Consider the following 115,089-nt stretch of genomic DNA (forward strand, 5'->3'; position numbering starts at 1 on the left):
CAGTATATCTGAATTCTCTGTACACAAACAATTCTGGAGAAAAATAAATAAATATAAATAGAAAAATCGAACACGTGCATGCTTGCAAACGTTAAGACGATACTTATTTGTGCGCCCACTCCCTTTAATCTCGTTCTTCCTCAAACACGCTCCTCCAACAGATGAATCCATTACTAAAATGAAAAACAAAATAACAGCTGTGGGGAAGTCGAGAGGGGAGGGGAGGGGAAAGGAATAGCCAGTGTGGGCGAGATTTTATTTAAGTGTTCTTGTAAACCATTTACGATATTAATGTTGCAGGGCTACTTATCAATATTTCAAACCATAAAAGGTGTGGTTGCGAGTAGATATTTTCAAAGCGGCGGAGACGTGCACTCTTGCGTTTGAGTACGTGTGCGCAAGATGGTCTAAGGAAAAAGTGCAGTGCAAACTCCAAAGTTGATCACCCGTAGAGTTCAATCAAAGTGTATCAGACGCTTTAAATGTCCTATTTTAATTTGACGTTTGAATGTGAGGTACAATGCGAGGAGTCACTGAACTCAATTCTGGCCCAGCGAAAGAACAAATTGAAGTGTGTCGTTTGGCTAATTTAAAGTTTTGCTTTGGAAACTTTTATTTGACTTCGGCTCACCGCGTTTGAGTGAGTGCTTCAATTCCGTACCTGAAGTGGTGTCTTTATTAAGCATAGTTTTCAGCTTTTATTTTGAAATTTCCACACTTTGTATTTATTGTTACATTGTCAATTTGCCTGATTGGACTTTTAGCTACACAACTGCTGTTTGTCAGAAATAAAATTGGCTTGTCACGCAAGCAAACTACCGTAATTTTCGGACTATAAGTCGCTCCTGAGTATAAGTCGCCCCCCCCCACCCAAACTATGACAAAAAACGCGACTTATAGTCCGAAAAATACGGTAACTAGCAATCGGAACCGAGACTTTTGTCTTTCTGCTGTAAACACACAATATCATCACCAATGAAGTCACTCCAATATGTACCTTGCATTTGTCAGTACAGCAGACAAGAACATTAAGAGGTGAGCAGCATGTGCGGCCAGCCTTCCGCAGGTGCTTGAAAATATTAGGACACACACATTACACACGCACACTCTGACCTCTGGACAGTGTTCCGTCATCCCGGGTCTCCTCTTGTCATGTCTAGTGTTACACATCCAAAACACTCGCTGAACACAAACCACTAAATGATGGCTGCGGGCTGGAAGAGTGAATGTGTGCGCTTCCGAGGATGAGAAAAAAAAGGAAGACGGTGTGGAAGTTGTGAGAATGGGATAACCTGTGTGTGGTTCGGTATGCGTCGGGATGATGACCCAAGGCGGGGACAGATGGATGGCTGTTGTGACCGACCTACAGGGGTGCACTCGCGCTTATTTACACAACGCACCCTTAGGTGTGTAGCACTTTGGTGTGGGCCACTGATACAAGTTTGGCTTTTATAGTGTGTACACATATTCAAAAATAAAAAGAAATTAATAAACATATATATACATTATATAAATACATAAATGCAATTGTTCTGGGAAAAAAAATCCATATATATGCAATTATTTTCTGAAAATAAATTAAATAATAAAAAAATATATATATGCAATTATTTTCTGAAAATAAATAAATAAAATAAAAACAAATATATATATATATATATATATATATATATATATATATATATATATATATATATATATATATATATATATATTTGTTATATATATATATATATATATATATATATATATATATATATATATATATATATATATATATATATATATATATATATATATATATATATATATATATATATATATATATATATATATATATATGTGGGTGTGTTCCTTTTCAGCCCTACAGCAGTCATTTCTGTATTGACAAGATGCTTGTCCCTGTCAAAGTGAGAACATGAAAAGAAAGGCCATACTCATTTAGACTTATAAAGAGCCCGTCGGTTGATAATGACCTCCAGCCATTTATAAATCATACTTTACCCCAGCTAGAGAGATGGATCTCCAACCGTTGACGGATTGGCGAATTGATCAGAATTACTCATTCATGAATTTGCGGCAGGGGAAAGGATTCCAAAGTGTTTTAAAGGTGAGATATTCATATGAGCGACATTTGAGACGATCCATCAGCGGTGTTCATCTTTCCTGCTTTCCGTCCCCATTTTGATCATCTGCATACGGACAATCAGCAACTCATGTTTACTGATTCGCTCAATCAGTTCTCACATCTCCCCCGAGATCCAGTCTCCTGGTCCAGAACCGGCAAGCGTGTGCTTGTGTGTGTTGTGAACAAAAGGAAAATCCCAGAGGGAGCCACGCGGAACGTGTCGATCGATCCTCCGCAATTACCAGTCAATCGAAATTTCTTTCCAGAGGAATCATTTCAATATCAAGCCTATGTGTCGGGAAGTCTTTGTCAATAAACGAAGCGACGCTTCCCCCTGTCAATCACCTCCTCCATGAAACTTTTCGACAACTCTTGGCTAGCATCAGCCTGACTCTCATTTCATCTTTTGTCATGATTACTCCACTCTTGGAAGCATTCTCGCTCCCCGGTGAGCCCATCATTCGGGACGGCCTGTCAATACGAGCAGTCAAGCGAACAAAAAGACCAACTGACCGAATGAGGTATTTGGATTCTTAATCGCCCCTCCCTCTTCCGCACCCCCTCCTGACTTCCCATCCTTTTTTTTTTTTTGGTGGGGGCACTTAATTAAGTCGCCAAGTGGCTGTCAGGAATAATTTTTTGCTGCGCCACAGGGCCGGGGGCCACGGTGGACTTGACATTTGATAATATTGCGTCTCCGCGTTGATTGAAATTGATTTTGGAGGGGGGGGGGGGGGGGCTCGAGGGGTGGCGCCCCCTTCCTCACTGTGATCGTTTGACAACTCTCAACCAATCGGCCTCAAGGACACCCCGTGGAGCCTAATTTTTATTATTTTTTTTGACGAGGCAACTCGTATTCCTACAAATGACGGCTTTGATACCCGTCGGGGTCGTCGGGGTCACGCGTAAAGTACCGTCGCGGGGTCATGGAACTGGCAGTCACATTTCCCATGAATCACTTAGAGCACACGTTTTGGTGTTTTGTTTTTTTTGCTAGCTCCGCCCCTCCTTTAGCGACTCCTCTAGTTAATAGAGGGTATAATGTTAGATGCAAATGACTGTTTTAATTGTTGTTTTATTAATGGGAAAAGGGGGCTGTTAAGTAAGAACCTTTTGATGAAATGCCACTCAAAAGCAAGTCGCAGTCACAATCAATCAGGTTAATTAATGACAAAAGCAGACACCGCAATCAGTTTTTCATTTTAAAGATCAGACTCGGCCACGTCGAGACTTGCCTTCGCCACCTCGCCGAGGTGCAAAACGAGTGAGGGGGCATTTAACGTATTTACTCGGATCTTTCCCAGGGCAAAACTTAATTGCTTTGTTTTGGAGTGTTTTGATTTGGATTAAACAAAGCATTTTTAATTAGTTGTGGACAATTATCATCCCGGCTTTTGAGAGATATTGTTTTCAGTCACGTCTGCCCGGAAGTGGCATTTATTTTGAATAGTTTTATTTAGTAATTTATCAAAATATGTAAATGAAATGAGAAATATAATAAAGTGCCATTTGTTGAAGTTTGATTTGTTCATTAACATGAGTACATATATCATATTATCTTAATTCCTTGCCATGGAAAATGGTAAACTGTTGCAAAAATAAAATAATATAAATTCAAAATTATACAAAATGAACATGTTTAGATTTTATATTAATATTTATTTTAAATCAATAGCCACAAAATTGAAAAAATATTGAAAAGAATTAAATGTACAACTTAAGATAGCTTCACTGGAACTCAATTTTGAATCAATCCAAAGTTTTCTTTTAACCGGGTTACGGAAGTCACACCATGCATTTCTCCTCCGTCTCTACGAGCTGTTCTAAATTCCTGATGAGGTTCTGTCTTCTAACACTTTTTTTTTTTCTCTGGCTGTCTAATCACCTTTCAGTGCCGCAGGCAACGGACAACCTGTACCAGACAAACAGCGGGCAGATTGCTTTTATTTTATTTGAGATTTGTGACTTTTTCTGTTTTCTAATTTGCTTTCATAATATAATTCTTACAATATCTGATCTTTTGTGTTATATTGTTTGCCGCGGAGCAGACATGGTCAAATATTTTCTTGACAGTGGCAACCTGCTGCGTCCGAAAATGACACAATGAGAGAGGTGCGATTGAACCAAAACGATGACAGTCATGGACCGGGTGCTAAACAATGAGCTGAAACTTGCTCTAAACCTCCAGAACCCCCCGAGTCACATGATCAACCTCTGACATCACTAAAATACTATCCCACCAATACTAGCTTTCTCATCAGCATTGTCGCAATCTTCGCTTTTGACTAAAAAGCTAATATCGCTGCCAATACAGTGAATAATTTTCACAAGCATCACAGTGATTACGCCCTTATTACCATCCTATTAGTTTCAGGTTTAATAAGAATGCACAAAAAGGGATTCTTTTCGGAAAGTGCAATTGAATTAATAGAATGGTTGGCTATAAAAGCATTCGGTGAGTGATTTTATGCCTAATTCTACAGTGTTTTAATAGCCAATCACCCTCTGTGTCATGAGCACACACACACACACACACAAAAAAATGGAGATACAGAGAGATGGAGGTTGAGAGGTTTGGGCAATGAGCTGTCAGAAGAGTCTTTTTTCATCACATAGGTCATTGGCTGATCTCTGTCCGTCTCTCGCCTTCCCCATCTCGCTCGCTCCCTCCCGCATCCCCTGCGTCTCGTTAACACAACATACAATTAACGTGTGCGCGTATCAGTGTCACGGCTCCGTTCGAGCGACCGAGTCTAAATGGCACTTGGCGTATTGCGAAATCACAGCTTCCTGCCTTCCCAGTCAAACAATTATAGAGTTGATGCACAAACAATTGCCGCCCAAACACGTTAACACCTAATTAACTTGACACAGAAGTCCACTGCGGAGTGTCGGGATGAAGGTGGGACAACTACTATCTGGCTCATCTACTCCAAATCAGCAATTTGACCATTGTTTTCCCAAATCAGCATTTTGGTTTAGTCATTGTTGGCTGGGATTATTTCGAGCTATTTTTATTTAAATAAAATGAAAGAAAATCATGGCTACCACCAATGCTGTGTTAGATGTTGAACTATACGACATGTCACGAGCTGAAGTCATTTTAACCAATCAGATGACTGAAAAATGGATTTAAATGTCTGATGTGTGGAGTAACACCCGAATTGTAAAAAACAATAGTCAACAAAAAAAAGATTTGGTGGCATAGCCACGAAAGAGTTTCGGAAACCAGGGTTTTTAATTTAATTTAATTTAATTTTATGAACAACTCGTTGATTTTGGTTGTGAGTGAAAAAATGTATTTACGAGTGAGCTTCAGACACAAAAAAAAACTAACCTTACTGCAGACTTTTCAGTGTCCACCAAATTCAAGCAGTACACAAGTCTCACAATGAAAATCCGATTCATTCTACCCAACTCCACTGATTGTCCCACACTGGCCGCTGCAGTAAATATCTGCCATCTAAATCTCCTCACAACATTGTCTAATTACTTCCAACAACATGCTAGCTGATTAACATGTAATCGCTGCTCTGCACACAGTCAGTCCCTCTCTCCTCGTTTGGGTTATTACCGACTATAATTACCGCTAATGTGCAGAGAGCTCGACATACCAAGCACGCCGAACGTACACATGATGGCAAAATGGCAGTGCCTCACCGCAGAGATTTTTTTTTGGGGGGGTGGGGGGGATTTGTGACTGGTGCAGAAGCAATAGCAGAGAAATTTAACCTAGTAAATTCATGTTCATTATGTTGCCTCATTTAGGAAATGCAACTTTCCGGAGCCAAAAACACCGTAATGGCCGTCGTATGTCACTTGGCGTCTCACTGGTGTCTTTCCAATCATTCCTTTGACATTTTGTTCACATGATATCGCAATTTGAAAATGAAAACAACCTTCCATGTATAGTGACTGCATTTGTCTGTTTACAAAAAAAAAAAGACCAAATAAAAAAAGTGTTTGTGGCATTAAAAGACTCAATTGCGTTGTTTTTGTTAGAACTATTCAAAAGCAATCCGGCAAAACCAAATTATGAAAATGTGTTTTTATGTTTTGGGGTGTGGGAGGGGCGAGTGTTTTAAGTATATCATGTCATCAACAGAGATCATATCCCAAATTGTTTTGATACCCCGCAGGAAATCCGATAAGTAGCGACATATGGTTCGCATTTCAATAAGAGCGGCATTTGTTATCCGCGGCTAAAAGCCAAAAAGGGAATTAGAAGTGCTCGTCTGTTTATTAACTTTTACTGTTCCTCGCCAGGGTGACTCGAGTGTGCTATATTGCAGGCGAGCCATTACATTTACCAATTTACATTAAAAAAAAAAAAAAAAATAGAGCGGAAAAGCAAAAAAAAAAAATGCAGGTGCATCTGATCTAAAACTCTAAAAACAAATCTCACCGCTGGGTAATGTTACTAATGAAAAGGAGTATATCTTTGAAATAATATACCGCATAATAGCGAGAGGCTCGCAGACTTTCTATCTTCCATGGAAGGCCTTCACTTCAGCACCCCCCCCCCCCCCCCCCCGACTAAAAGGCATTTGCGTGGATCCAAATCCAGCTTAAACTTAATTCTCCAACTAAACTTTCTGTGGAGAAAGCGATGAACGCAAAGCTCCTTTTAACTTCATAATCACTTTCTCCTTTAGCCGAGGATAATGGTACCTCTCTCCATCTTTTTTTCCCCCTCCCCGCTTTGTCTCCCCCCCCAAACACTATCTCTCTTTCTTCGGACCATTAGTGATATTGCCGGGCCGCAGACCTCTGTGTTAAGTCACTTAATCAAAAGCAATGGGTTGAAAATCTTGTTTGGCCTCTTACGTCTGATTCATTCCTGCAGACAAGCAACGGTGGAGAGACGGAGAGGAAGGCCGCGGGGAAATAAACGGAGCGCAAGACAGATAAGTGGAAGCAAAGGAAGTGAGCGAGGGGAGAGAGGAGCGAGGACATTAGGTGGCGACGCTATGTGTTATCAGCTAAGCAGCAACATAAAGACCATCATTGGCTCTCGGGCCTCTGGGGGGGGAAGAGGGCCGCTGTTCTTTGAACCGACTCTACACTGCTGTGTGCGAGTTAGGCGGTCCAAAGTACGACAATTCATTTGAAATGTGATCACAATTTTGGCTGCTATAAATAAAAACTTGACCATAAATTATAGCAAAATATTGGACATGAGGAAATTTATGGTTGTCAGAAGGGATCAATTCTTTTTTTGATCATTTATTATTATTCATAAAAGGCTAATCCATTTATAGTACATTAAAGTTGCATGATGCACCGATCAATAATCGGGGTGCACATAAGTGGTGCGCCGGTGCGCATTAAGAATGTAGATTGTAAATAATATTGATTTAATAGATGCCATTGTGTAGCCCTCGTATATGTTGTAATTAGGAAATAAAGACTGAAAAAAAATTTATTCAGTTATATCAAATTGACGTTTTTGTGGAAGTGGATGAATATATGAATGGTGCGCATTAAGAATGTAGATTGTAAATCATTTTGATTTAATAAGTTGCCATTGTGTAGCCCTTGTATATGTTGTAACTAGGAAATAAAAAAACAGAAAAAAACTTTATTCAGTTATATTCAATTGAGGTTTTTGTGGGAGTGGATAAACTGCTGTAATATGTGCTTTTAATAACAAAAAGACTTCATTCAATTGAAAAATCATTAAAACGCGGCAATGGGACAAATGCAACATAAGGAACAATAGATTAAGCACGCACACACATGCACATTTTTTTTCTAAAAGTAAAAAAAATAAAGTTTTCCTTCCCCTCTTCAGTGCATCTGACAGGTTTAAATAATAGACTGTTTGTCTTGCGGAGGATGTGCAGCAGACGGCGGAGAGCTTGGCTTCCTCATCAAACGCCTTTTAAAAACAAAAGCGTGCTAGCTTACAATCATACATTCTTCGTGGAAACGTCCAAATACCATCTGCAAAAATATGACTCACAATTTGTCAAAAATGGTAAAAACTGGGTACTTCTTAGGGATCACTTTGGATTTTTGCTAAATCTGCGCATCAATAATGCACTCTGACAGTCATAAAGCTTTTAACATTAATGCGCTCAATGATTTTTGCCTTCGTTGAAGAAGTTGCATGAGTACTTTTCCCCAAAAGTCCAAAACCCACAAAGCCGAGGATTGAAAAGATGGTTTAAAAGTCATAAATTGAATTGAATTTTCATAATTATAGTAAAAGTCCAAAACTGGAGTGAATTACCCTCCGATGCCAAATGAATAATCTCCGACCGCTTCAGATGATGGCCTTTTTCATTTCCTAATTGACGAATAGATGAGGGATCAAAAACAATCACGACATCCCAATCTTATCTTTACTAATGTCCTTTTTTAGACATCCCACTCCACGTCTCGAATATTTTCCAGAATTTACGGTATTGGATTAAAATCAGAATCTGCCATTTTTCTTTTATCTCAGAAGAAAACACCCAAGCCTCTCCATCTCCTCGTGTTGCTCGCACATGTGACAAAACACACTCAAAGTGTTGGACGATACACGAGAAGCGGCGAAACTTCAACATCAAACGCGTGACGTTACCTGCAAAACGCAATCAGTGTCTGTACTCAGGTGTACTTCAAGAATACGACGGAATTGAACACCTCTCACACCTTCAGCAACTCACAATTCAATTAACAGGCAAACACATGCTCAAAATTACACACCCTCCGCACGCCGTGCAATCATCTTGCGTGCAAACCGTCGTACACACACACACACACACGAAACAGATGAGATTCAGTCCCATTGCAGACGCCTCTCACTTCAATTAAGATTGAAATACGTCTTTTGATGTTGGTATTGGCTATCAGCAAGATACACCTGATGCTAGCAGCACTAGTGGCCTCATTGTTTGCAACACAATGCGGCTAAAAGCTAACATCATCTGGCTAGCGGTAAAAAAAAAAAGCCTGTGGGTTTTTTCAAGAGGTACAACAGAGAAGCTAAGTGTGTGTGTGTATACATATTTTTTTTTTTTATACACACATATATATATATATATATATATATATATATATACACACTACCGTTCAAAAGTTTGGGGTCACAAAATTGCTTGGGTCACCCCAAACCTTTGAACGGTAGTGTATATATTTATTTAGATAATTATTTATAGATTATATATATATATAATCTGTGTAAAAAATCCTATAATATATATGTATACTTATATTCATAGATTATATATAATCTTATACAAATACAAAATATAATTTATAATATTTAATTCATAAGATTTTATTATAATAATATTTACACTACCGTTCAAAAGTTTGGGGTCACCCAAACAATTTTGTGACCCCAAACCTTTGAACGGTAGTGTATATATATTTTTTTCTTTTTTTTTTTTCTTTTCTATATACATATTTCTTATTTTATGTGCAGCTGCGTGAGTATGTGCAGTTCCTTGTTCATCTGAATAGAAATCCACTGGGCGGCCGTTTGAAAATGAAATGATTTGCCCAAGTAGATTGCATGACGTCTCTGTCAAGCTGCTGTGAATAGGATGCGGCCTTTGATGGATATGAGGAGTGACACACACACACGGTACAATATTCATTCTGTTTTTTTTTTTCTTTCCAGTATGTTAATTTTTTTAAATGTGATATTCAAGAAAATGTGAAAAAATAGGTTTGGCCAAGACATTCAATTCTTTCGTATGTATGTATGTAAATATTGGAGGGGGGAAAAAACTGAGACAAACGATAAGAATATTTTTCCAATCTTCATGAGCTAATATCACTCTGGAGGAACGAGATAAACGACATACAACTTTTCTCCAGTCACTTCAGGAAATAACAGTTTTGAATTTTTTTTTAAAAATCGGCACATCACAGCTGCTTCCACCATTTTAATGTCCTCCTTCACACATGGCTAATCCAAAAGAACTGGTGTATATTTTGCAAAGCACTAATACCCAGACTGTGAGCCAGATGGATGATAAGAGTCTCGGGAGAAAGCCAGAGATTTGGGTGTCGTGCTCTCAGCAATAGTGTCTGCACAAAGTATTAGCACAAATTGAAAACATAGTTAAAATGTCATCCCCCCCTCATATGAGATATTCCACAACCGTGGTTGCTAATGCTGTCCGAGTTTGTCTTCTGTACTTTTGCATGTTTCACCTCTCTACGGATCATAAAGCACAACAAAAAGGCTGATAAAATGGAAAAAAAAAAAAGACTGGTCGCACATTGCAGTAGATCACATGCAGATACATGCGCCTTCCATAACACCACTATATCCCTCAAATCCCTCATCGTAAAAATTACTTATGGTTGTTTTTAATTTTTTTCCCCAGAAAGAAAATCCCCCGGGTCGACAGTTAACTAACGACGTAAAGGAGCAGATTCATCTATGATCCGAGTTGTAGTTCAGGAAAATACGGTAAGGCTGTTCAAATTGTTAGGTACTAAATGAATAATTCTAAAGGGGTTTGAAATACATGGTGACGGCAGTCCTGTAAATTTCCTGACACATCGAAACGTGTCAACTGACGCAACCTCGTGCTAAATACGCAAGTTTTCCGTGACGTTAACGGACAAATACACAGCAAACAGGTGTGCGTCAATAAACAAACGTACACATCTTGCGTGTCCATGAACAGCATAATGAAGAGATTAAATCATGAGCGTTGCTCTGTGTAATTGCCTAATTATGTTTAACTAACTACAGAAGGGGAGTAATAAGCCAACATGTCTAACATGGGAAATAAAACACAAGCAAAAGGGTGAAGGGAGGTTAAATACAGCAGCTGAGGTATACTTGGAGTGCTTGAGCACATCCAGAATGTGCCAGGATTTATTTTCTCCAATATTGCCTTTTTGTGTGGTGTACCGTAATTTTCGGACTATAAGTCGCATTTTTTTTTTCATAGTTTGGGTGGGGGGGCGACTTATACTCAGGAGCGACTTATATACATATTTTTTTTTTCACTTTTTTGGGCATTTTATGGCTGGTGCGACTTATACTCCGGTGCGACTTATAGTCCGAAAATTACGGTACTTAGTGGAACCGGAGGAAGGGAAAGCGAGGACCGTGCCACGTCAACTAGGGAACACAATTGGGACGGGAGCCTGTGGTTGATTATCCCGTTTGAGATGATTAAAATTCATAAGCAGCTCACCCCACCACCCTGCACAAAAACAACCTTTCCCTCCCACTTCCATGTCCATCCATCCATCCGAGCCCTCGTGTTCATACTGAAGCAATCTAGCAGCAGTCACAGGCTTCTCTCCCTGCAAAATTAATTTGACAGGTTTGCATTAAGGCACCTGATCAATACCCACTTAGAGCCGTGAGGGCTAAAGCCAAGAAAAATAACACACCCGGCATCCCTTCTGTACCAGATGAGAAAAAAAAATGAATCTTGGACACTTTTTTCCACCCTCTTTCAATTGCTCGGCGGCCCTAAGCCCCGCTTTCTATCACAACGACACAAACATGAAAGTACACGCGCACAAAAAGCAGCGGCGGGCTTCTCTATCACTAGGCTGACCTCCCGCCATTGATCGGCAGCCGTTAAGTTGACGGAGGGCCCGGGAAAAAGTGTGTGTGAGATGTTTGTGTGTGTGTGTGTGAGTGCTTTGTGACTTTCGCTGGGCACTTAAGCAGACAACAATCAACTATACAACCTTGATAGAGACTCAGCTTGAGTGCGGACTATAGGTGCTTGTGATTGAGGGCCTGAAAAGACTATCATTTGTGCCCAGTTGGAATGAAACATAGAAAGTTGGACCTCCTTTCTAAAAATGGAGTCCGAAGAAACATTCGAAATTCAGGACAGGAGCGCCGGCGATGCTAAAATTACCTTAGCAATTAAGAAATGAATTCTCAGTTTCTCACAAACACACATCGAGTTTTTGTGTGTCGTAAGAAACGTTCGAAATTCAAGAGAGCGGCTCCGTTGATGCTAAAATGACGCTAGCAATTAAGCTACCGAAACACTTATTCTCAGTTTCTCACAAGCACGCATCAAGCTTTGGTGTCAAATTGGGGGCGGGCCTTAAGACACATGAAACTATTTCTTGTTAGTTTTTTGGATTATCCAATCAAAATGAGACTTAAGAGGAAAGGCCAAGGAGATCAAGTTAACATTTGAAGAGAATTCAATAAGCCTCTGTAGTGGGACAAGAGCTACATTCCTCCACTTATCCCTCCATTCCTCCTTATCCATTCGTCACAGAGTCTTCCAGGACTAGCCCATCTCATCCCGGCAGAAATCAATACCCGGGCCCTGAACAAGGCCCTCAATAAACAGCAGAGGGAGAAACATGGGCCAGAGCCAAAGCTCCCCCAACACACACACACGCCTTGTGCACTCTACACAACCGAAAGTAAATGAGCGCACTACTTTTTCCTCGAACTTCATCCAACCGATCGGTGGGGAGGACTTCGTTCAATGATTCAAAGCGCAAGGTCGAGGCCATGCTTCAAACCTGCTCATGATTCACTCGAACAACAGATTCAGAGACGTGGAAGTCTTTGCGAAGGCCGGAGACGTGACTATAGCAGCGTACATGATCCAAGCCATCCATGAATGGATGAATTTTTCTGTGCATATCAAGCCTCATTGAATAATTCTGTATCAAGTTTATCATAAGTCTTAAGTGGTTTTTACTAGATTTACAAACCTGAGCCATTTAGAGTTTTGATGAGAAGCATTTTTATGCCACAGCGCAGCTAAATATAGCCTGGCATAGCAAATATAAATATAAAATAGCTAAAAACATTCACAGATCAATAATTTAATCAAATAAAAAATGTTTTTAGAGTATTTAACACAATAAAATGTAAGTTGCATATATTATTTTTGTCTTCTTGGGGCGCCTGGACTGGTGAGTGACGTGGGTGTCAGTAAAGGCTAGTTGGCTATTTGCGAGTTCTTTGTTTTGCCATTGGGGGCTCTTGTATAAATATCACTTATTTGTTTTCTTTCTTCACATCAAATAATTTTACGCGAATAAAAAATACCGAGTTATTATCACGATCAACGAGAACCCAATCATATGGTGTAGAGTGGTGCCGATTCTCGCTAAGCTCCTTCTATGCATTGCCACTTTGTGACCCGCCCCAAACTACCTGCTGAGCCCCATTACAGAAGAAGGTGAACAAGTGCGCATGAATAACAAGTTCCTTCAGGCGCAGGTCCCAAACAGCTCCCCTTGTCAACTCGCACCCTTCTTCCTCCATCCTCATCCTTACCCAGATGTAGATTAGAAGAGACATCAATAAATAATTTAGCGCTCTTGAGACTTTTAAGTAGGAATCTGTGCAGTGTGAAATGCGGTAACTTCTGATGGCGCATCAATCAGAGGCGGTTAAAAGCTGTTAACATCAGCAAAAAAAAAAAAAAAAGGGACCATTTTGTTTCATTCTAACATCTCGCTATGTCGTTAATGCTGTTTTTTTTGCCGCTTGATGCTATTCGGATTCATCAATCGACTCGGCCTCGTGAAGGATTGCCGTTACAATACAAAGCAGCTCATCACGAAAAAAAAAATCAAGAGACGCTGTAATTGGGCGGGAAATACATTTGGCGACACACGTCAAATAAGCCGCTTTATTCACGCTGCCCGAAACTTTAACAAAGAAAACCAAATGAACTGTCAGAGGACCATTTGATTTACTAAATCTTGCTGATGATAAAATACAAGAGAGGCTTCTGTAGAAAATGAGCTGAATGAGACTTGGAGTAATGTTAGCGCTCCCATATTTGCTTTTGATTTCGCAAAGCGCATGAGCAAACATTTGACGGTTTGTTGCCCATAACACCCTCGGCGAAAAAAACTCATAAAAAAAAAAATGTTCTTGTTTTTACTGTTCTTTTACCACAGCTCGACATTTTGCCTGTGATCTGTCAAATGAATATAACGGAAACAAGCATTAACATATGTGACGGCACAGATCTCAATTCTCAAGTGTCATCGGCAGATGTGTACGCATACCCTCATCTCGATACAATACGGATACGCTAATAGCCTCTGAGGCTCCCAGTCTGCTTCTGATCTCCATAATATCACACACTCGGGGAAGAAAAAAAGTCTAGCAACACACATCTAATATCATTTCTCAAGATGCGCTCGGAGAACGAGAAATGTATATATATCCATATAAATAAATATTTGTATACATCTCTATATAAATATATAATTCCTGGGTGGTCTATGATAACGGTAAAGAAAAACATATTGTCACGGGTCCGCCAATAAATAAAAAGGCACGGCAAAATCCGATTCAGTGGGTGGCTCGGAGATGATCTGAGGAGATCTGATAATCACCTGAGGGATTTGCCCGAGCATCACAGTGCCTTAAGTGTGCCGTTTGATCTCAGGCGGAAAAGGGACGGGACGGCCGGAACACTCCAGATGAGCTCGGAAATGAACAGTTGGACAACGAAATGTCAACGAATGGTTTTAATTTGCTGCTCGCTGATGTGGTCGAGCTTCTGAACGTGTGTCACTTGTCTAGACACACACATACACACAAGCACCGTTTGCCAAAGGCCATTCTATGAATTGTCTTGGTTTGGATCAGAGATATTGACAGCTTTCCCATTGGACCTTTTGAAATGCATCATTGTGACACACACACACGCACACACACACACACACAAATTGTCTGGGGTGCGCTCCACTAATCAATCTCACATTACAACCACATTCTTTCTACCTGCTTAAACGGAATAAAAGCGGCGGGTCGGGTGTGCGACTCTTCACTGTCACACAGCTGACCCACCCTGACCTTGACCTTTGACCTTTGGCGGGCCTCGGTATAGCGTTCAAGAGAGGGGAGTGGACAAACGAGAGGGTGAGGTTGATGACGGGGGGGGGGGAATCGATAGATATGTTCTCTTGGTCACGCCTGCTTGATGGCAACCAAAGGCATTATAGATCAATTAGGTGTGACATCTGTTTAGCACTTTCTTTGAGAATGATGTCGCCTTTTAACAAAATGGCAGTTTACAGGTTAATCAAATAAATAAAAAAAAAAAAGCTTTATTCTTGTCTTGAGATTATTCTTGTCTGGTTACAAAAGGTGGCAGGTAAGGATGGATGCATAATTTTATTTATTTGTTTTTTTAATTTATATATATTTTTTAAAAATAGTCAATTAAAGAAGACAGTATGAAGCTTCACTAAAAAGCTTGACTAAAATATATTAAATAAATAAAAAAATAAAAAAATTGCAAGATGGTTTCCATTTGTTTTTTAAATTTATAATTTGTCAAATTTTGTAAACGGGACACGTTCCGCTCGCTTTAAGAAATCAGCACGTCCTACACCCCAATAAACGCATCTCCCCTTCGCTCCTTCAGCCTTTTGTCTTTTATTGCATTGTCAAATTCTCTCGAGACAGAGGGGCGCCATCCCCTCCACCCCATGTGTTAAGTGTGTGCATGTGTGTGTGTCATTGTGTTGTCTGAGGAGTAAATGCGGAGTTAAACAGATATATCCAAGCGTAAAATCTAAAAAGGTTCCCCAGCGGGTGCCCGTTTGGGGGGGGCGGCTGGAATCAAATACGTATCAATTTAGAGGCCGGAAAAAAAAAGACACAGGATTGCGCTCCGATAACAACTTTACATTACACAGCCATTTTGTCAGCTGTTAAATTGCATTTTGATTTTTTTTTCATAAAAAATATTGCACACGCTTTCTCTTAGCCCTGCGCTGTGCAGTGTAATGCTCGACTTGATTATCTCATTGTTTTCTGTAAGTACAAGCCCAGATTGAATCAGCCTGCCCTCCATTGTCTCTCCTCAACTGGGGGTGTGCGTGTGCACGCGTGTGTGTGTGGCGCTGGTAATGAATGGCCAATCTAGTCTATCTAGAGAAAACCTTCTCATCACGCCGCTCCCGTAATTACTAAGCTGGGTGAGAAAACGACGCTCTTCTTTATTACTTTGCAATGCAGTGCAAGCAAAGCTCACGAAATGAGATCAACACACAACTAGTGTTTTTGTGCGTACACAATCACTTTGCAGGAGTCGTTTACTGCAAGTGATGCTCGCCCGCCTTAAGTGATGAGAACAGCAGCGTTATTTGGAAGAAAATGTTCGACGTACAGCTGGATAAATTCACGCAAGGGCGAGATTGAAAGTAGGAGTGTCGCAATTTCCAGACATTGGGCGAATGGCACTACTCGATAATTGACAGTAGGAAAATTAAGGCAATCGAGAACATTCGGATTTGCATTGTGGATGAAATCATGTGAAATTTTGTGGAAAATTAAATACCGTAATTTTCGGACTATAAATCGCGGTTTTTTTTCATAGTTTGGGTGGGGGGGGCGACTTATATACATATGTTTTTTTTTTCACTTTTTTGGGCATTTTTTGGCAGGTGCGACTTATATTCCGGTGCGACTTATAGTCCGAAAATTACGGTATTTGTATGTGTGACCACAAACGGTGAAGCAAAATAAATAGACAGACAATATATCAATAGTACATAATGTCGTAGCTCAGATAAGAACGGATAATAATCCGAAGCCCTTTTTTTGTAATGCTATATCAATAAACATATTTTAATAAAGCAGCTCCTCTCACTGTTATTCTCCGATGAGTCAGTGTGAGTAAGGGAGCAGCGCAACAGAACCTCCATGCAGCCAAAAAGTAAAAACATCGCTTATGCAATAATCATCCCGCCAATTAATTGGCCTGACTGTAATTATTTGAACAAGAAAGAAAAACAATCCTGCAATTGAGCGGTGAGTGAGTCAACAGTGCCCGTGCGGCCAAGTACCTCAAACCACCATGAATCCAAATTTTACAACTGAGACGATGCACAACAAAAACAAAGAGTTTTGACCGGTGTCACGAAGTTTACTTTTTAACAACCCTACTTAACACCGCAAAACGGTATATTATTTAGCATTATGCGCGTTTCCGGTAGTCATGCATCCTAAGTCCTCCCTCCTGCTGGGAGCCATCAGACCGATGGACTAGCCCTGAGGCTTCTGGGAACAATGAAAGGAATAATAAAAGATGGCTGCGAGGAGAAAACAGAATAGAAGAAGGGATGAGGACAAAACATCTCCTTGCATTATAACTTGTGTTACACAAACAGATGATTTAAATTGACTAGGAAGTTAGAGCATCTTTCAAAACCTGCACAACTTATGCGTTGACATGGCTTTAATTGCAGCGAAATAAGGAAGTAAGTAACGTGAGCCTTGATAATAAACTCTCCGGGATGAGTCCATTAGGCGCTGCTTAGCGGCTGTAGCAGGTGTGATTAGTACAAAGGCAGCCGTCCATAGAGGATGACAAATAGCAGCGGAGACAGAGCGTGATTACAAGCGTGGATGAGGCCAGAGACAGTATCAACACGGAGCATGACGGATGGCGCCTGCAGCAGCAGCGCAGTCGGTGCCGCCTCGTAATTAGACCTTCCTGCCATTAGCTGCATCGTTGCTATGTCACAATTAGCCGCCTGAGATGCTAATAGGAATAAGGTACATATATACATACATAAATTATCTAGAAATATATTCAATATTTTTCATGAAATATAATATAGATGCATATATGTAAATAAATGCATATGTATATGTAAATAAATATGTGTAATTAAATATATATATACATATATACATACAAATAAATGATCTTGAAATATTTTTAGTATTTTATATAAAATATAATATACATATGTGTATTTTTGCGAATAGATATATATGATACGTAAATAAATATATGTAATAATAAATGTAAACAAATAAATAAGTAAATATATATACATACATATATATATATATATATATATATATATATATATATATACATATACATATACATATACATATACATATACATATATATATATATATATATATATATATATATATATATATATTGTAAAAGAAGGAAATAGAATAGAAAATAAAGTACGCACACACACACACACCAAGTCAGTGAGTGACAAGGCCTCATTGCAGGTTTAAATTGAGGCTGTGAGGTGCGTGTGTTGTTCATTAAAGCCGAGTGAATCTCGATTGGTTTTCATTAAGGGGCCGGACCACACCGACGAGATGGTTAATCTAGATAGCGACGCTTGTCCGCTCAAGGCCTCTCTCCCGTCATTTGGTTTTTTTGCCTCCTCCAATCTCACCCACACATACACGCAAATGGACAACTGTATATATATATATATATACACACACACACACACACACTTTAAAGTTATTTTCCAACACATACCAAACTAGATTGTTATTTATTAAGCGGAGGTGACAGGTACTGAATAAGTTGTTTTCTAGCACAGTGTGCATGTCCAAGCGTTTTTCTGCGTAATCTACAGAGCGCCGCCAATTTTCTGCACATCCATTCGAAGCGCGGGTTTTACAGCACGGAGGTGTCCGCACATTTTTGTTCTTTTGGCTGGTGCACGTCGTGTGTGTATAGTGCAGGACAATTGCTGTGTGTGCGGTTATGACTTAAGTCTTATTTCCAGGGGCCGTGTCCCGGCTAAACAGAACTGACACAGTTCGGCTTGGACCACTTATCTGTCACCGGGAATTAGACGCTAACACATACCGTGAGAAATGAGCTGGAACACGCACACAAGCCACACACACACACTTTTTGCAACTCACATATGTAGACACCTGGACCTTGGACCAGCGTGTGGCTTACAGATACAACGGACACTTTAGAGTGCCTCATTGTCAGCCCCGAGTGCATGCATGTTGCAGAAATACTGAAGTTATATTTTTAGAAGATTGTAAGGAAAATATATTTACAAAAAAAAATAAAGGCCAAGTTGAACCAAGAAAGACTTGTCTTTTGATTTTTCGTGATATTATTCCCACAAGCACATACACAGAGGAGCTTTTAGAAAGTGTGTAAGAAGTATGCCTCGGGGCCCAGATGGGATCGCCAATATACGGCGTCTGATCTCGCCGTCTTATTATTCCGGTTCATCCACTCGCTCTCCTCAAGTGGGTCTGGCTGCGCTTTTAGCCGTGCCTCCATTCAATCTTTTGTTGGCTCTGAGAAGCAGTCCTGTCATTCCGAGAATTTGTACACGGCGCCTTCTACGTACGTGGAAGAAAATTACATCTCGGAAAATCTTGGCTCTTACGTTCGAGTGGGACTGAAGATTTCTCAAAGTTATATAAAATAGATTTTGCCAAGTGATGACACAAAAACTCTATTATTTTTTCTGTTGCTGAATGAATTTGGATAATTCCCTATTAAAATGAATTTAGCCTCGTCTATAAGTCATCGGCTCTTAATTGAAAGATGGCATCCTTGTCAGCCGTCACTGCATCGTCGATAAATTTCATCGTCTCCGTCGTTAGTCAATTCATCTTTAAATCAGTGAACTTGGGCCTGGTACGGAAGGACACATACGTCCAGACGGGATTTATGTCACGAGCATACAAACATTTCTAATCACAAAGGCAGCATTTTTCTTCGTTTTAGGAACAAGCTCAATTTTTATTGGCTTCAGCGTCACAGATAAACACATCAAGGCGAGTTTGTGTGTGCGCGACTGCGTATTCCCAAGACCCCGACAGACTATCAAGCATCTATCTATCCTTTGAAACAATCAATATTTATAAATCCCAAAGGACCTGTGGTATGAAGCTATAAACAAGCAATGGAGTAGAGTACGGATAGACCACGAAGCACACACACACACACTCACAAAAGCGGCAACACATTAAAGTGCTCATGCAATCAAGATCACTTCGATAAATGAATAGAAAAGCTCGAACGCAGGCAGCGATAGTGAGAATTAGTCAAAAATGTCCTAATCACGTGAATCTTGTAATTATTGATTATCACCCTAAGTCTGCATTTAATTACCAATTCAAAAATTTTCAATAAGTTGTCTGCTCTGGATTTGTATTAGTCCTGTAACTTGAATTAAGATATTTTTTCTAGTACCGTAATTTTCGGACTATAAGTCGCAGTTTTTTTCATAGTTTGGGTGGGGGGGGGCGACTTATACTCAGGGGCGACTTATATACATATATGTTTTTTTTCACTTCTTTGGGCATCTTATGGCTGGTGCGACTTACACTCCGGTGCGACTTATAGTCCGAAAATTACGGTAATAGAAATAATTTAGCCAGATGGAAACAATCTAGCCTGTGATGTTTAGGGTCAAATTCTGAGAATCAGACATTCGTGAGGGGGGCGGAGCTAATACACAAGGAGGGGGATGAGCATCCCGATGCTAAATTTAAATCTCAAAACTAATTTTAACACTGCAAACTTCGACTTTAACTGTAAATAAAAAATACAAGACGTATTTTTACGAACAGAAACTTTTCAAAGCATTACGACGCCTCAGCTGGCTTCGACGACGACCTCGGGCGGAGAGCGCCGTTTAATACTGAATTTGTTGTGTCATCCGAGCAGGTGGAGGAAACATGGTGTGTAATTAACATGTCATAATCAATGTGGGGGAGTTTGACACCTTGTAATCACTACGGGGAGATTAGCCTTGGTAGCCTCTGGACACACATGCATTTAACACGCAAACACACACACACACACACACTAATAGTTCAACATGCCTCCACTCAAACAAATGGTCAAACACATGCACGCAGATTGAAAACGCGTGCTCATGCCGGTTCAGGCTCACATATGCGGGGAAAAGGCACACACCAGCACGCAAAAGAGGGCCCGTTTAATATCATTTACATAATGAGAGAGCAGCTACAGTAATAGCTTTTCCTTTCTCTTATTATCATAATTTCACCCTGGGCGCCAAATGACAGAAAAAGAGAGAGCAAAACCAGAACGGGAGAGCAACACGGCAGCCGCCGCCGTGCGTCGTCCTTGCTACCTTGAAACAAGTCAATGTCAAGGCCCACCAAGTCTATTGCACGTCAAAGTAAAATATATGTGGAACTTTTTTTTCCTGATTGTACACACACACAAAAAAAGGAAAATTAATTAAAAAAAATAAAAATAAAATGCAGGTCCAGTAATTGTAGCCCGCAAAACCACCCACGCAGCATAAAATGCGCCATTTTAAAAGGCAGGTGCATGTTTAAAAATCAATATTTAAATGTCTGAAATTGAATCGAAACCCCGAGGGGAGAGGTGGGTCATATTCGAGTGAAATCTAAAGAGTACATCATCCATCCCTTTCATTTTCTCCTCTTTCTTTCTCTCCTTCCTGCCTATTTGTCCGTTCCCTCCATGGCCATCCCTCCTGTTCTCTTCTGTATTGACAGAGCAGGAATGCATTTTGCTAAAACATTGACTTATGAATCATTGATGTTGCTGTTGAGGTTTCAGTGGCGCGGGGGCAGCCGGATGTAAATAAGTGAGGACGAGCTATGGTGCATAGCTAGATGATACTTAGCCTGGCCTCTGAAACATTGATGAGATAGTTGGTGTGTGTGTGTGTGTGTGTAATGCGATGGCTATTTAAGAAGGCTAGATATGATAGTTGTTTACAAGTCCAGACAAGACACTTTAGAACGAAGGAGGAGGGTGAACAAAGAACCACCAGGGTTCCCTTCATGATACAACGTATCGGCATCGGACAAATGCACAAAGTGAGTGACGGAACAAGGAGCCGGGTGAAAGATGACAAATTATTTTACTTCTCCAAGGGGACAAAAATGGAAGATATAGTGGTGGCTTGAGATACGAGTTTAATCAATTTTGTGACCTCGTTGAAAAGACCCTGTATTGCAAATCATCTTTTCCAATTGAAATGAATAGGAATTCCATTAATCGGTTCCAGCCTTGGGCACTTGGGGGCAGTATAAAACATACATACATCAGTATATTGAGGCATTATTATGAATCCCACAACAGCCCTGTCCAGTGAGGCATGTCATGCCTATAAGTCAAGTGGGACTCAGCTCATCAGTACGGCACTAGTATCAGTCGTTCGAAGCAAAGCAGAGGATAAAGAATATACGACTGTGCTGCTTGACTATTTATATACAGTCGGGTTGATTTAAGGGTTAAATCACTGCAGCATAGATGCTAATTAGACTTTGCATTAAGCTAGCAACCTGAAAAGCTAAGCTCCAAATAATGTGACAAAATAATTCTGTCTAAATTACCTGTCACATGATACGAGTTTTTTTTTCATAGTTTGGGTGGGGGGGAACTTATACTCAGGAGCGATTTATATACATATATGGTTTTTTTTCACTTTTTTGGGCATTTTATGGCTGGTGCGATTTATATTCCGGTGCGATTTATAGTCCGAAAATTACGGTAGTCTACTCCACAAGCGTCAGACTCCAAAATGGCCATCATGCAAAGTGCAGCGTGCAGACACACTAACATCCTCATAACCAATCACAGTTGTACACCTTCATTAAAGCATCATTCAGACCTCTTAGTGCTTGGACCTCTCCTTCTCAGCGCCGATCATTTAAGTCCACTATGAACTTAAGTGTGGTCAGAACGGCTGCATTATGCATCAGTTGGGGTCAGGGCGCACTGACATGTGTCGGTCTTGACTCTAACCACACATTGTCGAGATGAGACGTATCTGTTGCCCACTGTGCAATGCTTGCACACTGCCTGCTCTGCCCCACTTTACAATTTAGAATAATTTTGACAAATCAGGATGTAGCTTATTCAAAACAGATTGTCGCTTTAGCCTCTCTATTGTTATGCAAAATGGGTGGTTTGAGAAATTGACTGGAAATTTTCCCTCTCAGTAATAAGCAAAAGTGTGATTTTACCTTATATTATGGATACGCTGTATCTTATTTGCCGTTTGTAGAAGGTTAGCGGTTCCAGTTGGCCTTGAGGGTCATCACACCACAGAGTTTCAGCTATAAAAAAACATTTTTTTACAAAAATGGCTGCTGCTCTATTACATGAAATTTTGTTTTTAAAAAATATATATATATATTTTTAATTATTTAAAAAATATATATATTTTTTAAACATTATATTTAAAGCAGTGGCTAACTTTCAGAATGTTCTGACCGCCCGTTCCCCTGACATCCACATGGCACTTAACCACATCGTGAACCTCCATTATCTTTTAACCACAGAAAATAACAACACCTTAAGTTTAAAGAAACAAAGTCTCTGTAGTCCATTAGCTATTCACCGCAGAGCAGAGCACTTTGGACTGGTGTTTTACTGTTAACCACTGTTTCTAAAACGCATTACCGTACCTACTTACCGCAGTGTGTGTGTGTTGTGTGTGCGTGTGTGTTACTGCTGGCATGTTGTAGGTCTCCATAGGCAAACATGTAATGCGACACTTTAATGAAAGGAGCAGGAAGGGCCAAGGTGGAAGAGACAAAGAGATGACACGGGAGAACAATATTGAGCCACATGTAAAAAAAAAAAAAAAAAATGAACGTGAAGAAAATGAAGACGTGGTGGGATATCAATACCAGTAAACCACTAAAGTCACATCAGAGACTTGAGGAAACAATATCTCAGCTGATGTTACTTAGGGTGACAAAGGGTAAAGGGGGTAGAAAAAAAAAAAAAAAAGGAATGAATTGTAGAATAATTCAAGTGGAACTTCCACCGTTGGTCGGAATTGAATTTTCAACAAGTCGCATCAAAGTGCCGTAATTTTCGGAGTATAAGTTGCGTTTTTTTTCATAGTTTGGGTGGGGGGGCGACTTATACTCAGGAGCGACTTATATACATACATATATATGTTTTTTTTCACTTTTTTGGGCATTTTATGGCTGGTGCAATTTATACTCCGGTGCGACTTATAGCCCGAAAATTACGGTATCAACAATGACGGAATTTGGGCTTAAGAACCCAGACCTAAACCCCATCAAAACACTTTGATGCATCAGTTTAAAATTGTAGGGGAAAAATCTCCTGGCTGAAAAGTGTATAACAGCACAGCGGCGAATCCACACAGAGAAGCAAATAAGTTCAAGTTCTAAGCAAATCAACAACCCGGCGGGAGACGAACAAAGAGAGCAAGTGAAATGGTGAGAGAAAGTCCGACTTGGCGGCGGCAGTACGTCTTGATCAACAGATGACTGATCATATCGGCGCCGGCCATCTTTCACCCGCCGCCGTTTGACGACACGACGTGACCCTCGTGTACACGCGAGCATCCATTTCCCCCCGACGTACCCCCGGGCGGGAGCATCAATAACGTGCGGCCTGGCCAGGGGCCTCTGTTTACACACATACTCGCAGGCGCACACACATGCACTCGTTCATTCATTCATTCACACATATGGGCTGAGCATGTGTGCGACTACGCCTCATTCTGACACTCCCATATTCACGTAGCTGTTTGGTTGCGTGTGTGTTCATGCGCGCACACACACAATATGCCCGTGTGGCCTCGGGCCTGAAGACTACACTATAGCAATCCCCACTTCAGGGCTCCCCAATTCTCCTGCCCCCGTCTTTAGTGACTAGATGATGGAAAATAAGTGAAAAAATAAATAAATAAATATTAGGGCTGCTCAATTATGATTATTATTATTTATTTATTTTAATCGCAATTATTCAAATGATCGATTATTTTGGTGGTGAGGAAAAAAACCACAAACATGTAAAAAAATATTAAGACAAACCGTAATTATGTACAAGTTCCTGTTTGTCCAAATAAAATGTATGAAATTTGTTATTTTAAAATGTAAAAAAAAAATATTTAGAAAATATATACAACTATACATGGTTTCCTTGTAGATATAAACAATGCATTCAGGTTTTCTCTTTATATTGATGCCTCATTTTAATTGTGGCGTGTATTAATAATTGTAATTGAATTTCTATTATTGCACAGCTCTAGTAGGTATCATCTTGAATTTAAGAAAAAAACTGGTAAATGCCTTTCACTTTAAATACTGCCAGTCACACACAAAAACACACACCTACCCGATAATTATTACCTTTCCGTGATTCTAGCTCTTGCCGGGCCACCTGACAGCTTTTCTTAAGTGTGTATATTTCCTTATTTAATTAATTAAAACAATTATCAATGAACTTTAAATTAGACAAGAATAAAATAATCATTCCACTGCTACTCTTTGTGTGTGCGCGTGTGTACGCATGTGTATTTTAATAATTAGCAGGCAGTAAAGCGACTGTGTTAATTGCATTTAGGATCCTGCCCGGGGAGAGAGGGAGAAGGAGGAGGACGAGGGGTGGGGGGGGGGGGGGGGAGATGATCTTATATTTCTCGCTCCCGAAATAGACAATTCCCATGTATTCTTAGATATAAAATGGAGCAAGCGCACACGTATCATCGCTCACACGCACACACAACACTCATACGCACACGCAGAGGCAGAGACGCCCCGGGAGGATGGCGCTAACCTTAATTAGCCTAACACTGTGGTGAAATTGATTGAAATGCAGAACATCAATTATTAAGTTTAACTGTTTTCATAACCCTACACACATCTTACCTCGTATCAAATGTAGAGGAGGGTGGGGGGGGGGGGACAACAAAAATATTAACCGTGTGAATTTCAAGCAATGTCACAAGATTCTTTGACGCTAAGTAGATGAGATCGAGACAATAGCACCTCTGGTGGTGGCAGTCCAGAAGTGCACTCTATTTTCCATTCGTGAATATTTTCCAAATTAAAAAATGACAATTGGCATCTACGTATATTACTATTCATTTAGCCATCATGATATCAATGGACAACCGCTGTCGTGACCTTTTGACCCCAATTGACTCCCAACCGCACATCCTGCTGCTGCTTTGCGCTTAACGGCGTGTTGTTAGTCGAACGTCACACTCGCAGGTGAATTAAAAATGACTTTGAACCCGTTCACACAACTTTGTGGCGTGAATTGATGAGTGACCATGTGACCTTTAAGATGCTCCTATCGTGTTGCCTCACATTTGACAAAAGCCGATGAGTCAAGTGTGTATTTGTTTTTTTACTTTTCCAATAAATGAATCCTGTTGCTAACCGGACGCCCACACCCTGCTCATAAAATGTTCCCCTTGTCCACCCTGTCCATTTGGTAGCTCAAGTGATGTCATCAAGACACCACAGAGGTCTCAGAGTTTCAGAGAGGCCCCCCTGCAAGTGCACCCTGTTGCATCACTTGCCAAGCTCGCTGTCTCGTCTTTGTCCCAGCGCTGCATCACAGCCACTGACTCAATGGAAAAATCATTCCGCACTAATTACATGGTTCAGACTCCTGCATCTCTCTTCTCTTTTCTCCATCCTTCCTTTTCTCTTTGCGTTCTCCCTTGTTCTCTCATAACGCTCCTGTTACCAGATCGTGGTAGTCTTGCACTAGCGGCCAGCCATAACACACAACAACGGCGTTTAGAAGGCGCATTGTTATTCGTTTGGGGTCGGACATAGGTTAGCAGCCAGTCTTAATTAGCTGTCATAACTTATACATGATTACCTCTCCTCGGGTCATACGGCCTCTCAAAAAAAAACACACACACACAGTGTCTGCTTGAGAATTAAAAGCAAGAGGAGGGTTTCTCCATGAGCATATCCAATGTCTCTTTGGAAAAAAAAAAAATAAGACGGCACACACATGCATACAGAAATTGCTCCTTGTCAAGGATAATTAATTAGTATCAATTGAATTTTTTATTGCTTTAGTCATATTTCCAACCCAAATCCAAACGCTTACATATTTCCAATTGATTATGAATATTTAATCATCAGTCGACTGTAATTTACCAACCCGAACTTCCCCGTAATTATTGGAAAGCATTTTACATTTGCACAAGATCAGACGATACGGTTAGAACAGATCCGATCAATATCCTGACGCCACAGTCGCAACGTCTACATTAACCAAAATGCAACCACAAGGGAGAGACCTGATTACCACAATGGTATTAGCGATCCATATTATGATTCCAGAAAGTTCCTCCACATTTAGGATATTGTATTTATTTGTTTGGGAAATGTTTACCGCACTGTAATGTATTGTCCTGGAAGAGGACACTTGGGAGCTGATGATGGGCAAAGAGATTGAGCAGCAACAAAGCAAGATTCATAATTCCGTGCTAATGGAGTTCGTCTACAACGTTCCTAGGAAATTACAATGTCGAATTACCAGTGAGCTAACCCCAAACGTGAAAATTGAGAAAGACATGCTGTCACGATTAATCTCTCTGACATCACCATTACCAATAAGTTACTAGTGAAGTATATATAGTGGGAAATTGGGATAATTTTTTTTTTTAATTGGATTATTGTGAAATAGAAAAAAAAAGTTAAATATTGAAAAAAGGAACTCTAACCTCAATCATCCTACTACAATCTTTTCTTTCATGTTATTTAAAGTCAGTAATCGTGCAGAAATCCTGTGATGCTTTTTAAAGAAAATAGTTCAACCATATTAATTCAAGTAGCCTACTTATTGACTTCCCTCGGGTTCCGCCTGTTTCTTTAGTGTACTTTTACCACCCTCTTGCGGCGATTAATGCGCAATACAACCAAGACCATAAAAAGCCTTAATTTTCCAATACTTTTTTCGTCACACTTAATTGCACTGCAAAAGTAAACAAAGCATTCATGCATTTAGAAATAAATAAATAAAAATGGCTAATAAATGTGTCTAAATAAAATCCCGTGGTTTCATTTTGTTGAGAGAAAGCCGGTGAATTCCCGATTTGCAATTAAACAAATAGGCATGACAAGTGTTGCTTTTCAAAAATATATATAACTCGGTAAACCTTTAAGTGATATTGGAAGAAAAACAACGTGGACAATTACAATTTATTCATTCAAATTAGGCGTGGTTAGCTGAATTTAAACTTCAAACCTATCAGTGGTGCAACGTCAGCGGTCTTACCTCATCCTTGAACTCAAAAAGATCACAAATGTTGGGTTTTGCATGATCGTCGTCCTTCAGAAACCTGCTTAAGTGTCATCTTGTCTGATTTTCTTTGGAGTTTAAATGTTAAACGTGCAGCACGCCAACTTCACCTGGTTTAGGATTTGGCCACGCCCTTTCCTTATCACCTGTCCACTGAGAAAAAGCAGCATGTCAAAATAAAAGCATGCTCGTAAAACTTGCAAACCGTAATTATAGTTTATATTAAAATGGCTGGAATTCCACTGAATGATTGGCTGATCAATTTGAATCAATGACTAACACTTTGATTTGTTACAGTTTTATTAGTGTACACAGAAGTTGCTCGTTCATAATTGGAACGTTTATGAAGTTCAGTGTTTGAAGAAGAACAGACATCCTTGCAGCTTATTTGCTGAACAGGAAATACTGTTTGGAAAGCAGAGAAGGGTGGAGGAGGAGGAGGAGGGGGGGGGGTCTTGAATAAAAGAAATAGCATATAAAGAAAAACAAAGTGACTACACAATAACACCACTAGTGCCATGAAGCAACTTTCCCCTGCAGAGTAGTTTTGTCAAGAAAAAGAGAGGCTCGTTTGGAAATCCACATTTGTCCTTCACAGAAGAAAGAAAACATTGTGATTGCTCAGCTCATGCTCCATTTGCAAAACATTCTTTTTTTTTCTTTTCGGGAAGCGAAAGTCAACTGCAGAATAAGGTGGCACTCATTTTAAAGAAGAAAAAAAAACAACAACACAAAGGCTTGCTGGAACCTGGCAGTATGCACACAATGGTAAGAATCGAAGGGGGAAAATACTTCGGAGAATACCATCTGAACAATCTGATGTCAATGCATGGAAACAAAAACAAAAACACTGCATGTGTCACCGATACAACAACCTTAAGGGAAGAAAAAAAAATAAAAAATCTTTCTATCATCTACTGACCTTGGCATTGAGAAGTCCAGTAAAGTATTCTCTAAAAAAATAAAACGACATGGAACATAGATATAGAGCGATAAACATAAATGCCGCGGGCTGGTTTATGTACAAGTGATTTCAATGGATCCATACAAAGGGGAAATTAATCAAGGAAAAAAAAAAAAAAAAAAAAAAAAAAAAAAAAAGGCCGCCCTAAGTGAAATTCATTCACTCAACTCGGACCGCGTGTATATCGCCGTTTGCGTTCACACGCATAATTTAGGAAACGTGTAGGTCCGTCGTCGGAAGTAAACGATGAATGTGACCCCGGGATGGAGCGAGACAAAAACAAATATTTACATGTCCCGCCGGTCATGTTGTGCTTTTGTGCTCTATGTTGGGCCACACGCGAGCAACACATCAAGAAAAAAAAAAAAAAGAAAAACCGGAATGTGTGGAAAAGACACAACTGGAATTCTGTATTGCGCAACTGCTGGTTCACACCCATGGAAACTCAGGATAAAAACAACAAATTAAAAAAAAAAAGTAATATCTTATTTTTAAAGGGGTTTCAATTTTTGGGAATGATTGATTTTTAGGATTTCAGAATCAAGCAACTTGTACAAACTTGCATTTAGTCTTTGGGACAGCATAGGGAATTCGCCGTAATGGTCCGAGTGGTAATAATTTGGTTATAATTTATAGATTGTAAATGTATGTAGAAAAGTAATTTCAATTTAATCGCATTTTCATGAAAAGTAGAGAAAAATACAAAGTTGACATTCGGGACAATGATCATGTTAGCTAGTTTAGGGCAAAAAATGTCAACATATTCATTTGTATAGATATAAATTTATATATTTTTTTTTGAATCACCAATACAAAAAATAAAGAAATAAACCACAAATAACTGTGCAGCATAATTGCTTGGTTTAATACTTAAAGCTTAAATAAAGTTTAGTTGGAAAACGATTGATTCTAAATTGTTCTCCTAGCTTGTAGGTGAGGACGAGAATGAGCGCTTACTCCATAATAAGCCAATTCGGACATAATAAATGACTTTTTTTTTTTTTATAGTGACCATTCCAAAAATATTCAATTGGTTTTTTTTCAACATTCCTATCTGTACAATTTAAAAGCATTTCTCGTTCTATTTTACATGAAAGGCAACTTTTTTTTTGGAGTAAGAATAAGGGGGTGCATAATTTGGGGCAGTGCAATTTTTTTGATGTCGAGGCCATTTTTCCAAAAATCCCACATTGGAGGATTCTTCTTATCAAAGCATTGTTGATAAATGGAGGGGGGGGGGGGGCAACCATGCATCAATTCAAGCACAACAATCGAGAGATTAGCATAACGCATACAAGTATTTGTGACTGTTTAACACAAGGGGGCGCCAGACTCTCTTCCTGCACACGAATTTACGCTACATTCCAGCACAACTCCTTTTGGAATATATAAAAGAAGATAATGGAATGGCATAGAACAGAGAAAGGTAGCTAGGGGAAGCGCGTGTCGACTTGTGCTCGTGCGTGCCGTTATCCACGCTGGAGGGAACACCCGCTTTTCAATTTCGATTATTCGAGAAACCCCACTGAGATTGAGCACTCGTGTGTAGTTGAGTGACAGCTAGAGTGTGCGTCAGGGTAGTACACGGCAAGCGTTATTAATGAGAAGGTTAACCTTTGCAATCTGTGTGTTGGGGTGGTCCTGACCAAGAAACAGAACCCGACTTTGGTCACTCAAACCAAGATATTTGAACATGAATTCCAGAGAGTGGCAGTAGGACTGCGAGTCAACTGTGTGTAAACGAAAACTCTTGACACCGAATCCAGCTCGTGGCGTGGAAGCGAGGCAGTGAAGAGGCAAAGGTGACCTGACGAAAGGCGCGAGCGCCGCAGACTCCAATTCCCCGCCGCCCGGCCCGTTTGTTGTCTTGAGTTGGGAGTCCGGTTCAGTTCAGCACCTCAGTCAAATACCTGAAAGGTGGATGGATGCCACTCTTGTCGTTTGGGATATGCAGAGTGACTTGAGTTTTTAGGTCCATGGTCGTAGGAATGTCAGCCTGAGGTTGATCGGTCAAAGGTCATTGTCAGGCTTGATGTGACGTTTACATTCCGCTCCGGTTCTCGAGGTCCTTTTCAATGCATTTCCGTCTCTAAGATGCTGGTCGACTGTTGTGTAATGTCAAGTTTCTTCAGCAGCGGTCAAGACGTCGTTTAGGACATACTGGAGCATCGCACGGAGGGGGAACCCATCTGGGTCAGCACCTTGTCCAACCACTGGAGGGGGCCATTGAGATGCAATTCAATCCAACAGGGAGTGCTGGTGACTGTCTGACGTCTGAAGGGGGGGGAAAGAGAAGATTTTGAAAAGATTTATTTTGTGCACAATGACTAAAGCGAAGCACACACCTGTACTCGGCGCCCCATCCTTTGACGAAGCTCATCCTGATGGTGCACATCCTGGTCAGCTGGTAGACGGCCTCAAAGCCCTGATTGACGGACTGCGCCAGCAGAGCGGCAAACTCCTGGTTGTTAAAAATCTTCAGATTACAGCCTGGAAGTGAAAGATTTTTGGGATTAGACTTCATCTGATTTGCATTTATTGAAAAGTTTCTTTCCTCGGATGAAACTATTGCGACGCTTGCGTTTGTTTGCCTTCCACCCAAACGTGCGGCGCCGGATAACAGCACTCACGCTGCTGCTGCTGCTTTCGCCAAGAATGAAATGTTCTAAATTGCACGGATACATATTAGTCAGCGCGTGTGGGTGAGAGTCTGAGGGGAAAAACAAGTCACGTTGCTCTTCCTTGAAGGCTTTCTTTTTCCAACAAGTATTCAAAGGGAGATCAGAATGTAATTACAATACCGCAATGTTTTCTTTTTCTCCTTCTTAAATTCGGCTGCAGCATTCTTACTTAGCCCGTCTTTTTGCTTTTGTAATTGATGTAAAAAAACTTTTAGAAGCATCGGTATAGCGAAAGAGAAACACCTGGCGGTATCTTGCAGACTGTGGCGGGGTGCCACCCGTATCGCTGGTTGCAGTTGGGACTCTGGACAAAAATGGCACTGTCGCTGAGGCACTCAGCAAACACCTCTCCTCCGATATAATACAACCTCACGCCGCGACCTGCCAAATACATTTATTTATTATGATAAACACACACTCGAAGAATTTGTACTGGTACGAACGCTAAAAATAGATACCTATATGCCTCCTTGTCATTTCAACAGTTGCATTCCTGTTGACGTTGCTGAGCAGTCCAAGGCAAAAGCGTTCCGAGTTGGACGGGTCGGTGAAGCCGTCCACGGTGAGGGAAGGCTGCGAAGCGTGGAATGTTTCTCCGACGCGCTGGTTGAGCTCATAGTAAGCGATGGAGCACCAGAAAGCCGGTTCGCTGTAGGTGACCGGCTGAAGGTCTGTTGGGAAACATTTGGCCGCTATTACGCAATCATTGCAGCAGGTAATTCTTTAATGATGCCCAGAGAGGAAACATTTTAAAAAAAAAATGACAGCTAGGGCGGATTTACCCAGGCTGTGGCTGACAGGTGACAAAGTGTTGGGTGAAAGTTCTGCTGGTGAGCCTAGCAAAAAAAAAACAGTTTTCAAATTTTCAAAACAAAACACTTTTTCTTTTGAAATACCAGACTAACTTACCCGATTCCATACTTTGATTCATCTGCTGGTCACTCGCCTCGCCATCTTCACTAATGTAGCCGGGCGGGGGAGTCTCTGTAAAATCAAGCCGTCAATGTTCTGATTTTGAGCCACGTCACTGACTTGCCCGTGCGCCATATTGGATAGAGCGAGGCTCGCGATGCTTACGGACCTGGTATGTAATTATTAGGTGGATCGATGCCGGCTGGGAAATTGGTGTTTTCAGGGATGGAGTTTGTAAAGTCATCAAGAGGCGGAAGCTCCGTCAGGATCTCTGTATGGCGGGGTACCAAAACTGGGGGTAGCACTGTGGAAATAAGACACACAAATGGCAGCATTTTTTTTTTTTTTCCTCCCCATGCAAATGTAGATCATTTCCGATGGCGGCCTGACGACGGGGCGCGATTCAAAGTCGACACCAAAGAGATCATTACCCGGCGTCTCCACCCTCTGGTAATGATAAGGGTTGACGCACACTTCGTCCTTCTTGAGGTTGAAAGCGTACTGGCAGTTGTCGACGGCCCGCAGCTCATGGTGGCTGTGAAGGTCGGGCCACCTCCACAGGCGACAATAGATGACGTGCGGCAGGCCCTTGCGATGAGACACTTGAAGACGGCCATCCAGCGACCTGAAAGCAGAGACGGAGCCTTGAATGGAAAACAACTATTTTTAGGATTCAGCTATTGTAACTGAAAGTTGGTTGGCCTTGAAGGACTCTTCCCGCCCGCCAATGATGCACAATTTGTCGACGTGCGAGTGTGGTCACCTGTTGTGGTCAGGGTATCCGTACATGCCTGAAGAGTCCCACTGCTCTATCATGTGGCCTGACCCTAGACCCCATAGATCTGAGCAATTGCTATAAACACACACATGCATGCGCACACACAGACACACACGCGCGCACACACACACACATACAAGACATGAGCAAAAACAATGACAAAAATAAAAGTAAACAAGACAGTAAATGTGTGATGTCACATTCCAAATAAGATGAAATTACAAACAGATACAATTGGTCTCTTATCTTTGTCTGCTTTTCATTTCAGAAATCAGTAAGTCTAGCGTGCAACTATTTTAGACAGGTCAAATGTCATCCCCCCTAAGCAAACATGACAGTCGAAAAAACCACCTTAGCTTTTTTTTTGTACAGAAAACTATATTACACATAGTGATGGGAAAATGAAGCTTCAAATGTGCTTCATGAACCAGTTGTATTGTGTCTCCTCTCGATGGCACTGTCGCTTGAAATAAAGAGGTAAGTCTAGATTACTCTGCTTTATTTAAAGCTTAGTTTCCCCATCGCTGCTATAAGATTACCAATTAATGACATGGGGAAAAAAAAAAAGAAAAAGGGACAATGTTCAAAATGTCAAGACCATATTGAACACTTGAAACAACAGAAGACAATTAGTGCAAAAATGCTGAATATGGCTTATGATTGACGCAACGCACGCACGCAGACACTCCTTCCCACCATCCTTTTTTTTTTTTGCATGCAAAGCAATGAAACATGTACTGTACGACCAATCGCAATGATCCCACGCGTGTGATCTTTAACACGCTTCCTCCATTACATGTTGGAGTTCGAACACCTATTTCCTCCTGACAACACCCCCCCCCCTATCTGAAAGTTGTCTGTGGTGATATGAATCACAAAATTTCAACAATACGTAGCAGAAGTACACAGAATAGGAATCTGAAAATACCAAAGCGCCCTCTTGTGGTCGTTTTTCATAATGCCTATTCCAATACTTTTCCTCCAGACATTAGAAAACGAACAACGTCAACAATAGAAGCTCGGTTTCACGTGCGAGGTTTTGGTTTCCTTCACCCCCGGTTTCACTTCTGCTACAAGGTTAACCTGCGCGACCCGAATGAAGAAGTGGGCTTTCCGTTGCGCAACTTTTTTTGTCCTGCATGTCTGTGATATTGGGACATGTTTTAACTCCACGTTACGTGTGCTGTGCGGTCAGTCAGCTTTTTTTTTTTTTTAATCAGTTCCTTCGAGCGAGATCGGAACCCGCAAAGTGGAAAAAGTCGAGAAAACAAATATGACAAAGTTTGCATGTGTGCGCCATCTCACCTGGGTATGGTGACACACTTTGTGTTGATGTTCTGCGTGCTGATGGCTTTTTCCAGCTCATCTAGCTGCCCCGTCTTCTTCAGCTTCTTCACCAGGCTCTTGACGGCTTTTTCGCACCATTTCTCCTCCTGCCCGCCTCCGTTCTGCTCCCCAACTCCCCCGATGCCGCCTCCCGCTCCTCCGCCTCCCGCCGGAGTCTTCTTCCAACCCAGAAGCCGCTTCACCACCGGGGGAGTGAAGGGTAGTATGGAGGACATGTTGTGTGTACGTTGTGTACGTCAATGTTTTGAGTTAGCCTCTTAATCTGATGTCAAGGGATCCAGGGAGGCGGGGGAGGGATGTAAAGCTGTTAGGCTGTATTGCTAAAATCCTTCAGGAAATAAAAAGGACAAAAACGCATGTGGATTTTGTCTCGTCCAATTTTAAGTCTTTCGTTTTGAGGGGGGGAAAAAAAACCTGGACAATATTTCAATTGGAAAATTTGAGATGGAATGTGCAAATGCTGGTGGGAGCAGAAAGCGGAGTCTCCAATAATCCTAAAATACACAAGGGGACAAAGATGTGCAAATGTCACAGTGATGAGAAAACTCATGAAGGCTGTTGTCACAATTTGTGTGCAGGCCAGTTGTTTTGTTGAAATAATTGTGGCAACATAGGGTAGCTTTCGGTTACTAGGTCAGCCTTAAAACCTAATCCATTTTAACAGAGGTGACAAATCTTCTACGTTGATGCTGATACTAATCGAACGCTAATCCCGTACAAAAGTACCGATCCCATTATCAAAACCAGAGTTAACCTTCTCTGGCTGATCAGTGTCAAACCGCATTAAAACCTGGAGGGTCAAACATGGTGCCTCGCTTGGATTTAGAGAAAACGTGTTTGGATTTTTTCCGACGTACTACGAGGAGCGGTAGCGACAATTCGATGTGCAAACTCCAAAGCGTTTCTTCTCAAATCTCTGTCGGCAAGACTTGCATGTTTACTTCAGAAATCCATTCAGAGAGACACTGCTGAAAAAAAAACAGGGATATATTTTTGTTTTGGTTTTCAAAGTATTGACGTGCTCTACGACCTTCACGTGTAACCTCATCTGATCAATTTCCCTGCAAGGCAGTGAGAGTAAGCTGACCAACGAAATAAATGAGATCAATGTTTATTTTACAGAAAAAAAAAAAAAGAAAAAAACATACTGGATCATCGAGGCTTCAAATTCAAAACTTAGAAGAGGAAGGAGGGGATCATCACTTCTGAGTTCCTTCTGAGATTTTGCTTGAATTGTTTAAACCTCGAAGTGCTCCTAAGTACGACAGATCGATTCAACACTTTATTTGCAGTCTTATGATTCGGAAAAAGAATTACTCATTGGGAGATCATTGCACGCCAAAACAAAGAGACAAAAGGGGAGAGGGAAAAAAAAACGCCAATCGGTTGCAGAATGAACATATTGGAGTATGTTTGCAAGGCACAACAAAAACCTCGAACCGTGTTGATACGGCTGGCTCGAACGTCAGAATGAAATGCTAATCGCGACTAGCAGGGCCTTGTGGACAAGATAAGCGGCCGTATTTTGTCTGGAACATCAAATCGCACTCTTTGTAACCACCCACAATATAAACACACATGCACAAAAACACACATGCACTCCTCGCACGGTTCGAAGAATAAGCTAATAAGCTTCGCTGCAATCGAGTCAGTCTAGACTTTGAGAAACAGCAAAAAAAATTAAAAATAATAGCAATTTTTGATATTATTGCCGAGTGTGAAATGCATTGAAGTTTCTTTGTCTTGCTTGTAATTACTGTTACTCCTTCTCCTCCTCCCTTCAAAAGCGAGTGCGAAAAAAAAAAATCGCTAGCAAGCTTGCTACTTTGTCCGACAGACAAATAATCAGGTCCGCTGCATGTTATTTTTTTTTGTCCCTTGCAAATTTAATATTAGTTTTAGAACATACTTACCGACTAAGTAAGTGGAAGATAGTCCGGAGGTCACTTAGGTACCTGTTAATATATCCAGCTTTTTCATTTTAAATCGGTCCAGCGAGTCCTTAAAGTGGAAATACAATCGCCGAGCCACCGGAATGATGGCCCCTCATTCAAAGCTCAACCAAACTGTATTGCTTGTTTCCACATTAACGCAACGATGTAGCCCCGCCTTTGCTCTCTTTTCATTGGCTGAATTCATTGGTTCAGGAAAGGGCCCCGATGCCAGATACGTTTTCTATTGGTTGGTGTCAATGTCAGTTCTGTACTATTGTGACGTATGTGTGGATCGGTGATGTTTACAGTTTACTTTAATTGCCATATTATTATTATTATTATTATTATTATTATTATTATTATTATTATTATTATTATTATTATTATTATTATTATTATTATTATTATTATTATTATTATTATTATTATTATTATTATTATTATTATTATTTTGTTGACATTAAAACAGAAGGATGATGTCAGTGTGAGGCTTTTCATAGGTAGTTTGGTGGCATCATGCAAATACATTCTTACACTGGCAGATCCTGCATGCAAATCCATTGTTCAAAGAAAAAAAGGTTGTTTGAGCAGCTTCCTGGGTTTAAATGACTTAATTTTAATTTAATCTTAATATAGATGTTATGTGTTGAGCCACAAAATGCGCATGCTCAGTGCTTTTTCCATCTCACCTGAGACTTGTTGCTCAGAAGCGGAAGATGCCAAGCAGGGTTTCTTTCTTTCGTAGTTTTAGATCGTCATCGACATCAGTGATGCTTAACCAGACGGGAATAATAACAACTATCAAGATGGACTCTTTACCTCACTGAGCCTCAGTCAATTGGACCTGTTTTAGAATTTTGTTGTTTTGTAAGTATTGCCTTCCCTCCTTCCTCTGATAATTTTCAGGGAATTTATATATGTATATGAGAAATTAAATATATTTCATCTTTTAGATTAAATGCTGTAATTTCTCATTGTTACACCAGATCATTAATGCCGTTGACAAAAAATATATTTTACCGAATGCAAACTGAGGTCACACTTATCTTTACTAACAGTGGTACAAAGACAAAATATTTTTTAAAATTGTCAAATATATATTGCATGTCCTCTAGATAGGTAAAGAATGATGCTCTGAGTTAATAAATCTCTCTGGGCCATCACCACGGTAACAAAAACTCAAGAGGGTTGACTGCAGGGCAAGATATAAACACACAGTATGCTACTGCAGGGATATAAATTCATTCAGTTATTTGAGTCATTTTTCGATAAACTATATAAATATTTCTATTTGCTTTGTGTACAGGCGTGTGTCTAATTCCACTACATGCAATGGGCAAATGCTGCAAGTGCAACGGGAGGCTGCTTTGCATGTGCCTGCTGCCTTGCATGATGACCGGCCACCTTTTGATTTACATCCTGGTGACCATTTTCGTCACCATCTCCTACACTCCTCCGAAAATAACCGTCCACTACATCGCTCCGGGGATTTCTGCAAATTCCGGGGCCTTGGCCTCTTATCCACTCAGCCCCTTCTGGAAGCTTCATCTTGAGCACAGCGCACTATGGAATCAGTTGCAGCACTCCTTGGATCGTCACTACAATCCGATACTTCGAGGAAATGCGACTCGTACATGGAAGGAGTCCAGAGCAAAAGATTCATCTCAGGATGAATGCTTTTCTGCTTGTGTGTCACGCAAGTGTTCAGACTCACATCTGTATGATGTCGACAAAATACCGGCACAATTGAGAACGTTTGTCAAGTCGATGCATTGCAGGAGTTACCCGATCATCATCAATCAACCCACCATGTGCAAAAGGAACAGTACCAAATCAGCTCTTCGTTATCCAATGCTTCTCATAGCAATCAAATCTCAAGTGGGGAACTTTGAAAACAGGCAAGCCATCCGTGAAACCTGGGGGCGCAGTGGTTTTGTGACGGGGGAGTTCAAGAAGAAAGGTGGATTCGTGCAGACTGTGTTTCTGCTCGGCAGGCAGGACTCCAGTACAGGACCTCACCCGGATTTGAAAAACTTCCTGGACCTAGAGAATCGAAAATACGCTGACATCCTACAATGGGATTTTCGGGATTCTTTCTTCAACCTGACCCTGAAGGACTTGCTGTTTTGGAAGTGGCTCCAGAAATACTGCCCCACCGCTGTGTTCATCTTCAAGGGGGACGATGACGTCTTTGTCCGAACCGGTGCACTTCTCGATTACTTAAATCAGCAGTGGGAGGATCACAAACGGCGTCCGGCAAATGAAACACGAATGGATTTGTTTGTGGGGGATGTCATTAATAACGCAGCGCCAAACCGGGATCCATCGACCAAATACTACATCCCGGAAAGTTTCTACAAAGGAGCCTACCCGACGTATGCCGGAGGAGGCGGGGTGGTGTACTCTCGCTCACTTGCGTTACGATTAAAAGCGGTGTCCCGCAGGGTTTGCCTTTTCCCAATCGATGATGTCTACCTGGGAATGTGCATGGAAAAACTCGGGCTGTCTCCAAGTCATCACCCGGGTTTTTTAACATTTGACCTCCCGGAGACAGACAGGGAGAATCCCTGCGCGTATAAGTCTGTGCTGCTTGTTCACAGGCGGAATCCTAAGGAGATGTTGACATTATGGCACAAGTTGCAGAATTTGAAGAGTCGATGTTGACGTTTCATTCCGTCTTAAAAGGACAATATTGATATTTATTCATTTTACTGACTGACTTTTCGTACTTGTAGTGAAATATTACATGATCAGCTTTCACATCAATGGAGGCAAAAAAAGTGACACTAATGATCATTTCACAATGCCCCGAGAATTTTTTAATTTCATATCTTTGTGCTATATTATATTGTGTGGTTTAAATGACTTAGCTTCACCTGTGTTAATGACTCCATGAAAATAAATGTATCTGAATATTTCTTATGCTTATCTGCTAATGATGGGGAAAATGAAGCTTTGAGACTGAAACCTGAAATGAAGCTTCAAATGTGCTTCATGAACCAGTTGTGTTCATTTGACTCCTCTAGATGGCACTGTCTGTTCAACATTACTGACTTGACCTATACTTAGCCTCTTCATTTAAAACAGTGCCATCCACCCCAAAAAAAGAAAATAAAACTGGTTCATGAAGCACATTTGAAGCTTCATTTCAGGTTTCAGTCTCAAATTTTTGAACACAGGTGTGAATGGCTGACTGACTCTATGTGTCGACCCTGTGACTGACAGGTAATCAGTCCAGGGTGTCACCCTTAATCAGATGGGCTAGACCCCAGCTTCACTGTGACACTTTAACAAGCTAAGTGGTCGGGAAAATGTGCAGACAGATGAATTTCAGTCTGTTTTTAGTCTAGTGACTTCAAAGGTTAAGCCTGCGGCTCTCCTGGAATTATCTATGACGGGTTTACCAGGAGTCTACTTGGAGTAGTGATAAAAACACTTCCACACAAGATCCCGGAAGAGCCTGAGTGCGGTCATGTGACCAGACTCATTATTTGGAAACTGGCATGTCCCTAGAGGAGCTGTGGAATAGAAGAAAAATAATGCAAGAAGATATCCTGGAAGACATTTTAGCCACCTGAAGGGTGCTTATCAAAAAATAAATAAAAACAGTTATTTGTAAGTATGTGTTGAGGAACTCACTAAGCATGCATGAAAAAAATCCCGATTTTTTTTTTTTGCATTTCTATTTGCAGTTACGAATTTATGAAGATCATCCTTATTGAATGTTGAGCATCCAAAAACTAACTAGCTAATTCAGCCTCACTCCCAAACAAACTCCATGGTGTTTTTTAAAGCCTGTCATATCCATGTGCTCCCACAAGAGGGCACTCTCGCACAATGATTATAATCATGATAGGGCGACACTACTCTGCTCGGGGTCAAGTTAATTTAAGAATCAAGATTAAAAGAGAGAGAATGACCTGGTAACTTCAATTTAGAGTAGTCATTGAGAATATTTTATTTTTTTCATTATGGACTGACGATGCTACAAATCGACAATGAGAATTGTCTTATTGGCTTATTTAGTTATGCATGTATTTTTTATAAATACAAATTGTTTCCAGAATCATTCCAGTGACATCTTTGTGGTAATATTTGCACTTTAATTCATTTTTTAAACCTCTCATCTGCCAGTGCGTGTATTTATTTCAGACATGTCTGTGAAGTCAGTAGGAAGGACCAAGTAGGGCAAAAACAAGCGAGAAGGCAGATTTCAACATACTCCGCCTCGAAAAAAGAAAAAAAGATGATGAAACATCACATCACTGCCTGGTTGATACTATGCCGAGGCCGGTGTCAATATTTTTGACATACAAAGAGAATATGTGATTTTTTTTTTCTTTTAGTTGCTTTCACCTTTGGATGAACTCCCCAAAGTGGAGGCAGAATAGAAAAGTAGCAGGGGTAGAATGATAGGTAGCAAAAATAGAGGACGGATGAGGGGGGGGGAAGAGGAGGAGAAAGCAAGGATCTGCTCCATGTAAATCATCTTCATTGTTCTCCTAATGCTGCTTGTGGGCAAAAACATGCGGATGCACTGAAGGAACCAGGACGACGAGAATCTCAGGATGCAAACTCCCACTTCCTTCTTCTTGTCTCAATCTGTCCCTGATGGAGCTGTTTTTTTTTTTTAATGAATCACAATCTTTACCCTAAAATTAAAGAGATAGCCTCCTATCTAGCTTTGTGCTTGTGATGGGCATCAGCACACACACACACTGCCGCCAGCACATCAACATGCAGTCATTGGGTTGGCATCGGATCGCAGGCTGCTAATTGGCTGCCAAGGAATGCGTGTATGCGTGTATGCACAAACGTGTGTTCCTCTGCTGCAGAGCCGAGGTTGCTAAGAAATTCCCGTCACGTCTGTGAGCCTCGATTAAGATGTTGCTCCAGTTTCCAACAGACAGACATGTGGGGAGGAGGTGAAGTGGGGGGGGGGGTAGTGCAGAAGGGGGGGAGATGAGAGAACGCTAGAGGAGGTGGGGAGAGAATGAGAGGTGATGAGGCGGGAAAAAAGTGAAGAGTGAAGGAGCTAGCGAAATGCTGCAGTGGTTCTGTTGTGGAGGAAGTGAGAATTCTCCAGTACTGCCATCCTTATCTGCAGTTCTGAAGGAAATATTTTTTCCGCATATGGACGAAAAAAAGATTCCACTTTTTGATTGGAAACTTGACCAGGAATCACTTTTTTTTTTTTTTTTTAATGTAAAAATGAATTAACAGTCGTCATTTCAGTCCAGCCAAGTCTCCAGAACATCTTAATTTCCCGTCCCCTTAAGTTTCATATTCTAACAAGCACGCTGATCTTATCTCCACCATGCATCTGGTGTATGCTAAACCATGCAAAGCTATTATTCTCCACATGAGCCTTTCATTTCGTGGCGTTGGAACAAATTGATGGGAAGTACAATATGTGGCCTTAAAGATAACAAGATAATTAAAAGCAAGTTATGAAAGCTTATATTATTAGAGCAGCTGACCTTTTGAACTTTCCAAGTGACAAGGAGGGTGATGTAAGGGGGAACAAGGAAAATGATGAGAAGGAATGAGCAATAGGGGAGAAGAAAAATAAACACAAAAGGGAATCTGGGTAATATAATGAAGCCGTGTGAGACTGTTGAATGATTCTAGGTCAAACTTACAAATTTACTTTTATGTGCACACTGTACGGGCTTGCACGCCCTCAGATATTTCACCGCAGAGGCCGTTACGTAATCACGCCGGAGAGGGAGCGAGCGAGAGCTCGGAATCTGTAGCCTAATTAGACGCAGACACCGGCAGACACGTCTTACAGCTGTCTGTCTCGTACTTCCACCGCAACCAAGCAGCTGCTTGTCTGCTTTGGAATTTTGACAGCTTTATTTTTAGTCTTGTGTTTTTTTTGTTTTGTTTTTTTCAATGAGATGCACTTAATGGCTTGTTTGGATCAGGTAGATTCCGAGAGTAGATAAAGGGGAGGAAATATCCCAAAATTAAAATGTTAAAAATTTGTTTGCAGATTTTGACCCAGAGTGAATTTCAGAGAAATAATACCAGGTTGATCTTTCCCCTTTTTTTTATAATCATTGCAAGAATCTATTAACATAAGTGAATATTATTCATTATTAATGATAATATAATTTTCAGCAATGCATTATTTCAAAGGTGCAGGTCACTATCAAAGATGTCATTCTCATTTTCAAAAAAAACCTTGCTGACCTCTGGCCTCGTCTATTCCATTATTCATTTTGCCTCCCTCAAAGAGTCTTTTAAAAAAAACATTAATTAAAATTTTAGTTCATATGGATTAGTTACAACTGCGTGGAGATGCTTTCGTTTTATGAATATCAACGATATCTTTGAAATACCATGAGAGCAAAAAACGTTTTTTTTTCGTGGACGGTTTGTGCGAATGAATGAAAGTCTCCAGTGATCTCAAGGTCCTATCATGTTTGTTTGATAGAGGATAATTAAATCGGTAATGGAAACCAACCTGTTCTCATTGCAATCGATTTAATTGATGCCGTTGTACACACAAACACGCACACACCAACTTGGTTGTGAAATTGCTTTCATGGATCTATTTTAACATTTGCACCCAAATTTCTTCCATGTTGCCTTTGGTGTCAGCAAGTTCATACAAAATGTATGATTTGGACTTTTCACCTTTCTGATTTGGATTCCTTGTATAAATCAAAGGAAAATGGAGCCTTTTATGGTAGGAGCTCATCCATGTTTGATGTGCAGCCAGGAGGGAGACCTAGATAATAGAAACGATCACACAGATACAGTCCTGTGTTGGTGTGTGTGTGTTTCATTCCACGGAATTAATAGACTTAAATTAGCGCATGGCAAGAATTGCGCTATGTAGCGTAATGCTAGCGTTTAATAACCGAGTTGTCGTCCAATAGCTGTGAAATGGGACCCTGCAAATTGAAATCCTACAAATGAGGTCAAAAGGTCAAGAGCTTCTTTCAGACAATTCTAAAAAAATATATATACATGAGACGTCTGCTCTTCCACTCTTATTCATTCCTCGACCATTCAGAGAGATCCAGAGGAGCAAGTGTCTACTGTGAAGATCCGCAAATATAAGAAAATAAAAACTCTCACGGTGTTGACTCGGGGAAAGCGCACGGGAGGATCAGCCGATTGAATTCATCAAAAAAAAAAAAAAGCCACTGATTGTCTACAGGGAAAGTCCCGAAGGGGAAGATAACATGCGCATATTTTCTGGTGTCCCTCGGGAGCTTGATCTTGCTGTGGGATAAAATCAATAGTCATTTTCAAAACATGACTTAATAATGAGTGATTACACACACGGCGCGGCGGCATGAGGTATGCAACCATTTCACTTTTTAAAGCAAATGGGTCAATCGGGAAGAGTTGAAAATGTCTTTAATCAATGGCGAATGTTTTTTTTTTTTTTTTTTTTTCACAGAAAGGGATGCCTTTCTGTTTTTAAAATGGATGTTCCTTTTTCAATCCAGATGATGCATTACCGTCATTAGCGTGTCTTCATAGCAAGCATTCGGTATTAAGACAAATGAGATGTTTCACACTCAGACATTCTCGCCGTACAATTTATACATGGCAACATTTATAAGGAAAGACACTTATCTGCTGGAAATCTGTTAAAAAATAAAAGCGCTGGATGTGATTTGAAGTATTTTGGAATTCTGACGATGATGTTTGCAATTCCAGCGTTGTAGAGGAAAGAGACAAAAGGAGACATGTGCAACACTGCTGTCGAGGTTGCTGAGGTCGTAGAAAACCCCCCCAAAAAAACTCAAGATGATACCTCAAGGCCTTGGATGTTGACATATCTCTAGAAGAAAATCTGCGCTAGTGTTCACCTTTCCATGAAGGGTGTGATCACACTCCTGAGCTATCTGGGGAACGTCTGTTCTGCAGCCCTGGAGGCAAGCCTGTGATTACAAATTCAAACTGTAGGCTACAATGTGCTTTCCTTCTTAATTGACAGAAATCTCGGAAGCAGACGAGGCGTGATGGAGAGTGTCCACTTTGGTGGAGTGAGGATCTAATCTCGGAAATTTCCATAGAATGTAGTCCTGATGCTTTAAATGCTGATAGGGAAACTATATAATCAAATTATATTGAAATTAAAATAATAAAAAAAAATTATAGTAAAATATTGATGTTAAAATTATTATTTTATAAATTATTAAAACTGAAATAATAAAATGTAATAGAATTATATATATTATATATGCTAAATATATTTATTTTATATATATATATATGTCAATTGAGGGTTAGCATTTCGCTCACTTGGAGTAGAGTCAGTTGAGCTGGTTGTCGCTTTTACAATGGATGGACCTCAATAAGAGAAGCTAGTAAAAATCCATCCGTCCGTTTTATATTCCACTTATCTAGCTCCCTGTTCGGGTCGACCGGCGAGCTAGACCCCCATCCCAACGGACGTTGGGTAATAGGTGGGCTACACCCGAGGCTGCTCACAAGTCAATTACAAGGTGATTGAGAAAAGTGCATTGAGTGAAAATCGATTCCACGTCAGATGCAATCATCGAAGTGACCTACAGCACTAGTAATGGCTGAAGGAAGTTAAATCATACCCACACTAACAACAAAGAAAAATTAAGCAAGGGATAAAAACACCCAATTCCTGTTGCCCTTTATAAAATCCTTAGGTGCATATTTATGATTTATCTTTATTACGAAGCTTCTCTAATAATTCTCCTAGAACACATTACAGAGGTTACCGTACAGAATCCCCTAAACAATTATTAAGAGACGAATCGGTGCACAGGCAGCAAGTCTTTATTAAAGTACACGGCTGAAAGCTCCGCCAAGCTCCAAATGTGCCGTGCACGACCTACAATCTCAAACTGCCAGGAAAGTCTGCAAAACACCTTCATGTGTAGCTTTTGTTCATTTTGTGAGCACCAGTAATGTCATGGTTCTTTGTCTCTTGACTAATTTATGTCTTTGGGGTATTATTTTAAAAAAATATATATATTTATATACTATATAGTGCGTAATATTAAAAAATATATATAAAATAATATATTAGAATTATAAATGAAACATAAATATACAATAATATAAAATAATATAAATATATAATAACTTAAATCTCTTGGCTAATTTATGTCTTTGGGGTATTTGTTTTAAAAAAAAATAGTGAATCAGAGCATAATATTACAAAAATAATATAAAAAATATAAATAAAAAATATAACTATACAATCATACAAAATAATATAAGAAATCAGTATAATGTTAAAAAAATCTAGAATGAAAGAAATATACGGCGTTTAAATCTCAAATCTCCTCAGCATTGCTTTCCATTTGTGTCAAGCATCTCCACACATGCACGCCAGCACATACATTATTATGAAGCCATTACGCAAGATTTCATCACCTGGTATGGACTCCACTAATTAGGAACCAGCATGGCCAAGAACAAAGAACATCCAGCCGGTGACAAACCGTGCAAGTCTGCGCTGGCATTCATCAGACCGTATTACCCAAGAGCAACGGCGCTCATATTACAGCCATTAATATATATTTGTATCCCCCCCGTGTCTCCGATTTTTTCCTCCATCTCACCTTGACCGACCCTCAACACGCGTGCGATCGCTCGTATCTCAAAAAGACAGAGCCCATTGGTCCGAAAGGACATCACATTAGGGACAATTCAGCGCGTGCATGATTGACTGCTCGGGATAAAGGACCTTGGAAAAAAACATCTGGGCAAATGACAAATACCTCCCTCTGGCTACCTTTGTATGAAGGCGACAGGCAAGAGAGAAAGGTGGGGGTGGTTGCCTCGTGTCTGTGTGTGCGCGTTGACTTATCTCCAACGCTACACAAAGACCTGCTGGTGACATGTGTGTATGTATGTGTGTGTCCTTGCTAGCCAGCCACTTGACATCACACGGCCCTCTCATGGCAGGCTTGTCGGATCACTAGCAGAATGGATAAGGCTATTTACCAGCGGCTTATTTGCTGGGGGGGGTCAGACCAGAGTTTCGTGTCAAAGCATTGGCGCTACACTTAGATCATCTTTATCTGCTCGTGTCCACCTTGAGCAAACAGCTACACAAATTGCATTTGGGGAATTAGGAAAGGGGGGGAAAGTATTTTGCACGTATGGACGTAATTTGGGTCAATGGAAACTAAAAATGATACAGTAAAATATCCAAACTGAGATAATACATGACAACACATCATCAATTCCTCTCAAGTGACAGCTAAGGTTCTACTGAAGGTCATTCGTCATGATTACCGAGGACTCTCGGCAATGATTTTGAAATGACCCGAGGGATATTTCGACCGGTGGCATGTCTTCAAGAGAAAATTACTTTATCGTACCATGGGACACCTGATTTTAGACGGACCGTCTTGACGGTAGCGGGACGGGGTAGGAACAAAGATGGCAAACAATAGGACACACTTGACAGAATCCAATATGGAGTCAAAGCGGTATGAAGCTGTCTGGAAGAGGGTCTGGATTTAAATCAGATAAATGCAAATAAAAAGATACGGTTTGCAACGTATACCGAGAGACAGACGGGAGCTGCTGACATCAACAGCGCGTGTCACTCTTGTTGCTTGGGCTTGCATCATAGCCTTTGGAACGACACTATAAAAACCTCTTTGGGTTTTATTGCAGAGTATTACTCTTAGCCGCTAATGCATTGTCAAGTCAAGTCACTTTTATTTATATAGCGCAATTCACAACGGAAGTTAGCTTAAGGCACTCAACAAAATGGAACGGCTCGAGAACCTGGCCCGAGTCAGTCACAATCGATTCTGCCAAGCTATTCCATCTTTGAGTTGTTCAAATATTGAAAATAAAACTTTTGAATGAGAGTCCAAGGACTCCTCAGACTTTTTTTTTTCGATAACTATTATTCGTTTCTTCCAGTGAAGTTCCGCTACTGTTATTAAAAAAAACAGCAGTAATTTTCAATTTTAGTCAACCTTTGACAAATTTGACCCTTGACACCCGCAGACAACTGTGATCACACAATTACCTGCACGGCATTTCTATAAATCTTTCATCAGGTGCCATTTTGAGTGACATTTCAAATACCCAATTGTGTCTTTGTCCAATCACTTCCTGGTCATCGTCTTTATTACGTAGCCTGCGAGGCAACGATTTTTCTGCGAAAATTCTGATGGACGACAAGGTGCAGTTGTAACATAATATTCAAACATATTACTCTTGGATCTGGCTTGCGAAAGGAAATTGTTTCTTGTGAAAGGAAATTGTTTCTCGTCGAGCTGTGGATACGATTCCTTCGATTCATCCATTTTTTGTCATGTTCGTCCTCATTTGCTGCTCTGGTTTGTAGACAGACAAAATAAATAAGATCAGAACAAAGTCTGCCTCCACCAGATTATAAATCGGATCCAAAAGCAATCCAGAAAGTGAGACACGTATTTTTGTCCAATTTTATTGAAAAAATAGAGCATTTGAGAACACACTACAAAAACAACAACACAAACATAATACATGACGGTCTCAAAGACAAACTAATAGCACAACAGTTACTAAGTATGTTTGACTGTGCTTTCAATGAATCCAAAACTGTCTGTCATTCAGTTGTTGACAAAAAAAGTGTGCGCTTACAATACAATTTTTATTTTCAGCAAAACCTGATCACCACATGTCTGGAAATAAATCATCGACGCAAAGATTACCCGAGGCCCGTAAGTCAAGTTTCATGCTAACGCTTTGCAAGTTGGAAAACCACGAGACGGGTGGTAAAACTTTTGAGTGTTTGGCTTTTTATGTTGTTGTTTTTAATGGCACAAAAAAGTTGTCATCATCGGTAAAAAAAAGGAGAACGATGACCATTATAATGGAGCTTATTGCGGTATATCGTATTTTTTGGACTATAAGGCACCAAGATAATTTCCTCAAAGATCAACAGTGCACCTTATCCATGGAAATTTCCATAAATAGGCCTTAATAGTCCGAAAAATACGATACTTCTTTTTACAATTGTCGATCATTATTCTTGACTTGCCTTCAGCAAATCTCCGCTAGCTTAAAAGCTAGTCTTTCGTCAAATGACATCAAAAGAATTCAAAGCTAGTTTTCACATAATGTTATTAGAAATTGGTTCACATATTTCTACATGTGTATGGCAGTTGATAAATATTTGGAAATCCCTCATAAAATTCAGACATTCCAGTTTAGCGGCATTGCAGAGAAACAAGTCTTTGCTGGAAAAATGAAAATATTTGATGGTGGTAAGTAGCAATAACATGCGTTTATGATTGATTTTAAAAGCGATGCAAATCAATACGAGCTGTCAACGTAAGACCTCTTCGGAGTGGAATTGCTGGAATGCCTAAAACACCCTCCAATCATTTTCACAACATTGAGCAAACATTAAGTCACCGTCATACATTTGTTCAAGCCATGATCACATTTGTGCCACACAAAAAAAAAAAATGGTGCTCGTCATCATTGGGATTGCTTCGAAATTACGACCCAATTCTTGCGCTCAAGCCGAATATAAGAGATAACTTCAAATAACTTTGCGGCGGGGAATTAAAAAGAAGGGTGACAGATTTGTCATAAAGTGCAAATGAAATTAGTTCCAACATACACATTGTCTGACATTCTTCTTATTGCCTGGCAAAAGTGAATAAAACGTCGGGGCACAATCAAGACGAAGCATTTTGGCAGGGGAGGAAACGACGGTGCTAAAAAGATACGAGGCACTTAGAAGGGTGTACCATTTTCCAACTGTTCATGCCCTGGGCATACGTTTTTAGTTATAATTAGTTTGGTGGTTGCGAAAAGCCAATAAGCCCCAAAATCTGACACATTATTTCAAAATTATGAAATGATTGATGAAAGTAATTTAAGAAGCAGTAAAGCAGATACAGGCAGCGTAATTGCTCGCACCGCCTGCATATACGCTCGGCCATAAACGATGTTAACGATTCAAGTCGGTTGATTATTGACTAATTGTGTTTTGAAGAGAGTCAGGCAAAATGGAGCGCGCTTATTTTGGCTGGGGTGTTGTCAGTCAGTTTCGCTTAGCTGAGATTCATGCACACTATAGCAAGTCCTCGGGGAAGCATTAGTCTGCTCAATAGGACACTTGCAGGAGTCTCCCGTCTCATTAAAAAATAGCTAAAAACAATTTGTTAGTCGATTGATCATTTCCCCCATGACAGCCAAATGTTCATCCATCCAAATAGTCACAAACTTCATTTGTTCCGGGTCTCACTTTCCGCGCATTTACTGAATTTATTCCCGTCTACTTTGACGTAAAGAACAATTCCATTGTCCTATTACATAAAACAAGATCGTAAAATGTTTTAACACCGTAACTCCTCCCGACCGCAGAAGAGGCCTTCGGTTTGACTTATTTAAAAGTCAAAACATGTTCTTAAAAAAAAAAAAAAGTGAAATAGCCTTTTAAAATCTTACATTCTTCCAGTGTGCTTTTCAAACAGTCCATTGAGTGTCCCGCCTACTAAACCATCTCCTATAAAAGTACTTTTACAATCTCGATTCAGTACCATCTCCTGAATTACCACACAAGCTATGAAGGAGTGTTAGGGCCACACTGAAGAGAGAAAAACATAAAGTAAGAGGATGGAGAATAATGTTTGAATATTAGGACCGGAATCAGACTGCATTAAGAGGACTGTCGTATTCATAGAAATTATGACAATCTCAGTCCAGTGTTGCCCTAATACTCGTTCATTTAAAAAAAATAAGAAATAGCAGTCGTCGGAAAAGATGAGGTTCATGTGGCAAGTTATCTGCACATTTTTTTCAACTTGGAGACATTGAATAGTGTCGTAAAAATATTCACTGTTTCTGTATATAGGCTGCTAGAAATGACTCTTGGGGGAACAGGCGGAGCTAAGGTTTTTCTGTGAGGGGGGCTGGGGGGCAAAAATATTTTTTTTCTTTTTTAAATAAAATTCCCAAACCCAAAATATTTTTGGATTTTTTTTGATAATGGTTAATTAAGTGGATGGGTTAAAACTTTTGGAAAAATCCCTGGAAAACAAAATATCCAAAAGTCAATTATTCCTGTCCCTAATTTAGAGTGGTCCAGGTCGATCTTTTAAGAATGCTGATATAGAAACGTTGTTTATTGAGTACTGAGATGCTCGATCAATAGCAACTTGACCACCTGCATGGTAGACTGAAGAACAATGCTCCCTGCTTTAAATATTTATAATACATTATATACATGAAATACATGTAGGCAGAGCTTCACAGATTAAACGCAAACACGAACATTTTTTTTTTTTTTTGCATTTTCTATAAATACAAATAAATAATAAGTGATTATCGATTTATTCAATATTGCCTCCGTTTGCCAGTGGTTCCGTTTCGATGAGGTGCACTGTGGTGGAGAAAAACTTGCTGAGGGTTTTTTCGCAGTACCTGAAAGTGGACGTGAAGGCTTCATTGGAATCTCAAACGTGGTTGATTCGAAACTTGAAGACTCATCATGGTTGAGTGATTGTTGACTGTTTCCATAGCAACATGGTACATCCGCTGATCAATCAAGTTCCGATTTTTTTTGTCCTACAAAAGACAACATGAAGCGAGCTGACGTGTTCATGCAATCTTAAATGAGTTTGATGGCGTCCTCGTGACCACCGAACAAAAACCGGAGATGGTAGCCGTTGGTGCCTCAATCCACTTTCCAGAAGACGCTAAGCGAAACATACAGACCCGCTGGACTCAGAAAACCTGAGACAAGCTGAGAGAAGAAATGAACGTATTTGTGTGTAACCAAAAAGTGCTGGTATCTCTCCATGTTTGAGAACCGAAGCAGTGCTGGGATGGAAGGAATCCTCTGGATGGAAAGTCTTCAGTCAACCATGTTCCCTTTTTTGTAAAACCACTCATCTCCCTTCAGTTTGGTCTGTGACACCCCTAAAAAAAAAAAAAAAAATCACTGGTCCATAGAAAGTCTGCTCCTTATCATTTAGAAAGTGCTCAGCCGCTCTAGGTCCAACTGAAGTCTTCTTCATACTAGGTCCACGTATATTGTGCGCATTAGATGTTGACACTGGTAATGGAGCTGTTCATAAGGACTCTCATTTCCTGAATGCTAGTGATGATTTTCTTCTGATGACCTGCTAGGTTCACCCCAACTCTCCGCAAGTCCCTAAAAACAAGAAGACATGAAGACACCATCGGATACGATCAAATTCAAAAGATAGCGTTCACGAGTGTCCTTACTCGGATGTCATGTGAGCGATTGTGTCCAGTGACGAGTATCCTCCTTCCAGGAAGAGTTCCGTGTAACGACCCATCTTGATGGAATCCAGCCACTCGCCTACTGTTCTACTCCGGACGTTGCAGTCTACATCTACACTGGCGTGCTCCACTAAGAGGTTGGATACCCTGATGACATCAATCAGGAAAAAAAATTAATGCAGTCGGTGATTTGGAACTTCTGGAAAGTAAAATCTGCTGTCAAGGCGGAAGGCTGGTTGAGATGGTATTGATTAGTTCCTCCCTTTGACAGGAAATCGTAATTATATTGCGGTCAAACGGTGGAAACAAAATGGCGGTGTATTTGAAGACTGTTAGAGTGACAGCTTTTTTTTTTTTTTCGACATATCGCCTTCATTATTCTCTGAATGCATTGTGATGCAAAATATAGTCCACTCATTACTAAGACAACATTATTCAGGTTATTCTCCATGCCAACAAAGAGAAAGCGCCGAGCTTTGAAATACAAACGTCGAAGGTTGCAAACAGCTTTTTCTAGCTAATAGGAGCTTCATTATGCGGAAGGTCTGGTTTTGCTGGAGCTCCTTTGAACTGTTGAGCGCTATTGCTTTGGTTGTTACATCGGGAATTTACTTATCTTCGTAGAATAGGCCGAGAAATGATCAACCGTTGTTTCATTGCCTCCACCGAGAAAATGAGGACTTAAATGTCTCCATTACAACGCGTTAATGTCATTATACGCTAATGTAAAACTAACTAATTGGATGTTAGAATACTTTGAAAGGCAAACAATTGAAACTATTGCTTATTCTTAAGAAAATCAATTTCATTTATGCCTTCCCCCCCCCCCCCCCCCCACCTCTTCCCCCAACAACACGAAGCGATTGCGGTCTAAAGTGATTTAATTATGCCGCCACATAAGAATTCGACAGACTCTATTTACATTTAATCTGAATGATGATGAGTTTAGCTCCGAGTTTAATTCACAAGAGAAGGAATATGTAAAGCAAATGGAGGAAGGTGAAGAAAGTCTAATTTAGCACTAAGGTGAATTCTTTCCAAACTGTCAAAAGAGGAAATTCAATTTTAAGAAAAAAATACCATTTCAGTCAGATTAATGTGTACTTCTGTGTACTTAAGTATTAAGGATTTATTTTTTACTTTTTTATTAATTCTCACCTGTGTGAAGAGTTGACCAGATTTTTCAGCGAGCAAGGGTTGCGAATGAGTTTGTCGAGTAGACATACGATCTCATCAAACTTGGGCCGGTTGCTCCGTTCGCGCTGCCAGCAGTCCATCATGAGGTGGTAGAGCGCCTCGGGGCAATCCATCGGACCCGGTAACCGATAGCTCTCTTCTACCGCTTTAATGACCTGCAGAATTGGGTGGGAGTTGTTGAGAAGGATAGGATGGGCAACACCCGAGGACAATTCCTTCATCTTAAAATAGACAACAATAGTCTAAACCCGAAATTATTGGCTAGCTGAATTGTGATGTTGTATCTCATGAGCACCATGAAGGCATCATCTAGTATCGGCTAGTTAATCATTTGTGCGAGATGGAGCAAATCTGGAGGTCTCGGCCTACTTCTGCTCGACTCAAGACTGACTGGAGGGAATTGGGATGTTGAAGTTCAGTCCGAAAAAACAGATTGCATTTAAACACACATGCGTGGGAGTGCACGGTGAGAAGGCCAACACGCCACAAGGCACAACTACACCAAGCTGACTGGCAAAAAAAAAAGAATGCAGATGAAAGACAAAAGGCAGGATGAGAGAAAAAGCGATGGAGTGCAGGAAAAAAATTAAACACAAGGAGAAGGCTTTCAGAAAGTCGCTGCAATTTCTTGTGCGGATCGGAGAAAATCCGCCATAACGCTTTCAATTAAACATCAAACGTCCTCCTCTACTTCCCTTCTTTCATCCTCCCTTACTCCCCCTCTCGCCACTTCTTGGAGACAGACGGCCTCATAAGCAAAAGGAGGTGGGAGGGGCTGGCGGATGAGGAGGTCACCGCAGGGCTGCGTGTGCACGTGTGTCTGCTTCCACGCCGTTGAAATCTTGGAGGACTTCTGGGTTGGACTTTTAAGATCCTCCGACACGCTCCTCACCCGCAAGTGATTTAGGTCGCCGGCTACTTAAAAATGTCATGTCATTTGCTCCGACATGGTGTTCACGGCTACAATAAAAATGGAAGCTCAATGGAGCAAATGTTAAAAAAAAAAAAAAAGTGATATTCCCTCCCACGAGGTTCTGCTTAGCTGTGCAACTTTGTGCTTCGCCTCCCTTCCCCACACACGCTAGAAAATCTAATCTTCTATTAAAGCTATTCATTCTCATCGTCAACACTTTGCAGGAATAGATTGACATCAATAGCGTCTGACATTAGAAGCCTCGTGGATTTCACTAAGACGTCCTTGCGCCATTTTTTTGTACAGAATCCCAGCAACAAAGTATTTTAAAAATATCAGCGATATTTCATGCAAATGACTGGGGAGGACAAATTGATGTGAAGTGAAAATACACAAAATTTCCAGAACTTACATCTTGATTGGACATCTCCCAGTATGGACGCTCGCCGTACGACATCACTTCCCACATGACGATGCCGTAACTCCACACGTCGCTGGCTGAGGTGAACTTCCGGAATGCGATGGCCTCGGGAGCTGTCCAGCGAATTGGAATCTTCCCGCCCTGTGACAAAATATATAAGAATATTATTAAAATTTTCTTTTATTTTTTTTATTACCAAAGGTTTTAAACTGGACTCAAACACGTCATGTTAATTATCATCATGATAATTTTGTAATAAAGATAACAAGGTTGATATTCTTTTACAAATAGTCATATGATGTGTGTGTGCAGCCGCGTGACTTCATTATAAAGCGTTCATCGCTACGATAGAACATTTCCCGGGATGACTGCTGAGCCAAATGTGCTTTCAGTCGATGAGAAGTGAAATTAGCTCGATGCGGCATTGATGAACACAGCAGCGGGATATCTCCGAGTCTGATGATGTGAAGGGTGTGGACGATGTTCCTCACGCTGTTCAGTCGGAGCCGAGGAAAACGCCAGCGAGTGAGAATGAGTGGAGAGCAGGAAGAGAGGTGAGTGACGGGATGTTTGGCGCTAATTGAGTGCCGGAGAGGCCGAGGCGACTAATTGGCTGGAAGCTGGAGATTCATTTGAAAGGATGTCACTCGTAAAAAAAAATTGTGTGGCCATTTGGATTAAAAAAAAAAAATGCAGCCTTTCAATACGTGATTTACCATTTATTGTAAACACAGTAGTTGGTCAACTTTTAAATGTCACCTTGGGCTGTGTGGGACAAGCAATTTCTTTTATGTGAAAATGAAAACAAACTGCCAAGGCGCCTTCCCAAATCAAAATGCAGCGCCTTACCCGTGTGGTGTAAGCAGCCTCAGGGTCGTCCTCCAGAACGCGGGATAGGCCGAAATCAGACACTTTGCACACAAGGTTGCTGTTGACCAGGATGTTTCGAGCTGCCAGATCGCGGTGCACGTAACCCATGTCAGACAAGTACCTGCATTCATTAGCCGCAAGGAGACGATTGGCTTTTAGAAGCCAGCCGTGGAGAATTGCTGTCAATATCAAATTATGTGCGTGCGTGTTGGTACCTCATGCCAGATGCAATACCACGTAGCATACCAACCAGCTGGATAACAGTGAACTGACCATCATTTTTCTGGAGTGGAAGACAAAAAAAAAGAAATTGTTGGTATGAATTGAGCTTCAGCTGTCAAAATGAACTGATTAATCGACAATCGATTATCAAACACAGCCTTGAAACACTAACTTTCATTTACCGTATTTTCTGCACTATAAGGCGCACCTAAAAACCTCCAATTTTCTCAAAAGCTGACAGTGCGCCTTATAATCCTCTGCGCCTTATATATGGACCAATATTGAGCCACCACGGCAGGCGTGTCCAAATATATGGATTTATATATGGTTTTAAAACGGGCCATTCATTGAAGGTGCGCCTTATAATCCGGTGCGCCTTATAGTGAGGAAAATACGGTAGTTTTTTTATCACTAAACAATACCGAATGAACAACAATAAATGGGGAAAATGATTTTGCGATACACTTTCATGAAAAACACTTTTTATCCGATGATTTGATTAATCAAAAGAATAATCGATTCTAAAAATATTCAATTGTGACAGCCCTAAATTGATCATCAGGGTACTCGTGTCGGTACATTCCCTTTGTTACCATGAACCTACTTTCCTTTTGTGGTTTCAATCTGATTTTCCACCACTTATCTAGCCCACCGAAGAATCGACAGTGTAAGGTCCCACTTAGAAATTCAATTCCGTGTTAAGCCTGACGTATGAGTATGAGCATCGCTTACTGCATTGTCAAAATGGTGCAACAACTAATCCAGAAGCCCGTCCAGACACTTGGCGGTGTCATTTATACTGTCCTCAGTACAGCAGCCATCCATGTAATTACTTGACAGGCTTTTGCGAGCTGCTCTGCCTGCTGCTCGACCCCTCCCTCCCTCCTTTTGGCACCCAGGACCGTCCTGCTAGCACTTCCCTTGCTTCTCACAACATTCTGAAGGATTTTTAGTACCATTTTGACATTGCTGAGATGAACCACAAGAATTTAAGAAGCTAACCTGAACTGCTTTCATTGAACAAGGTGCCATTGGAAGGTATGAAAAGCTTGAAGTGGTTTGCAGCAAGAACGATTGAGATCCCAGTCGTTCCAGTCATGTGAAGTATGTTTGCAGCAAGTCGCTACATTTGGCTTTGAATGTCTGAACTTAATGAGGCATTTAGCTGGAATAATAAAAGCTAATTGGCTGTATTGTCATTCCCCGTTGATCCGCTTTGCCAACAACTGCGGTGCAGCATTCAACAAAATCACCCAAATGTATTTATTCATTTTTACATCCAGAGAAGGACACACTTTAGCGACGATAATCCATTCACTGATTAGCTTTCAGTTTCCTCATTATTATTCATCCCCATTGTCTATAGTTAGTGCCATATTTACCTCTATTCAGTTTGTTCCTTATCATCTACTTGTCAGTTGTATCTTACAATATTCTTTTTTTTTTCCTACCTTAAGGAATGTGTCCAGTGACCCATTCTCCATGTATTCGGTGATAATCATCACTGGTTTACCTGAAAAGAATAAATAAATAAATAAATAAATAAATAATGTATTTATTTATTTATAAATAAATAAATATTATATTTTTTAATTATTAGAAGACACTGACTCTTGGTGACCACGCCCTCCAGACGAATGATGTTGGGATGATTAAACTGGCCCATGATTGAGGCCTCCCACAGGAAATCACGTCTCTGATGCTCCGTGTATCCCGCTTTCAACGTCTTGATGGCGACCTGCATCTCCCTTTTCCCCGGCAACCTTAGCGGGCCGCTGCACACCTCTCCAAACTCCCCTGAGGCACATCCACATCAAGCTTAGAGCTGCAAATATTTTATTAAATGGAACAACAAGCTCAATTTTTTTTTTACCAGCGCCGATGATTCTTTCGATGGAGATGAATGACACGTCAATCTCTTGGGCAAATTCATGCACAGCCTGGTTAGGGTCTTCGTAGGTGAGGGGGTCGATGTAGGTACGCACTCCCGGGAACTTTACTGCAGACACACACATATCATAAAAGTTTATTTTAATTTTTATTTGTGCTAAGTCTTTCAGTGTGCTAGTAACACACTTTGGCAGCATTTTGCTTCTTATGAGCCAACACGGCAGTCTCGGTCATCCCTAATTGCAACAGATGGGCTACAGAAGACAATGCCAAAATGTTGCCAAATATATGAGGCAGTCAAGACGGGGAAACCATTATGGCTATGTTTGGATTGGGCCAGTGTGCCAACAATCAAATGCCCCGGAGATCTCTGGCTGAAGTGTCATGGAGACACACATGGTCAGACCTTCCGGGGGGAAACTAACCCGTAACGACACGGCCACCGTTTGAACTCTCCGTAGTTAACCGCTGATGACTTATTGTCTCACCCGGAAATCCAGAACGTATTTAGATACACGTTTTCCATTGGATGGTGACAAAATGTAAACTTACTGTGCCCATTATGGAAGTGCATTTTTTCCTCTTCAGGATCTTGCTTTGCTTTGCTGTAGCCACATCGCCTAGGAAAGAGAAAAAATATTTTTGTAGTATTGTATTTATTTATTCTGTCGTTCAAATTTTTTTTTCTAGAATTAAACAGCAGACTAGAAGGATTTTTTTCTTTTTTTAAATGTTATGTATGAGCAATTTACTGTAGTCATTTTATTTTATTTTTTTGCCTGTGTACCCAAAAATCCACCCACGAGTTTGCGCCAGTCCAAACAATTTCTCTACGTCAATATTTACACATCCGAGCCATCGGATACAATCAGATAACCTAGATTAAACAAAGGAGATTGATTTTGTACAAAAAAGCCATGGGTGCATACACACACACACAGACACACACGCACACATTGCAATTATTTTAATGTCGGCTAACCATCTGTAATTGAATCCAATCAGGGAATTTATGATGCCTGCCAAAAATGCTCAACAAGAACACGAGTTCTTATTTTCACGGTTGATCAAACTTGAAATTTGCTTATTCGTCAATTGAGTAAAGCAATGCTGCACTAATTTCTATGTATAATATATTTAAGGTAAGCATAGCTTAGTTTTGTCATTATTGGGGGGGGTAAATCAAACAAATTCCAAATATTCACGCATGCAGCTCTTATTGTGTAGGACAGAAAATCCAAGAGGCTTTCCATGGGCAGCTGGATGTTCACTGTATATGTGCGTGCGTGTGTGTTTTGTGTCTGCCCGAGGGTGTCTAGCTTTCCGGATCTGTTGAGTTAAGGGATTTGAGCTTGCCCAGTGGCCACTCGGCCTTCAGACTTCCTGTATGGCCGACGTCCGTGTGTATGCGTGTGGACATGCATCACTGCGTTGAAGTGCGTCTACACATGTGTGCCCTGATTCTATGTCAACGGATGTGCGTTGGCAGTCTGGACAGTAAAGACGGGGAGGGTGGGGGGTGTGGCCTGGGGCTGGGTTCCTGGCCCAAATTCAACAGGGGAAATTCTCTTGGGATTCCATTTTGAACCTTTGGTCACACATGTACTACGCTTGAGAATTTTCAATTTATTATTATTTTTTTTATTATTATTGTTACATATATTTGGAAAAAAATATTATTTTTTTTATTTATTCTCCTGGGTTTCCATTTTTAACCTTTTGTCACACATGTACTATACTTGAGAATTTTCAATTTATTATCATCATTTATTTATTATTATTGTTACATATATTTGGTGAATATAATCCAGGCACTTTTCTTGAATTATTTTTTTATTTATTCTCTTGGGTTTCCATTTTGAACCTTTGGTCACACATGCACTATAGTTGAGCATTTTCAATTTATTATCATCATTTTTTTATTATTATTGTTACATATATTTGGTAAAAATAATCCAGGCACTTTTCTTGAATTATTTTTTTATTTATTCTCTTGGGTTTCCATTTTGAACCTTTTGTCACACATGCACTATTGTTGAGAATTTTCAATTTATTATTATCATTTTTTTATTATTATTGTTACATATATTTGGTAAAAATAATCCAGGCACTTTTCTTGAATAATTTTTTTTATTTATTCTCTTGGTCTTCCATTTTTAACCTTTTGTCAGACATGTACTATACTTGAGAATTTTCAATTTATTATCATCATTTATTTATTATTATTGTTACATATATTTGGTGAATATAATCCAGGCACTTTTCTTGAATTATTTCTTTTATTTATTCTCTTGGGCCTCCATTTTTAACCTTTTGCCACACAGCATTTATTCCACTAAAGTCCAGACTTTTTTTTTTTTACGAGGCCCATCGGTTGTAGATACTGCATGCTGGGCACTCCCCCAGACAGACACAACACACTGGCAGAAAACAGCGCGGCTCAGCATATTCTTCTACAAGGATCAATGATATTCATGAATCCAAGCTCTGACAGTAAAGCATTGTGACCACAGCAGCTGGTCTACATGACCTCCACAGCGGATGCGGCTGAAGGCTGCAGCTTGGAGCTGTGATCCTGACGGATGCGTCGGCTTCGCTCTTTACCGACCTTTTACGCAAACAAGTTTAAACACTTCTCATGCCAATCCAGATCCAATGAGATGAGGAATGCCTTGGACTACTATCGTCCTCATCAAAGAGCAACGGCCGGGTTGTCATAACAACTCCGAGCTCCATTTGAAGGTAATCATAACATAGATCAGCGATTTCCATCCAACCACATGTAATCGAGCTACATCAACGTAGGCCGATCCCCGGGGGAAGCATCACTTTGCTTATCTGTCAAATTGATTGAGGGCACGGCTCAGGTGGCGCAGCGGCCTCCGAACCGATTGGCCGCCTTACCGTCCGCTGAGTAGAAATCCAGCCACCACCGCCAGCAGGACGAGGGCCAAAGTGATAGCCACCGCTACTATGGATGCCTGGGCACGTTCGCTGGTGGCTGTTACTGCCAATAAAAAAAAAAAAAAAAAAAGACAGGGCGGGATGTAAAAAAGACTTGGACTATACTGCTGATACAGGTGTGAGGTTTTTATATCGCCACGCTCGCCCGCTGGGTCTTACACTCCCCGTTTTTCTCGTCCAACGCTTTTGTGTGAACTCACGGTAAGGGCTGGTCCGGAATTCAAAACGCCGGCTAAAAGCGCCGTAGCCCGCAGATGTTCTGGCTCGCACCTGCAAAGTCCACACATATTCAACCCTCACATTATTTATATTATTTCTCAAAGGGGGGATTAATATCAAGTGTGATCAAATTGATCAGCCGCCTGGAACAGATTGCCCGGTATTGAATTCTACTGACTATAACCACTTCCAAATATCTTTATTGGTCCGGCGCGTTATTATTTCCGAGGGACCGTTTGTTTGATTTATACGTCACTTCCAATAAGCTAAATCTTTGCAAGTGCTCGCCCGCCTTGCGTAGATTCTTTTCCGTGTCATGTCATTATCATTAATCGATGTCGATATGGATTTTGTCCGACCTGGAAGATGTAGACCGAAGAGGGTTTGAGACTTTCCACCACCATCTCCGTCTCCCTGGATTTTATGATGGTGTAGCTGGAGTCCTGCTCCTGTTGGAAGAGAAAGTGCATATTTGATTTTTTTTTTTTGGAATGTCTGAGGATCAGTTTTCCAAGTGTAACCTCATCAGGTTTAAACAAGGCTCAAAGCCAGTCCATTAGCCAGAAACCATTAGCTAACCACTGACCACAAACCTTCTTTTTTTTCCCCACTCACTCTCTCTCTCTTTACCTTTATTATGACCTTCCCAGAAAAGAATGCTTACAAGGATGAAAAGAAGAGAGGAGGAAGGGCACAGGATCACTGAACTGAGCTGAAGCATCAAATTGCTCTCTTTAACAATGTCCACCTTCAAAACAGCTTTGGGGAAAGGCAACATTATTTTCACAAGGTGCCGTTTAGTAGGTGTGTCAGCAAAATCATGGACTGTGAAGAAAACCCAGAATATGTTCGCCAGTAGAATATTTTGCTTACGTAGATCGGCAAAATAAAGTATTGCGCAACTACTAATATGAGTAACATTTGTTCCTTTACCTTCTCAAAATACTTGATCTCATATTCCAAGATGATGCCGTTGGGTCGGTCCGGTTCCGCCCAGGAAAGCGCGATGCTGCTCTTACCGGCATGACCTTTTCTCACCACGCTCACCGGCGAAGGTGCTGCACACACACACAAACACACACAAACATGCACAATTACAACAACAGAGCTGAAAACTGACAGTGAAGTTTAATCAAACTGTCGAAAATATCACAAAGAGCCAAAATTGATATTCTGAGACTTTTTCAAAATTGTGAAGATATTTCCAATCAGTTGTAATTTGTGACTCATTTCATCCATCAGGTCCCCCCCCAACGGCACGACACTTTTTGGATTCAAGCTCCTTTGGGAATTCTTGATTGTTTTCAACCCACTGAGCTGTTCCAACCAACCAGAGGATTTCTAGGCCAAGGCAGCTCAGCGACAATTTTGGCATTGAAATGCCCGAGTGTCTAATTAAACTGTCCAGTTAAATCTTGGGCAATTCATTCAATGCTGGCAGAGGAGAAGGCGAGTCCAACTGTATCAATCTGTCACAATGCTGAGGGAGCCGCAACACAAAAAAAAATATTGGGATTAATTTTAGTAGACTACTTCCTGGTTCATGTCGGGTGATGTGAAAAAAATTGAGACTCGAACAGTTGAGAATTTGAAATTCAACGTCGAAATTCAAAAGTACCCAGGTTGGCTCAGCGCTAGCATTGCTTTGCATGCTTTAAATTCAACTAGCTTGAGGTTGTGTGAATTCGATTTGAACATTTTTTATTTCGGTAATTTATTCTGGAGCGAGCCGACTTGCGTGAGTGTGCATCCGTCATTGAGCCATCCTTGAACGTAACCTGAACGCTTGGTCCAACTCTCCCAGGGACAGTTGGAGAATCTACGACACAAGAGGCTTTTAACCAGGCAAAATGCTCCCTCTGGCAACGTCGACAACGTGTGTGTGTGTGTCTGTGTGTGACACCAAACATCGTTTCAGTTTCAATGGTCTCAGCAGAACACCACAGGGAATAAATCACGGCTACATACAACGGTAACTGTATCCTGGAGTAGATGCTTTCACAAGAGTCCTATCTGCAACATCTTAAAAGCCTGAAACCAAAAACCGACACACACTCTCTTTTTAAATACTGTAAAGGCTCGGCCGTCATCGTGACAAAGTGCCTTTAGTTTTCCCGCAGATTAACCGGGAATAAGGCACCCAAAGTACTTCTTATATATTTATAAATTACGAGGGTTTCATAAACGCGACGGGAAAGGAGTCACGCTTCTCGTGCGCAAACATTTTGGGCTATTTCATAAAACTCGGCAATTTTCCGTACGTTAACTTTTTAGCGCTGACAGCTGCCCACTTGTCAACTTCAAGTACCTCCGCCTTACATCATTATCACAGTGCTGAAAATAAAACCAGAGCCAACCACTTTGCTCCGAAGCTTTTGGAAAAGAAAAAAAAAATCAATACAGACCCTCGAACATCGAGCTCGGGTTTGTAAGTACACTGAAAGAAATATCAGTCGAACCAAAAGCGTAAGAGAAGTAGATACGCTTTCACCGATTTCATCTTGTTTTCTCCCGACTCTATTTCAAACTAATCTTTTGCCAATGCACTTCTCAGAAAAACAAAATCCCCAACTTCATAAAGTTTCGTGTTCGTGCTGCATAACGGCCTCCGACATTTCTAATCTGACGGTCGGTGTGATGGACATGGCGCTTCCGTGAACCTGCCCCTTCAGCACCGCCGTTTTATTATTTGACGCGGCTTTACAGGGACACCGTGAAACGGTCTGTTTATCTGGCCCCTTATCAAGTATGACACTTCCCCACACTTCAGATCTACTCGTCCTCTGGCTCGTCAGCTCTCCGGCTGGCCTGCTTTCGCCTACCGATTCAAAACGCAAGGACTGATCAGAGAAATGTCTTGTTGCGACTGCAGCTATAACCAAAATGGGCTCAGGATTGTTTAAAGTGCAGCAGGGAATAGGATTGAAATGATACCGAACGCCCGAGTGGAATGATGATGGTAGCAACATCTGGGAAAGGTGACATCTGTTTTGCATCTCTGGTAAATAACAAAGCTGTCAGCCTTAATCAAGCCATTGAACACAACTCTGTGAGGAAATTAACACGGTTTGCACTGTAGTGAACTGCTACCAGCACATTTTGGGGGTCCTTTGGGGGCTTACTAATATCTTTTCTCACTGTGTGTAAGCAACCTGCTGTCACGAAGTAACTATCACACCTTCGGAGTAATCTTTTTGTCCATCTGCTGGAGGCAGTAATGGAATTATTTTGTTGCTGTGTTGAAGAAAATAAATCTGATACTGTATTTTTTTGGACCGGGTTATAAAGCGCAGTCTCACTCGAAAATTTTGGGAAATGTCCAAATATTAGTCATATTAAGATTGCATTTTATCAATTTTAAATGCGTCTTATAGTCTGAAAAATACGGTAACTACTTGGCCATGATTCCAATCCAGATGACAATTTGACAAATTTCCAAACTGGCCTATGGATAAAATGATCATGTGATCTATTCGGTTTATGAATTATGATATCTGACAACAATTAACATAAGGGCTAATTTGTCCAAGATGGGTTCCCAACACTTGAATGAAAATAACAAGTGTAATTTAACCAGAATAATTGCACCCATTGCCAAGGAGTGGCGATTTTGCCAGTCATATGTAATCTAATGTAATCCCTAATCTCCAATTTGGTTAACTCTAATCCCGCCACAACTCCGATGAACTCAAAGGGAGCTCTGGGCTCTGGTGTAATCCACTCAGATTGCTGACAGTCACAGTGACGGCAGGGTTAGAGGTCTGTCGCTTCTCTTGACTGTCAAACAACCATCTGTCTCTTCTTTTCCCAGACCGAGCGACCGTCCGCTATTACGACTTCCTCCCATTCCACGATGGCATGCAAACCTTTCGTCAATAAACTGTCTTCTTTTTCAATTTACCCCCTAAATGGAAGCAGACCGCAGACATTTGATTCTGCCCGTTCCATCATCCCGCCATCTTGCCATTTCATTACAAACAAAACTAAACTACGCAAGCACAATTTATTTGTTAACAAGAAAAATTGGCTCCCCAAGCAGATGCTGTTGCAATTTTAATCTCCATTTGAATAGAAACCAAGAAAGCTCGTCAGATTGACAAGTATGGCGAGATCTGTTATCTCGATTATTATCCCTTATGCTCGACGACGGCATTGTTGTTGCAAAAAATAAAATGTGAAAAAATTGCAAAACTGCCATCATGTAAACACATCTCAGCGACTAAGCTCCGCCCACACACGACCATTTATGGACAAACAGCAAATCGACCACATACCAGCCTGATTGGTGGTCACATTGAGTGACACATACTGCCTCGTACGCTCTTTAGCCAGCTCCGAAACTCCACTGATGGCCTCCAAGAGGAAACTGTAATTGGTATGGGACTGCAGGTCGGCCACCATCACCGAAGTGTTGGTCAGGCCCACCTGACGTGGCAGAAAGCGAACGTTGGCACCGCACTCTTCCAATCCCCTTCCGTCTGGCAAGACTTGTCTGCAAAGGACGTTGTAACGGATGTCCTTCCTGCCACCGGACTCCATTGGAACGGACCACTCCAGGAAGACGCTGGTCTCGTTGACGTTGGAGATGGCGTTGCGGGGAGCCGATGGCGGCCCTGAAAGTTAAATTGGACTTCTCAGTCAGAACAAATCAAAAGTCATTCGTGAAGGTTCATACTGTCTTCTTAACATACTATTTAAACAGTTCTTTTGGTTAGATTATTTTATAAATATTTTATGATAATAATTTATTCAATATGTATTATAACAAAAATAATATTTATTCTAATTTTATTTTATTTAATGAATAAAATAATCTTCCAATAATCTTCAATATTTCTGATAATAATATTTTAATATTTTTATTCAACACATAAAATAATCTTCCCTGTCTGACCAAAAGAACTGCTTTGACAATAAATCAAAAGTCAATCTGTACAAATAGAGACGTCGAATCTCACGTGTGCAGGCCATATTGGGAGGATCTGAGTCAATCTTGTAATATCCTTCTTCGCAGCTGCAGACAGTTGCTCCGGTGTGCCGGGCCACGCTGTGGGGCGGGCACTTACTGCAGAGAAGAGACTCCAGCAGCGAGCGGTAGAACCCCACTTTGCAAGCTGAAAGACGGCAGCGGATGCCGCAGGGAGGAAGGGGGGGTGTTTAAAGATGAGATGATAGTCGCAGATGTAGAGATAGAAAAGGGCGGCATGGAGGCAGAGAGGTCAAATGAAGTGGGAGAAGAAGAGAAAGCAGTTAGTTGCTTTGATGGAGAAGGAGGTCACAGTGGCAATCACACTTTCCCGAGGAGTTTTGATGTCATCAGAGATACCGATCGGCGTAATAAAAAGGAAATACCGTAAATTCCCGACTATAAGCCGCACCGGACTATAAACCGCACCAGCTAAAATTGGGGGATATTTTAGTTTTTTTCTTATATAAGCCGCATCGGACTATAAGCCGCACGTGCACACGCGTCTTTTTACAAGGAAAGACCGTTCACAGAAAGCCTTTTTAAAGTTTTAATAACATACTTTAACATGTCTTTCAAAACACTGACTGTGACGAAGGGTTTAGAGCCCTTTGACGCAGGTCACCTAGCGTGCATTCCTACTAAAGCTCATAATAGTCACAAGCAACACAGCCAGAATAAGCAGCAGCCATAGTCGTGTTTCAAAATAGTATTTTTTTCTTCAAGATACCGCAGTGTATAAAAGTGATCCAGTCATCACAAAAATCACGAAAATAATCCTTATATAAGACGCACCTGACTATAAACCGCAGGGTTCAAAATTTTAGAAAAAAGTCGCGGCTTATAGTCCGGAATTTACGGTAAAAACATTTGTTGCATTGTTTTTCTTCTATGTTTCTGTCAGGATCCCTCAAGGGATTACCGGGAAGGAAATTTGAGGGACTTTTCTTCAAATGTTGACATTGAAGCCTACTTTTTAGCAAGTCAATTGTCTTCTGTTGTTTTTCTCGCTATATTGATCGCGCACGGGGCTGTGAGTTGTCAAAACGCGGCTGTCAAACAACGGACGATTCCAACCGTCAATCTCCACTTCAGCGGTTTGTCGCCGGCAGCAGATTAAAAATGAGCTCTCACAACAAGCGAGAAACAAGATGTAATCTCCCAAAAAAAAGAAACGGGGTGGACACACAGCCAATGTTGACACGCGAGAATGCATCGACAACTTCTGACTTATCGCTGCAACATCCTCTCCCTTGTGCAGGCAGACAGATACAAATAGACACGTGTGATAATGGAGCTTCCACAGGGGGAGCCTCGTCCTCTTAAGGCTTCTTGCTTGATCGCTCCTTTGTTTCTTATTGCGGCACTTTTGTGGACCATTCAGACCGCAACTGTGATTAATAACTACATTAAGCGCAGATAAAACCACAGAGGTAAATAGGAATGAAGATTTGCGTGCGGTTGTGTGTGTGTGCCCGGGCATGCAGTGAGTCACCTTGATGGAACCTTGCCCACTTGTCACGGAACGTTAGGCTTGAAAACTTCTGGCTTTGACCTTGCCGTCTGACAGGCCAAGCACACACGCACAGTTTTAGCTTCTACGATGCCATACATGAAAGCGAGCCTCATGACAATTGTTTGTTTTTACGACCGCTGATTAGCACGTTCTCGTTCTGAGAGTTGCGATTTGTTTTTTCGAGGTTGTTTGGAAGGTTAATTGAAGAGTAAATCCTCGGTCGGTGTGAATGCTTGTTTGTTTTCTTAAGTGCTCTGTGATTGGTCGGTAGTCCGAGGTGGACCTCACCTCCGGCCCAACGTTTACCTAATGGGGATAAACCGTCTGGAAAACGGATGGGCATTGTTTTTGCTGACTCGTCATTTAAGTGATTGTGCTAAATGCGAAGGATTGGGTGGGATTTTAATCATGGCGTGCAATGTTGGTCTACAACCAGCAGAGGCGCTGTCGATTCTGCTTCGACTGGTTGTTTCGACATTATTTTCACTTTAAGATACATTCTTTTTTTTCTTAATGAATTCCAGTCAGTGAAATAGGAAGCGGCCTTCTAACAAAATTCTTGTTAATGGATAACAACCTTGGCAGCGGTCATCGTCTACGCTCCGTTGAAGACCGGCCCAGGAGTTTCGGTCCAAACCACTGAGCTGCTAAACTGCTTTTTGAGACTTTATAAATACCACAATAAAGTTCTATTTTGTTCTGTGTGCATAACCCAGGATGTGGGAGAGACAATTGGACACCTGATCTGTTCTCTCCAGCCCACCCCCCACGACACACACGCCAGATTATCACCACCATCATCTCCGGTAGCTCCCCTTGACTTCAAGCTCCAACTCCCCCACAGACAGATTACAAAGAATGAAGTAACTGTTCCTTTCAAATACAAAACCCGGCAAGGATAAGGATCTTTGGATCCAAACCAATCCAAGCAAAAATAATACAGACTTGGAAAAAAAAGTTTAACCAAGTAATCTAAAATTTGTCCATAGGGATGAGTAAATGACCTAAATTCAATGAAATTAAATTAATTCAACGAAAGTGTCAGTCCATTTCATTCTAATTTTACGCATGTCATTACTTAAATAAAGTCAATTAAGATAAAGGGTCACATTGAAAATGTATACCTGGCAAGACAAAGGAGGTAAAAATAAATAAATAAATAAAACACCTGCTTTAATGAAAGTCAGTCAGGCAATTCTCATAGGAAGCAACATTATTGATGTTGAGGTATTAATATGTGTTGCTCATTTCCATTTATGTTAAATTCATCACACATGCATAAAAGTGAACACTGATCATCATTGTTAATTAACCACAAGCCGAATTTGTCAAACGTGGCAGGACATATGCTGACAATGTCATGAATATTTCTGAATTAGTGACACAATCATTTTAAATCATTGGAATCAGATTGCTCATTTTCATTTTTTTTGAGGGGGGGGGGGGGGGGGGGACTTTTTATGGTTGACTAAAATATGTCCTACCTTCCCGTGCCTGTTGCCCTTGGCCAAGCTGTCTTTTGATGCCACACAGCGTTTAATGCACAGAACAAAGGCTAATAGGTAATTAATATGCAATACACGCTAATGCGCCATTTGTGTGTAGATGTGTGTGTCTAATACGCAATTAATATGCATCACACAAAGCCGTATCCCGGGCAATTAAAAAATCCAATGGTGTCCTATGATGGCCATTAACGAGCATCCTCTTCACTTGTCACTTTAAATGCCTTTTTGGTGTTTCGAATATTTTGATGTTATTATTTATCTGCGTGAGTGTTTTTAATCAATTTTTGTTGGTTCACCAAATGCTGCAGACAAATTGACGCCAAAGTAATCTTGGACGCAAAATTGGTTCCGATACTTCGCTGGTAGGATTTTAGACCAATAAAGGGCAGAAGGAAACAAAGTAAATATCCTCTTCCTGTATTTGTCCCACAGTGAGGCGTAAGAAACACAAACAAAGACTTGATGAATATATTTGGGCGTTTGTGTGTGTATCGGGATTCCGTGGCTTTGTTTATCATGCTCATTCTCTTTTTGTGTACATTTATTTGCCAATTTGCGTGTGTATTTGTGTGTGAACACAAACAATGGCCGATGATAATGTCGTCATATACAATCGAGTTAACGGGGCTTTCCTGTCATGCCGGACAATGGTCCTCTCTGTCATCCAACAATCAGTCCAAGACTAGAAAGGCCAAGCAAAAAGGTCACAATAGCTTATGAACCTAAACCAATTTAGTGGACCAATGAAGCTCGGCTGGGGAAGATTGGACGTTAGATGTCACGAGCATAAATAAGTCTGGCCGAAATACCGAGACAAAATAAAAATAGATATGGGATTAAATATTTATGGGATGTTTACTCGTTTCGAGCTAGCGTAACAAAGCGGCTCACAAATGACCCAAAGCAGAATTGAGGTGAACTTGGGTCAAGAACCTCAATGGTATCAAATCAGAGAAAAAAAAAATCAGCATCTCCCATGTGGACCGTTCACAATCTGCATACAAAACATGCGTGTGTGTTTGTGTGTGCAGCTGCACGTACAGCTGCAAGTCATTAACTGCACGCACGCCGATATATTAGGAACGCCAACGTAGAACACAATGAGATAATGATGGAAGATGTTATGGACGTATATTTTGTAAAGCAAAACAACCGGCACGTGTGACTCAAAGATCAACATAGCATCAGAATGTTAGTTTGTTGAATAACGTTGGGCAAGGCTGAATAATCACAATTTGGATCAGAACCAGATTGAAAACCAGTGTAGATACACACCTGCTGAATCTGCCGAAATGACTTACCGTAATTTTCGGACTATAAATCGCACCGGAGTATAAGTCGCACCAGCCATAAAATGCCCAAAAAAGTGAAAAAAAAAAAATATGTATATAAGTCGCTCCTGAGTATAAGTCGCCCCCCCACCCAAACTATGAAAAAAAAATGCGACTTATAGTCTGAAAATTACGGTATTAAAATTCATACATGAAATTCTTGAGAAAAAAGAAAAAAAAACATTACATTTAAATTCATTTCATTTTTGAGAGGTGCACCTCGTGGGTATTTTTGGAAAATGATTGTAACCAATTCAAAATCAGTTCGTATTTAAATTCGGACTGGGCCCGTTTGCAGCTCGCTCACAGTGGGGAGGGTAAACTAGAGGATGCCCAAGTAGGGAAGTTGGTTTACCCAACAAGCACTCAGGAAGCACTTTAGTTGTCATGACAGCATCGCCATGTTTAGATGATGGGGTGATAAGCGAGGGAGGGGGGGGGGGGGGAGAGAATCCGGGGGAGAACGCAAAACGGGAGCACGCAATGAAAGCTGCCAGGCGGTTTCCAGTGAAGCGGGATCTAAAATGATGAATGGCAGCTCTTTTTGCAGCAAATTGACTCAATTCATACTTGAGGAGATGATGGAAAAGGCTTCCATCCGCCCCTTGCAGATTTCTATGCTATCATTCACCGAGGCGGCCTGTGTTAGTGCCGCATGACGGCTCGTCCATTTTTGTTCAAGCTCGCTTCTAAGTGTTTGACTCAAAAGCCACATTAGGAAAAGGGAAGCTTGGAGCAACATTGTGTGGGAATCGGGCGTTTTTATAAATGACTCCAAATATGAGGAAAAGAATGCAAATGAGGTAATACAAGTAATACAAAGTGAGCTCCGTTTTTCCGTGTCATGATGTTTTTCCTTTTTGTTTGTTTGTTGTCTTTGACAAGTTTGAAAAACACGGGAGAACATCAAGGGAGACCCGCCTCTTGAGCAAAGAATCCCAAAGGGACATCCAGCATTGCCCATGACACACTTACAGAACAAAAATAGAAGGAACCTTCCCTGCGGCATTCCAGGAATTTCTTTTCTCTGATAATAAGCGCCGTCCAGGTTTTCCTTTGCATTCTTTATCCACTGGCATCCCGTTTCATCTTTCCCCACCTTAGCATCCTAGCACTCAATCTCACTGGCCATCTTATATAACTTCAAGCATTTTATCTTCTATCAGCCTGGTCCGAAACGGAACAGACCAAAGCCTTCAATCACTGGATTCTAGCTTTATTGGCATCATGACATCCAGCTCTCATATACCTTTTCTTTCCATATTGAAAACAGTCCGTCAGTGTATTCCACTACTTCAATGGAGCGTTCATTATTTCAGCAGCTCTCCTTTAAGAGCTTCGCAACAATGCCCTTGGTCGTTATGCTTTGAATACAAATGGAGCTTTTCTCCCATTAATGATGAAATTCCGTCATTAGTATTTGCAGAACCGTATAAACTTTATTCATTGTTTCTGCTGGTCTTTTATCGAGACGCAGGCAAACTGACGCTTAATTCGAGAAGCAGCATTGGACCCATCTGGAAATTGATGTCTTAGTGTTGCGAGATGTCAGAGCTGACCATCTAAACTGCTCAGCAGACGACAAAAAACGAATATTAAATGCGGAGTTCCACAAGGGTCAATCCTGACACCACTTCTATTTCATTTGTACATTTCTACAAATGGACCATCGGGTTACTAAAATTATACCCAGGGCAATCTGTAGAGGTAAGAGAGAAAAAGAATGAGTTTCTCTGCAATAATCACACTTGGTTTCTCTCAAATACATGCGATTGAAGTCCTACTGAGCTCCCCAAATTCAATCTAATCATGTTCTCACTCGCGTTACACATCCAAAATTCATCGCTCGAGTTGGGCAGAGCGAACTCAATCTCCAAGTTCTACCCACGCCTCCATACTTCATCTCTCTCTTCATCCATCTGCCCACTTCTGTCCTCAGTTATTCGTCCTCAGTGGCCGTCGCCCCAGAAACAACACTCATCCATCTCTTTGTCTATTTAGCCTCACACCCTGTGGTGAGAAAACTTCCATTTCTCTTCCATCCACTTGTTTTCCCATCATCCTTTTTATCTTTCTGTCCATCTATAGACTCCCCCCCCACCCCCCTTCCACCTTGTTTGCAGTCCCACCCCCAACTCGTTCTTGTCTCGCTTCGCGGGCTCGCTGTGCTGACAGTGCTGCTGGCTTTTACCAATTATCTATAAGTTTCACAAAAAGCACATGCAGAATTTTTATCCGTCACCTCACACAACTGCAGTATCACCACATAATATGTAAATATAAAGTTGAATTTTGATGACTTGTTTTGCGTTGAATGAAATCATTTCTATTGTTTTACAGTCGTTGCTTTAATCTCGATTCTTGTTGTTGATGAACGACATGAAATGCACAGCTGCGATTTTTATGAGGTGCTCTGCATTTGTCGTAAAATAAAGAAAAAAAGTTGTATGGCCGCTAAGAATATCAAAAGTAACATAAAACGGTCAGTTAATCGAGTTTTTTACGATGGCAAGAGATGGAAGGGAATATTTCTGGAACGTGCAAATTTGAGACTTATTTCAGTTTTTTTTTTTAGTTTTCCATTCAACCGATAACGTTTCATTGTCACTGCACTTCACGAAGCAAAACATTTTTATTACGTTTGTTTACAGCGTAAAGCAATGACTCCATTTGCTTTGGATTAGGAAGAGCGAGGCGACTGAAGAAAAAAAAAAAGCACTTTATCATTCCATGACCATGTCAAGTGAATTTGTAGATACACAAGCAAATAAATCGCACAAGGTTCACCTTTTAAATAAATTCATTTCTTTCAACGGCCTGTGTTGTTTTTCCGCAAACACAGACATAATGCGGTGACACAAAGAGAGAAAAGGGTCCCGCCGCTTATGCCGTTGGAGTGCTAATGTAGGCGGTTGCATTCAAGAAAAGGCAGCGTGAGGCCGTGAGGAATTGGGAGACAATAAATGATTGACAGTGACATGGAGATAAACGTGGAGCACGGCAAATGGAAAAGAAAAGACACGTGAGCACCAGGGAGATTGGAGGAAGTCAAATGAAGATAAAAACCAGACAGTGAAATAGCGGCGTGCCAATGAGGGAAGGTAATAAAACGCGAGGAAGACAAAGGAGGTGCGAACAAGCTGCCCGCGACTGTTTCCGTCCCACTTTTACAAAGACTGCGTTAAATCACGCTCGGCTCGGCAGCGTGCGACATTTTCTCCCATTGTGTTGAACTCTGACCTGCAACGATTCCCACTCGGCGAGGCGTGCGTGCTTGAAACAGGTGCTGAATAGGCTGAACGTGGCAATAATATCCAATTGTATTATTTTCAGAGAGCCGCGTCTCGCAGTTAAGGGCAAAAAAGGACTAAATGAAGTGAATACAATAGGTTTGTTAACATTGCAAAAAATTATATATATATTACAGTATATTTAAAAATAATAATAAATTTAAAAAATAGTATATTTACAATATATATATATATATATATATATATATATATATATATATATATATATATATATATATATATATATATATATATATATATATATATATATATATATATATATATATATAGTAAATATACTATTTTTTTAATATATATATATATAGTAAATATACTATTTTTTTAATATATATATATATATATATATAAATCAATATTTTATCTGAATTCAACACCAATCCAAAGTTACATGATTGTTTACGAAAATAAATATTGAGCTATATTAGAGGATATATTTCATTTCCCATTCGAACATTTCAATAGGCTTGGCAGAGTGACAACCTCATTTGCATGTCCCAGTGTAAAAACGACTGTAGCTTCATTAATTGCTAGAGGAGTCACATTTATTTGTTTTGCTCCGTTAGCGACGTGAGCCGTGTTTACCGGTGAGCAGCGAGATGTCTTTTATCCAGAAATAAATGTTTAACAAGCAGTAATAATTAGCATTTAACACAACTTTTATCGTCTCGGAGCCTGGGAACGCCAACACGCCTTCAAAGGAACAGCACCTAATGTTTGGTAACCTTCAAATGTCCCTCCCGATATATTTTTAAAGACATCCTCACATTGTATTTTACTTTGACAGTTATATTCATTTTGGGGTTTTCACGTGGAAGGAGAAATTCTCCTTGAGGCTCAGACAAAACGTGCTCTCCGCTCGCTGTCAGTTATAAAACACAGACATTTCCGCCACCTTTACGAGAAAGTAAATTGTCCCCAAGTTACTCCATTTGCTTCTCGGCCATCTATTTTCGCAGGTATGATTTTTAAGGTAGACATTGTAGCAAATAATCACGTGAAGCTGGGAGAATATTGTGACTTTCTGGCGATGAAAAACTAGACGTGCTAAATGGTCCTTGATAAAGCCACTTTGTGGACTAACCTCACATAGCTCGGGGACAATGAAACAACAAAGTGGGCCGGCAGGGCGCGGGAAAGGGGTGGGGGGTAGATTGGCTGTCTTGTAATCAGAAGGTCACGAGACTAGCTGAGCTCCGCAGCTCATATTCGGTGTCCTTGAACAACACTGAACTCAAAATGGCTAACGACTGAAGCGCACCATGTTTCTAGGAAGTGTGAATGTGTGAAATATGGAGAGTTGGTAAACGCCCAAAAGGGGTTCGTGAATGAACGGTACGAGTCGATGAGGAAAATCGTCGGCCATTTTGACTAACGACAGTAGTACCATTGTCAGAATTTTTGGGTTGAATATATTGAGAACAACAATGCTAATTGCACTGGCTGTCTTGTTTAAAAATAAAAAGCATCAGAGAAAACAAGAGAGGACAGGAGGCACATGGGAATGTCAGTTGACGTCGGAGGCGGGAATGTTTGGGCTCTTGGCTTAGCAGAGCGGCGACTGTATGAGAGCAGCAAAGTGCTTCGAGGCTCAGGGGGAGGAGAAAAAAAAAAGTCCACTAAGCCGAGGAAAAGCACATGCACTCGGTGGAAAAAAATACAGTCAAGACACCAGATGAACAAAAGCCGGTTCAAAGTTTTTGTGCTCACCTTGACAGGATCCAAGGATTTCTTCAAATCCAGGCTGGCACACGCACTTGCCGATAGGAACCAGCCATTCACCCTCGGTGCTGCAATGCATCCTGGGAGGTTCGTACAAAGGCAGCGAGTTGTTGATGCAGCGACCCACCACCTCCACCAACTGCGAGGCCTCCGACCCGGGAATGGTGTCGGAGAATTCAGCCAAGCTCTTGACGAGGAACGGGCAGCGTTTGTAGAAGACGCGAACGGAAACCAGAGCGATGCAGGCTCCCAAATCCTGAAAGGCCAAGAAGAAGCCCTTCCGAGTCAAAGGGCCTAAATCCCGAACTTCGGTGTTGAGCTTCATAACCCGATCCCCGAGGTCGAGTTCGGTGAAGCTCTCGTCGGCCGCGATGGTGTCGATTTTGATGTACTGGCTTTCCTTCAAGGCCCTGTCTTCCTCCTCCGTGATCCCGTCACCGTCCCCCATTTCTCCATCCTCCAACTCCCAGCCATCCGTTTCGTAGTAGTACATGTTAAACGTTTCCTTGCAAGTTCCGACGCCACCCGGGAGGCTGTTGCAGTCTCTCAGGGTGAACTTGAGTTCTATGTAAACACGTTGGGCTCCCTCGGTCAGTATCCAGTTGGTGTGAAGCCAGTTGTTCTGGTTCTGTTCCATGACCCGACACACTTGGTAGGTGTGGATGGGGGCATAGTCTTCGTCGACTTCCCCGATTTCTTCCCACTGGTACGAGAAAAAAAAAAGATTAAGGTGGTGGTGGCCATTGGGAATTTCAGACATTTTCCCAAACGGCCCATGGGAACCCCCGATCCATAGATGAGTAGATCCCTTAAATCATTTGACAATATTTCATCACCATTAAAATCTCGTCAAGGCTTAAAATAGAAAGAGGAAAGTATCTAAAGAGCCATGAGTGCCTCAATATGGACGGCAGACTAATCCTCATCCCTTCCACCTCATTTCCCCTCAGTCCAAAGGAGTAGAGGGACTTATGAGTGTATGTATTTACCATAAACGAGGGCGGCGTCCTTGTCAGCAAAAACCGAATTAGCCTGAATCTTGTCAAGCCACACCTGCCGAAAAGTTACAGTCTAGTCATCCCCGAGTGTGTGTGTGTGTTTGTTCACAAAGTTGGAATGTAAATGATTTCCGGTGGCATTAATTCCTTTCCGCAACTCTCCTGGGATGTGGCTATTATCTGCATCGCTAGCACTCTCCCATGGCTAATACAGGCGCTTTATCATGTCAACGTAATATGGCCGGAGGGACCATACTATGATCTGGTGTTATAGCTTAATAGCCCATATTAATCATCCTTTCTGCGGCTGCTGTACACAACCTTGTGCCTTTGTCTCCCCCCCACCATGCCTCCCCCTTCATGTCTTTCTGCATCACTCGCCTTCCACCTGATTACTCCTCATCCCCTCCCCACCTCTCAGCCTTTTGTTTAGGTCGTAATCATCCACTTTCTTTGTTGAGCCATTTAGGTACCTAAGACAAGATTGTTGATTTTTTTTTTTTTTCAACGGGAATGCGAGGAGATTATTAAGAGGGGGCATTCCAGGACATGACGAGATCACTACCGAGACAATTCACAAACATGCATGTGGAGATATCACTGGAGTTATGTCTCCCCTGTGTAGACGTTAAGCTTCTTACCGGTTTGATCGCACGGATCCTGCAGCCTTCATTGAGCTTCACACAATTTAACACACACACACTGACCGAGTAACCCCACGATATTTTATTTATGTGAAATGAACTTGATCAATTTAGATGAGTCATCAATTTTTCAAACTACAAGAAACAACAGCGACATAACAGCGAATCAGGGAGGGGAGGGGCTGTTGAGCGGAGGCAGAACTTGGACTATTACCTGGACTATCATGCGTTTTCATCTTTTTAAGATATACCAAATTAATACCGTATTTTGCAGAGTATAAGTCGCTCTGGAGTATGAATTGCACTTGCCATGAAATGCACAATAAAGTAGAAAAAACTTAGATAAGTCGCACTGGAGTATAAGTCGCATTTTTGGCGGAAATTTATTTGATAAAATCCAACATCAGGAACAGACGTGTCATCTTGAAAGGCAATTTCAAATGAAAAAAACTGCAACTTATAGCCCGGAAAATACGATCGGTAACTTAATTATGAAATAAACTCAAGATTGTTCTGCAAAATAATCCACATCATCGCTTTAAAGTGAAAATAACGACAAAGTTTGATCTAGTTCACCGTCCTTATCACTCGCATGCAAACACGGGAGAGTCCCCGTAGGCATCCCTCCAGCTCCTCATTAGCGTGTGTATTTGTTTTGCTGACTATTATGTGCATGCGTGTTTGTGTCTGCGTTGTGTCACATCAGTCAGCGGCCGACCCCCCGCGGCTGCTTGGAGTACCCTCACGGCATTGCAAAGCTGTCTCCAACTTATTATTACCGCCTATTACAGCTGACCGCCATGACATCGTAATAGAACAGCACCTCCCCGGCTCTTTATCCGTGAAACACAACCGCGACAACCGGCGGTAACACCCTCACTTTTTTTTTTTTTATCGATTTTTGCACCCGGCTGACTCTGCTCTGTCCATCACGGTAATCATTATCCTCCGCATTCCAATTTCTGCAAGTTTTCTTTTCATACAGCCTGTAATTGGACTTCATTCACCATGAAGACTTGTTTTTTTTTCCCCATAATGAAATGGCAATTTGGTTCACATGCAAAATTGACTCATCATATATAAAAAAAAATTCAAATCATGTAAGTGAGGGTTATTATTATTTTTTTAATCTTTCAGCACAGTTCAGATCCACATTGTCGTGCGTTGGCTACCATAAGGCATGGATGCCATTTTTGTGTTGCGTTCAGAAATGTTGTCGCTCGTCTGGCCTTATCTCGGGCTTCTCACGCTGAATCAGCGAGACGGTCGAAGCGTCCCTGAATTTTTTATTTTTTTTTTAAATCATCGCCCCGATGCGTTTTCACTGACGAGCTCGTAGGGGAGATTTTGAGTGAGGTTTGTGTCAAGTGTGCGCCGGATTTTATTTTTTGTGTGTGTTTGAATGATGCACTTATGTTGAAAGCTTATTTTGTGTGTTGATGTGGTAAAACTACCCCAAAAGATTTTTAGTAGTCTCCTAAATGTCTTGTAAACATCCAATGAACTAAATTTGAGTCTTTCCGCAATGTTTTCTGTCACTTTTTGAAAGAACTCGATTCAAAATCATCCATCCATGAAGCATGCACGGTTCATATTCCAAGCATGCACGAAACTCTTTCCGATTTTCAAGTGCGAGAAAAGTGAGTAGCTAGTTTGAGAGTTGTTTTGGTTCCTTCCAATCTGACGCCAGCTGGCAGCTGGCAACCACCTGCCTTTTTCATGCCTTCAATGTTTCAAGTCCGAATGTTTTCATCACTGGCCTTTTGTCAGCACTCTCGATGAGACCAGGAGATATGGTCCAGATCAAAACGGGCCTGGAATTGGTTCGACTAACAGCATATAACCGAGACAGGTGACATGGATGGAAAAATAACGCTTATTGTGACAACCGTCGTTTTTTCCGTGCCGCCTCTTTTATTTTTTTTCTTTGCTTGAAGATGCAACAGATAAAAGCCTCTGTGAAATAGCATGCGAACAGCAGCTCAGCTAATCTGCCATCACTCTCCGACACAATACGGGAGATGAAATGGAGGAGGGATGGTCCCACTGGAAGAAAGAACAAAGTTAAGTGTTCTCGCCAGGACTTGCCTTTGCGGTCTGGCTGTAACTTGCAAATCATTCAGGCTTGACTTCCATCCAGAAACCTTTTACACAACGTTAAAGTAAATAACATTTTTGGAAATATATGGACCATCAGGAGTAAATTAATCCCATTTAATTCCAGACAAAATATTCCTCAAACACATGTGGGGTTTTTTTTTCCTGTTCAAAGCCAACTGAAGCATTTGGTAGGGAGCACAGAAAGGAAACTAGCAAGGATGGTGAGATAAAAAGACAAGCAGATGGCAACAAGGACATGAAAAGAAACGGGAGGCAACGAGGAGAGATAGAAGAAGCCGATGTAAAAGATAGCGGAGGAGGAGAATGAAACAAACCATCTGGAATATGAGCCCCCAAAAAATCCCCCTGCTTAACATCTTATTTAGCCGTAGTAGACCGCTGCTGCCAAGTCGGTGTGTGTGTGCGTGTGCATGTGTGTGTGTGTGAGCTAATAGAGGCTGCTCCAAATTGGACTCCATTGTAAACAGCTTCCACAATAAGAATTCTAATAGTCAACAACAGTAATTGCTGTTCCTCCCGCAAATCATTTGAACAAGCGACAATATGGTAAATGGAAAAAAACCCAAATAGCAGCTTGCACTGAATGGAAGAAAAAAAAGCTAATATGTGGGAATATTGTCTTTTATTAAATAAATATAGATAAATATATACACGAGTCCCAGTTGATTGTGGCTATGTCTGCATCACATCTCCTCCATGTAGCACCAAAACAGCCTAAGAGGAGCCGTGAGCAGAATATAAAAAAGAGGAAAGAAATCGCTATGGTCAGCGTGTATGCTGGTTTGGCGTGTACACCTGAATATTTACAAGCGGGAGATGTTAGCATATACGCTACAAGGTAATCAATGGGGATTAAATGGAGCTTTCTGTTATTGGAGATTGTATTTTTCCCAGGACTGCAAAACAGGAATTTAATTATTGTTGATGTTTGTAGTGACGTGGAAAATACCTAGCTGATATTTTATTAATCGATTATATTAACGATTATTCCATTGACTAGTCGGCTAAAAGAGAATTTGGATGAATTTCAATAGTCTATTTAGTGAATTAAAATGACCTTTGGAATTAACTAGGAGTTAGGAGAAATTTTATTATGAGGTGAAATTCTTTCCCTTTGAATGAATTTTTTCGCACACTCACCCCATTTTTCGGGTACGACACCCATCCGAGGTCTCCCGCCACAGAGCGAGAATCCAGCAGGTTAACTGTAAAATAAAAATAGCAGTGAGTCGAAATCAAAGATATGAAAAGTATCGAAATACAGAGAAATGAATAAAGGTAATTTTCACATGGCGTACAACATGGGTAACATTGATTAAGAGGAATGAAAACAAAGGTTGGGTTGTCATGCCACATAAGATAAAAGCATCTTGAGTCGTGTGGGCAGGGTTCACTTCCCCTTATCACATCAGTGATAATGTCAAACGTATACACGATGTGCACTCAAACAATAAAAGTGAAAGTCCAACTCTTGTCTGTTCATGTTGCCAGCTAGCTTAAATGCAGTTATGCACTTACAAATATATATATATAATCAACAAAAAAAAGAAAAAATCCACATGAACGATGGATTTTAGATTATTTATTATTTTAATCAACTGTGAAAAATAAACACATTTTAAATGACACCACCTAGTGGCCATAAAAATAATCACATTGAGTGACATAATGAAAAAAACAAAATCATATAAATTCCGAATTCTCCGATAGTAACTTTTCTTATTCTGTGCCTAAAGACTCGCTCCCTTACAAACTCTGCTAATCTTAAAGTCCCTACCGCTCTGCTGAGAATAATAAAAAATGTCCTTTGGCACTTGTTAGACAACTAATTAGGCCATAAAGAAGAGATAAGTGATGCTGAACTAGATCATATGGGAGACGTGGCTGCTAACCATTTAATTCGTCACAATGATCCATTCCAAGCATTCAAAAGTCATCATTATTTGACATATTTAAGATTTTGAACTCGGGGAGTCCTGTTAAAATAAAAACGCAGGTGGGCGGCATTAATGTGACCTCACAACAACCAACCTGGTCTTCTCTTTCTTCTCCAAATTCTCTTTCATGCAAGCTAGCTTGAATCACTCCAGCGTGATCTTTATGGCTAATCTCTCATGCATTTCACACACAGCCACTTTATTTCATGTCATTTAACCAAATTTGGTTAATCCACTCTGATGGGTTTGGGCGACACTAATGTCAAATAATATCATCATTAATAGGGCCCGGTGACCTCTAAAACAAATGTGTGGGCATCTTGCACAACACTGACATGATTAAAAATAAACAATTAATTAAAATGTGCAACTCAAGAAGTTTTCTCACGACTGGAGCTCATCTTTAAATATTAAAAGAGCCATTAAGATCTTTTTGGTATTCACAGTTTGTACCTCCAATTAATCACCAGCCTCGCAAACAAGAGAAAGCAAATTGCATTGTCCGATTAGAATGATGGAAATAGCAAATTACAAAACAAATTGTCAAATTAGAAATCAAAACAGGAAGTAAATGTTCAATAAAAGCACATTTCTGCTTGCTAATCAGGTGAATTCCAACTTTCTCCTGAATGATGGCGTACACAGCAAACACCAGTAGCGCCCCATTCTCCAAACACACAATGGACAAAAGACTTCTTCATCGCACCCTCAACTTTATCCAAATAAATCTATCATGTGAAGAATAAGCAGGGTGAAGAATGTTCTCTCTTTCTCGCCTGGATAATGCCAACTAATAGCTTTCGACAATAGCCTTCATCTCACACGATTAGAATTCTGCACAGTGGGCAGACAATAGCGTGGGAACACAACCTGACACTCCGTTCCAAGCTGTATTGACATCAGCCCCCCATTTTTTTTTTGTGACAGGTGAATAGGACGCGTCAGGTGACTTATGTCATCATGTTTGCATGAGATGATGAAATGATACTGAGTTTATTGATTAAAAGATTATTATTATTATTATTTTAATGATCCAAAAGAGGAAACATTACAGTTAAGACATTGTGTCAGTCCACGCGAGTGACATTAAAGGTAAAAATGTCTTTTGACATGTCAAAAGGAGGCTGAGATCCACGCGCGCGAGACGCGCACGGAGGTCCACGAACTGATTGAACTCTTGTCAGCATCAAGTCAAGCCCAGAAGATAATGTTGAGAGACATTACCTTCATTTGCCGGGATGCACCACGCCACACTCCAAAGCCACGTCCACGCCACCAACGCCGCTCCACAACTCCTCCAATGCGCTTTCATGGCGCATCCAAAAAATAAAGAAAAACAAAACGATTCAAACGTAAATTGCTTCCTGAAGCTTGGCAGGTTCCCTCAGCATTCGCGTGGTGAAAGCATGAGTGACGTGGAGTGTCCGATCCGTGGGGTGAGAGCTCATGTTCTGCAGCGGGGAGCTGAACGCTAACTGTGCGCTCCGATCACCAGCTGGAGAGACAGGGCGCAAAGGGGCGGGGTTTAAAATCCGAACCCATCCAATCAGGAAAAGTCCACAGGTAAACCCCATCGCAGGACCCTCATGGCGCAAAAGCCTCAAAATTGCTCCTCATAATAAAGGCGTAATGGCTTTACATGCGCAAGTGTGGCCATTTAATTGGATGTGACACACACAGATGGGCAATTTAGAAAATGCAGAGGGAGGGGGGGTGGGGGGGGGCATATTTTTCATCTGGGCCCCACATAGCCCAGATGCATGAGAAAATCCAAAGAACAAAATAAATACAATTTTTTTTATCTCATGCAAAGGACTTCCTTTCAGAAAAATTGCTAGAAACACTTTATCCCGTTTTGTGTTGTTCTCCATTGTGTGTGTGTGTCTTTTTTGCAGACACCCTCAGGCGACAGCTAATGGAGGTGCAAATCTGTGTGGTGTAAACTTTGGGAGTTGTGACTCACTGACAATTAAGTGTTGCTGCACTCCTACTCTGACGTCTGTCGTTAACTACCCAGTCGGCTTATTCATTCTTCTTTCTTTTGTGCCTTCATTTTAATATAGTGACATATTGTGATTAAACTGCTAAGTCAGGAGAAAAGCTCGATTGTGTATGATTTTTTTTCCCCTTGTTAATTAAAGTAAAGGCTTTTTTCTGACATTTTATTATATATTATCCAAAAATAATGCTAGCGACTGCCAAGAATGTGGGCAGCTACATTCTAGCTGGCATGACCTCCTAAATATTCTCACCTTCCTGAGTACGAAATAGAATCATTTATTGCGTGTAAAAAGATGAGCGTCATCGTAGGTGTTGGTGTTGAGTACGGGTGTTTATTTTTTTTGTGTGTGTGTGCATGTGACAGCGGGTGTGGAGGTGGTTGTGGGATGGCAGAAAAGTGTGTTTTGCTCAAGGTGTCGCTGTTTAATTCCATGGAATGTTTGCAGAGAAGAATGCCAGAAAAAAGATATCAAGTCCAAAAAACACATGATGTCATTTATTGTTAATTTTTCAAATCGCATCTTTGAGGTTCTCGTGCATCTTGGATTTTTGTCTGACAAGTTTAAACAGGCCCTGCCGTGAAGGTCACGCGGCATCAGACCAAAGGTCAAGTTGGACTTTTTGTTGACTTAGCTGTGGTTGACCTCGTTAGGAACTCCAGTCGAGCGAAGCAGCAGGTGCCCTGACCGATGACCGGCACGAATGATTTTTTTTTAAATCACACCGCCAAATCTACTGAATCGCCGCGTTTTAAATTTGAGCAAACAAAATCGACCGCTCGTCCTCCACCCACGAAATCACTTGACCAACAAATTGCCAAGTAATCAACCTTCAAACAAAGTTCTGCTATTCAGACTCTTTGGCCTTTGGTTGAACCCAAAACATGGAACTCATGTTTGAGGCTTATAATGAAGGAAAGCTCCCCAAAACACACGCACACACACACACACTTGCACACACACACACACCCTTGGGCATCGTTAAGCCCTGCTTAGCAGCTCAGCGAGTCTGGCAGGCAGCGCTGCTGATATTCTCGCTCTATTTTGGCTTGTCCCCCTCTTCTGCACACTGCTCCCAATCCTGCTGCTCTTCTTTCACACATTTTATCTCCCAAGTCAGAATATATACTTCATGTGAGAAGGGGCTGTGTATAGGACCACGGGGATAGGTTCTTCTAAATGGAATCATCAGAGAGAAAGAAAAAAAAAAAAGAAGCCTGCGAATGCATGACAAGCCTCAAAGACAAAGTACGCTCATTTAGACTAAGTGCAGCTTATGAGAATTTTATTACAGTAAATGAAATAAATATACTGTTATGTGAAATGTAGTCCAACAAAATGAAGACTACTGTTGACAGGGTTTTATTTTTAATCCAATGTTCTATTAAATTGTGTTAAAACAACATTTTCAATGAATACTTGTAATTGATATGCAGCATATTCATTAATGTGGATTTTAACTGAGTCAAATAAAGTCAACTTCCTCGAGCCCGACGGATGTACGGATAATATCGCTCTTGGTAGGGAAGTGGTGGCAATCGGGAATATGATTTTTTTTTTTTCTTGATTTTTCTATATATCACGTGACAGGTCAACCTTTCGTTGATATTTACAATGCAGCTTAAATGGTAACTTCTGCTTTTGGAACATCACGGGACGGCCAAAACTGGCACGCCGCCGCCTCGTGTTGGTGCCATCGTTATTTGCAGAAGGCGATGTTTGAGGTGCGATTAAACAGTCAGCAGAGGACAACCACACATTTGTGACATGGCGGCCATGTTGTGGTTATATAACTCGCCCATCGTTCCTGCCAGCTTTTTTTTTTTTTAATTGATCACATCTATTTCCTAAAGGCTTTTACTTGCCTTTTATCTCGTTTAGCTTTTGTTGTTCTCTGCCTTCCATTTTGTTCCTCCAAACTTTGCTGAAGCTTTTAAAACAAAAAAGACATAATAGGTATGATAGACAAAGTTAGCAGGAATGCTTAAAAATGACTAAATCAGTTTTCATATTTCTGTCTTTTTTTTCCCCCCTGAATGCGTACAACCAATTTTCATAATGACTCCTGTATAATTCCAACTAGGGGAAGACAAAAAGAGCCGGTGGAATATTTTTAATCTGCGTAGGCATGGAAGGTGTGATAATGGGCTTGGATAAATCGAGACGTGTTCAGCAAGGAAAACGTCTGGACAGGAACGAGAGCAATAGGCGCGTTATCGTGCACGATCCACATTATATAAATTCTTTCAAGGCAAACATGTTGGTTAAGGTCATGTCAAGAGCCTCCAAACAATTTGCCACAGTCGAGGATTTACTGTGGACTTGTATTACGTCGACCTTTTTCACTTGGGACCCGTTTTATCCCGTAGCTAGCTAGATTTATTCGGCTTTCTACCACAGCCACAATAGCAATATAATACCATACGATAATTGTCCAGAAAATCAGATTTGAATAAATCACCACTACCCGAACCAGACGAAGACATTTCATCTGAGCTAAAATACCAAAAAGGTAAACACAGATGCAAGCAAGCCTGATTTGGACTGAAAAGGATTTGCTGATTGCTGTGGAGGAGGTATTGTGTCGCTTCCAGATCTAAGGAGGACATTTATATCTACTTGTGCTTGCTTGCACACACAGATGGTTTTATGACTGTCGTGAGTCTGCCAGGAGAGAGCTGGCACAGCTGCTGGACACTGCAGAGGAGCTCGAAGAGCACCTTCGATGTGCAGTTGAATGAGTGAAAAAAAAAAAAAAATTATTTTGGTGTGGTATAGGTCAATAAAGAAATACGGTCCATTCATTATTCTCTTTAGTCATAGTTTTTGTGTTTTCCCCTATTCTTGTATGTGTATGCCTTATCCTTATTATAATTTTTTTTTTTTTCATTTGCATGACATGTATTAGGATGCATATTTCTCTATCCATTGAAATCTTGTCTTCAATGTCTTCATATTTCTGGAGAATGCCACTTCGTAAGCCCCTGGAGATTTTTTTTAGACATTCTCCAGCACATTTATTTAATCTATGTACATTTTAAATTGTTTTTGTATGTGAAAATAAACAAACAATGGTTTTGGTTTATTCACATAAAGAAGGCATGGTTTGTTTGTTTGCTTTGAAAAAACGGTGCAATGTTCATTAAATTTTTAAAAACTTTATTTTCTCTTTTTTTTAATTCACTCACAAGGAGAATGGAACCATTACGGCTACCCAAGAGAACAAGAGTTGTTTTTTTCCTCAGTTAGCATACCTGTGGGTAATTATTAATACAGTGCTAAGGAGAATACAGTCCAGCTAAAAGTTTCAGCTCACCAGTAGTTTTGTTTTGATAATGACCCCTTTTTCACAGCAGTCTGTATGACTTGTAAAATATTAACACCAGGACACCACGCAGCAGGTTCCAACAAGTGCAAAACCAATGTCAACAAAGTACACAAAGAAAAAAAAAAAGAAAAATGTCATCCTAGTTGGTTGCCTGAAGGTCAACTTGTTAATCATTAGCCTTTTTTTTTTTTTCCCATAAGCCAACATTCATTATCTTCCCTTTATGATGTTTTAAACTTTTATTTTATCCCTCACACAAGCCATAAAGTGTGCCAAAATAAAATGAAAAAAGTAACATGAGAAAGGAAAGTCAGTCTAAATTTACCCCGCTGAAGGGATTTATTGTCACTATGTGAATAATTATTGTGTAAAAAAGGTTACCTTCCAATTTACCGTTGAGCTTCCTCTTTATAAATAAATAAAAACTAAACACAGGCACAGATACAAGCGAGGCTTTAACAAGGTGATTTATGTTTGCATATTTGCTGTTGTTATTTTCTGTGTGTGTTTGCCCGCGCGTGTGCGTGTAAACACAAAATGGACGGGCTTATTTTAATCTTGCTTTATGGTGGTTTGGGAGTGCTTTCCTGCATACATTGTGCAGATGACAAAGACAGCACGCCATTCCATTATCGAGCCTTATTTATAAAACAATGTGGAAAATAATTTGGTCTTAACTTGTCACAATGTCGTCGGAAGAGAAAAGGGATTTAAAGACCTCACCAGCAATCCCACATTGTGGCTTCTGCACAATAAAACATACAGAAACAAATCTTCCATGTTTTTTTATTTCCATACTGTCATTTATCCTGTTGCAAATAGTATATAATAATAAACGTCTGATCACTTCCCGTTTTATAGCCTGCAGCGTAGGCTAATTACAACGGAAATGAACTCATGCTCAGGTCAAGGCCGTTAATAATCCAGCCAGATATAATATCTAGCAGGACACAACCTGTATTTGATGAAATTATTTGAGTGGCCGACTGTAACTGTAACAAATGGATCGCATTACCTTCCGAGTCGGGCCCTCCCCTCTCCGCTCGTTTCCATAATACAGAACACCGGCAAGGACGAGCGGCGGGAAATTAAAATTTCAATTCAGGAAGAGCAAGAAAAACAAAGAAAAGACCCTCTCTGCAGTTTGATCCCCCCCCTGGCGGTTGTCAGATGGAGTTAGTTCCACCATTTTCACAGCTAAGTTTAAATCGTGTAGACCATATGTGTCAAACCCAAGGCCCGTGGGCCAGATATGGCCCGCCACGTCATTTTAGGTGGCCGGCAAAGACAAATTGTGCATCAAATTCATGTCATGACTAAAATTGCAAATTGTCTTCACCTTTAAAAATCATTTATTTGGGTTGACAGTCATAATGGCCCTCCGAAGAAAACTCTGACTATAATGCAGCCCAAATGTTTTGTCTTATCGTATGTGTTGTTCAATTTCAGAGTTTAACAATTATCCTAACAATTATTAGTGCTTCTATCTCGGTATGTTTGTGTATCGAGATTTATCGTAGCTTATTCTGAGGTATATGTACCCCTAAATTTGACAGTCACATGTTTTCTGCTCTCTCCTGCCGGTGAAATGACACCAAGGGATCACAGACGACTCCCCGCGTTCAACAATGGCATTCTCATCTCCATAATCCAAAAGAGAAGAGAGAGGGCAGACAGAAGGAGTGAAGATTCAAAAAAGAAGGAGAGAGCGAGTGAAGGAAGAGGTCGAAAGAGGATTGGAGGCCTGCAGAGGAGAGTAGTGGCAAAGGAACTGCGGAGAGGAGTGGAGCAGGAAGCATGAGATGGATGTGACAAAGTCTGCAAGTGAAATTAGGAAACAAAATGGGGCAGGCAGACCATAAAAATGAATAGAAACAAAAATGGAGGAATTGCAAAAGACGGAAGAAAAGTTGTACGCAAAAATATCGTCAAAGCTTTGTGGAGACTTTGCACACAAACACACGTACACACACAAACAGGAACTCGTCGCGCACAGGATGTGTGAGGTCGGTTGACCCAAATATAAACAAACAGTAACCAGACACACACAGCAACCAACGTTAACATTACACTTTGATACAACCGACGTGAACTTCTGGCGTATATATGCATAATGCTCCCATGTCACTGCGGCAGACAAGTGTTTGTGATAACTTAGTCATCCGTTAAAACGAGACATGAAGGTTCCACTGACGGGCGTCGGCAGCGCAAGCATCAAGAGGAAAGAAGACGGGGGCTGGTAAAGAGAGAGCGAAACCGAGACGAGTAAAAAGTCCGCCCTTTCGCATGTCACCACATAGCTGCGGGGGGTAACGTGGGTGTGATGAGATTATCGGAGAAATTCAACTAGGATGTTTGGGGTTAACACTAGAAATGTATGTATCTATGAGGACCATGTTAAAGTGGAGAAACACACAAATGGTTCTTTTCGTTTGATCCTGCTAGCATCAGTCAAAAATTGCGGCCTAACGGACTGCGCGTACCCTAAAAAAATGGATTCCAACAAATCATTGACCCTGAACAGCGTAGAAAATAGATGTCTGGAATGTGACATGATGCAAAGCGCTAAAAGGTGATGTCGAAGATCCCGGGAGGTCGCTTTCGAGCCAATTTGCATCTGGAAAACAAATAGCCAATCAGGAGGTCCTCTTGTCGCCGCAAACCCCGCCCCCCCAACGCTTAATAGAGATGTCTCGACATAGCGCCCCCTCCTTATCCTTTCCCTGTTAAGAGTGTCTTGGGGTGTTCTCTGCTTATCTGTCCGTCCCCGCTTGTCAGTCTGTCTTTCTCTTGCCTTTTATCTCCTAATTTCCCCCCATTTTTTTTCTCTCGGCGGTAAACAGACTCGCGCTCAAACTGTAATTCCATCACCTCTCTCTCTCTCTCTGTCTACATCCTTTTCGTCACCCTCTTTTTCCCTCAGCCCTCTCATCTTTCCTCCCCAACCCGCCCGCATCTTACGCTGTCCTACTTTCCACAGCAAGCGTTATGAATTATGTGCTGGCTTCATGAAAGAATCATCTCAAGCGATGAATAATAGATGGTGAAGGTGAATAGAAGGGTGGTTTACAAACTGTGTTTACCCTCGCCGCCTTATTGACTGTCTTATCAATTTTTGCGGAAACATCTGATTCATTTTACGAACCGTGATAAAAACAGGCGGCTGAATCGTCGCCGAGCGCGAGTCGTCTTTCATCCACCTGCGAGTACCCAAAAAAAAATGGACGTCTGATTCGATCATGCGCTTCTCTTAACTTTATTCTCTGCAATTCGGACTTCTAGTGTGGAAAGAGGAGAAGCTTCTAGAACAAGGGTGTCAAACACAAAGTCGATGCAAAATCTGCGGGCCACGGAAAATCATGAGGGGGGCCGTATCTGGCCCCCGGGCCTGGAGTTTGACACCTATGTTCTAGAAGGTCAAGCATCACTGAGTCGGGTTAAATGAAACTTCCTGGTTGAAAACCAACTCGAGAGTACTCTCGAATGGGACAGTTCATCTTCCAGCCAAGATATCCAAAGAATGACTTCAAGAAAAGTCCATGAATGTCCTTAAGTGGCCCAGCCAGATCTCCAACTATTGATTGAAGATATTCCAAAAAGATCAGAGGCTCCAATTGCTACTAAAGATGCGTGGGCAAAATGAAGCAAGAACTGTGAATACTTATGTAAATTTATTCAGACAGTGTGTAGTAATTTGATTAAAAAATATTTTTGGAATAAGACTTGTTATATAAAACATTTTAGTATTCTGTGTGAAGAAGTGACCTACTACAGCTCTCAGCGATTTGGGTGCATCTTGTGAATATGTTACCAAACTATTCAACAAAGAACGTCATGTGTCGTCCACGTTGTCTTGGCAAGCCAGGAAGGAGAAAAAGCCAGCGGTAACGAATTACGCGGTAATTATAAATCAAGAGGACGGTAATTCTACTGCGACTCTCTCCCCGCAGGATGACGATCAAGAGAGAATGGAAGTTTGAATAAATGTCCGCAAAGAGATAAAACAGACGAGGATCAAGAATTCATTCTTTTCAATTGGACTTTTTCCATTGTAAATTATAAATAGATTTGATCCCAGACTATTGCTAATGAAGTCAATATGATGTGTCTGTGAAATATTTCCGCCGTTTGTCGACTCAAAGACGAACGCTTGGCTGAGCAAGACAGATTGTTGACAGTCTCACTCCATTGAGCATGACTTCATATTAAATTAATTACCGTATTTTCCGGACTATAAGGCGCACCTTCAATGAATGGCCGATTTTAAAACTTTGTCCTTATATAAGGCGCACCGGACTATAAGTAACTATTAATGCATCATGTCAGATTTTTAATCCAAATCAAATCATTCTCTATTTATCATTTCTATTTCAACGTCAGACGCAACAAATTAATTTATAATCACAAAATAATGATCCATAGTCGTTTTGATTCATGATTCATAGTCTTCAACGGGCCACTTGTGATTGATTTCATGACACAATGCTTTGGGCCAGTTTAGATTTAGGAATTTAGTCCATATATAAGGCGCACCGGACTATAAGGCGCACTGCGGGTTTTGAGAAAATTTTAGTGCGCCTTATAGTCCGGAAAATACGGTAAGTTGTGACCTCTGTGGTTTGTTTAGATCTGCAATTTATTTCCTAAGTAGTTTTTAAGACAACGTTGGACCATGTTGTTGTGTTGTAGCTTTTTGTAGCTGTCATGAAAGTAAATAAATGAATAGCCATAGCGCAAAATAGAAGTTCTCGCTTGGGCTATCAAACACCTCAGCGCCAAGACTTTTCCGTGTTTGAGCGGTCCAAGCATCACCTCTAATCCAATGACTTCATTAAATGATAAAGAAAGACTTTAATGAGTGCCGCCATAACTTTGGACATACTGCAATTGAAAGAAAGACAAGGGATTGGAATTTGGCAATAAGCACTTCGACACTTTTGCAGACTGTTACTACAACCAATGTAAATTATTTAATTGAACTATTTTGTATTTTAAGTCTACATGGATCCAAATGGTTTTATTTTGAGCAAAAAGAAATATCGGCTTCCGTCACCCATGAGCGAAGGTGAACATGAGAACAGGTATGGCACAGAAAAGCGTTTTTGGGAAATCACAGCCAAGATGAACTTGGGTTCAAACCTGAAGGGTTTCTTCAAGTATTTTGGCTTCCTCCCACTCAAGTGCCCTGTAGGGCAAAACGGAATTGTATTTTTACCATCTAATGGGAGCCTAGTGGTTTGCCAAGCAGTAGGGATTGCCAACAAGGATTTTTATTGTTTTACGATGCAATTCACAATAACAAAAACATTCGACGAAGCGCAGATATGATGGCGTTATGAAAGTTCATCAACTCTGGCTCCGTTTTTGTCTGAGCACGGCGCTGAGATAAAAGACTGCAAACGTCGGTCCACGCTTGATGTCCTCTCAGCCAGACCATGAAATACCCTGCTAGACTGGATCTGAAGCGATAACACAAGCATTAATAGAAGTCCATTTCTCATTGTCTGGACTAATTAGCAAAAGTTTGAGATGACTGCTACTATGGCGCAGAGCTTCAAACTTGAATGAAAAAATTTATTATTTTAATTAGGTCCACAAAATGTAAATATACTGTATATAAAATATATATTATTAATATTTGTGTATATATTAGAATAAAAAAAATATATTATTAATATTTTAATAATATATAAATATATATAATATATATATATATAATATATATATTCAAACTTGAATGAAAAATGTTATTATTTTAATAGGTCCCAAAAATGTAAATATAGTGTGTATACATTAATATATAAAATATATATAATTAATATTTGCGTATGTATTAATATATAAAATATATATTATTATTCTAATAATATATAAATATATATAACATATATAATAATATAAAGACAAAGCGTTAATTAATTAAAATTCGAGCGTGAGAAGCATGATTTTCTCGAAGGCCTGAGGTAACTCTCGTGGCCGCCATGTTTGCGTGCAAACTTCCACTTAGCGTCGGTGTTCACAGCAGTGTAAACGCGCAGGCCGGGTCAGGCCTGGCTGCGTGTATTGATGTGCGACCCGCAGCGAGTGTCTGTTTGCTTGGGTGTATGCATGCGCTCATATTTTATTGACGCTCGCTCCTCGGAGGGTGGCTAAAGCTGGCACGGCGTGTGCCTTTGGAGAGCTGTGTGTTTTGGCTGAGGGGAACTGTAGCAATCACACATGGATGAAAACATCACAATACTGGCAAGATGGATACCTCAACACAGGAAGAGAAGGACACATGTGAAGTGTGGGGGGGGGGGGGGTTAACGGGGTCCACACACTTGATCATGCATACCCACACTTGTAGCGCAATTTACTTTTGCATACACACATATCCAATCAAACATGCACGTACCCAACGGGTAGGTCAAACATGCGTGCAAACATGCACTTTATTGCCTGAGCATGAAAAAAAATAAACATGTCCCCCCCCAGCCCTCCCTTGCCTCCAATCTCTGCTTCAACATCTGTGATAGCAGCTGGGGCAGATTCTCTTCCTGAAATAGCTGCCTAATATAATTACTGATAATAGCATTATATGTCACACTGTTTGCATACCAGAGGAATAAATTATCCCGCATGCATTATTTTTCATAACCCTCATTCATATTCCTTGGCCCCCTTGATCCATCCCTTTATCTTGATTAAATATGTACTTCTGTCCATATTTGTGAATTCAGATTAGCTGCGGAAAGTTCTTTATTGTTAAACAATTAATCAAGCCATTAATGAAACAATTACAATAAAGTTCAAGTTGCCTCAAGTTTGGCAACAAAGAGGTCCTCCTTGGAGACACTAAAGTGCATGTAGATGGAGTGATGTAAGTGCATGCCATTCTTATCTCAGATTGAATTGTTTTGCAAGTGCACAAAGAGTAGCTAAGAACAGAAAAGCCCAACTAAACAATCTATTATTGATAAATTCGCAGCCTAGGCCCAAGCTCAAATCATTTTGTTCGGACGGTATTGTTCGTCCCAGGTGCTTAATGCTTGGGGTATTTCAGGAAATTTCCAAATATAAGGCGCACCGGGTTATAAAATATAGACACACATGCCCACACGTTGCAGATTTAGCATCCCCCCCCAAGTTTGCTAGCATCGACGGCAACACATTTCACCGTATGCCCCACCATCTGTGCACTTTGTTACATTCTTGTGTTGCCCCCACTCTCACTCGCCGCTTTTTTATTTCATCTCTTTTTCTGTTTTCCTCCAGCCACATTTGCAGCCATTTGAGGCGAGCACCAACTGTGAATTTCCTCCGCAGCACATTGTGTTAGGTCCCAGGTGAGTCCTCCTTATGTGGGCTTGCCGATTACCTTTGAGCTTTCCCTTTCAAGGCCTTCTGGGCCTCGCTGGGAAAATGTTAATTGCTAGCGGACACCGATCCGTGTTCATTAAACGGTTTTCTGTTCACTCGAGCAGATGCTTAGTCAAGGAGAAAGATTTGCTGCTTGTTCTTTGTCAATAAGACGCTTGTCAATAAGACTGTGTTTGCAAATTGCTTAATGTGTTTGATTATGGAGAGTTTATTTCGAGTGTGTAAATAACGAAGTCGTCAGGAATCGGCGAAACTCAACTGGGAATGGTGCTGGATGTGAACGTATATATGTAAATATTACTTTTTTTATACTGATTTTGCATTAATTCATGTCCATTGTCCCTATTCAAATAAAGAAATAAACGAATAAATAAATAAATGAACGAATAAATGAATAAATAAATGAATGAATAAATAAATAAATAAATAAATAAATAAATAAATAAATAAATAAATAAATAAATAAATAAATAAATAAATAAATAAATAAATAAATAAATAAATGCATTTAATGTACTCATTTCTGGGTCAACTCTATCAAGACAGAGACATTTGATGTTCATCCATGTCCAGGTAGACTTGAATATATCAAAGTGTGTTATCTGGCCATTGTCATTATTAATATTCTTCATAGCCAAAGGGCGGAATTCTGTGTTTCTCCAATTCAGATTTTTTTTCATCCACGTTGCTATCCCTACACCTAATCACATTGTCCATCCCCTGAAAGGCATCATTATCTGCGACCCCCCCTCAGAATTGAAAGATAAAGGAAATAATGTGGACATATTATATCCAATGTAAATTGAAAGGTAATGACTTTTTTTTCCCCCTGGTTTCATATTTCCTCCAGAGCTCACCTGGTCTAATCTCCCACTATTTGAATTTATTACTTTACTTTGGATTTTTTTAATATATCAATACAATATAAAACATACTGCGCCGAACATCTGCACAAAGGCCCTTTATGGTCCACGTCACTTGTCAGAAGTTGAGCCACTGGCCTCCTTTAACCAGCACAAACTAATTAGATTAAACTAATTGGAGAGGTCTAGTGAGATTAATGGCAATGTAATACTTTTTTAGACATAGATGAATGTGTCATTTTATTGTGCTGCTTGGTCACTTTTATTTGATGCTAAAAATACTTAAATATACCACTTAATTTATTTCTATTAATTTACTTTGGCATGATTAGACTCTTTTAGATTTCTGGAATATTTTGAGGGCTTGTGGTATAAAAAAAATTGATGGTTTGGAATAAAATAAAAATAAAACAAAATAAATAAAAAAATATTTGAGTTAAACTAGACAGTGGAAGCATGAGCAACTAGCGCCCCCATCTGGTTAGAAGGATTTCTGAATTCATTGTATTTAGGAGCCACATAAAAAAAAATTATAGCGGCCACCAGGCTATTTTATTGTTGCTGCTTGTTATTTAGTCATATGGAGAGTTCATTATCAGTGAATAGCTTCACAGCGTAGATGCTGACATAAAATTCGCTGACAATTTTATGATTTGGTCCATTGGTCTTTAATTGCAGTGCTGCTTTAGCAGGCTTGACAATGATGTGATTTAATGGGCATCGTTCACAAGCATAACAAGGTATGCAAAACAGGATCGGTTTTTATGAAAGGATTATGACACTGACATTTTGGATTTGAATTAGAAGAACACTTCCCACAACCTTCTCAGTCATTTGCGATCAATACAGGTGATCCATGTCTGTTTAAAAATGTATTTTATTTGTTATATACTTATATATTATACTGGAAAGTATATTTGTTTACATTATGGTCTTGATTTTATTTTATTATTATTTTACCAACATCATTTTGCAAAGTACGTTTGTTAATGGTTTTATATCTTAGTTGTGAAAAAATACATTTTTATTTTCCTCTTAACCTCAAAGCTTTTTTTTTTTTTTTTTAGGTACAAAATAAACGTTGCAATATTTCTATCGACCTATAGATGTCAGAAGCATACAGATTATGAAGCATCCTGCAAGCAAACCCTGCATCACACTTGATTTCTAATTCACATCTCACTTTGAATTCATATTGACTTGTTTAGTGGTTTACTCACCTAAGAAGTCCATCAGCACGGTTTGGCAACTCCGATCCTGCATGTTTTCCACATCTCCTTGCTGCAACACACCAAATAATCCAGATTATTATCCAGATCCTGCAGACCTTCCTAATTTTTTGACCATTTAACAGGGAGACATAGAAAACATGGACAACACAGAGTCCACCAGACTTGCCTACCCATGCTTTAAAATATAATCTCACAGGGTTGAGCCTCCAACAATGATGTAACCGATATTTAACGAGAACATATTGTTTACATGTATCTGTTTATGCATAAATATCACAAGCTCTCTCACTCAGCCCCTTCTGCTCCACTCACCAGCCCAAATGTCAATCCATTGCTGAGAGTTCTTCTCTCCCCCCCCCCTCCCATGAGGCAATTATTCACAGTCTACTTCTTGTGTTTATTATCTGTGTTGTGTGTGTGTCCATTACAGAAAGAAACTAAGATGGAGTTTTTTGTAAAATAGGAAATAGTGAGTTCTCCCACTGGCTTTAGGGATGCCTGTTTTAACTTTCTTCACCCCAACCCCGCCCTGCTCTCCTCTGCAGTCCACTAAATTCCTCCTCTTTGAAGCCCTTTTCCATCTACCTTGCACAACACAACCATCTTGGGTCCCTTTCTGTCCTGGCATCTGATCCTTCTTCCAGCTCCCCTTTTGGAATGACCCTTATCACAGCTCCCTCGACCGTTGTTCCCTCAACTCGTCAAGATAAAATGAACATGGGGGATACAGCTGACAGATTGAGCGTGTTATCCTCAATGCATTTTAATAGGGATTGGTGTATAAAATTTATTCTCGGCTTGTCTTTCTACCAAGTGTGGGAACTGTCAATTACCTTCTAAATCACCAACACGAACCGTAATTTCACCTTTCCCACCATTTTGTTTTTCTTAGCAATCATGTAACAGCAGCATCCGACGAGAGGGTGTAATGTGAACATTTCGTTTCGACAGCAGTGAGGGGTCCAAATGGTGTTCACATTCAGGCCAGAGGAGGTACATAATGCCACCGGGGATGTTCCGGTATTATCCTGGGTTATCCTACCAGGATGGACTTTCCTGAAAACCCTCCAGTGTGAGATATCCAGCAGGTATTGTGACGGAATATCTTCTGATTGACTCGTGTGCAAATATTTGAAGGAACAAGATTTGCCATTTTAAAATACTTGGCTCGATTTGTTCTAAAAATGTCACAGAAATCATTGTGGCTGGTGTCTCAGACATAAAAGTAGGAACTCATGAATGCAAATGGAATCGGCGCCGTTTGATGTCGTTTAATATTTAAGTTGCCTTTTCTTTGCACGAGAACGGTGGGATATAAAATCTTCGAGCAACTCCCAGTGCAAAAAATGAATACCTCAGTGATGGTGTCGAAGAAATATGAAGTTTGTTTAAAAAAAATAATAATAAAATTAACATGAAGTGAAATCAATGCAAAGGGACAGACTTGTTAATGTTAAATAAAGTGGAAATAATGACCTCAAACAAGAGAAGCCATACAAACAATAATTCCAAGTCACGGAATGGAATCAAAGTTATTGTCACTGCGCAGAACAACAAAATTGGCTTAAGAGTCACAACCCGTCCAAGAGACAGAAAAACACAATTACCAACAAAGGAAGACTCACCAGAGAAGCCTGACTTGCCAAACTGGGCCCCGGGTTTATTAGATGAAGCAAAAAAAATAAAGAAGTGGAGAGGGGGAAGAAAAAGTCCCAAGCTTTTGCTCCCACAAGGGAGGGGGCACAGCATGGGATTGGAAAAAACACATTAAATTGAACAAGCACAGTGATTCAAGAGAACACATTCTTACATTGACAGCCTTGGGAGAGCAAAAAAAAAAAATCTAGTAGCTGACTGACCTAAATAAAATGTAGTGTTTGCAAAACAAAAAAAACCTCAAATGGTAATTCCCTAATTGGAATCATTGATTCATGAAGAACTGTTCCAACTTGTCCCAAAAAGGATCTGTGGACTTGACACAAAGTGACACAGTGACCCATTGGGAGCGTAGTCAGAGATCCAAAAACACATTAGCAGCTATAAATAATAAAACATACAAAGTCACAAGTCCAAAGTCGCACTTCTCCAAAGTCCACTGAGTAGTGACCCACATAGGGAAACTTTAAAAAAAATCGTATTATTTGGGATCTTTTTGAAGCCGACTGGTGCCTGTGATGGTCCTCACCAAAAAACAAGCTACTTTATTTGTCACAGTCTCGGTTTCGAAAACCAAATTACCGTGATTGCAAACTAACAATTTCCCTGGTGGAAAAGCAAGTTCATTATTCATCCAGATGGTTGCAAGCCCAGCGAGCAGTCGACCCCCCCCCACCCCCCTCCCTCCCCAGCTTGATCCGTGCCAACCTTTGAGGCCATTATGCGATTAGGTTGGATCGAGCTGATGACCGTTTGACTGAGAATCATCTAATGACCTCTCATTTGTCGTACCGAGCCACGTTGGGACTGGGCGTCGCACTGCAAAGGGAGGTGTGCGCCGCTTGGAAAAAATGGAAGCCTGTTGAAAAGCACACCCACGCAGACAACTCCGGTCCAACGACACTTCTCTCGTCGGGTTCTCTCCGTGATTTACCGTACGTCAATACCGTACGGCGCTCTCAAAGTGACGGCGAGGATAATTCAATACAAGGGCCGAAACAATCGTTTGAAGAGGCTGCTAACGCCGATAAACCGACCGAGATAAGGACATGACGTCTCATATGGTTTCGTAGAACTGATTTACGTACGGTGGCGGGTATGACCAAATCGCGTTGGCAGGTGTCGTTTACCTGCAAATGTAATTGCGTCATTCATCTCTAACTGCTCCGAATAGAACGGTGGGAGATAGGAAAGGTAATATATTCAACCAATGTTTGGTTCCAATCAATAACGCAGGTGCAGCTGGAGTGTGCCAAATGGGTTCCCTGCTTCAATTAAAGTGATTAGTTTTATTTACAAGTTAGAGCGTTATCTGTAGTTAGTGATGGAAATAGATAAGAGGGAATAGAAATACAGATTCGTTTTTTTTTTTCCAGAGTTTGTTTGGTACTGGCACTGGTTGGGGTTAGGATTTTTGTGGGGAGGTCAAGGATAGCTCAGGCGGTCAAAAAAAAATTACAAACCCAAATAATTCTACAAAAATAAATGTTGATAAAAATACATTAAGTGCTCAACAGGGTCGGATGGAAATGTAGGGGAAAAAAACTGGAAAAAAAAAAATCAAAAAATACCCAAAAGTCAATTATTTGATCCTAGCATTTTTTGTACATGCTAGCAGATAAATGAATGCAACCCTTCTTCTGGAGGTGCGGGCATTCAAGGTGCTGTCTTCATCTTGTCAGCTCTAAACAAGACGTGTCAAGGAAACCAAGTAACAAGACGTAGACAAAAAAAGAACTCAAGGAAATTTCTGGGTCTGTAACGTTCACATCATTTCAAAGCATTTAGAGAAAAAACTATGACCGGCAAATTAGGGTCACGGCCAATCATGCCAAAGTCATCATTCCAACTAATGTTGTGCTTGAACAGACTCATTAAAGCAACAAGAGAGTCTAATAGAGCCAACGGATCCAGTAATGGGGTCACTTGGCAGGTCAGCCGGAGCGGGTGCACCAACAGGACATAGTTGTAACGTTAGAGTGTTAACCAGTTTTATAATCTAAAATTCATTCTTCCGCCAGTGCACCAAAAAACAAGCATGAGTATAAAAATGTCAGTCCAGCATTCAGTCCGCTGCAGATCTCGTAAGGAAGACAATGATTGGAAAATCAATGGCGTCGATTTATGAGGTCAACTTCACGAAATGAATAAAAAGCAAAGAATGAAATAACGCTTCATAATGTTACGTCAGTGCTAATATAAGATGTCGGTTTTTGTCACACTTACGCTCTAAAATTGAAAAAAGTTGCAAATGTCACTAGTCCATCAGTTCACGGTTGTTCTCCCCACAGTGTTGCTATAGTGTGCACCCCCCCCCCCCCACACACACACAAAACTATGCGTTAAGCCATCGCTAAAAGGCAAAGCAAAAAAAAGTCACTTCTTGATCAAAATGTCATGTGCTGTATTACACAGTGGCTGGTGGAGGAAAGGAAAAAATCTAATTTTCTCACGGTCCCTTGCTCAAACACATCATAAAGGTCTCATAAAAAGGACAAACCTGGAAGTATGTGTGTCCAAAATGAGGAAATAAATATAACAACATAACATAACATAACATAAAAAGGAACAACCTGGAAGTATGTGTGTCAAAAGTAAGGAAATAAATATGTATAACATAACATAACATAACATAACATAACATAACATAACATAACATAACATAACATAACATAACATAACATAACATAACATAACATAACATAACATAACATAACATAACATAACATAACATAACATATCTTTGATAACCTACTAGGCAGCTTCTCGTTTATCATACTTCAAGTCCCCCAAAGATCCCGAGAGACAAAAGGATCAGCACGTCCCGCCAGACAAACTCGTTCCCACCCACAACCTGCAAGTCAAAGCAGGCAAGGTGAGCAGATCGAAAAACCAATGTGCAGCCTGACAGAAATGTAGTCGGTTACGTGTCATTATGGATCCTGGATCCAAACAGCCAATAAGCTTAAGCAGAAATGGAGCTGTCAACGTCTTTTTTTATTATCTACTTCTTTGGAAGAGTTTTAAAGTGTCTGTTGGGAATTTGGACCAAAAGCCAAGACAAACCAATGGGATGGTTGCGTGCCGATATGGCCCGCGCCCCAAGCAATCAATTCAATACGTATTTACATTAATTAAGACGGGCTGAAGTATAATTTCCCTCTTGCTCTCTTTTTATATTTCAAAGATGAAATTACAGACTCCGAAGGGGCATTGAACTAATTCCTACTTTGATTTTTTTTCTTTCCCAGACTATTTTAATATGCCATCTAGTGTAATATAAGACTGCACCATGCAGAGGATATTTCTTGAGTCATTTTGAAACATATTTGCCATATTATAATTAGCCATTCCAAATGCTTAGCGCTGTTAAAGTATTCATTCGCGTTCCCGTGTAGCAAAAGTAGCCAAGAAACGACAGCCTGACCTCTTCAACACAGTCTCAAAAGGCTCATTAAGTCAGTTTGCATTACAACTGGCACCGTTGACAGTTTGGAAACTGATGACGGGGTCGCGACCTTGTCACAGCACTGCGACAACTTCAGCCGCCGGCTCGGGCCACCTGTGGGAACGTGATGTGGGCTGTTGGGAGAGTCATATTCTCCGAGGCCTGCTTCAATCTGTCAGGTGGAAATAAATAATTGTCTCATTGTGTGTATAGTAAAAGTTAAGAAAATGGCTGCCTAATACACTTTTTTTTTTTTAATCAATAAATTTAAAATATATATCTTTTACTGTATTTTTTTATGTATTTATTTATTTTCTAACACCTTCAATGTCCTGTCTTTTCATTTTCTCACTCTGCCAGAAATCCACTTTCAGAAGTCGTCCCATTTGGTTTGGAACTCCGAAAAGCTTTTTTTCGAGAGCTGTTACCTGCGTGTCCTACCCCGACTTTTCACATCCTAAAAAAATATATAAAACACTTGTGAGACAAAATATACTTTAAGGCCCACATGTACACACATAGAATCAATCTTGAGGTTTCACAGATGGTGCAGGACAAAGTGTACATTAGTAAAAAGCTGAAAAAAAAATGTCATCACAAACACTAATTCAAATCTTGGAGTGTATTTGAACAAGAGCCAAATTGGCCCGTGTGCCAAATTGGATTTCAGATTGTGGCGGTCAGTTCCAATCATGTGGCCTTATATCCATGACAGTGCAGATATTTCGACTCAGCCCTTACAGGATGAGCCACAATTTCCATTAATGGAACGGCTTAATCGGTTTCAAGAGCCACCTTAAAGCTCCATTATGAATTTCGTTCTAATATTAAAACGAACTGGAATGACGTCGTCACCTTGTTCTCATCACCGTCGCGTGGTTTGAAATATCTACTCGTTGCGACATCACGACTGGGTTGTTCTATATTTTTGTGTGGTTTTTTTTAAAATACATAACTGGATAAAACTGTAAAGGTGAATCATGGCTTTTGAATGAAAGCCAAATCCTGAATTAAAATCCCGTTTGAGCTTTTAGTATGCCGAACGCATTGTGGATGGCTCCCCAACCGCGTTGGCAGCCTCTCGCTGCCTCCCTTCCTCACATCCAGCCTTTGATGCCAGCTGAGTGCGAGAAAGAGATGGGACATGAAGACAAGCCGCGGTGGGGGTGGTGGGTGATGCAGATGTTAAGTGCAGAGGAGACTCGAGGTGTGGAAAAGTTTTCTCCCTGCAGGCTGAACGGTTGAAGAACATTTGCTTGGAAAGGTAGAATTGGTGCATTACTTAGCAGATGAGAATGAGCGAGTCATTGCCCGAAAGCTTTTGAGGCAATTTTCTTTTTTTTTTTTCTCATATCAAATTGAAAGCCTGATTATTGGACAGGTGACGGATGCTTATTTCATATTGGGAATAAGTGAAAGGAGTTCCCTCACTCGATTTGAAAACATATTTCATCCTAACGCAACTCCCTGAGTAAAAGAGTCACAGGCAGTGAGGAAAGACCCAGTGAATTTTTGTAGAATTAAAAATCATGGAAAACATCAAATTTTCAATAGGTCCTCAATTGCATAAAATAAAATAAAATAATTTAAATAATAAATATCTAATATATCTAATATTTATCTAATAAAATATCTAATATTCTATATCAACATTTATATCTATAATAATCTCTCTCTTGATACAGATATAGATATATCTATATAATAAATCTATATCTAAATTCTAAATATATATATAGATATAGATATATCCATATAATAAATCTATATCTAAATTCTATATCTAAAATTAATATCTCTATTTTTAAAAAGTAAAGACAATTTGTAATTTTAGTAAGTCAATGCAAAAATTGTCTTTGCGGGCCACATAAAATGATGTGGCGGGCCGTATCTGGCCCCTGGGCCTCGAGTTTGACACCGATGTAAATTAGCTTAAAAATTAGGGGAGTGAGTTCATTTACACGATCATGGAAACGTCCAGTTCAGCAAGTGCCGATGTCAAGTTCAACGTTCTCGCCAATACGTGAATCTTGTTATGTAGCCTAAGCACCATAGTTCATGTCACAAAATGTCAAATTGAGTTTTTCACCATGTTATCTCGGCCTCTGGCCTTTTTCAACTTCCCACTCAGACGGTCCATCATGAGATAGCAATTACGACGGTGTCGACACATGCTGGCTCTGTACTCTTTGAGCATCTGTCTCTCACTCCGCCTCTCTCCCTTGTCTCCTCACATCAGCATCCTTCCCGTCCCGTTCGACTTCCATGTACCTTCATCTGTCTGCTCCCATCTCACAGCACCGAGCTCGTCATCCTCACTTTCAAGTTTGTTTGTGAATCAGCCATCTTTCCTCCCCACTCGCTGCGGACTCTGGTTCCCGAGTCCATTCTCGTTGAAGCTGAGCAGCTGGTTGGAAGCCCAACTTGGCTGCTCCAGACTATGTGCGGTCTGTTTGGATTCCTTTTCACAATTTCTCATTAAGAGTTGTGACCTCATCTTGGAGACACTCTCGGGATGTATGACTGCCAGAGCATTGCTAGCTTTATGATTCATTTCACACTAGCCTGTGAGGTTATATTGGGATAATCCATGGATCTATATAGAATATGTGTGACCACTTTGTGTTATTGCTGTACTAAAGAGTCGAGTGAGTTGGCAGCAATGTGTTTAATGTCAGCTTTTATTGGAAAGCGTTTTTTAGAGTAGATGTTAAACATCGTCTGGCACAGCTTTATGTGACTGTATCATGTATGACAATTTTGAGTCGAGGCGCAAATGTGCTATTGTTACGGCTGTCAACTAAAAAAATACGTTCCAATAAATGTAGAAGGAGTCAGATGGATATTTGGAAAGGGTTTGATGGGCCATACCAATTCTAGACACTGTTTGCGAGAAGCATTTCATTATAATATAAATATATTTCATTTATGATAGATGAATGATAGAATTTTACATAAGAATTAAAATATAATATAATATAATATAATATAATATAATATAATATAATATAATATAATATAATATAATATAATATAATATAATATAATATAATATAATATAATATAATATAATATAATATAATATAATATAATATAATATAATATAATATAATATAATATAATATAATATAATATAACATAATATAATATAATATAATATAAATATATTTCATTTACATAATAATTTAAAAAAAAAAAACACCACTTTCATAAGCATTTCATTATAATATAAATATATTTCATTTATGATAGATGAATGATAGAATTTTACATAAGAATTAAAATATAATATAATATAATATAATATAATATAATATAATATAATATAATATAATATAATATAATATAATATAATATAATATAATATAATATAATATAATATAATATAATATAATATAATATAATATAATATAATATAATATAATATAATATAATATAATATAATATAATATAATATAATATAATATAACATAATATAATATAATATAATATAAATATATTTCATTTACATAATAATTTAAAAAAAAAAAACACCACTTTCATATATGGGAAATATATTCCACAAAATTGCAAACTCTCATCATGCAAACGTGCATAAAATTCAAGTGAACCAAGCCAATATTTGCCATTCATTAATTTTCCGATAGTAAATTCACTAGTGGTTTTCCAAATATCTGACTTAAGCGTTCAATCGCTGACTGCAGCTTCAAAATCCTGTATGCATGCAGCGCAAGCACAATGCACAATACAGAAATGGAAGATTAACAGACCCCACTGGGTAGCTATTCATTTTAAAATATGTGGCTGCTTCTCTCAAAGTGGGATTAGGGCTGGACATTGCACAACACCACAGACACACATGCGCTGCATTTAAAAGAGACTTGTGAGTCACACGATTGGCTATAGTTGATGTAAACGACATTTTCACACTCACCGAGGCGTGTCATCCTCCTAATCGTAACACTTTTCTAAAACACGTTGTGGCTATTTCCATCCATCCGAAAGCACAGCAAGCAAATTTGAGTAAGGATTTGAAAGTGAAAAATTCTAAATAAAACTTGCAAACCCACAACTGACCTGCAAGTCTTATTTAAGTACATATTATAAATTGAGTGTATACTGTATCAGTATTACAAGTTCTAGTGATCTTCCAGGATTCTAAAACTGGGACATATCGAAGGAAAGAGGATTGCCTCTATTTGTATAATCCTGCTTGTAGTGTGAAGGCAGGTGAAGCCAAAGACAGAAAAACTTTGGACAAAAATGATAAATCCTGTTTAGAAAACCTTGAGGGTGAAAAACACAAACACATTAGACAATATGGAAGACAAAGCGACAAAGCAAGTGAAAAAAAAACCAAGGGAAGCGAATACAAAAGAACTAATCACAACCTGACAGGTGGGAAAGGGAAGAAGAGAGTCGATTAAAATCTGCGGATTGGCAGGCTCGACTTTGTTTTGGTGTTTTGTTCTTTTGCGCCGTTGTGGGTGTGGACGAAGGTGATTGTCGGTTATGAAAAGAAAATGGGAAAGGAAATTATCGTTACCTCATCGTATCCAGAATTGAATTTGCATCCTGATCGATATATCTAACGTAGACTGAAAAAATCTCCTCAAACTAAGAGTCGGTACATACATTTTTGCTGACAAGATTTTGCAGGAGACAAATGTTTATTAAGGTCTTGAATCGTTTTTCTTCTGTACAAATATAAAAAATCCTTGGAGTCTGACCTCAACTTTAAATGAAGCCTTAAAGCCAAACATGAGTTGCATTGATGTGCCGAGACCTTTTGAAGTAATTAATATGCATTTCAAGTCGTCTACTATATAAAATATTTCTAACGCCTCACTCAAAAGCCAGCCTAGCTTCAACTAACGATGTTTCTTTGTGTCTTCAAGATATGCACTTTAAATCTCGACCTTGCGTGAAGGGGATTTGTGCAAAAATTCGTCAACGTAGGGACCTCGTAATGGATTAATTGAGATTTCCAAATCTAGAAAGCCAAATATCGAAAAATGACAAACAGCATCCCTTATTTATTTTTACAGACTATTTTACAACAGCGTCATTTTTTTTAAACGCACACTCGTTGTAAATCCATCCCGGTGTGTATGCATGCATTTTATGGCCATCATAAAGTTTAGAGTGTTATTGATTCCGACTTGGTCCTGACTCACTCGGCTTCATCACCACACTGATCTGTATCGACTGCATTAATTCCGCCGGATAATAAAACGTAAACTGTTCTACTGATCACCACTCCATGACTCAAAACTGATTGTTCTGCACTATTAGACTTGCTGGAGGGGCGGTAGAAGTAAAATAATGGGAACAGGGTGACGGTAAAGTCCGATCAAATTTAACTAGGACAGTACAGAGTGCAGGGTAGTAAGATTTTGAGAATGCTGATCTGGAGTCATGCACTTCTCTATTCATTTATATGTGTGTGCTTTTTAGCACCAAACTCCAGTAAAAGCTCCTACGAGAGGAAAGTTATGCTGGTGGAAGATATACAGAGGTTGTGACGGAAATATATTGGACAAGTAAAAAGATGAAAGCTGGAAGGGGGGGGGGGGGGGGGGGGAGAAAAAAAACATGCCCTCGTTCAACAATTATTCATGTGTAAAGAGATGGAGAAAGAGGACAGAAACCGCAGGGAAGGTTGAGATGTGCTTGAAAAAGTCTCAAGGTTGTAAAATAATTTTATATTGCCAGACAAAACGCATGGGAGTCAACCTAAATGAAGGATTTGTAGTACGGAAATGATTTGATCAAGTTAATGACGGCCCAGATGTGAGATTAATGCAACTATGGTGAAGAAAGGCAACAGCTGGAAATGTCCACGGGAGATAAAAAAAAAAAAGATTTTAGACCACCTGGCTCACCTCTCTAATGAATCATAAACTTTTATTAGCAAGGTCTCTTTAAACTTCTTGGCTGGGAGAAATTTATGAGGTGAGAAGATTTTAACGCTGCCGTCGCTAATTAGCATTTGAAGTTTTTTGTGAATGGCATACGACAGAATGCGGTGTCAGATATAAATTGCGGTGCAGCTCTCAAAAAGAAAACTTTTTCACTTCCTGCTGTTTTTTTTTAATTTCAGAGATACGGAGAATTAAACGAAACATATCAAGATGCTGCGATTACAAGAAGCAATTTGGGAAAAACTTTTGCGAGCCTGATGTTATCTCGACTTCTCACCCCGCCACAACAATCATATCATTACATGACAGTGTACGTAATCAGTATCATTACGCTGAGGCGGTTCCCGTATGCCCTTGTCGTCTCTCGCCGGCTTAACGTGAGCGTAATGAAGCTACAGGCTTTCCATCGGTTGACAGTCCTAAAGAAAAACCTGCGGCCATGTTTGCTTGAGTCGCTGACTGACAAATGACAACAAATCAATCACAATTATAACAATGAATGAAAAGTTTGCCCTATGACTGAGAGCAAAATGTCAATCTGCCATCTGAATGGAACAATATGTGCCCGATTCCGACATGTCGCCGACTTCATACCCGATTTAACAATAAGTGACTTTTGTGACTAACAAACAAAAGTGTCATCATCGCATTTGTGATTCCGCCATGAACAAAGTCAGAGAACCAGACAGACACAATCCGGTATTTTTTTTCCCACTTTTTGGCATTGCCAGACATCATCAACTGAGTTTAAGGTACACACACAAAAAAAAAGACAAATCTCCAGGAAATATATTCTTGACTTTCATTTCAGCAAATTCAAAACAAAATATTCCAACAAATAGCAAGAAAAGACTCGACCCGATCCGCTTTTCCCTGCGATTATCGTCCCTGCGTGCCTACCAGATGAAGACGAGTCTGCAAAAATTGCAGACTTGACTCGACAGACTTGGCCCGCGCCTCTATGAGCTTATGGGGGGGGGGGGGGGGGTGCAGATTATGTAAGCAAGGAAATCACATTAACACCTGACCTATTGTGGTAAATTCTGCCCATGCTGCAAGTGAGAGACAGTCTGCTCTAATGTCTGAACGCACCCCGAAATAAATCGTCGCCACCTCACTTCCTGTCTCTTCTCACCGACTGGATGTATGAGTGACTTCTCTCTCCTGATGCAGTGATAAATATCTTTTTTAATTTTTCGACGTCCTTGTGGATGGAGCTAATTGCCGGAAGCGTGTGCGCATGCGTACCCGCGCGTTCTTATCTATATGGTTCAGTACATGGAGTGTGTCGTTAAGCCTCCAGAGTAAGACGGCAAAATGACACTCAAAATGATAAGCGGCGGTGACCTCCCTCCTCTCTTTAACCTTCACGCCCGACCCTTGGGACACATGCTTGCTATGCTGTGCACTCGGCAGCGGCTGTGCACTTTCACATCTGAGCCGTAAAGTTTGCAGGTGAAGAGAAGATTGTGTCATTTGGATCATTTTTAGGAAGAGGTAAAAAGATTTCCTTCCTTGGAAATTTATTTTAAATGAGTTCTATCATTCATCAACAGGTATTTTATTTGTAATTTTAGTTTGTTAACCTCACCTGAAATCTAATATCCTGGAACAAATTAAATTTTGACCTGCTGTGTTTTTAATACTGAATACTGAATCAACCAAAATTATAAAAAAAATATAAAATATTATAATTTTTTTAAATAAAATATTGCTTCAATATAAAGAAGCATTAGCAGAGTTTCTCTGTCTTGACTCTGTTAATATTCCTGCACTCACACTGATATGATTATAAATAATGGAACCCAATAAAACTGAGCGCAACACTTTATTTTAAAGTCTGTCAGGTCATTAGTCATTATTAAGTATAGCTGTGTCTCCCGGACTTTCTATTTCGACTGCACAGAACGCAGCAGTGGCTCTTCCGTCTCAAAAATATTTTTTGGGGGGGGACTGAAAGTTCAATTCACCTGTCAAGATCTTTAACTTGTGTTGACGGGATCCAGGAGGTATCTGCCTGGGATGCCCCCCCGCCCCTTCCTCCTCCCCGGGAGGCCGTCTTGAAGTGTCCTTGAACAGAAGGCTATACCCCAATGTTGTTCCCGAAGCTCTGGTGACACAATGCATGGTATTCTCGAGCTTCCCATACCGCAATGAACTATTTAAGATGTTGACAGCATATTTGCCGCATGGACCCAACAGCGAGAATAGCAATGAAAGCAGCCTTGCTACTTTTGTGACCTTTTGGACGGTTCGGCGAATATTAATTATCACGTCCCTGACTGTTTAGGTCAGCGAATGAATCAATAAAGTTATGCTATGGTGAGTGTAAATTTGTGAAGTGAGACTTATCGCTGATGCAGCGATCGTAACGAGTGGACATAAAGACACAATGTCAATTGACAAAAGGATAATAAAGTTTTTCCGCGAGCGCAAACACTGTGATCATGCTAGCACAGGGGTGTCAAACTCATTTTTTTCGCGAGCCGCATTGTAGTCATAGTTTCTTTCGGAGGGCCATTATGACTGTCAACCCAAATAAATGTATGAACACCTCATATTATATACAGTAAAAGCTACGAAACAAACTGACAACTCATTTTTTAAATCAGACGAGTAAAAACTGGTCAAATATTAAAAAAAAAAGATATTAAAAGAGAAGATAGTTTGCAATTCTTGTAATGACACACGAATTTGATGCATAATTTGTCTTCGCGGGCCACGCAGAATGATGTGGCGGGCCGTATCTGGCCCCCGGGCTTTGAGTTTGACACCTGTGTGCTAGCAGGTTAACCCTAATGCTAACTTACAAGTAAAGGTCGTATTTATATTAGAACATTTAAACGCTCTAGCATGGTTCTGTGTTCAAGATGCTCGAGTATATCTTCGTGTCTGCTATTTTTAAACATCCAAATGCTAATCTGATTGATATGAACCCTTTTATACTAATCCGAGCAACCCGGCAAGAGGAAAAAAACAGTAGTTGGGCAAAATGCTGCAAGCTCATCAAAAGTCGTCCGCAATATAATTTAAGTCCTTTTTGGTGTTACATGACAGACTAATGGCAACTCCTGGAAAGTGATGCCAGTTATTAAATATTGTACATTCTGTGATAAACACCCTCAAGGGATTTGTCTGGTTATGAAAGGAAAATTGCCCATCATTTCATCACAAACAGTCAACAAAATAACTGGAAGTCAGCGTTTAGCCGATCACCAGAACGGTTCTTTTATAGTTGTTGACATTATGTGACAAAGACACAGGAAGTAAACAAATGGATTGCCTCCTCCTGACTTTCCTCTCTGATTATGCATGGAGTTGAATACCTTTGAATGGAGAATGCAAGGTGAAGTGAGAAAAAGCAGGATCTAAATGACAGATGAGACAAATGGAAATGGGAGGACAAAGAAGGGAGGAGGAGGAGAAAGAAAGCAGGAAGAGAGAAAAAGCAGCATTAAGTGAAAGAGAGAGAAGGTTCTTGGCTGGGCTCGATCTGGGAAGATGTGCTGTCACCTCGCATCAATGTGACTGACAGCAGACTGGCCACTTGGGAGTTCTTAAACGACACGCAAAAAGAGGCGCACACACTAACACACTCACAAAATGAAAAAGACACCTGAGCAACTATGCAATCACACACACAGCACCTGAAAAACACATACATTCTAATTATACTTAACCCGACACACACTCAACATGGCTCCAGATGTCTGATGTCCATTTTTGGCACATTTCTGCTTAGTGGTGCGTAATTTTTTCCAAAAGTTGGGGAACATGGAAACAATAAAAGGCGCAAATGTCGAATAATTGATATATATTAATTAACATACGACTAGATCAGATACAATCGCCATTATTCGTTTTTTCGTAAATGATGATTGAGGAAAACTGCAGACAGTCAGTATTATCACACATCTGTGTGTGTTTGTGTGTGTTGTGGAAACCTAATCAAGTCATTTAGAAATCCTAATGAGAGCCCTGGTGGAATGAGATTCTAATCACGTTTTAGCAGGGTGAGCAATGACTAGGACGGTAAATAAAAATAGACAATATGGTCAATCCACCTATAATAATTAAAAATTTAAGAAAATATGGATTTGATTCATTCACATAGAAAAACAATTTGTGTGACGCTCATATTCCAACCAGATATGCACACATTTGATAGATTTTCCAGAAAGGCTTGGTTGCCACGTTCAACTTCTGAAATATTTCTAGACGGTGTTACAGGAAAAAGCTTTTTATTAATATTATTATTCATGAATGTAAGTGATGAAAATAATGTGCACTGACTAACCTTAAAGTTGAGCGGGGTTAAAAACAGCTTTTAAAAGGTGCATGTGCAACAAAAATGGTTGTTCTTCATGTTGAGGCTCAAGAACGAGAAAAAACAAATTGATTATAGAGTCTTTTTCGTGGCACAACTCAATTTGCTGATGTTCCAGTTTCCCGTCTTCTCGCATTTTTTTTTTCATCTTCGCAAAATATCATTTCACGTTAGTTATTCAGATATATTCATTAAAAACTTTATAGTGTCATCACGGATCCCATTCCGCCAACAATATTGACACCAGCCTTATATATATATATATATTTTTTTTTTTTTTTTTTACAAGGAACACCTGTTCCATGCTGTAATTGGACTCGTCCCCATTGACATCGCCTAACAGTGTCCCCCGTGTGCTCCGTAGACATCCAACATGTCAGGCAATCAACTTCGGTCGACTGAACGCAAGTCGTTGTATGTCTGTCACGTTTGTATCCGCCATCTTATGTCGCCTAAACGCAAGCCACCAAAAAATAAATAAAAAACGACGAGCACAATCCATCTTTTTCTAGTGGCTGTCTGTAGCTTTCTTTAGCAAGTTAATTATAGAATATAGCAAGCGAGGAGAAGATGATTACCGCCACAGTGGTCCAATGAGCGGTTCAATGATCCCCGCCGCAGCACTCGTAAACTTTTATTTCGTTTCTTGGGCAAATTAGAAAATGTGGACAATTAAAGGTGCAATGAGATTGCATTACAATACCCAACTGGGTATTGAACAGCCTGAAGGTGAGGACGGTGAACGAAACAATTTTTTTTCTATTCACTCAACCGTTAATATCTCGACAAAAAAAACACATTCAGTATCTTCAGAGTCAGAAAAGTTTCCTATCAACCCAAATATATGAAGGCCTCGTATTATATGCAGTATAGACTACACAACAAATTGATGAATGACTAGTTTTCAAGTCTAAAGAAATTTTTTTCAAATACTTTCAAAATGAATTGTAAAAAATGCTATCAATATCTATTTTTCAAAAGTGAAAACAATTTGCAATTTTAGCACTGACATAAATTTGATTTGTTCTCGGGGTCCACATAAAATGATGTGGCTGGATATATTTGGCCCCCGGGCCTTGAGTTTGACACCTATGAAAAAAAGTCACAAAGAAAATGGCTGAATATTTTGGAGCAGGGCTGACGCAGCTGGTGATAGAGAAATGTCGGAATGAGGATTCCAAATAAGAAACGGTGTATGTGATGATTCCAGGCCCGGCTATCTCGACGGGGGGAGCCATCCTGCAGAGGCAGTAATCCTCTGCCTGTGCAAAACAAAAAAAAAAAATAGAAAAATCCCGAGAAATAAAGTACGTGCTGACTCGAGTGGCTCATTGAAATATGAGACTCCACGATGTCATTGGACCGGCTGACACTGCGGATACGCGGCCCATTAATATTAGCTATTTATATGAACGTGGCAGTACCTTGCAACACTGTCACGGAATTCTTGGCGTTTCTGTGGCCAAGCCCAAAATGACATGTTCTTCTTATAGCGTATTCATACACAAAATATGAACCTATAAAGCAAGACTATCACTTTCTCGATCATATATTATCCTAATCATCAGGTGCGCTCAAGTGGCTCCTGACGTTCAGGTCACGTATTTTCATTTGTCAAATATCTTCCACTCAGCAGGAGAAGAACGAGCCGAAGGTTAGACCATTGCCCGCTAATCCTTTGCTTTGTGACTCGGTTGCTATGACGACAATCACTTGGCTATGCTCTCAAATTGAATCATTACTTTCTTGGCTCCCCCCCGATATTATATGTATATATGTAATTTTCATCTCCCCAAATTGAAGAACATTTGTGCAAAAAAAAAAAAAAAAAAGGAAGGTGTTGCACAGTGTGCTAAATTTCCAGCGGAACAGCTGATTAGCATAACGCTAAAGTCAGCATGAGCTGAGACCACAGGCCCGTGTCAATATAAGTATTTCCTTTTTTCCCTGCTAGATACATCCGCTACACATGCAATTGCCCAAGAGGTGCACATGATGATGCTTTGAACTTTTTGTCTGACTTACGAGACATACAAGATAGGTGTTAAACATAAGGCCCGGGGGAAGATATGGCCCGTCACATCATTTTATGTGGCCCATATGCATCAACTTTGTGTCAAATTACAAATTGCTTTCACTTTTGTATGACATATTTCACATTTTTTATTACCATTCATCTATTTAAAATACAGTTTTTATTTCAAAACTAGTTTATTCATCAGTTTGTTGTGTAGCCTATACTGTATACGACCTTGACAGTCCAAATGGCCCTCGGAAAACAAATTATGACGACGATGCGGCCCGCAACAAAAATGAGTTTGACATTCCTGAGCTAGAGATTTGAATACGCAATCAAATTGTGATTGCATCTGATTGGACTGTGTCAGTCTCAATTGATTTTCACCAAACACGACTCTAGACTTCAAGTAAAAAAAAAAAAAAATCTGAAAGGGTTTGATTTGATAATTATCAGTGACAAATTCATTTACGAGAAGCCCGAAAGTCATTTTAAAGTTATGTGTGTTAAGCTAACCAATGAAACGGATTAAGCAATTAAAACTGTGTGTTTACCCGTGGCTCAACTGTTTTAGGGATTCCAAAGTTGTCCAAATAATTGTGCAGGCTATTGATTTATATCTAATCTGCAAAGACATCAAATAACCTCCTATTGAATTTCAATCTTTTAGAAAGGATGCATACAAAAGCATGAGCGGCCGGTTTTTAAAGCCTGGGGCTCTATTACTGAACATGATGGAACTATCAAAGAACTCCGTGACCTGTCTTTATTGATATACCCCCCCCCCCTCCAAACAGGGAAAGATCTGAGTGTCGTTCTCTGCTGACCCATGCTGTGATCAAATGCACAGATACGCACTCTGACCTTGAAGTTTATCCTCATCTTCAAGTTTGATCTGGTCATGAGCCCTGACACTGGAGAGGGAAATGAGCCATGGAAGAATTAGGATGGCAGGTGTAAAGGTCAACATACTCACTATAAAGCAAGAGGACTCACATGGAGAGATGGATGATGGGGAAGTCATTGATGTAAACCGAGACAAACAAACGGAAACAAAGGAACCTCTGAATTGGAATTTTGCCAGTACTGGCTGTTTTTTATGGGTTTTTTTCATATGCAGTTCTTTTCCCTATGTTTAAAAATCCAAATAAATCAGATGTTAATTAGAGTCCCCAAAAAAGTTTGTGGTGTTTTACAGAGGTCCCCGTAAAGTCAATTCACAGGAGAAAGAGTGTGTAAAATCGAAAAGGTTATTAAAAAAGGCCAGATTAGACAAATGTAACATCGCCTAGTGGACTTAATAGAATTCTGAACCAAAAAAGGTCATAAACCTGAGACAGGGATAAAAAAAGAGAGCAATGGCTAGTCGGATGTGAGATTAAAATTGGGTGGCGGTAGGATTAAAATGGGTGACCGCTACATCACAGACGACAAAATACCTGGAAATGTTTAAAGGATTAACAGGGAAAACAAAAAGTAAGGCAGTGACTAGATAAGCGGAAAACATTTCTTGACATCCTTTTATGTCGCCAAACACCCACCTCGGATTTTCGAGTTTATACTTCCCCACACAAAGCTCGTAAAATGCCGCTTCATATACGGCCTTCGATCTTCGCAGAGCGGTTCTTCCCGCTTAGTCTTCTGGTCTTGGTAAGTCCCCTCCAGATGGTCTTCAAAGCATTAACGCCAGTGCCAGCAACGTTTGGTCACTTCCCTCAGCGGCCGGCCAGGAGAATGGCTGCCCTTAGGCGGCTTTTGACAGTCTGACAAAAAACTCTTGCACTGGCAGCAACTGTTAAATCTGGCTGCTCGCCAACATGCCCAACTCATTCCAGCCACCTGTAGCGATCGGCCGAGCGTACTAAAACTTACTAGCCTAACAGTATAATAAATAGTAGGGCTGCCCTGATCAGAGGTTACTGTCATCAAGAAATTAATGGAATTATTGTTTCAATTATCAGAGAGCAATAAAAAAAAAAAAAAGCTAGAAAAAAAAAAAAAAAAGATCACCACATGGAGCCGTAGTTGTGTCATAGCTGGACTATTTCGCCCACCGCTTGAGTTCAGAAATTCCATTCGGTGTAGAGGTTAGATGGTCCGAACGGTGCCTGCAGCAGGGACGTAATGCGTGACATAACATGTCACTCTCCCCGCCAGACATGACAACCCATTTGACTTTGATGTTCGTGTTGTGCACCCATTCTAGATCACCTGTTGCCCAAAAGACATTTGCCCCTTCTGTTCGTCCTTCAGGATCACTGTCCCTATTAGTGTCTTTTATTTCAAGGCGGTCCATCAACACAGGTTAAATTTCGATGCTGGTTAATTGTGATTTTTTTGGGGGGGGGCATATAAATGACCTACTTTTTGCAACATATACACATAGAGGTTCAATTAAGCACCAGCTAATGTGATTAAATTAAAATATTGAAATTTTACAT

At 40.3% G+C, this 115,089-nt stretch overlaps 3 protein-coding genes across 3 annotated transcripts; 1 reads left to right on the forward strand and 2 right to left on the reverse strand.

Annotated features, from left to right (window-relative positions):
- Window positions 1-28,188: 28,188 nt before the first annotated feature.
- Window positions 28,189-36,651, reverse strand: smad2 (SMAD family member 2). The gene is made up of 11 exons (XM_061292828.1): window positions 36,502-36,651; window positions 34,547-35,082; window positions 33,227-33,316; window positions 32,895-33,088; window positions 32,633-32,767; window positions 32,461-32,535; window positions 32,334-32,387; window positions 32,010-32,222; window positions 31,795-31,932; window positions 31,216-31,360; window positions 28,189-31,144 (listed from the first exon to the last, which is right to left on the reverse strand). The coding sequence occupies exons 2-11, from the start codon at window positions 34,801-34,803 to the stop codon at window positions 31,021-31,023; spliced, it is 1,425 nt and encodes a 474-aa protein (XP_061148812.1). The 5' UTR covers window positions 34,804-35,082; window positions 36,502-36,651; the 3' UTR covers window positions 28,189-31,020.
- Window positions 36,652-37,854: 1,203 nt separating this feature from the next.
- On the forward strand, window positions 37,855-39,212 carry si:dkey-175m17.6 (N-acetyllactosaminide beta-1,3-N-acetylglucosaminyltransferase 2). Its single transcript, XM_061292829.1, has one exon. It carries the CDS (start codon window positions 37,855-37,857, stop codon window positions 39,184-39,186), a length of 1,332 nt encoding a protein of 443 aa, XP_061148813.1. The 3' UTR covers window positions 39,187-39,212.
- Window positions 39,213-47,939: 8,727 nt separating this feature from the next.
- On the reverse strand, window positions 47,940-81,975 carry LOC133163180 (ephrin type-A receptor 5). Its single transcript, XM_061292819.1, has 19 exons — window positions 81,716-81,975; window positions 79,695-79,759; window positions 74,780-75,494; window positions 65,399-65,554; window positions 64,715-65,053; window positions 61,374-61,498; window positions 60,800-60,889; window positions 60,422-60,491; window positions 60,162-60,264; window positions 57,810-57,877; window positions 57,241-57,366; window positions 56,979-57,164; window positions 56,819-56,880; window positions 55,361-55,428; window positions 55,125-55,266; window positions 54,267-54,416; window positions 52,903-53,096; window positions 51,727-51,891; window positions 47,940-51,652 (listed from the first exon to the last, which is right to left on the reverse strand). The coding sequence occupies exons 1-19, from the start codon at window positions 81,801-81,803 to the stop codon at window positions 51,541-51,543; spliced, it is 3,024 nt and encodes a 1,007-aa protein (XP_061148803.1). The 5' UTR covers window positions 81,804-81,975; the 3' UTR covers window positions 47,940-51,540.
- Window positions 81,976-115,089: the final 33,114 nt, after the last annotated feature.

This window comes from Syngnathus typhle, linkage group LG12 (assembly GCF_033458585.1).
Source record: "Syngnathus typhle isolate RoL2023-S1 ecotype Sweden linkage group LG12, RoL_Styp_1.0, whole genome shotgun sequence".
Classification (NCBI taxonomy): domain Eukaryota; kingdom Metazoa; phylum Chordata; class Actinopteri; order Syngnathiformes; family Syngnathidae; genus Syngnathus; species Syngnathus typhle.

Excerpts from the sequence above, each read along its gene's own strand:
- smad2 (XM_061292828.1), bottom strand. The coding sequence starts at position 34,803 with ATGTCCTCCATACTACCCTTCACTCCCCCGGTGGTGAAGCGGCTTCTG. Across the intron at positions 32,223-32,333 it reads ACCTGTCAGCCACAGCCTGG|ACCTTCAGCCGGTCACCTAC; the intron begins GTAAATCCGCCC and ends GTTTCCCAACAG. Across the intron at positions 31,933-32,009 it reads AATGACAAGGAGGCATATAG|GTCGCGGCGTGAGGTTGTAT; the intron begins GTATCTATTTTT and ends TGTATTTGGCAG.
- si:dkey-175m17.6 (XM_061292829.1), top strand. The coding sequence starts at position 37,855 with ATGGGCAAATGCTGCAAGTGCAACGGGAGGCTGCTTTGCATGTGCCTG.
- LOC133163180 (XM_061292819.1), bottom strand. The coding sequence starts at position 81,803 with ATGAAAGCGCATTGGAGGAGTTGTGGAGCGGCGTTGGTGGCGTGGACG. Across the intron at positions 65,555-74,779 it reads AATCCTTGGATCCTGTCAAG|CTTGCAAAGTGGGGTTCTAC; the intron begins GTGAGCACAAAA and ends GCCGTCTTTCAG. Across the intron at positions 51,653-51,726 it reads ATCGCTCACATGACATCCGA|GGACTTGCGGAGAGTTGGGG; the intron begins GTAAGGACACTC and ends TCTTGTTTTTAG.